The sequence below is a fragment of the Pongo pygmaeus genome, chromosome 14 (assembly GCF_028885625.2).
Source record: "Pongo pygmaeus isolate AG05252 chromosome 14, NHGRI_mPonPyg2-v2.0_pri, whole genome shotgun sequence".
Taxonomy (NCBI): Eukaryota; Metazoa; Chordata; class Mammalia; order Primates; family Hominidae; genus Pongo; species Pongo pygmaeus.
Genome location: NC_072387.2, coordinates 38,287,597 through 38,431,775, shown reverse-complemented (window position 1 = coordinate 38,431,775; position 144,179 = coordinate 38,287,597). Strand labels below are relative to the sequence as shown.

Genomic DNA, 144,179 nt, shown 5'->3' with positions numbered 1-144,179 from the left:
TAAACGTGCTCGGAACACTTACATCAGCCTTCAATTGGGCAAAATCATCTAGCACAAAGCCTATTTTATAATAAAGTGTTAGATCTCTCATATAATCTATTGAATACTATACTAAAAGTGAAAAACAATGGTTGTATGGGTACTGGAAATACAGTTTCCACTGAATGCATGTCACTTTCACTTCATCATAAACTTGAAAAATCATTCATCAAGGAGTGTCTGTAGTTGTTTTGGGTTGAATTGTATCCCCCAGAAAGATACGTTCACATATCTTTCTAACCCTGTAAATGTGACTTTATGTTGAAACAGAATCTGTGCAGATGTCATCAAGTTGAGATGAGGTTATACCGGATTAGGGTGGACTCTAATCCAATGACTGGTGTCCTTATAAAGAGGGGAATTTGGACACAGACATAGAAAGAATGCTATGTGACAAGGGAGGCAGAGAAGGTAGGGACTGGAGTGATGTGCCTACAAGCCAAGGAACACCAAGGATTGCCAGGCAAATACCAGAATCTAAGACAGAAACTTGGAATGGACTCTCCCTCAAGCCTCCAGAAAGAACCAACCCTGCCACCCTGTTGAAGGGAACACTATGGTCCCAGAAGTGACCACACCTTGATCCTGAACTTCTGGCCTCCAGAACTGTAAAAGAATAAATTTCTGTTGTTTTAAGCCACCCAGTTTGTGGTACATTGTCATGACAGCCCTAGGAATCTAACACAGCAGTCATCTCACACGCAGGCCAATATAACCAGTTTAGAACAAGATTCATTGTATCTGTTAGATGCCAAGGGAATATTTTTTGGTCTCGATGATGGCAAATTTATTTTGATAATACTACTAACCTTGCAATTTTTACTGGGAGTTTTTGGAATGTATATTCATTTCCTGCTCCTAAAAAGATTAAGCATGCATGTGTGCATGGGCACATCTATCAATCCACTACGTTGCATTTCATTAAAAAAATAAATAAATAAAATCAGGCTGGGCATGGTGGCTTACACCTGTAACCCCAGCACTATGGGAGGCTGAGGCGGGTGGATCACCTGAGGTCAGGAGTTCGAGACCAGCCTGACCAACATGGTGAAATTCCATATCTACTTAAAATACAAAAATTAGCCAGGTGTGGTGGTGGGCACCTGTAATCTTAGCTACTTGGGAGGCTGAGGCAGGAGAATTGCTTGAACCCGGGTGGCAGAGGTTGCAGTGAGCTAAGATTGTGCCATTGCACTACAGCCTGGGCAACAGGAGCGAAACTCCGTCTCAAAAAAAAAAAAAAAAAATCCTGTTTTTTAGTATCAGGAAATGAATTAAATACTTCATCTATTTTCTACAAAAAGGTGACCTATGTTTACATTTTCAACCTCATATTTAACAGTGATTGTGCAATGTTATTGCATTCTCTAGTTAGCCACTCCCAAGCAGTGGAAATGTCTGCTTGCCAGCTCTCAGTGGAGAAGTAAATTGCCCTGGGACAGTGCCGGTGAGACGCCACTCTATTTAAAGGCAATTTGAGGAAGAGTGATCATCTCCTGTGTGGGGAAGGCCAAGTTAAGACTTCTGTTCAGATCCACTGGAATTTACATATCTACACCAACTAGAGGACACTTCCACCTTGGTTCATGCTACACAAAAAGAAGCAGACCCCTGACAACTATTTGGTGATTGGCATAAATGAAGACTCACTGAACTTGAATGTGGGCCTCAAAACTGATTTTTATTTTGACTTAATTATCTGGCTTAAGACTTTTCTTTTTTACTGATTGACCTGATTTTCACAGTCATGTTGTCATTTTTCTTATCAGCTCGCTGAAACAGCGTCGGAGTCATGTACAATTCAACGTACATGTACACAGTTCAATGCTGCCCTTCAAAACTTTCTGTCCTACCATCGTTTCTTTTTTGTTTTTGTTTTCCAGAATACAACTCATTTAAGTAAGAAGAACTGAAGGGAGCTTTTAAAAAATGATTCTGAAAGAGTTTATATGATCACTGGGAAATATATATGCTATTTCTTTAAATAAATAATATTTTAAAAAATAAAGTGGAATATGAAAATCAGCCTGTGATTTTTAAGTAATCACGTTTTTAAAAATCAGCTTTTTTAAATGGGACATTTTCAAATCTAATTTATAAAATTATTGTTTGAATTAGAAAAAGAGAATTTCTGGCACCTCTGCAGTTGAGAACTTTATGTGCCCTGGAATTAACAAGAGAGACTAAACTACACATTGCTGGTTGGTTGACTGGGTAGAATAAGATAGTCTTTAAACTGGAAAACAATTTTCCATCCTTTTCTGTAGAAAGTGTGATTTTCAGAAGATATATATGTATATATTCATCACATATATATTACAGACAAATAATCCTAAGTGTAGAATCTTAACTGAAAATATATGAATTGTCGGCCAGGGATGGTGGCTCACGCCTGTAATCCCAGCACTTTGGGAGACTGAGGCAGGCAGATCATGAGGTCAAGAGATCAAGACCATCCTGACCAACATGGTAAAACCCTATCTCTACTAAAAATAGAAAAAGTTAGCCAGGCGTGGTGGCACGCACCTGTAGTCCCAGCTACTTTGGGAGGCTGAAGCAGGAGAATCACTTGAACCCTGGAGGCAGAGGTTGCAGTGAGCCAAGACAGTGCCACTGCACTCCAGCCTGGCTACAGAGTAAGACTCTGTCTCAAAAAAAAATAATAATTTTATATATATATATATATATATATATATATGAACTGTCAATATCCACAGGGTTATATCTAAGATGGTAGGATTATAAATGGCTTCTCCCTTTTTTTCTACTCTTCTGTATTTTCTATAGCAATTATTTAGTTCTATTATAATGATAAAATATGATTAATTGTTAAAATGAACTGAGAACAAACCTGATTCTATGAGACATGTCTACAGACAGCTGAGAAACAGCCATGGGTGACAGAACCTGCTGTTACACTGTTATAAGCATGAGAAGTGGCCTGATTTGGGTGAAAAATGCTCACACCAAGGCCAAGAGACAGAGCAGCAGCAGGCTCTCCAGGTGAATTCTTCGCTGGCCAATGGCCCCAGACCAGCCTTCTCAAGGCTAACGTGTCATGGAGTCCAAGCTGGCACCATTTTTGTTGTGTCAAGCTCATTTTGTCTTTAATCTGAGCCTGCTTTGATGTGCTCAAATGAAATGCTGAGAATTTTTAGAGCAGAGAAAGCAATGAAGAGCCTGGCTCCCCAATCTGTCCATCTGGATAGACACTTTGAATCCAGAAAGCTTCTGGCACCTTCACAGTTGAGAACTTTATGTGCCCTGGAATCAACAAGAAAAACTAAACTATTTATCATAGGATATCTGGCCTGGCAGGATGAAAAAGGCGGTCTTCAAATTGAAGTAACAGGCTTACTTTTACTGCAGGAAGTGTGTTTTGCAGAGGATGTACTTAAAAGACAAAAATATTAATCCTGAGAATATCAAGGAGACTGCTAAGGAGGACTTTCACACTTTCATTTATTCGTTTATCACTCACTCATTCATTCATGCAGTTAATTAACCCCAGCTGGGTGCAGGTGTGTGGCCAGTCCTTAAAGCAGTGGTTCTGAAAGCATGGGTCGAGAACTAGAAGCACAGGCATCACCTGAGAACTTCTTAGAGATGCAAATTCTCAGACTCAACCCCTAGACTGCAGAATTGAAGTCTCCAGGGGTGTGGCTCAGCAATCTGCATTTTAACAAGCCCTCCAGATGATTCCTGTAACTGCTAAAGTTCGAGGACCACAGGTGTTATGCATGGGCATGTTGCAGTGGAGCTGGAAAGGAATTGCTGTTAAGTATTTCAGCTGGGCACAGTGGCTCACAACTGTGATCCCAGTACTTTGGGAGGCTAAGGTGGGAGGATTGTTTGAACCAGAAGTTCGAGGCCAGCATGGGCAACATGGCAAGACCCCCCCCATCTCTAAAAACATTATTATTTTTTTTTTAAAAAAGGACAATAGTGTGTGGGGTGGGCCTGGTGGCTCATGCCTGTAATTTTAGCACTTTGGGAGGCCAAGGCAGGAGGACTGCTTGAGCTCAGGAGTTCAAGATCAACCTGGGCTACACAGTGAGACCTTGTCTCCACAAAAAATAAACAAAATTAGCCACCATGGTGGTACACACCTCTGGTCCTCTACTCAAGAGGCTGAGGTGGGAGGATCGCTTGAGCCCCAGAAGTCAAGGCTACAGTGAGCTATGAGCCATTATTGTGCCACCGCACGCCAGCCTGGGTGTCAGAGCGAGAGCTTATCTCTAAAAAAAAAAAGGAACAATAGTGTGTGGAAGAAGCTCATTGTTCTAGGGAAGCACAGAGTGCAAGGCAACCCCGTTGCCCCATGGAGAGGACTTTCCACAGCCTATTTATTTGCACTGAATGTCTGATTCCGCTCTTAGGATGAAATGTGCAGTCTTCTTGATCCAATATTGTATTGATTTGAAGTATCCATTCCAAGCGGCTTCCAGAATGAAGTAAAAGGATTCAAATTAAAAAGTATCTCCATTCTTTCTTGCTTATGTTCTTTGATCAAGTTGTCTTTATTTGTGCTCTTATGAAATGGCTACAGCCCAGTCCTCACAGCCCAGCATAAGTTTGCCAAAAGATACTCTGGGAATCCTAAATGGTTATCAATGATGTCACCTGATAGGCAGCATTAGATGTCCACACGATACACTTAGAACAAACACTTCCTACATACAATGACACTCATTTTCTTTCGTTTTCCTCTTCTCTTCCTTTTTCCTCACTACATTATCTTTAGCTGAGAAGGTAGTAATGCTGCAGATGAGCTCTCCTATCAAATGTAACAGGCCTGGACACAGCTGTGTGGGAAGCAAGGCTGCTTGTGATGTGAGCCGCCTCCAGGATCTCCTGGGTCAAAAGGACTTGTTTTGCAGTTGAATCTGTTGTGTCTCATGTTTTTCTGCTTCTCTGGAGAGGAATGCCCAAAGAGGCGTGGCTGAGAGGTTAACCACAGTTATGCAGACAACAGCTGGCTGCTTTTCTCATCGCTTCCTAAGGGTTTAATTTTGGATCCTGTCCAAATAGCTATGTTTTGGATAGAAAGTGGGAAAACAGCCCAATTGAGATTGCTTTAGTTGCCTATATGATGGACATCATCCTCATAGGTTTCAACTGGAGGCCTGAGGTTATGTTTTCAATGACTAATATATGTCTTTATTTAAATTCCATCATAGGAAAACCTAATACCTGCTAGTCACAGCTGTTGAAAATTGTACAACTACATTCTACCATTAATTGAATGCTTGCAATGTGCTAGGCGTTATGTTGATATTTCCTGCTAAAACCACATGTCAACTCTCTAAAGGAGGTTTTATTACCCCGTTTTGCAGCTATGGAAACTGAAGCTGAGAGAGATTAAGTAATTTTTTTCAGGGTTATATAGCAAGTAAGTTGCAAGATTGGAATTTGATTCAGGTGTGTCTGACTCCACCATGTTATGGTGTCTCTCTGACATCCCTGTAGTGAAGGGATAAAATGATGACATTCATTGGGTTAAAGAACACTGATTCTGTCTTCTAGAAACGTGCTCTGGCCAGGCTCAGACATAGCATTCTAGACCAATGACTGCATCACTGATTTCTTATCAGCCTAAAGCTGACCAAATTGCAGGGGAATTTACTGATAAATGATAGATTCCAGAGCTGGCAAATAGGTTTTTTGCACCAATTCTGATTATTTGTTCATGCACACATGGAGTGCTGTATTGAGAAAGTGTCTGAGGCCACATGTGAGCCCAGGGGCAAGGCGTACTCTGATGGATAAGGTGACATCTGGCCTGGCATCAAGAGAGGCAACTACAGGGAATATGATAAATATTTTGTAATATTTGATGTATTGAATTGGGTGCCAAGTGTCCTAAAATTTAGGCTCAGACCTTGAATTTAGATTTTATAATAATTGCCATTGAAAATTAACTATCATAAAAATGGGCTCAGTAAAATGTGGTGTTACCTCATCAGTTCTGTGTGATGTGGGGAATGATGAAACACCACAATAGATTGGATTAGAATTGATGCAAGCATGCTTCATTCTAAGGAAACCTACACTCATAAAATTATAAATTATAAGATTCTCAACCTTACAAAAGGATTGTTGGGATGCTTTTAAAGAGTAACACCACCTCAGCACTACCCCAAACAGCCAATGCATGCAAAGAGTCTTTCATGATCCCATTCAAGATGGAAGAGGGAGTCAGAATAAGAAACTAAACTTGTTATTGTTGGCATATTGTTAATACTATCCAATGTGATCTACAGATTCAATGCAATCCTTATGAAAATTTCAATGACGTTTTTCCCAGAAACAGAAAAAATAATCCCAAAATTTGTCCAAAACCACAAAAGACCCCAAATGGCCAAAGCAATAATGAGCAAAGAGAACAAATCTGGAGACATCACACTACCTGATTTCAAACTATACTATAAAGCTACAGTAATCAAAACAGTATTGTACTTGAATCTTAAATTCAGCTGATTTTAAAAAGAGAGAGAAAAAAAGAGAGTATGGTACTGGCGTAAAAACAGACACACAGACCAGTGGAACAGAACAGAGAGCCCAGAAATAGATCTTTGCATTTGTGGTCAATTGATTTTCAATGAAAGTGCCAAGCATACACAATGAAGGAAGGGCAGTCTCTTCAATAAATAGTACTGAGACACCTGTATATCCACTTGCAGAAGAACAAAATTGGACCCTTATCTCACACAACATGCAAAAATCTAACCAAAATGGATTAAAGACTTAAATGTAGGACCTAGAATTGTAAAACTACTAGAAGAAAACATAGGGGAAAAGCTCCATGACATTGGTCTGGGCAATGATTTTTTTTTGGATATGATACCAAAAGCACAGGCAACAAAAACAAAATTAGACAAATGGAATTGCATCAAACTAAAAAGCTTCTGCACAGCAAAGAAAACAATGGAGTGAGGAGACAACCTATGGAATAGAAGAAAATATTTGCAAACCATACATCCAATAAGGGGTTAATATTCAAAATATATAAGGAATGCAAAGAACTCAACAGTAAGAAAGCAAATAACCAAACTAAAAATAGGCAATGGATATGAATAGATATTCCTCAAAAGAAGATATACAGATGGCCAACAGGTATATGAAAAATGCTCAAATCATTAATCGTTAGAGAAATGAAATTAAAACCATAATCAGATCTTACCTCACACCTGTCAGAATGGTGATTATGAAAAAGATGAAAGATAACAAGCGTTGGCAGGGATGTGGAGAAAGGAAACCCTTGTACACTGTCGATGGGAATGTGTTAATGGGGATGCACATTAGTACAGTCATTATGGAAAACAGTATGGAGGTTCCTCAAAAAATTAAAAATAGAACTACCATATGACCCAGCAATCCCATTACTGGGTATATATCCAAAGGAAATGAAATCAGTATGGTAAAGAGATATCTGTACTCCCATGTTTATTGCACCACTAATCACAATAGCCAAGATATGGAATCAACCTAAGTGTCCATTGATGGGCGAATGGATAAAGAAAATGTGGTGTTGATACACAACGGAATACTATTCACCATAAAAAGAAGGAAATCATGTCATTTGTGACAACAAAGATTAACCTGGAGAACGTTACATTAAGTGAAAGAAGTCAAGCACAGAAAGACAAATAGCACATGATCTCACTTATATGTGAAATCTGAAAAAGTTGGACTCTGAAGTAGAGAGGAGAATGGTGGTTACCAAGTACTGGGGAGTGGGGTTGCTGGGAAGATGTTGGTCAAAGAAGACAAAATTTCAGTTAGACAGGAGGAGTAAGTTCAATAGATCTATTGTACAACGTGCTGACTATAATTAATAACAATATATTGTATTCTTGAAAATTGCTAAGAAAATGGACTTTAAGTGTTCTCACCACAAAAAAAAATGAAAAGTATATAAGGTAAGTAATATGTTAATTCACTCAATTTAGCTGTTCCAAAAATATATGCATATTTCAAAACAACATGTTGCACATGATAAATATACAACATTTTTATTTGTCAATTTAAAAATAAATAAAAGAAGCTAAAGTGTTGGGAGACTACTTATTGAAGAGCAATCAGGAATGAGCATTTATAAAACTGATGCTGGAGTATTAGGCAAGAGGAACTATTATTCAATGTATAGAGCCCAACTACTTGGGATGCTGAGGCAGGAGAGTTGCTTCAGCCCAGGAGTCCGAGGCTACAGTGAGCTATGATTGTCTGTGTGAGTAGCCGCTACACTCCAACCTGGGAAAAACAGTGAGACCCTGTCTCTAAAAACAAAAAGCAAAATTTATGTGCATGACTTTTTTTTTTTTTTTTTTTGAGACAGAGTCTCGTTCTGTCGCCCAGTTTGGATGGAGTGCAGTGGTATGATCTCTGCTCACTGCAAGCTCCACCTTCCAGAATACATCTATCAAGGAAAGGCTTCACTATTCATATTCTTGAGGTGAAAGAAAACGTCAGTAGATGAGAAAGATCTTTATACCAAATCTTCACAATCTTCAGCTCAATCTTCAGTTGAGTTGATTTTCACAACATGCCCTTGGACTTGGATGATGCTGCATCCTCCATGTGGTCTGACATCTCCAGCAAGGTTTGGCACACTGTGGATGGAGCAAACCTGCCTCTGGAATCAAATCATTATGCCAAGGCATCCAGGCTGAGGGTAACCCAGGGTGAAACGTTTCCCAAGATCACTGGGACCTTCCTAATGCGGGTAAGAAGCCACGTGAGGTCATCAACTGAGACTGGCATTCTCCAGACCAAACTTGGAGGTTGATGCTATCTTTATAAGTGTGCAAAAGTCCATAAGAGTTTTATGTAACTTTGCTCAGGATACTTTGAAAAATTGTTTAATTTTCTATTTCTGGTTATGCATATTTTCAACTATTAAAACCCTGCAAGAATCACTGTTCACTAATTAAAACAATAATTTCATATCGAGAACATCTTGTAAATTCAAAATAATTGGGGGTACTTTTTATATTTAATGTGCTTTCAAAGTACATCTGCAATGTACTTTACTACCAGAAGAAGAGGTGACCATATGGCACACAACCCGAGTTTTAAAGAGTGCTAAGTTAATTTGACATTTCACCTATCATTGACAGTGACTTTACAGAGGCAGTTTTCTTTTGGGTAACACGGTACTTCACAACATCCTGGATGTGCCCAGTGGTCACTGAAGCAATCCTTTGAACCAGCCCCATGCATGACCAATAAACTCTTACAGAGGGAGTGGATGCAATGGGCCAGGATGGGGATAGAAAGCTGAGAACAACATCTGTAGCTGTACAGCACAGTGTCCCCTAATCATTTGGAAGAATAACCTTACTGGAGGCAATATATACTTACAGAAATTAACTTTTTCACTACTTCATACTGGTGGAGGAAAAAAAGAAGAAATTAATTTATACTCTATATAGTCTTGCACAAAATATTAGATTTAAAAAGCATTAGGTTTAAAAACATTAAGCTAAATAAAATCTTATTTGATCTAAAAAAGTCTTTATTTATCTACCTCCCTCATGGTCCTCCCGTTCCCTATTCTGCTGCTCCTCACATCTCCGGCCAAAGATAACAAAAACCTGTCCCCATAATCGCCGCGTTACTATGCCACATGATAAGAAACACATGTTGACTACAACCAGGCGCATGCTTCCACATGTATGTTACCGAAAAAAAGGGCTCGTGAAACAATAGTTATCCTTATTCCGTATGATGCACTCTGATGTTTTCTATTTGATTTTGTTTTTTGAAACATGCTGCAAGTCAGCTTGGAACATCACTGTTCTAGAACATTCTGTGATGATGGAGACGTTCCATAGCGGCACTGTCCGTTACAGAATCCACCAGCCATGTGTGTCTATTGAGCACTTGAAATGTCTAATGAGCACTGAAGAAATGAATTTTAATTTTACTTTAAATAAAATTACATTTAAAGGTAAATAGCCATGTTTAAATTTAAAGGGCCATGAGGATGGGCCAGTGGCTATTGTACTGAACAAGTCAGCTTTGAAAAGTTCTTTGGTAGTATTTAATAAAGTTAAATATGCCCCTACCCTAGAACCCAGCCATTCTACTCCTAGGGGGAAAAAGCACTCGGGTCACATAACACTGCTCTAGAAACAGAATTCTCTGCAAGTCTGGCTGCTGAAACTGTCTGTTGTAACCTGAGACAGGTTTTATCTGTAACTGCTGAAATAACTTATTCAACTCTAGGACCAATTTTGCCTGCTGCTGTTGCCCACAGATGAGAGCTTCCCAGCTCCCCAAAACCATCCTAGTGTTAATGAACTTTCTCAAAGAGTAATATTCAACATTTCTCTTTCCTACAAAACCTCCATCCTTCGTTTGTTCTTCAGACCTACCAAAGACCACCCAGTCTGTGTGTATTCCCTGAATTGCAATTCTTTCCTCCCAAGGAAAGCATTAAATATATTCGTCTCTATCTTTTTATTCTGACTTTGACAATACCCAAGGAAAATAAGTGAATATGTCCATGAAAGAATATGCAATATAATAGCCCAAAACTGGAAAGAACTCATTGTTAGTCAATGGTAGAATTAATTTTTAAAAGTATAGTGTTGTCTTACAATAAAATACCATGCAGCTATTTCAAACAAGAATAAACTCATACCATAAGAACATAATGTTTGAGGGAAAGAAGCCAGAGAAAAGAGTTTATACTGTGTGATTTCACTTATACGGTGATTAAGAATAGGCAAGATAATCTATGGTGATAGAAGTTGCCTCTGGGGTGGGTGAATATTGACTGGACAGTCACTTTAAGGAACCTTCTGGAGTGCTAGAAATGTTCTATATCACGATTTGGGTGTTGGTTACATGGGTATATACACATATTTAAAAATCAGAGTTATACATTTGAGATTTATGTGCATTATTCTAAACCGTATAATAGAAAAAAACTAACTGTTTTTTCCTATTATATTCTTAACAGAACACTTCTGACACCAGATGTGTGGGGTTTTTTTTCCCTCTGTACACAAAGCAATTCTCCAGTGTCTTATAATTCAATTCAATATGGACACTACCTGGAGATAGTATCAAATCCTCCACTGGTTAAGAGCTCAGTTCCACAAAACTGTCCCCACTTCAGACACCAATCACAGGCCCCATGTTGTGACCTGTGCTTCCGACCAACCAGCTATAAATCAGGGTTGCCATGCCATTCTCATTGACTTCAATAATTTGCCAGAGGCCAGGCGCCACTGGTGGCTCAGCCTGTAATCCTAGCACTTTGGGAGGCCGAGTTGGGTTGATCACCTGAGGTCAGGAGTTTGAGACCAGCCTGGCCAACATGGTAAAACCCTGTCTCTATTGAAAACACAAAAAATTAGCCAGGCATGGTGGTGCGCTTGCAGTTCTATATACTCGGAATACTGAGGCAGAAGAATTGCTTGAACCCAGGAGGCAGAGGTTGCAGTGAGCCGAGATCGCATCATTGCACTCCAGCCTGGGTGACAGAGTGAGACCCCATCTCAAAATATAACAATAATAATAATAATACTTTGCCAGGGTGCTCATGGAACTCAGGGAAATACTTGTGTTGACCCATTTATTATAAAGAATATTACAAAGGCTACAGATGAATAGCCAGATGGAAGAGAACATAGGGCAAGGTATGTGGGAAGGAGCTAGGAGGTTCCATGATTTCTTGAGGTGCACCACCCTCCAGACACCTCCACAGGTTCAGCAACTCTGAACCCTGTCCTTTTGGGTTTTGATGGAGGTTTCATTATGTAGGCATGATTGATTATGTCACTGACCATTGGTGATCAACTTAACCTTCAGCCCCTCTCCCCTCCCCAGAAGTCAGGGAATGGGGCTGAAAGTTCCAACCCTCAAATCAAAAGGCTGGTTCCCCCAGGAGCCAGCTCCCATCCTGAGGCTATCTAGGAGTACCCAGCCATCAGTCATTTATTAACATTCCAAAAAGGCACTTATTACTCAGAGATTCCAGGGGTTTTAGAAGCTCTAGGTCAGGAAACAGAACGAAAACCAAATATCTACTTTGTATTATACATCATGGTATCACAATTATACTTCAATAAAAAATATTTTAAGCAGGGCACGGTGGTATGTGCCTATAGTCCCATCTAAGGAGGCCAAGGCAGGAAGATTCCTCAGCCCCAGGAGTTGGAAGCCACCCTGGTCAATATAGCAAGACCCCATCTCTAAAAACTGTCTTGTCTTGTCTTTTCCTTTCCTTTCCTCTTCTTTTCTTTTCTTTTCAAAAGAGGGTCTCGCTCTGTCACCCAGGCTGGAGTGTAGTGGCGTGATCAGGGCTCACTGCAGCCTTGATCTCCCAGGCTCAAGTGATCCTTCCACCTCAGTACCACCCTCCACCTCCCCCCTGCCCCCCGCCAAGCAGCTGGGACTACAGGCATGCGCCCCATTCACCACTAATTATTATTATTTTTTTTAAGTAGAGATGGGGTCTCTTCATATTGCCCAGGCTGGTCTCAAACTCCTGGATTCAAGCAATCTGCCCACCTTGGCCTCCCAAAGTGCTGGGATTACAGGCATGAGCCACTCCATTCGGCCTTGTATATATGTATTTTGAAGTAGTTGGTTCTTAGCCCTTAAATTGATTGCAAATCTACTAATGGGTAGGGACCCTGTTTGAAGAACAGTGCTGAAACAAGATATACTCAGCATTCTACCCAAGAGCATGACTCCCTCATGGAAAGGAAGGGCAAAATATTAAAAAGTATTTTATTCCAGCCTGGATTTCTCTGCATTTGCTCCCTGTCTAACCTTGCTCCTGCATTCTGATGTTTTTCTGCCTTTGTATAGAAGAGCTGCTATGATTATATATGAAATCAAATCAACTGACCCATCACTCCCAGGCCTTTTCCCCTTTATTGTATATGGTTCTCTCTGTTCTGCTTCTCCCGCCTCTACTTGGTTTGCATGGTCCCAGTATGACACAGTGAGAATCGAGGAGGTGAATGCAGGAATAAGCAAGGGACTCTGCAGTCATGAGCTGGCACTTTATTTCACCTTCTCCCCCTGCTGCTGCCTCCTTACATGCAGAAAGTGGCTGGGCTGGCTCATGCTCCCTGCAGACAGAGGCCAAACTAGTGGCGGGAAGTGCTGTCTTCCTCACTCAGCCAGAAAGGCAATGGGTTTGTACCACCCTTGCCTAATAGCTGATGTTCTGCCTGGCACTACCCGCTTGCCCACTGAGGACCAACAAGGCCGGGTGTCCCAGCACTACAAGCAACACACAGGCGGCCTGAAGGAAGCCAGGGCAAATAGTTGTCCATGACAACACTGGGATGGGAAGTGCCCGGGAAGAGAAAGCAACCAGCAGAGGAGCACCTTAGGGGCCAAGAGAGAAAGAAGCAGGAATGTAGACACTAAATTGCAAAGGCAAGATGCAGAGGCATGGGGTCCAGGGAGAATGCAAATGGCCAGAGAATGGGTGGGAGTGTGCCCATGCACACACAGGCAGAGACCACCTGATTAGGGGGACGGCGAGGAGAACTGAGTAGTATTCCAGTCGTTTAAATTGAAAGAAGTTGTGTATTAATAAATTTTCCAACAGAGAGTCAGGTAACATGTATATATATGTATATGGACGCACACACACACACATATCTGATCCCTGAGAAAGCTTTGTAAAATAATAAAACCCAAATTATTAAAGTATTAACTGAACTTCAGAGTTTTCATCTCAATTTTCTCTGGAGCATCTGGCAACCAGATGACAAAATTTTCAGTTTTGTTCAAGTATGTATGGGGTAGATGATTAACCAATTAACAAATTTAATCTGCCTCAGCAACATTGTTATCTAGGTCATGTGGGGAAGCTTGACCATTCCTGAAGCATGTTGAGAGATGGTGAATGCCTCTTTTGTAAACTCTCATTGACTCTAACAAGCCCCAAGTTATCATATACAGCTTATTGGTGCTTGTGAGGCCAAAAAATTAACAAAGTTTGAAGTAAATGCAAACATGACTCCCTCCTAACCAACAAGAAATTGTTCCATAAGGCTCAATAATAATACATTTAATTTATAACTAAATATATTAATTTAATCTATAAATAGATGTATTTAATATAAATATTTCACTATATAAATGCTTTTTATTATATATTACAAACACATTTTATCTGTTTTATATATAATATATAATGTTTATATTATATATAATTTTTATATATTATAGATATAATTTTTTATATTTATGTTTTTATAACTATATTATATAATGTCACATATATAGTGTCATATACAATATATGTTTTATATAACATATAATGTCTTAGATATATAGCATATATGTAATGTCTTTTATATATATATATATATACACACACACGCACAAGTTATATATGATATGTATAAAATGCCAGCCCCTTAATGTACACGGTGCGTTATCATGGGAATTTCCAATAAGTCTGGGAAGACAGAAACAGTGGTCTATGTATGGTAATGGCAGTTAATCTGTGCAGAATAAAGAAAATCTAAATTAATTTGAAATAAATTAAAAAGAGCTTTGTCTTTTCTTTTTAAAATTCAATCAATAAAGACAACACAGAAAATATTGGCAGCAGATTTCCGTGGCATTTGCCACCTATATAACAAGACTGATATGGCTAAAATCTTTTTTAAAAAGTAATCCAAAAAAACTGTCACCTGATAGGGTAAAAGTTGTTAGTGTTCATCATTGTCACACTTAGGTTTTCAATTGTGTTGACGCTGCCAATTCAGAGTGATATTTGTGGCAGACCTGGGGAGTGAAAATGGGTGAAGAAGATGGATAATGAGTTTAAACGAATTTGGTATCAATGATAACTGCAGACCTTAGGAAAATGTTTTCTTTGCCAAGAGAAAGGAAGCTATTAAACTGTGAATAGAGCTCATATAGAGTGTTGAAAATCAACACGGAGCGGGGCAGTACTGCTACAATCACCTGGGAAACCATGGCAGTTGCTAGGGCCTCCCGTTGCTGCTAACGAGAACAGTGTGGTTCAGAGTCAGCGTGAGCAGCGTGCCATCAGCCAGGCTGAGGCCACGGTCACAGGCAGCGTTCGCCTCTTTAGGCAGACAATGCATAATGGTGCCTATCTAGGCCTTGCATAAACCACATTCTCCAGAGAGTCAGCATTGATTTTGAGCAATTACTTCCATACTCCCGGGGCTTAGTAAAACCAGGAGCATCCTGTTCTGATCCAAACTCCCATTTCTTCTTCTGAATGAAGGGAAATCTCTGCGTCATGATTTCCGATATTCAAAAAGCAATGCTGGGAAGGGGCAAGCTTGTAATTAATATTGCATCCCTTTCCATTGGTGTCTGAAAGGTTCCGTGAAGCCTTTGTCTTTCAATGATGGAAAATGAGCTTCTCAAAAATTAAAGATTTTTAAAAATTCATTTTGGTGAAGGATGAACTGATACAAGGAAGTTCTTATCTTGGCAAATGACACAGACTATACCTATACTGTTTCAACCATATGGGAGAAAAGAATAAATTGTCTTCCAGATATTTTATCTGCATAACATGAAAAACTTCTTTGATTGAATTTTTCACTTTTCATTCAGATGTTTGATGTTATAGACAAAGTCACAGATATGAGAATATGAGAAGAAAATGAAAGGTGTGCAAAAATACATCATCAAAAATGCTTTTTGATGATAATAAAGTTTCCCTTTAATATTTTAGAGTTTTCTCCCAAGCAAGATTTGATGGGTTTCATATTTATATAGGACATATATTAGCATGTTTTTGACCTTAGAAGCTGCTGATCTCGATGTTTAAAAATCAAAGAGGAAAGAGCTGCAGACTTTGAAATGTCCTCATCATGAAAATCTTGTTCCTGGTGGTTGTTTTAGCAAACAAGTTGTTAAACAAAAGTAGAAGCTAATGCAAAAAAACTAAGATCAAAGGGGAAAAAATCATGAAGTTGGAGGAAAGGCACATACGTAAGAGAGCGCCAGTAGGAAATAAAGAAACAAATATGATAGGCTTGAAAGGCCTGTGGGTTTGAGACCTTCTTAGGGAGAAATTTGGGTACCAGGCTGGGGAACATGTATTTATTTCACTAGGCACTGAAGAGCCATTCAGTGTTTCTTTTTAAATTTTCTGTTTATTAGCTGCCAACAACAGAATCTACTCTGCCTAGTCCAAGTTGAAAGAGAAGTTATCAAACTTCTTATTAAACTAGCTTATAGAATCTTCAGGTGAGCTAAACAGTCAGGCTCTGAAGCTAGGTAAAAAGAGCTGCTGTAGTGAAAACACATCTCACTAACACTCCTGAGGCTCAAGAAACCCCACGCTGCAGTTGACAGAAGAATGGATCCCTATACACAGTACCCCCTCATAGTACTCACTGTTCGTTCTACCTCTCTTGCAGGAGCCCGAGGTAACAGTGATTCATAGAACTGAAACGATATACCTGAGCATCAGCTGCAAGGGAGTCTGGGAATATGAGCCTTACACTTTAGGCAAGCATGACCCAGAATATTGGAGGATGTTCAAAGATCTTCTGCAGATCTGCACAAATGACAAGTGTCCACTACAAGAATGATGCCACTGTAGCTGTGCTTTAGGAAAAGTAATTTGCCATGATTTGTGTAGAAAGGATTGGGGTAGGCCAGGTACTGTGGTTCACGCCTATAATCCCAGCACTTTGGGAGGCCAAAGCAGGAGGATCACCTGAGTCCCAGAATTCAAGACTGGCTTGGGCAACATGGCAAAAGTCTGTCTCTGCAAGAAACACAAAAATTAACCTGGTGTGGTGGTGTGTGCCTCTAGTGCCAGCTACTCTAGAGGCTGAGGTGGGAGGATCAATTGAGCCTGGGGAAGTCAAGGCTGCAGTGAGCTGTGATAACACCACTGCACTCCAACCTAAGTGACAAAGTGAGACTGTCTCAAAAAATAAATAAATAAATAAATAAATAAATAAATAAATAAAATAAAGGACTATAGTAGAAAAAGGCTGGATGTGAAAAGACAAGTTACAAGCCTATTGGAATTGTCAAGGGAAACAGTAATAAGGTCTCACCTTGTGTAGTAGACACACAGGGAAAGAGAAGACTCTGGAATTACTGAAGAGACAAAACTGGAAACATATAGCAATGATGCCATTAGTAGAAATAGGGAAGTCAGGAGGAGGTGCCATTCTGAAGTGGAGGACTGAGTCCAGCCTGGGACACGATCAATTTGGAAAGCAGGATGCACAGCTGGACAAACCCAGCACACGTTAGGATGGTAGAGCCGGAGCTTGGAGAGAAGCATCCAGAGACATAGGCATTAGAGTCGCCCACAAAGAAATGGAAGTTGAAAGGACAGGACTGGGAGGGTGTAGTTCCAAGTCTGTGTTTTCATTTCCCTTGAAAATTGGTTTATTTGCATGTTGTCTGCTATCATGGTTTAAGGATAGTTTAGCCCAGAGCCTTCTTACCCTGCACCTGCAGCAAAAACAAACCAACGGAAATTTCATTCTTATCCAAGTAACACATTATTTGCTGTCTTGAGGAACCTGTCACCTGTCTTCAAATGATTCCCCTATTCTGTTTTGTTGTTGTTGTTGTTGTTGTTTTTCTTTTTTGTTTTGTTTTGCTTTGAGACAGGATCTTACTCTGTTACCCAGGCTGGAGTGCAATGGCATAATCATAGCTCACTGCAGCCTCAATCTCCCAGGTTCAAGCAGTCCTCCTGCCTCAGCCTCCCAAGTAGCTGGGACTACAGACATGTGCCACCACGTCCAGCTGTTTTTTATTTTTTTGTGGAGACGGGGTCTCACTATGTTGCCCAGGCTAGTCTCAAACTCCTGGGCTCAAGTGATCCTCCCACCTTGGCCTCCCAAAGTGCTGAGATTGTAGGCATGAGCTACTGCACCTGGCTTGAGTCCCTATTCTTTATGTAACTCTGTCTTAGGGTTTTGAAGACTTAATTGTTTGTGTCTGGGTGCAGGGGAGTATCATAAACAAGGAAAGCCAAGCCTTGTTTTTATTGCAGCCATTTTTCACCTGGTCTGAGAAAACACTAATGACACAGTCTACAGTCAAGAGTCTACATCACAAAAGAAAAAAAAGCTTTGGAGTCTCAAACCTGAGCAAGTCTCTATTGGGGAAGAGGGAGGGGCTTGTTTCCAACTATTCAAGTGCCATGAGCGCTTGCAGCGAGGGGCCTCACTGTCCCACATTGCCATTTTCTAGTTTTCTAACAATGAGGCCTTCTCTGAGGCCCCAGAGAAAGAGACCCTCTGGACAGTGAATGGGAAGCCTGTTACCCACAAAGAGTAAACTAAGGAGTTGGGACCAGCATTTTCTTTTAAATCAAGGAACACTTTTGTTTTGAGGGACAAAACTGTCTCAGAGCAGCCTGAGCTGCTCCACGGGGATGGAACCTGAGTCTCCCCTCCCCGCTGAGCAGGACGGCAGGGCTGCCCACCGGACTGACCAGGGCCAGGGTCACCAGCAGCATGGGAAGGATCCCAAAGCCAACCCACCCTGGCAGATGGGGGCCAGTTAGCTGCTCCAGGTCATCAACTTGGGCACAAAGTCATGAGGGCCCTCCTACCTTCTGATAACTCACCTCCTGACATGGAATCCCCTTAGAAGATGCTAGAGAGACCAACCTACACACACAAATGGATGGCCTGCTACAGAACCAACTCTCCCAACATGCTGTGCCATTCTTGCTTTCTGAAAAGGAAGAGGATCTGCAGCTGCCCAGCAGGGAGGAAGCTACTGGCACCTGGTCGTTGAGACCAGAGGAGTGCTACTTCTATACACCAAGCAATCTAGTCCTCTCCACATGAAGTAGTAAATAGTTGAGTTGGTTTCAGAACTCTGTCTTCCCAGAGAGCATCAGGGCATTATTACGTAATATCTTGGAGCACCACAAATGTGCATTATCCTGAACAGTAACTAATATTGTTCCTGAGGCAGAAAGAGTCCTTCACCCAGCTCGAAAAATAATAGAACAGCTCAGGCAGGGCAGGGCAAGGGTTTAGGGCCTCCTTCAGGAGACAGATGACTCTGACCGGGTATCAGGGTCAGGGCTGGCATCTCTGCTCTGGCTAAAATTCAAATTTTACATGTATCTCTATGAGGTGGACATTTTGCTGTCAAAGGTTTTATGGATGGTTCTAGACGTGGCAACAAATTATTAAAGGGAAAAGCAAAGCCTTGCTTGGCAGAGCTTACACTTCTCAAGCATTGACCTGAGTCGTAAATTTTGCAACTGTAATTTTAGAGGATGCAGGACACACATCCTGTTTTGGAGGCTGTTTTGGAGGAGCAGGAAGACAAAAAAAGAGATACTGTGGACTCAGTTCTCAAAGGCAAGTGGTGGCAGAGCACCAGGAAGAAATCATTTAGCGGGGTGAGTATCCACAGGGATCACTTTCCTTCCAAAGGGAGGCATATTCTTAGGCAGATTTTTGACGGACCTCTTGGGGCCTCCAGTAGTGGCTGCATTAACATGTTGGCCCTGACAGGGCACTTGGGGTTGAGACTCACAGTGCTTCTGTCCAGCAGAGCTGTGATAGACAAAGGAGGTGATGTTTGCTGCAGAAACCTTCAAAGTCTCCTCAGCAGCAGCAGCAGCAGCAGTAAATCTAGGGTCAGTTTTTCTGCCCCTCGGGCACTAAACAAGCCACAGGGAGTGAGTGTCTCACGGTCCCGCAAATAAGGAAATGTATCCCAGATACACTTGGCGGCACCCTCAGAGGAAAGTCAAGATTACAAAGGGACTGGATATGTCAGAAGAAGAGAGGAGTGAGACAAAAAAGCAACAGAGAAGTCTTGGGGGGCTCTGAGGCAAGCTGCGGGGTAGAAAACCGATGTTGCTTCTTGTTTCACACCAGCCAGAATCCTGTAAAGTTGTTGTTTACCCAGCAGCCACTAAGCAAATGTCCCTTCTTGGGCAGACTAGTCTAGTCCCTAGGTGGAGGTGGAGAGAATAAGACAAAGGACAGGGTGACATGAGCCCGCTGACCTTTCACCTCGTCACGTATTTGTGGGTGGTCTGATTTTCACTGAGCTGCAGAAAAACCTCAGTGGCCCAAGCACAGGTCAGGGCTTCCTCCCACCATCAGGAGTTTTGCCTTCTTGCCAGGTCTGGCTGCACGAGTCACCTTCACACCTATCCTTCTTCCTCTGACAGCCTGCTGATAACAGCATCATCATCTCTGTAGAGGTTTACAGACCACACAGCACACATCTGTTAACCCTCCCCACAGGCCAGGGACTAGTTATCATTGTTCTTATGTTCTCACTGCAGAACCTGAGGTCCAGAGAGGTTGAGAGTCTTGTCCAACATCATACCATTTAAAGAAAAAATCACTAGCATCTAGCATTTATTGAGCACTTGCTACTTTCCAGATAAGTGCTTTATTTGGATTTATTATTCTCATAACAACCCACTGTTGTTGGCGTACTATTGTCTGCAGGGTACAGATGAGGAAGCTGAGAGCGTGCACACATCTTGACCATAGGTTTGCATGTGTGGGACACCAGTAGTGTGTGAAGTGGGCAGCCTGACCTCACAGGCTTCCCTCTTCTGTGCCTCTGCCACAGCTAGAAACCGGCAAAGGCAGAATTTGAATGGAGGTCCTAGACCACGTTTCCCACCAGGCTGGCGCTTCTCAAACTTGAATGTGCACATTGCCATGAATCGCCTGGGGATGTTGCTGAAATGTGGATTCTGACCCCACAGGTCTGAGACATGGCCCAGGGTTCTGCGTTTTTTAATGAGCTCCCAGGTGACACTGATACTATGGGACCGCAGACCCCGCTGTGAGTAATGATGTTCTATACAATTGTCACAGGGTAAACCCCCAAATTGGGGCTCAGCCCGGGAGGCCACATGGGTGTTTGGCTTCACATAGGAAAGAATTCAAGAGTGAGCCAACAGAGTGAAGTGAAAACAAGTTTCTTAAAAAGTAAAGGAATAAAAGGGTGGCTACCCCATAGGCAGAGTAGCACTGGGGGCTGCTTGACTGACTATACTTATGGTTATTTCTTGATTAGATGCTAAACAGGGGGTGGATTATTCATGTTTTCTGGGAAAGAGGTGGGGAGGTCCTGGAAATGAGGGTTCTTCCCCCTTTTGGATCATGTAGGGTAACTTCAGGAAGTTGCCATGGCATTTGTAAACTGTCCTGGTGCTGGTGGGAGGTTCCTTTAGTATGCTAATGTATTATAATTAGTGTATAATGAGCAATGAGGATGACTAGAGGTTGCTTTCCTTGCCCTCTTGGTTTTGGTGGGTTGTGGCTGGCTTCTATACTGCATCCTGTTTTATCAGCGGGGTCTTGTCACCTGTGTCTGGGAAACTAGTCGTACTGAATTCCTATCTCACTATAGCTACTTTTTTTCTTTTCTTTTTTCTTTTTTTTTGGACAGAGTTTTGCTCTGTTGCCCAGGCTGGAGTGCAGTGGCAGGATCACCACTGGGCCTCCCCGGCTCAAATGATTCTCCCACCTCAGCCTCTCAAGTTGCTGGGACTATAGGTGCTCACCACAGTGCCCAGCTAATTTTTTTGTTTTGTTTTGTTTTGTTTAGAGATGAGGGTTTCAATACGTTGAAGAGGCTGGTCTTGAAATTCTGGCTTCAAATGTTCTTCCCTCCTGGGCTTCCCAAAGTGTTGGGATTACAGGTATAAGCCACTGCACCTGCGGCTACTCTCTATGATCTCTGACTGCCAAATCCCTTACACCTGACCCCTATACACACTGTTGTCCTACCTTCTCTTATACATACGTTTGAAGGCCTATTTGAGTAGACCTTCAAATCTGACTTAGTCCATGGTTGCATCCAGTAGGGCAATGGCCCTTTACTGAGAATTAATATAATAATAATTTGAGGGACTCTTCCAATGCAAAAACAGCATTGCCTCAATTGCAGAGATTTCTGATTCGATATACAGAAATGGGAGCGGGTCTGGGGATTAGCATAGTGTGAGTCTCTGCCCTTTGCAGTATGAATCAATCCGCCCTTTCTCATGTGCTTTCAACTCATCCATTACGCAAGTGATCTACATAGTAAGACCCAGAAAATAGGCTAGCAAAATCAGCGTTCTCCTCAGTGGTGAATACTTACCCTGAATGGTTTTTTTCCACCACAGCTGGATAGGCCGACTTCTCTGCCAATCACACTACGCATGTACAGGATTGGCTCTTTTGCCTCCACCCCACCTCCAATGACATAATTGCTTATAATCAATCATAGGCTTTCCTCTCTTGCCACGTGTAGACGTGGCCAATATGCATAAATATGAGGCTTTTGGGAAGGATAAAAACCACTTCTAATCTGACAAGTATAAGGCTGAAGTAGCATTGATGATTTTTCTCTTCCCCAAGTCCTGATCCCCAGTAATGTAGCCGCTCTGAGCCTTGGCTGAGAAATAAGAATTCTTATAGAGGACTCCTTTCACTTTAAGGATTTTCAAAGATCAGCTCCCTGTGTGGTTACGTTTTCCTCTGATTTTTTTTTCTACAATTCTAAAGAAAGCCTCACATTGAGAAAAACTAGAAAGGCATGATTCAGTGATGTCAAATGCTCTCAGGATTCCTCCTTCCAAAGTCTTTGTTAATTGTACCCAGTATCTATAGTGATAAATTTAAAGACACGGGAAACAGCGGGATCCCAAAGACACTAGACTATTGTATTGTCCCATTAAGTTGAAACAATGGAGCAGAGTCTTGAGCCTGTCTCCAGGGCAACAGAAAATGCCAGTCACAGTCAGGTGGACTTTCTGATGAATTTTTTAAAAATAGAATTGCACATACTTTGTTATTTTAAAGAAAGAAAAGTTAACTCATAAATATTTAGGTGCAATTACAAATACTTTGAACCAAAAATGTCTTTGATTTAATTGCAAGCTTTCTTTTTTTGGCATTTTTTTATTCCCATAGCCAAATAAAATTCTCACACCAGGGGGAAAAAGACCCTATGGAAAGATCAAAAAATGGCATATTAGCAAAAAGCTGAATTTTATTTAAATATGTGTGTTGGTATTTAAATATCAGCAGCTGAATCAGCAATGGGCATTCTGACATGTGGTCTTCTGTTTCTGTCACCAATCTAATTCACTTTGCTCTGGACTTAGGGCTGGACCTTCTAAAAAGCCCAAGGCCATCAAATATAAGTCAGGAGCTATGAAAAATCCACAATGGTCCTGTGTGTCCCACTGGGGACTCTGCCCTCAGCTTCTCGGTTTGGCCTTGTCTCTCTCTGGCTCCAGCCTGCCCTCTGCGCTCAGCAAATTCCTTGCCATCACCTCTCGTGCGTGACCATTCATTTTGGCAGCATTTTTCCTGGCTGACCCCAGCATTCTCCTTTGGATATGATTTTAAGCACTCGCTCTCCAGAAGTATTTATGATAGCTAGGAATAAAACAATTCTAGAGCTGTGCTATCCAATATGGTACTTATTAGTCATATGCAGCTGCTTATATTATTTAAAATTAAATAGGCTGGACGCAGTGTCTCATCCCTGTAATCCCAGCACTTTGGGAGGCTGAGGCGAGCAGATCACCTGAGGTCAGGAGTTCAAGACCAGCCTGGCTGATGTGGTGAAACCCTGTCTCTACTACAAAAAATGAAAATTCGCCGGGCATGGTGGGGAGCGCCTGTGATCCCAGCTACTTGAGAGGCTGAGGCAGGAGAATTGCTTAAGCCTGGGAGGCAGAGGTTGCAGTGAGCCGAGATCACGCCATTGCACTCCTGCCTGGGCGACATGAGTGAGATTCTGTCTCAAAACACATAAATAAATAAAAATTAAATTAAATTAAATTAAAAAATTCAGTTCCTCAGTTGCACTAGCCACATTTCAAGTACTCAATAGCCATATGCAATGGACAGCACAGATATAGAACATTCCCTTCGTTGCAGAAAGTTCTGTTGAACAGTGCTGACTTAGAGACACTCTTAGTCTCATCCCAACCCCAATGGGCTGACCAATTTGATGTTAGTATCTTTCTGCAGTTCCCTCAATCCAAATCGTGTGAAACTGAAATCCCTAAAGTCTGAAACAATCTTGTTAGCATTCTCTTGAGATAGTCCCAGGAGTGGTTCAAAGTTCCTTCGGATAACTTCTGAATGCCTATTAGCCCCATTCTGGCTATCTAGAGCTCCAAAGACACTGGGTAGTTGTATCATTAGTGAAGAAGATTTAGGTTTAGGAACTCACAGCAGCGTAGAAAAGACATTCTAGGAACAGTAGAGTACCACCTTTATTACTACCCATTTAGGCAGAGCCAGACTATATGAGTTTGCTGCTTATGTGCCTTTTATTAATCAACATGCCTAACATTCCACCATTAGAGATTTATTCCTTTGGGCCTTACAGATATCTTCTTTATTCTCCATACTGGGATAGAGTACATGGACTATACTGGTTAGGGCAGATTGAGAGAGAGAGTTACGTGAAGTACGGAGATGCACATTGTCGATGTCATTGCTTGGCTTACTCCCCACACCCCCACAACACAACCCCTTGGGTGTGAGAACAGAAGCAAGGCTCTGCAGCGCCTTGCCATATGTCAGATATCATAAAGGAGAAACTACTTCTAAATGTTAGCCACTATATACCCAATACAATGCTGGGCCCATAAGTGCTCACTACCATATCTGATGGGTTAAATTATAGATCGTTTTAAGAATATTTTGATACATTAGAATTAGAATCTAATATATTTGAATCGCTCTGAAGTATGTTCATCCATCATGAATTCAAAATTAATTTTTAAGTGCCTAAAGCGAGTTTTTTCATGCATTTTTGGCTTAGTGAGCAAAAATCATTCCATCCACACCTGCAACCCCAAACAAAACTTCTTCATTTTATTTACTCCTTTGCTTATTTATTCATTCAACAGCAACTTTTGTGTACCTACTCAAGATTGTCCAGTCTCAACAAAGTTGAATAACACCCCTTGGTCTAGAAGCTTGGCAGATGACCATTGTTGAAGGAAAAACTTTAGACAAATTAAATTTAACACAGCTTAATTGAACAAGGGACAACTCAAGAATCAGGCAACTCTTACAACCAGGAGAGGTTTAATGAGACTGTAGAACTGCCAAGTGGCTGGATAACATTTATAGAAAGGGAAAAGGAAATGATGTACAGAAAATAGAAGTGAGGTACAGAGAGAGCTGGACTGGTTTCAGCTTGGCATTTGCCTTATTGGAACCCAGTTTGAACATTTGGCCACAAGGAATTGACTGAAGCTTGGCTTCTGTGATTGGCTGAGACTTTTAGCTCTTTGTTACCAGAATATACTGCTAAGTTAGGTTTTCAGTTTGTGTATGGACTAGGCTAGGTTGCAGTTCTTTACATAGGATTCCCACAGAGGCCTCTAAAGCCCAAATTTAGTTTGATTTAACACTATGTAATTCCCACATGGACCTGCAACTTCTAGAATAGAAGACGTCTGGCCCCTTGCTACCTCTGATTTGCATCCTCCATTCCAAGTTCCTGAATCCCAGTCTATCAGTTAGAATTCATCCTGGGTGCCTAATTGAGGGAAGCCTAAATAATAGTAGCCTACACAAGACAGACAATTTCCCTCTCAGCTGAAAAGCCAGAGTTGGCCTTCAGGACTAATACAGACAGCTCCCGGTCTTCTAGAATCCAGGCTGCTTCCACTTTGCTGTTTCACCAACCTTAGTGCCTTACTTCCTGACCTAAGATCTGCATTCCAGGTGACAGGAAGAAAGAAAAGGAAAGAAGAGCATTCCCTCACCCATTTAGGAGGCTTCCTCTTAATCTCACTGGGCAGGATTTAGTCCTTGGCTGCACCTAGCTACAAAAGAGGCTGGGAAATTTCGTCCTTTCCCCATCAGGCTTCTGATACAAAAGTAAGAGTCTAGAACGGACAGTGGGGTAGACACCTAGCAATCTCTGTAGCCTACCACATGCTGTGCCCAAGGCACTGTCCTACTAGAAATATACTACTTTCAGCTGCAAAAGTAATAATCCATGTCCTCTGATAATGGAAACAAAAGCCATTAACTGCAAATAATATTATTCACATCACCAACATTCTTTCAATCATGTATATTGTAAAGTGCTAATGTTATCTTTTGAATGCTTGCTTGTGACTGTAAAACACGAGTAAAATTGATGTTCGTAGGCGTGACTATTATAAACTCTCATATATATTAAGACAAAACCCTTGCAAAGGCAATAACAAAGCTACAAAGAACTAAAAGCTATAGAATTAGGACATCTACGTTTTTACATATTAAAAAAATCCATTAAATTGTTCATATTGACCATGGTATTTTAAATTTCCAATTATCCTGCTAATTACAAAATCTTAGAATAGGACATAGAAAATAGGGAAACAAATTATTGTTACCATAAGAACGCTAAATTTTTTAGATCATAACTTTGAAATAACTCCATGTCTTCAGTTTTTATGCATAAAAGGAAGAAAGAGAGCGGAGTGGAAAAGCCAGGGTGTGGAACACAGTAACAAAGTCCAAGGAGGCTTTGATGTTAATACATGGCAGAGTTAAAAGAGGAGCAGTTCAAACCTCACCTGCTGCTAATATTCAATTGGGGATAATTAAACCACCATCAGATTTCCCAAGCAGAGAACAGATACGTTTTCTCATGAGATGGAAAGTGCTTCTCTACGTCCTGCCCAAATAATACCCAAACACATGCAAAGAGCTTCTCTTTAAATTGAGACTTGTTGAAGTTCACTTTTTGGAGCCAGTGTTTCACTTGCTTTCACCCTATGGTCTGAGGTAGATCCTGATCTGCAGCAAAGTCCCCCTCCCTGTCCCAAGTTTCTGGGTTCCCAGGGTATCCCCGCCTAGTCAAACTCCAGGAGGTTGCCGCAGTGTTGCTTCTTTTCTCAGTCTCCCAGGGATCCTGGCCTTCTCCCCACCACTGACTGCCACGTCCCTGTGTGTCCTGGCTCCCCCTGGCACCCTACCACCTCTGCTAGTCACTCATAGGCTCCCTAGTCTTGCTCCTCAATGACACAAATCATAGATTTCTGGCCAGCACTGGCAAAAATCAGTAGAAATGATGAAGCATGGTGATCCCCAACAGTGGGACCAGCAGAGATGGGGGCTGTAATCCCATGGTAGAGACTTATATCTCCCAGTAGCCTTTCTCCCCCTTTCCATAGTAATGGAACCCACAATTTTAGCTGTGCACATGGCCACCGAAAATAAAGACCACATTTTCCAATTTCTCCAGCAGCTAAATTTTTTTTTTTTTTTTTTTTTTTGAGATGGAGTCTTGCCCTGTCACCCAGGCTAGAGTGCAGTGGCACGATTTCAGCTCACTGAAACCTCCACTTCCTGGGTTCAAGGGATTCTCCCACCTCAGACTCCTGAGCAGCTGGGACTATAGGCACGCGCCACCATGCCCAGCTAATTTTTGTATTTTTAGTAGAGATGGGGTTTCACCATATTGGTCATGCTGGTCTCCAACTCCTGACCTCCTGATCCGCCCACCTTGGCCTCCCAAAGTGCTGGGATTACAGGCGTGAGCCACTGCGCCTGGCCTCCTGCAGCTAAATTTAAGAGCACATGTCTAAGCTCTGGCCAGTAAGAACATAAGTGGAAATGGAAGAGAGAAGTTGTGTCCCTTGCTTCTGTTTCTTCTCTTCTGTTGGTGAGAATGTAAAGGCAATGACCAGAGCTCCAGCAGCTATCTGGAGCCATGAAATGACCTAGAGAGTGAAAATTATGCATGAGACGAAAAATAAAGTTTGTGACAAAGTTTGGGTTCTCCAGATGCTATGGAGTACAATCTAGCTCAGATCTAACTGCCTCTGAACTTACAAAACATAAGAGAGAAATAATGTTCTTTCCTGCTTAAGCAAGAACTGTTACATGTTAGCTTCAGCCAAATTTAATCCTTACTATATGCTAAAAACATACAACTGGCCATAGTCAAAGTAGTGACTGGATGAATTGGGTTTTCATCTTCTGGGCCGTCTCCTTTGATCCTTCTCCCAAGCCCCCTGACCCTCTGATGCCGTCTGTCCCCTCTACACTGATACCCTCCCTTGCAGCTCGCTGCTTTGCAATTTTCTAATCACTTGTCCTCTATCCAGATTTACACATCCTATATCCCATTCCTTCGGGATCTGGCAGTGACTGGCTAGGTAATGTGATAATAAAATTTATGCCAAGTTATTAACAGGAAATAATGGGTGTTCTTATTCCAACATAGCATCCTAACAGGGGCTTGAGTGACTAACCCAAGGAATGACTAACATGGACACTCTGGCAGGTAATTATGGAGGGATTTTTAAATAGGCAGTCTTATTGACATTTGGTATAAGAAATACAGTTCTGCAGACTGTCAGGCAGCTCCAAGTTTACACACATAGCATGTCAGATTGAATTAGAATTTCCAGATACTTAGCTTTCTCTTTATATTGCTTACTAGTGCAAAACCATACCAATGATGTTCAAAATAAAATACACGGAGACTGGTGAGAGGAGGAAGTATGCAAATTGACAGTTTGAAAACTTTCCAATTTTTCAGAAGCGATATATTTTTAAATTTTGCTTTCTATAGAAAGTATTACTTTTGCACCAACCTATAGAAATGGTATTTTAAAAAGATCTCCATATCTAACATAACAATGTGTGTTAAAATCTTAGATTCCTCCTGTAATCTGCATCAGCTAGCCCTCAACCACTCCAAATAAGCATACAATCTAAGTAAAAACGATGTGCTCCATATGAAAACACCTCTTGTGGACATCCCCCGACTCCTGGTCCTTCCAAGAAAATTGTGACCCTCCACCCCACCATGCCCTTCTATATGGAAATTATGGGGCTACCATTGACTGACACATATCCTGTTTCTTACTTCTTCATCATCAAATCCAAATCTACTAATAATTGGTGAAAAGGTAATGGTTTGTTGTTATTTCCGTAGCATATTCTAGTGGGCTTTTCTTTAACATCTTATAACTTATAGCCAGCTAACAGGCAGGGAAATATATAATAAAGAAGTTCAGGAGACTGCCTGGCTCATCAAATACTGCCTGAATAAATATGCACTTTTGCTTAGCTTCCATTGGTCTCACTTCCGGTAGAAATACAGTAATTTGAGCCTATGTCCTGGACCCCAGAGCAACAGCTTATGAAAGACTTGTAATTGTAAACCAACTTCCTTAAAGTTAGCAATGCCTTGAAATGCAGGACTGGCCTTGGAAATTAGGGAAGCAAGTAACTTCATGCTAAACGCTTTATCTTTCCTTTCCTCGCCCTTTATCTTATCATCCTCTTCCTTCTCCCTTTCTCTTTCATGCCACTGCTATTTACAACAATAGACTCCTGGTAGGAAATGTGTTAAAAAATTAAAATAAGTTACCCACAATAAAAAGCATATATATATGTCTTAAGCTACTTTCCTCTCTTATTTTCACTTTAAGAAGTGTCCCTTACTATATAGTTATGGTTGTTGTTCTAAGCCCTTACCTAGTAAGCTCACCAAATCAGAATGAACCTTGAGCTCAGAGTCCCTGGACACACACACAATTGAGAACTGGAAGAACACTGGCTGGCTGTCAGCACTCTCCTAGGAGTTGTCGGGGAGGACAAGGCATCTCGTGCCATGACTGCCACAATTAACTGGTAGTCTTGTGGGAGACAAGGCACAATGGATGAAACAATCACAGAACAATGCCAACGGAAGATAATTAACAATGATGTCACGCTATAAATCAGTCCTTGAAATAATGACGTACATGTCTAAAAACAGAGCTCAGGTGAGTAAGAAATTAGGTGGGTAGAGAGGTATAAGAACAGGGCAGGTTCAGTGGGGGATGTGTGAGCCATGCCAACTTCAGAGAGAGTATGCAGAACTGCTAAAGGCAGTTATTTAGGTCAGAACTTAATCCTGTTGCAGGTCTTTTGTGAATTCTCAGTTTTGAGGCATTCAGCACTGGTTAAAAGGAAAAGGACTCTGATGTGTGCACCTTCTTACTTCCCTACAAGCGGGAAAGCCACTCAGGTGACAGCATAGGGATGACCTGCAAATGTCTTCTTCTCCAGCCAAATCCAGGATGCAAGGACAGGAAGGAAAGAGAGTTACTTCCACTAAAAAGCTATTAGAGGGAAATAAGTGAACATGAAATGAGGTTTTAATTTTACTTCCAAGCTGTATTATGCATATATAATGTCTAATTCTAATCTTTTTGTAAAATGAGCAATAATTTAGATGTACTGAAGTCAATATTTAATTACGCATGAGTTCAAAATAATTTGTCCCTTTGCAAATGTACAATTTTTGCCAGTAGGAAGAAAACTCCAGCCTAAAAGAAGTATGATTTTAATTCTAATTCTATATTTAAATAAAATTTACCTTTAAACCTTGGTTTAAATTGTACAGATTCATTAATTTATAACTTGCATGCAATAAAATAGGGAGAAAATCTTGGCTCGAGATTTTGGCATGATCTTGGCTCACCACAACCTCCACCTGCCAGGTTCAAGCCATTCTCCTGCCTCAGCCTCCCGAATAGCTGGGATTATAGGCATGGGCCACCACGCCCGGCTAGTTTTTTGTATTTTTAGTAGAGATGGGTTTTCTCCATGTTGGTCAGGCTGGTCTCAAACTCCCAACCTCGAGTGATCCACCCGCCTCAGCCTCCCAAACTGCTGGAATTACAGGCTTGAGCCAGCAAGCCTGGCCGATTTACTATTTTTAACAAAACTGTGTAATTAAGTTGTAATCTGCAGTGATACAGGTTTACTGAATATCACCAATTTTTCATTAACTCACTCTTCCTGTGTTTTCCCATTTAAATGAGTTGAAATGCACATTGGGAACTATTTGAAAACATTCAATTTTTAAATTCTACTGGACCCTCCCTATAACTCTTAACCTATCTCAAGATTCTGAATTAGAATAAATTCTCCTTTATGTACTTTAGTAACCATACTATTTTGGCCAAGATCTCAGGTTAGCAATTTATAATTATCTTCACATGTCAAACAGGTCTTCACTGGCTGATAAACCATTCTGCCTCTCCAAAGCTGAGATGTTTGAGTGCATATGTAGTGGATGTCTGCTTTTCAGTCATTCTTAAAGAAGCTGCTGCTGAGCCAGTTGATTTCTGTAAAAGTTGCAATAGCTTGTATCTTTCAGGCTTTCTTTAGTAAGTGCTTAGAATCTTTGGTCATTTGCATGGCATTGCCGGCTTTACCAGTAGAAGGACTCTTGGTATAAATTAAATGTAGGTAAGCCAAATTATTTTAAATGCAATAGAGCTTTCAAATAAATCCTTTAGTTGCTCCTTTGCAAAGTGAAGGATTCTTTTACAAAGCCAATAATTACTTCCTAATGCATGGGTTTTGCAAATCTGGAATTTAATCCGTCAGGTTTGCTTAAAGCAGATAGATCTTTATTTGCTCATCTGAGGGTTGGTCTTTTGGCTTAGTGTTAATTTAAAGAATAAAACAATCAAGAAAGAATGCTCTAATTGGACTCTTATTTTGGCAGCATTGCTGATTAATGTGTAAAGAGTAATTTGGTGTCAGTGGAAGGGAATGTAAGGTATGGAGGTGGGCTGAGTAGACTGTGCCTCAAAGCAATATGGCCAAGATTGGAGCATAGCCACAGTTTGCATACCTTTTATTTTCTCTTTAAATTTACCAGGATGTTTGGGAGATTACACCCTAAGAAAACAAACAAACAAAAATCCAATATTCCACATCGCTGAAACAAGAAGAGCAAACCTGCCACTGCTTCTGTTTATAGAGTGGTAGCAACAAGAGTAGATGAATCTAGCACAAAGAGATACGTAGGCAGAGCAAGCAAGTATCCAAGTTGGTGTTGTAAATCAAAACCACTTCGATGGAAAAGGACAAAATCAGTAGGAGAAGCATGTTTTGCTAACCTGGAGAATATAAAACTAAAAATAAGACCTCCTTCCTCTTGAGAAAGGCTGAACTGTGTCCTTTAAATTTATCCTTTGTGCCCCTCACTCACATGCTTCCATCTTACATTGCTGCCATTTGATCCTCCAGGGAGGAAAAGAATCCTGCTTTGTCCCTGCCAGACCTTCAAAGCAAACGTAGCGCTTTGTTTCAGAGCTCTTTCTCCTTCACAAAATGCTGATACAGTTTCTACAAATCGAGGAAATCTGATGGTGGGAGTGGGGGCAGGTTTTGCAGAAAAAGAATTTTCCTTCCTGAAACCAAGACAGGATAAATTTAAAGTCAACTCCCCAGGGATAGGAACTGTGCTAATTTGGTGGCCTAGACCCTACGTGCTTTAAGAATTCCTTTCTGGGACTCTATGCCAAGCCGTGTAAAAATTAGGGGGGAAAATCTATCCCACCTAAATTCTCTGGCCCTCTGGCTATCTAAATTTTTTTCAAGATTTTTAGCTGAATGTTCTTCAAGGTGATGCATTTACAAAAGGAAACCTCCAATTCTAACTGCTCAGCTCAATCAACCTCTTTGAACTTTCCTTTGGGTTCTCTAAATCCTCAGTGTGCTATACTGCTTGAAATTGAGCGAGCGGGCATTTCAGGGGATCAGTCAAAGATAATAGGAGGGTTCTGAGCTTTTATAGTTTAAAAGAATGCTGTTTTCAGAAATCATGAACAAGAGCACTATTATGAACATTTAATTATTTCTATGAATACATTACAAACTCCTCCATCACTAGAATGTAATAACTAAAAACTGCTTTATAATGACATTTAAATGGATTTCATTTCATGAAAATGAGACTTTCAAATCAGACAGGCAAACAATGACATTTTCCCCCTATTGTTTCCTCAAAACTGTTGCTCCATCAAAACAGAAGAGGAATGTTGTTCTTGACATGTAAGACATAATATAAACATCACTTTCATGATGGTTTCAGGACCCTAGTTTGTAATATTCCAGGGTGCCTCCAGCTACTTCAAAATATTGTGAAATTCCTTCAACAAACAACCCTAAATAAAGTTTAACACACTTCAGTTGAAAAAAAATGATACATGGCATGAAGGATTTTTAGAGGTAGAAGCATAAATCACCAATTATGTAAATGTATTTGTACTATTGTATATATATTCAAAACATACATTTGTGTCAATTGCCAAGAGCCCAAAGTCTTGGGGTCTAAATGATTTTAGATTGAGCTGGAATTCTCAGAAGTAAGAAAGTAAATGAACATTTAAAATACATTCAGCTGTATTTAAGAAATATTTGTGCAACTTATGGACTTTTTCTTTATTTTATTTTATTTTATTTTATTTTTTATTTTTGGAGATGGAGTCTCGCTCTGTTGCCCAGGCCGGAGTGCAGTGGCAAGATCTCAGCTAACTGCAACCTCTGCCTCCCGGGTTGAAGCAATTCTCCTGCCTCAGCCTCCCGAGTAGCTGGGACTACAGGCACATGCCACCAGGCCTGGCTAATTTTTTTTTGTATTTTTAGTGGAGACGGGGTTTCACCATGTTGCCCAGGCTGGTTTCGAACTCCTGAGCTCAGGCAATCCACCCACCTTGGCCTCCCAAAGTGCTAGAATTACAGGCATGAGCCACTGTACCCAGCTGGCTTTTTCTTTTTCTTCCTGAATATACCTGGACTTTGGGCAATTGCTTTTTATGAGTTTCCCAAGAAGCTGAGTTTAGTAAGAAAGGGGATTTGAAGGTCATATTCAAGTACTTATTCCAACTTGGGTAAAAATGTTAAATGGGGAGAGTTTTTTTTTTTTTTTTTTTTTAAACCTACGTGTTATGACATAGTCTTATAATGGAAAAATATGTAGCCATTCAGTATGATATTTACAAAGAATTGTGACACTGGTAAAGTGTCTATGCTAGTGAAAAAAAAGTCAAGATTTCAAATTTTATATCTAGTATGAGTTCTAATATCTAAAAGAAATGTAGAAAACAATACTAGCTGGGGTGGGGATTGGTGGTAGGGGTTGGGAGGGTTAGGGGTGGGATTTGTTTTTCTGGCTTTATGTCTTTTCACATTTTTCTAATGAGGATGCATTATTTTATAATTTTTCACCAAGTTTTTTTTTTTAAATTCATTTCTATGCCTTCTCTAGGCCCAGTAATTTTTAATCCTTTTGATATTTTTGCAAAGGTTCCAGTTAAAGAAGCCCTCTAGGTTTTGTCATAATAAATAGAGATTCCCAAGAACTATTGTGGTCACAACCCAGTTGCACAGAAAGCGTGGATCAAATGGCTTACTTAGGCGGGTTTTCATCTAGACACAGCACATGGTACATTGTGTATGTCTGTTAAATGACTGTCACTGATTATTAAAGGTTACATTTTAATGAGTAAACAAAAGATACTCTTTGTATTCCTCCAGGAAAAACCAGATGGCTTAGAGTCTAGTGAACAACAGCTTAAAGGGGAGTACAGGCAGAAAACAGAGGACAGTTCCAAAAGGGAGACTTCATTTTTATTTCCATGAAAGCTGAGCATCAGAAGAGACCTATTTTTTGGGTCAGAGATGTTTAACTGGGAGCTCTGTCAGACCTGGGACTAGAATCAAGAGCCGAGCAGAAACAATGCTCTGGTATTCAGGAAGAATAGCTTGGCTTGGAATGGGAAGAAGAGTAGGACTCAAGAATACAGACTTTGCAGGAGTCCAGCAGAAATCAGTTGGTAAAAACAGACCTGACTCGTGAGGCTGGACAGAGTCCTCCACGCCTTGGGATCTGAGTCACTGGAACCAAACTAGACTCTATTTTACTTCCTGTAACCACCTGCCTGGACAGATTGCACCCTTGTCAGTTACCATCGGGGGAGAGTTGTTTTCTTCACCACGGTCACAAAGACTGGCCTTCATGTGTGTGCTATCATGGTGATGACTTCCCAGGGAGGAAAGTACAGGGAGGATGAGAAACTTTTTGGCTAATGGGAGCAGGAAGAACTTCAAGCTCTCCAGGAGATAAAAGCAAAGTCACAGGGCTCTGTGCTGCTGAAGCACACTTCTGGATATACCTGCCACAAGCAGCAACGCTAATTAAATTGGCATTCCTTATCACCACTGCAGTAGCTCCTCAGGAACATTTATATTTTGACATATAAGTCTGTCTCTATAATATCATCGCTGTGTTTTCTGTAATCCTTTCTCTTATGTGACCACCTGCAGTGGCTGCTGCCGGGGGGCAATTCGGCTGGTCCTGCCGACTCCATCTTAAACGAACCCAGCATCCAACCTCTTGTCTTCCTCTGCTGTCTCCCACCCACATAGTCCAAGTTTTCATCATTTCTTTTTATAAAAAGTTTATTAAATTGGTGCAAAAGTAATTGCAGTTTTGGACTGTGAATTTTAAAATCATTATAACTAGGCTCAAACACATATTTATTAATCAAAATAGGAACCATTACAATCAACACATTTTTGCCAATGAGAAATAAGTTTGTTTATATTGTAGCATAAAAAACTGTGCTTTGGGATTCGATAAACTCTTGGAAAGCATTTTCTGCATCTTGCTGGTTGTGGAAACGTTTTCCCTGCAAAAGTTGTTGAGATGCTTGAAGAAGTGGTAGTCGGTTGGCAAGAGGTCAGGTGACTATGGCAGATGAGGCAAATCTTCGTAGGCCAATTTGTTCAACTTTTGAAGTGCTGGTTGTGCAGTGTACAGTCGGGCATTGCCATGGAGAATAACTGGGCACTTTCCATTGACCAGTGCTCTGCAGGTGTTGCAGTTTTCAGTGCATCTCATCGATTTGCTGAGCATCTTTCTCAGATGTAATAGTTCCACCAGGATTCAGAAAGCTGTAGTAGATCAGACCAGCAGCAGACCACCAAACAGTGACCATGACCTTTTTTTGGTGCAAGTGTAGCTTAAAATGCTTTGGTGCTTTTACTTGGTCCAGCCACTGAGCTGGTCGTTGCCTGTTGTCATATAAAATCCACATTTTGCCTCATGTCACAATCCAATTGAGAAATGGTTTGTTGTTGTGTAGAATAAGAGAAGATGACATTTCAAAACGATGATTTTTTTATTTTCACTTAGCTCATGAGGCACCCTTTTTCACCCTTCCAATTTGCTTCAAATGCTGACCCTAGAGTGGTCAACGTTGAGTTCTTCGCAGCTTCTCATGTAGTTGTAAGAGAATCAGCTTCGATGATTGCTCTCAGTTGGTCATTGTCAACTTCTAATGGCTGGCCACCACTCTCCTCATCTTCAAGGCTTTCATCTCCTTTGCAAAACTTCTGCATGGTAAGTTCATGAGCAGTTCCTTGGAAAGCAAAAAGTTGAGATGCTTGAAGAAGTGGCAGTTCCTTGTCAATGTTGAGAGTTGTGTCTGCTGCTTTAAGACCCATTTTGAACTCGAATAAGAAAATCGCTCGAATTTACATTTTCTTTAACATTTTCATAGTCTAAAATAAATAACAAGTAATGTCATCAGCAAAAAAAGCGAGAAATGCACATTAAAATGATGTATAACATAACCACATTTATTTAACAATGTATTTCAGTATCAAATGGCAAATTTCAACAATGCAAAAACCGCAGTTACGTTTGCACCAACCTCATACAAATAAAGATCAAATATATTTAATGTATACAATGTGATTTGACATGCATTTTCATTGAGTAATGATGACCATAATACAATGAATAAACACATCCATGACCACCCATGCTGCACCTTAAATCTTCAGAACTTGTTCATCTTATGACTGAAAGTTTGTACCCTTTGACCAACACCTCCAGCTCCGCCAGCCTTTGGCAACCATTTTTCTACTCTCTGCTTCTGTAAGTTCAAAAGTCATCACCATTTCTTACCTAAATGATGGTAAAAGTCTCCAGATGATCTCCCTGCCTCTCCTCACATCCTTCTATAATCCATTCACCATATAGCAGCCAGAGTGATTGATATAAAATGTAAATCAGATGTTGATACTGCCCTGCTTCAACCCCACACATTTTCCCCATGCATTGCAGCAACACAAACTCTTTGCCAGATCTGCAGGGACCTGCATGAACTGCTTAACTTTGACCTCTCTAATGTCATACCATGCCATTTTCTCCCACACACAGCAAGCTGAAACTACACCAGTCTTCTCCTGTTTCTTGAACCTACTAAGCCTGTTCCCATCTCGGGGTCTTAGCACTTGAGAGTCCCTTTGCTGGAAAAATTCTCTGTGGTTTTAGTTTGATTTTTGTCATAGTTTTTTTTTTCTTTTTTTAACCCTAGGTTTTCAAATACAATTACCATGTATCATTACTTTGTAAAATTATAACATTTTGCTAAGCAGGGTGACCACGGTGTTTTGCAGCCACATTGAGATCTGAAAGCTTGCATAGAAAGGTGGGGGCAGGGGTCTTGCCTGGGGAGGAACACAGCTGACTGGCTACCCAGCAGACCTGTGGGGTGACATCTCCTAGGAAACCTTACCAAAATCTAGCTTCTGGACCTCAGTTCTCCTCCTGCTCCTATGTGGCTTTTCTTCTTCCCTTCAAGACTCAGCACAAGCATCTCTCCTCAGAGAAACCTTTCTAATCACCCAATCTGAGTTAACCTGTCCCCTCACTCTGTCTTCCTGGGCCATTTTATTCATACCACTTAGCACAGTCTCAGGTGGCCTTATCAATTTCAGTTATTTATTTGCTAGTTTGCTTACCTGTTTATTTTTTTGTCTTTCCATATCAGAATGCCAGCTTCATAAGAGCAGGGGATTTGTGTCTTCTGTTTCCTGCTGTGGCCCGGATGTCCAATACTGTAGCTTTCCAAAGACAGGGCTAAGGGTTTGTACTAGAGCAATTAACAGGAAATTTTTATTACCTTTCTGCAATGTATCCAATTTTCCAAAAGACTTCTATTTCCTGAACTGCATTTATTCAGTTTTTACTGACAGATTTTCCCATGAGATAATCAATGTCATCACATTCCAGCCCAAATCTAAAACATCTGATATTTGAGTCTCCTGGGCAGCCTTATCAGTCATAAATAAACAATTTCTTTTACCTTTTTAAAAGTATTCGATTCCTCCGTACTCTCTTTTCTTTCCTGTTTTGTTTTGTTTGTTTGTTTGTTCATTTGAGTCAGGGTTTTTCTCTGTTGCTCAAGCTGGAGTGCGGTGGCATGGTCACGGCTCACTGCAGTCTCGACCTCCCAGGCTCAAGCAATCCTCCTGCTGCCTCAGCCTCCTGAGTAGCTGGGACTACAGGTGTGCTCCACAACACCCAGCAAATTTTTAAATTTTTGGTGGAGATGGGGTCTCACTATGTTGCCCAGACTGACCTACTCTCTTTCCTGTCACCATCTTTTCAGATCCCTGGCATCAAGAAACCCAAGCTGGAAACTGAGTGGGTTAACTTTCAAGAGCTTTGCCACTCTACGATCCTGTGATTCTATGGGCCACCAGAATATGTCAGCTAATCAAAAACTAAAAATGTCACCCTACATCCAGGAACATGCTTTCCCTCAGTTGCATATGCAGGTAAAGCGAATTCAAGATCCACAGCTAGTCGGGTTAGTTGATCTAAAAACAAAGGCTAACACCAACCAATAAACAAATTTTTAAAAAACTAAAAAGAAAAAAAAAAGAGCTAAAAACAAAGGAGCCCATCGCCTTAACTAAAGAGTCCATGGTGAATCGTCCCATAAAAGACAATCTGTTCCAAAAATCACAGGTCTCTGTCCTTGATATGAAAGCTTTGTCATATCTTGCAGTCAGCAAATCAAGTTTTTATAAGAATGAAAATAAACACGCTCGTGGTGCTATAAATAAAAGGTGAATAGGGAATAAGCTCAAAGGCATGCCAACACCACTGAAGCACAGAGGATCATTACGCGAGCTGTTCAGAGAATCCCAGCACGCCCCTGACGATGGAGGTGCCGATGATTTGTAATTAAGAATTTTAATTTCATCCTTGACCTCGTAAGAATCATCACTAATATGATTTGTTTGTAAACTTGAGCCTTCATACATTCTACTACCGCAAGACTTGGAACAAACTAGCACATGCTTGTGTGAAGAGCATCCACATACTCAAATATAATTGGAGTTTAAATTTGTGAAAAGATGGACAACACCAACAATAACAACAAAACGTTCCCCAGAGTATCTTCATGACCATTATTTGGCATATTCCAAAGGAATAACCTGATTTAGAGTAAACTATGTTAATTTAATTAGCATGCAATATAAGTCCAGAAGAATCACCAGGTAGAGGGTGAAATCAACTCAGTCTTCCAACAAAATCATTCTTCATTTTCCTCAATAGGCAGCTTGAAAGAAAATTTGAATTTAAAATCTGACCAGAACATCTTTAATTTTTAGAACACTGTTTTCATTGTTGTTGTTTTGAGACGGGGTCTTACTCTACCGCCCAGGCTGGAGTGCAGTGGTGCAATCTTGGCTCACTGAAACCTCTGCCTCCTGGGCTTAAGCGATCCTCTTGCCTCAGCCTCCCAAGTAGCTGGACCTGCAGGTGCACACCACCGTGCCTGGCTAATGTTTGTGTTTTTTGTAGAGACAGGGTTTCGTCATGTATCTGAGGCTAGTCTCGGACTCCTGGACTCAAGCCGTCTGCCTGCCTCGGCCTCCCAAAGTGCTGGGATTACAGACATGAGCCACTGTGCCTGGCTCTAAACACTTAAAAACAGAAAGGGCTTTGGGCCACTTGCTTGCATCCAAACAGGACAGAGCTGGCAAGAAAAAGGATAAAAAGTCAATAGATCTGTCCAGGCCTCCAAGCATTTTACAGTGTTGGGAGGTATGTTTAAGCTTGCCATTGTTATACACTAATAAATGTTAGTGGTGTGGTTAGTTTTTAAATAAATGGTAAAATTTGATTTCACATTTTTTTTTACTACTTCCCAGTGCAGGGTTGCCTGTAATCACATTTGTGCAGAAGGTAGGAACACCCTTCCTGGAATAAGACAAACCGAGTGTGGAATTTGATGGATAAATTGTGTCTTTAAAAGAAAGTAAACCCAAAGGCCAGCATTTTATTAAACCAATAATTTACTTCTGGGTCCCTGAAGCTGCTTACCTTTTTTTTCTGTTTATGGAAGAAAAGTGAATATGCATGAGCTAAGGAGAGTGAAGCTCCTGTTCTTCTGATGTCTTAACTCTGTATTAGTGAGTTAGTGCAAATTGCCACATGGTACCTTTTCTGATCATCCCCTCCTCTTCTCTTTAATCCTTAGAGTTAAACAGGCATGAGTATGAATCCCAGTGACCACAAGAAAGTTATTTAGCTTCTGAGTCTCTTTTATTCACCTGTAAAAATGGGCATTTCAATGGGTTGTTGTAGTGATTAGGTGAACTGAAGTATTTATACTTTATAAATACTTTATAAAGTATTTATACTTTAATAAATAAATCTGGTGCTTCACAAGTCCTTTTTACTTGTGCCTGACACATGGAGTTCACCTGGGGACTGTCAGTGCCATCCAATATTCCTTCTGCTTCTGCTCCTTTTTCTTTCTATTCTCCTTTTGTTTTTGTTTTTGTTTGTTTTTGGCTCGTCCTCACCTTCTGCATCCTCAACACAGCAGATGTGTGGTAGAGCCCAGGAAGTTTTGTGGGGACTATTCCATGTTCTTTCCCCTTCTGCTGCCTGATGAAAACCCCATGCAGTATGAAAAATTGCAAGGAAAAGAGCTCCACCAAACCATTCATTTCCATGCCCTTGTAATTGGTGCAATTCCCTTTGGACAAGGTAACTAAACAGATCAGGCATAATAAACAAATGCAAGAGTTGAGAGCTATGAGGGTGGGGAAGTTCAACAACACCTGCCCTGGGCTCCCCTAAAGAGAAGCAGAACACCGTATGGACACCCTCTCCTGCCTCTTGCCCAAGGCATGGCCTCTGTGCTTGCTGCTGCTGCTTTGCAGTTAGCTTACCCTTTTGCAAACTTTGTCTATGAGTATACTGCTTCTGTCTCTCCCACTTCCCTTCTGTTAATGTTTGACTTGTATTCTACGTAGCACCCAGATGTTTTTGGATTCAAGTGCCCTGAGCTCCCTAGGATTCAGGGAAACGACAACTTTGATTATCAATAATAGAGATTCCAATCGGTCATGGAAATTGCTGGAGTTAACAATTCAAATCTTCAGACTAGCATTGTGCACAACATGAGCATCACCCAGTACCTCTTTGTTCAAATTGCCGCAATGTTTTGAAGTAGTTGCAAAATAAAATATTTTAGGGAAATCTCTCATATTGGATTTTCTATGAGTAGAAAATAACTTTTTTCTCAACTGAAGCTGGTTTAGGACCTACGCATGTTTTAATTTTCAAACTAAATCAGGGGGTTTATTATTTCAGTTCTGTTTAAATATGTCACGACACACATTCAGTGAAATAAAATTGTGAAATGTGTTCCTGGGGCTTTAAGAAAAATGAGAGGTCCTGAGCCTCACGTGGACAATGACAGTGCTGGGCGAGGTGGTTGAAGCAGGGTTGCAGCACAGGTGTGTCGCTTCCTGGAGCTGTTCTGGGATGGATGTGTGGAGAAGCCAGGGAAATGCCTAGACTCTCACATTGAAAATTGCCTCTCTAGCTCTGTGGACCGCTTCATTGACACCACTCTTACCATCCCAGTCGGCTTGCCCAGATTGTACAGAAACGAGGGCAGTAGGCCATCCCCTGGGAGGATGAGAAGCAGCAAAGGACTTCTGATTAAGCAGACTGAAGAGCCAGTGGGGGAAGGTTGTCAACCCATTGTCAGGTCAGCAGCTGGCTGCTATCAAGTTTGTTGGTGTTAAAAAGTAACAGAACAAGTGTTTAAAAAGTGAAATTTATTTATTTGGAATTCAGAAATTCCATGTTGTAGCACATCAGTAATTCAATAAATGTGAATTCTCAAAAAAAATAATAAAACTGCAGTGTCACTGTCTTTTCCATGAAATCCTGGTCTCTCTGAAGTACTTCTAGTTCCACTGTAAGGTCACTTGGATATAAGATCAAGGATGGAATTGTGACAATAGAGAAAACAACAGCAGGAGATATACAGAGGAACATTTCATGAAAAACCTACCCACAAAGACAAGATGATTAATTCCTCTCCAAATCTCCAGATAACTTTGAAAATGTCAGAACTGGGCATACCCAGGAGCTGGAGGCAGGATGTGTTTGTAACTCAGAACGTAGCAATTCCTGCCTGACTCTATTTTCTTTGCTTACCCAAGACAATCCAAGGAATCTTGTAAAGTAGTGGTATTTCCCCAACAGGCAGATGTTAGGAGAGTCCTAAGAGATAAAAAGCACAGCTCCAGAGCCTTCCTAGTTTCTTCAGCTGAACAATCCAATTCATAGCATTTATTGAGCAACTACTACGAGCTGAACCCTGATGATGTGCCAGGTAAGGTTAGAACCTTAGATGTTTATGCATGACACTTCCTTTAAGTGAAGAATACCTGGAAACGTCTGCCCCTAGCACTTCACTTGGTGAGCTGCTTCTTTTCATTCGGGTCTCTGCTAAAGTGCCATCTTTTCCAAGGCCTTCTCTGACCATCCATCCTTGAGTTGACTACCCTCCTTGTCACTCTTCATTTCATTACCCAATTTTACTTTATTTATAGATCTATGACTACCCAAAATTATCTTGTATATTCATGTGTTTATTTGTTGGGTTTATTAGCTGTCTCCTTACAAAAACAGAGGCTGTATGAGAGCAGGGCCTCACCTGTCCAGCTCCGTGCTCTCGCCTGGTGCCTGACACAGGTATGTGAATGGATGCCAAAGCAGGACACACTTGCCAAAGTGCTATTAGTCAAGGGCTGCCGCAGGCCACACTGGACTCCAATGTCTTCCCCTTGGTCCTTCAGAGGCTGAAAGTGAGATTGGTTGAGGTGTGGGGAAGGTTGTGGACTCCTTCCTGAAGGGCACTGAGTTTCAGAGAATGAGCAGGAGTTAGCCAGGTGGTGGAGCAGGGGAAAGATATGCCAGGCAGAGGAAACAGTTCATGCCTGGGGCGCAGTGGCGCATGCCTGTAGTCCAGCTACTCCGGAGGCTGAGGCCGGAGGATCGCTTGTGCCCAGGAATTCTGGGCTGTGGTGGCTGTGCTGATTGGATGTCTGTACTAAGTTTGGCATCAAGATGGTGACCTCGGCCGGGCGTGGTGGCTCACGCCCTGTAATCCCAGCATTTTGAGATGCTGAGGCAAGCAGATCACTTGAGGTCAGGAGCTCCAGACCAGCCTGGCCAATATGGTGAAACCTCATCTTTACTGAAAATAGAAAAGTTAGCCGGGCATGGTGACGCATGCCTGTGGTCCCACCTAGAATCCCTTGAACCGGGGAGGTGGAGGTTGCAGTGAGCTGAGATCGTGCCACTGTACTCCAGCCTGGGCGACAGAGCGAGACCCTGTCTCTAAAAAAAAAAAAAGAAAAGAAACAAAAAATATGGTGACCTCCCGGGAGCAGGGAAACACCAAGTTGCCTAGGGATGGGTGGACCGGCCCAGGTCAGAAATGGAAACAGCTCATACAAAGGCATGGTTCCCTTGAAAGAAGGTATCACTTCGTAGATTTGCAAAATGTTTGATGTAACTGAAGCAGGCACTGAAGGGTGAAGAGAGGTAAAAAATTGAGTGGAGGGAAAGAAAAAGAAGGAGATAGATAGAGAGAGACCAAATACTGAGGGAGATAAACTAAGGTATTTGGAATGTGATTAAAAAATTTTTAAGTAGAGTCAATAAAACAGTGGTAAAGACCAATCAGGGCTTTTGAGTCAGTCAAACCTGGGTCCAAGTCCCAGTTCCGCTACTTATAAGCCATGTGCCCTACTATCTAAACCTCAGTTTCTTCATCTGTAAAATGAGGATAATGATAAAACCCCACCTCACACATTTGTTGTGAAGAGTAATGTATACAAAGTTATTTGGCCCTGCGATGGGCACATAAAGATGTGCAAGTACTTTTAGTTTGGAAGGTTATTATTGGGAATATCATGAAAAGTTTCTATTTTAGAAAATACCTTCTGACATAGGTACACAGCAGGCATTGACAGGTGTACAGATTCCATGATGGGAAATCTTTTTAAAAACTTTATTGATTATAGCTGATGCATAATAACCCATATATATATATATATATTTTTTTTTTTTATTTTTATTTTTTATTTTTAGAGAGCATCTTGGTCTGTCACCCAGGCTGGAGTGCAGTGGTGCGATCTCAGCTCACCACAGCCTTGACCTCCTGGGCTCAAGCAATCCTCCTCCTTTGGCCTCCCCAGTGGCTAGAACTACAGGTGTGCACCACCATACCCAGCTAATTGTTAAAATTTTTTTGAAAAGATGGGGTCTCCGTATGTTGCCCAGGCTGGTCTTGAATTCCTGGGTCCAAGTGGTCCTCCTGCCTTGGTCTTCCAAATTGTTGGGATTACTGGTGTGAGCCACTGTGCCCAGCCAAACTGTACATTTTTAGTATACTATTTGTAAAACATTTCTAAAAAACATTAGTGACTAAGGTAGAAAGCCAACTTAAAATATATATGTATAATAAAAATGACCTATTATCACCATTTCAAAATAAAGTATTTTATCACCAAAAAGGCAGGAAGAACGTTCTCTCCAAAGGGTGAATGTTTATTTAAATTGAAAAAAGAAATTACTTTTTGAAAAACTCACTGCATTCTTCAACATTTTCCCCCAGATTAATAAAAATTTGATCCTGTATTGGTGTTTGGGAGGCGCTAATATTCAGACTTTATTAGAGGGTGTGAACCTGGATGTAGGGAGGCACCATGGATAACAATTGGTCCCAGAAAGAACTTGCGAATGAATGAACTAAGTAAGATTTTCCAAATGGGTATGGAAACGTGGGTGATCAACTCACGAAATATTAAGAAAGTAGAAAGAGTATGACTTGGATGTTGGGGATGTGTGATGGGAAAAACTCCAGGATGGATGACGGGAAGAAGCTGGTACCACACAAGAAGGGAGGAGGCTTAGTAAGCAGACATGTGGTGCTTTCGTTTGTAATGTGCTGACTTGGGAGCTCCAGCAGGACATCCTAGTGGAGCGGTCTTATGGGAAGTTGGGATTTTTGAGTCTGGAACAGTTGATGCCTGAGATGCAAAAGTGGACGTCATCAGCTTCAGAGAGGCAGTGGAGGCCACTGCTGTGGATGCTGCTCAGAGTGAGAAGAGGGAAGGGAAAGAGGGAGTTAGAGGGAAGGGGAGGGAAGAGGGGAGGGGAAAGAGACCAAAATGAACACTCTAGGGAACGTCAACATTTGAGAGTCTGATGTAGTGTAGAAATTTGTGAAAGAGATGGAAAGAGAGCAAAGAGAGAGTCACAAAACCTGGAAAGGGTGTTATTGTAGAAAACTATGTTCCATTTTTGAGAAGATAATGACAGTGAGCATTTCCAGAACGCCTTCTATCTATCAGGGACTGTGCTAAGTGCTTTACAAACTATTTCCTCTGGCTCTCCTAACAACCCTATGAAGTAGCTACCATTCTTAACCATTTCTACAGTTGAGATGCTCACATTTTACCCAAATGAAGTCAGCAATGCCCACAATCCTAGTGAGTGGTAGAGCTGGAATCCTGTCCCATGCGGTTTGAGTCCAGAGCTCATCCAAGGGCGAGGGAGTGGCCTCTCCTGTCAAGGAATCAGAGCGTTGGTCAACAATGACAAGGCCTGAAATGTATCTGTGGTATTTGGCTGTTAGAAATCCTAGCTTGAGGGTCTGAGTGAGGTGTGAAGGAAGGTGAAAAAGAGGAATGCCACATGGAAGTGGATAGAGCCACCATATGTGGTCTTGATATATGTGCACTGTATAACTCCAGGGGGTGCCATTGACATCGATCACAGTATGAGCCACTTCTAGAGTTATGTTGTGTACAGTCTGCATAGCCCTTTGCAGCAGCCCTGCCTGAGGGTTACGTGGAGTACCGAGGAGGCGCTCCCACATGCTTTGAAGAAGTGTGGTGTTAAGGGAAAGAACAAGAGAGGATAGGAGTTAGAGCAAGAGCACTGAGAAATGAGAAGGCCTTGTTTTTCAAGATGGGAGAGGCTTGAGCCTATTTCCATTCTGAAGAGAAGAAGCTTGGTTTGCCTGGGGTAGCCCCAACTTACCTGTTGTTGCTAGGAATGATTAATAGCACCATTTTCCCGTGAATATTTCCTGATTTGGACAACATATTATATGGCCCCCATAGGTAGGAGAACCCTGGGAGCAGGAGACAGAAGATGTAAGAGATGAAAGGATTATTTGTCAGAATAAGATTCTGGAGACAGAGGGAGTGTGGCTATGGGGCAGGTAGAGGGTTTTAGAAGGGAGGGGGATAGGGCTTCCCTGAAGCAGGAGAGTGATGAGGTCAGAGTAACTGTGGACAGCAACGGGTAAGGGAATCGATACAAATGTGTCAAATTTTTTACTTGATCTCTTTTTTTTGTGAAGTAAGTGGCCCTAAAGTTACAGTTTGGGGTTCAAATTCCCAGGCCCCATTTGCTTTACTCTGTTAGTCATGAGGCCAACCTTTTCATAAATATGACTCCATTGGTCTCCATATGAAAAGGTGGACAATGTAGATAGATCTGTGCTGAGCATGGACAAATAACTGAAAACACATGCTCTAAGAATAGTTAGTTTAGTAGTGTTTCCATTACATATGAAGAGCAGTATCCCATTTCATTATGATAATTCTAATAATAGCATATGATGTGCTAGAAAGTGTTCTAAGTTTTAAATTTATATGTTTTGATGTAAGATTCTAAATGTATCCACTCTTCTACTTTTAATTTTATTATTCCTTTAAAAAACTTTATTTATTTATTTATTTTAAAACATTTTTTAGAATCAGAGTCTTGCCCAGGTTGGAGTTCAGTGGCACGATCACAGCTCACTACAACCTTAAACTCCTGGGCTCAAGCGATCCTCCCACCTCAGCCTCCCAAGTAGCTGGGACTACAGTTGTGCACCATGCCCAGCTAATTTTTAAAATTTTTGTAGAGACAGGCTTTCACTATGTTGTCCGGGCTGGTCTCAAGCTCCCGGGCTCAAGAGAACTTCCTGCCTCAGCCTCCCATAATGTTGGGATTACAGGCATGAGCCACTGCAACCACTGCACCCAGGCCCCTCTTTTTTTAAATAGTTGAGAAATTTATTCAAGCTTCCATATCTAGCAGACCAAGGATGTGAATCCAGGGCCTACACTCAACTAATGTGTCATTTCTCTCTCTCTTTCCAATCTATTTAAGTTCATTTCAGGTCTTCTCTTTTATCTGTGGAATTCAGTCAAAGGTTGTCATTGTGTTAAATTAATCATGTCTGAATCCTCTAAAACAGATGAGCCAGTAATCTGATATGAAGGCTCCTGGCATGCTAGACCAGATGCCAAGCAGAACAGGGTCATCATTTCTTTATGTTGTTGCTACCCCCGTAAGAGAGTTAGGCCCCTGGCTCTTCCATGAAGTCTCTTGTGAGCATGCTGGAGGAGGTGCATGCTAACTAGATTGTTCAGTTTAGGAAACACAGTTATGAAATTCAACCACGTTGCCCAATAAGGCCTGACTCAGGAACTGAATGAGCAATGACAGAGGCCACTCTCTGGCTGCAGCTATTCTCCAACTGTGGTGACTATTCTGTTAATGTGGAAGGCTTCAAGAGCAAACGTCAGGCTTGCAAGAAACCTCTCCTTGATTCTTTATTTTGTCCTATCAAATATTAATATAATATAATATATTTATTGATAAACCATGCCACTATCTCCTTTGGTGAATATAAAACAACACAATTTGAATGTGTGGAATAACCAATCAATCAAGTAATCAATAAAAACTAGTGTCAAAACTTTATGGCATGACTATGCTAGAGGTTATTGGGGTACAAGAGAAATGGGATTTACAGTTCATGACACAAGATTAATGTTAAGAGTACACTTGCCTACACTGAGGAAAATATAATTCTTATATAGGATTTTTTTAAAAATCGGGGGTTGGGTATGGTGGACTGGCTCAAAAGATTCTGGAGGCTGAGGGAGGAGGATCACTTGAGTCCAGGAGGTAGAGTTCAGCCTGAGTGAAATGATGAGACCCTCAACTTTAAGAAAAAAAATTGATAGAATTTTATTACTTTTGGCTGAAAAATTTTTTTGTTGGCTGGGCACGGTGGCTCACCCCTGTAATTCCAACACTTTGGGAGGCCAAGGCAGGTGGATCACTTGAGGTCAGGAGTTCGAGACCGGCCTGGTCAACATGGCAAGACCCCCATCTCTACTAAAAATACAAAAATTAGCCAAGCGTGGTAGTGTGTGCCTGTAATCCCAGCTACTCGGGAGGCTGAGTCAGGAGAATCGCTTGAACCTGGGAGGTAGAGGTTGCGGTGAGCTGAGATCGCACCGCTGCACTCCAGCCTTGGTGACAGAGCAAGACTCTGTCTCAAAAAAAAAGAAAATGTTGTTGTTGAATAGCCCTATGATAATGGGTTGGTCTCTATGACAATGAAAACCAGTAATAATGATTATGTCTTATGATATCAATTTGATGATAAATTCTATATTTATTTGACATGATTTAATGTAAAATTATATAATAATGCAACATTCCGTAATGTTACTAGAATTTGTTTTGTCTTTCTATTTCTTGGAACAACTTAGAGGAAACTCGTTCTCATGTACACTTGAAAATTACAAAGAAATTGTGGCTCCTTCTCAAGAAGTTTCTATTTCCTCATTTGTGGGAAGACAAAAAAGGGTGGAGATGATATCATCATGAAGCATCCTTCCAGCTCCAGTACTGGATGATTCAATGACCTCATAGCGTTGGTAAAGTGAGGTCAGGTCAGGAAGAAAGGCATTAAGGGCATTAGCAAGACACAAAATTCGAGGATTCTTTCTCTAGTAGCCTGTGCATTCTTAGACTACCCCACTCACATTGTTGTTGGCAAAATAGTAAAAAACACATTACCATTAAAAAATGTAACTCTTTTTTTCAAAAGTGAACTTTTCCAACGTTAACATGAAAATCGTTCCTCTTGCCATCGGCATATTCTTTTAGTCATGGAAGAGCCATTGAGTTAAGCCTTGGATATCATTTCTGTGGAAACCAGACACAGCTCTAGGTCTGAAGATATAACATTGAGAAGGTAATCCTTGACTTTACAGAATCACAGATCTGGGAAGGGATTTTAAGACATCACATGTTCATCTCCGTAATGCACTTAGAAGATTTTTTTTGAGTGCTATTCACTAGGGTAAGCCCTGGGGATACAAAGATGACTAAAACCCAGCTCCAGCCCTTAAGGAGTGTACACCTAGTTGGAGACACCAGGCACAAACTGACGGAAAGATGAATGATAGTGAAAGAGACAAATATCATTCTATTGCTGGTATAACTAGCAATTTAAAAAGAGAGAGAGAGAGACAAATGTCAAAGCTGCCAAACGGTAGCAAAACTGGGTGTTGCCTCTTTCTACATTCATGATGGACAGCTCAGGAGTGGTATTATGGCAGTAAATTGTCTGTGAATAAGAATACGATTTCTAAAGTTTAACAGATTGGTATTTGCACTCAAGTGATTCTAAAACCAAGGTTTTACTCCAGGGCCAAGACAATGAGTCTAGTGTCCTCCAGCAACCTCTCAAATGAGTGCTCTTTTAGGGGAACAGTTGGAGAATGAGTAAGGGCTGCTGGTGTTTGTCCCCACCCCACAGGGGAGAAACACCTGGGCTTCAATGAGGGCTTCCTGGGCCGAGTTGCACACAAGTCCCAAACCTAACTAACTGTGCCTGCTGCCCTGTTTCTGCTTGCTCAGCATCCACCCTTCAAAAATGTTTGTTTCCTACGCATAGAAAAAGGCCTGTAATCCTAGCACTTTGGGAGGCTGAGGAGGGCGGATCACTTGAGGTCGGGAGTTTGAGACCAGCCTGACCAACATGGAGAAACCCCATCTCTACTAAAAATACAAAATTAGCCGGGCATGGTGGCGCTTACCTGTAATTCCAGCTACTCGGGAGGGTGAGGCAGGAGAATCGCTTGAACCCCGGAGGCGGAAGTTGCGGTGAGCCAAGAACACACCATTGCACTCCAGCCTGGGCAACAAGAGTGAAACTCTGTCTAAAAAAAAAAAATTCTGAATCTGATAAAAATCATCAAAATATAAAATGAACAACCACAAAGTACATTTTTTAACCTAATAAATCAGCATGCATAGGCAGAAATGGTTCCAAATTTTATAAATATGAGGGGTTTCCTACCTGGTTGGAATGTGTGCTTGTGTGTGGGTGTGGGAGGGTGTGAAGGGGGGGCTGTGAGGGTGTTGTTGAGGTTGTGTTTGTACAGCAAACACTCATTTTCACTTGGATTGTATCTTTACTTAGAGTATAGTAGAGTTAGTTGACTTTGGAAAATACCAATGTCAGGCCTAGCCCTGGAGAGTCAATGATATTGAGAGGCTAAGACCTCCCTGCAGTTGCCACTGTGCACTGCCACTGCGTCAAGGTTAGGCGTGTATATTATATACATGCTGATACAGCTGTAGAGACATGTAAGGGCTGGAGGCAGTAGTGGGAAAGCTGGATTCTCATGCACAGGTAGCATTCTAAGCAGGTAAAACCCTTCTGGAAAGTAATTTCACTATGCAATTCAAGCACTAAGGGAATGCTCAGAGACTTTGTGGCCAGTAATAGCAGTTTCTGAACTCTCACCTAAACAAGTAATTCAAAATGCAGATTTATAAGCACAAATAGTGAACAATTGCAAGCTATCTTATGCCTGCCAAATAGAAAATGATTACATATGTACCAATCAATATGCAATGTAAGAGTGTGTAGCTCTTAAAAATGAAAACGAGCAATTGAAAGATGACAGTCATTTGTAAAAACGCACATTTTTATTTAAAAGAAAAAACTTTGCTTTTAATATTTAAAAGAAAAACTTACGTACATCATAAATGTGTGATATCATGTACACACACACACACACACACAAAATCCTGGAAGGAAATATACCAAAACCCAAAAATAGATCCTGTAATTTCCAGAATTGCTATAATACTGATGTTACTCTTTATTTTAAAAACAGAAACGGAAATACATTTTTACTGGGTTAAATATATATTATGTAGTAGAATGACAAAAAGTCCTCCTTGTTTTTATAGAATTTTGTTGGCAGAAGGTGGGTAGTGAAAAAAGCATTGCACTGGGAGTCACCCTGGTAACCCATGACACTGGTAGGTTTCCTGATCTGCAAAATGAGGAGATGGCATTTAATGATCTCCGAGACCCCTTAAGAGTTTCAAAATTATGTGAGTCCAAGAGGTCATACAACATGACAACTGAGCCAAAACATACAGACAAAAAGTATTGTTGGAGTTCACAGACCTTTTCTTTTTATCCTATTATATAAACAAATCTTATCACGACACTCTCCAGCTTAAAATCTTTTAATGGCTTCCTTTTGCTATGAGAGTAATTCCAAACTGCTCAGCCTAAGTTACAAAGCCTTTGGTGATTTACCTCTAGTTTCTCTCTCCTGACCTTCTCTGACCCCAGTCCTGCCTCGATTCCCAGAAGTAGCCATCTGAGCTTTAGCCACTTCCCTTCTCTGCCTCACTCTGCCCTGAGTCTAGGTCCACGTGTTTTCTTCCTGATTACCCTGCCTGTTCATTTGGCTTTCACCTGGTTAAACTCCACATGCCTCAAGGCTGAGTTACTTTGCTTTATTTCCTCTGTGCTTTCAAAGTGCCTAGTCCATATTCCTGTGGTAGCATTTAGCAACTCATCACATGGCATTTTAATTTTCACCTTACTTGTCTGTGTTTCTTACTGGACCCTGAGCAAAGCAGGAAGCATCTTGAGACGGAGACTAGGGCTGCATCAGGGAAAGGTCAATCTCTTAGTTATTAGGTTGGTGCATGAATACAGTGGCGTGGGGAGTGGGAGGAGAGAGCAGTGTGCTATGATTGTTCCTCAGAGCACTCACGAGTGTGGCCACGGGTCATCTTTAGAAATTACATTACCTTCAGGTGAGCACTCTCATAAGAGAAACTAACTGGGAAAAGGAGGGGAGCTGGGCAGAAGGAATCTGGCATATGCAGTGTTTCTCCACTGCACATTCTCCACTGCACATTAGAATTGCTTTAGAGATTTGGAACATACCAGTGTCAGGCCCCACCCTGGACAGTCTGATTTGGTTGGTCTGGAGGAGGGCTCAGGTATTTGCCTTTTTAAATGACTCCCAGCGATTCTTTTTTTTTTTTTTAATATTTTAATTTGACAAATCATGATGTATACATTCATGGGGTACACTGTGATGCTTTGATATGTCTATACAACCCGGAATGATTACATCAAGCTGATTAGCATTAACTATCACTTCCTTTACATAACCTTCCTCATCATTTTTTGTGGTGAGACATCTGAAACTTACTCAAAGATTGAGACATACACCTACATTATTGTTGACTATAGTCCTCCTGCTATGCAACAGTTCTCAAAACTTATTCCTCCTGTCTAACTGGAATTTTGTACCCTTTGATTGACAACTCGCCATTCCTCCCCACTCCCACTCCCACTCCCTCAACTTCTGGTAACCATCATCCTTAAGATATGGAATCAGCCTAAGTGTCTATGAACAGATGAATGGATAAAGAAAATGTGGTATATACACACAATGGAATACTATTCAACCTTAAAAAGGAAGAAATCCTGTCATTTGCAATAGTATGTTTGAAACTGGAGGCCATTATGCTAAGTGAAATAAGCCAGGCACCGAAAGATAAATACTGCACGATTTCACTTATATGTGGAATTCCAGTGATTCTTATGGGAAGCAAGTTGAGAATCTCTGTTTAGGAAAGTGTGGGGTTAAAGAGCTGGAGGTATCTGCCATATGTGTATGGGAGTAAAAAGAGGTCACCCAGCCTGTCCTATCTATTCCTTTGCTTTACACAATTGAATTTTATTCTTTATATTGCAAACTCCTTCAGAGGACAATTCTCAAATCTAAACACACATTCCTTCTGCTCCAGCAAGAGTAAAGACTAAGGGAGGAAAATCTATTACAAAACCATTCAGTAAATTTATCTCTAGTTTCAGAGGAAAGCCCTTGGCCATTTGTGTTAGGGAATCAACATTTCTTTTTTTCTTTTTTTTTGGAGACGGAGTTTTGCTCTTGTTGCCCGGGCTGGAGTCCAGAGGTGCAATCTTGGCTCACTGCAACCTCTGCCTCCCAGGTTCAAGTGATTCTCCTGCCTCAGCCTCCTGAGTAGCTGGGATTACAGGTGTCTGCCACCACTCCTGGCTAATTTTTTTTTGTATTTTTAGTAGAGACAGGGTTTCACTGTGTTGGCCAGGCTGGTCTCAAACTCCTGATGTCAGGTGATCTACCCGCCTTGGCCTCCCAAAGGGCTGGGATTACAGGCATGAGCTGCTGCACATGGCAGAATCAACATTTCTTGAGACCCCTTCTATGTTAGAGTGTTTCACATAGTTTTCTCATGGGAAGTACAGAATAATTTTACTAAGTCTTTGAAGTGACTCTTACATTGGCTAGAATCAAATAAAAGACTTAAAGCGGAACCTTAGGCATGGGTAGAGTTGTGATCGCCCTCGCACTGGGCCCCTGCCCCTGGGCCATGACCAGGACACATAGGATTCCAGCTGCCCTTTGATAGGAAATTCCAGACTGTGTCTGGGGGTCTGGGTACCTGCAGATCAGGCCAGCCTTGAGCAAAAGTGAATGGAGATGGCAAGGGCTGTCTCTGTTTCTTATGGCATTTTCCTACTCTCTGATCCTTTGTAAATGACAGAGCATGGCATCAAGAGATAATCAGCTAAAGAACCACATGATAAAAGTTTACTGGTTTCACAGAAAATAATCCTTCCATTTAGTTATTTTAACTTCATGAGGTTCCTTGAGAAGATCCTTCAGGAATGATCTTAAGATGGGAGCCATTTTAGACACTTACATGGTAGATGGGGGAGATATATTTGTTCACAAATGTATGAGATATAATTTACATATTATAAAATCCACTCATTTGTCAATAGCTCTATGGTAGAAACAATTCATGTGTCTATCCATGGATAAATGAATACATAAAATGTAGTATATACATACAATGGAAAATTATCCAGCCATAGAAGGGAAGGAAATCCTGACATGTTATAACATGGATAAATCTTGAAGACATTTTTCTAAGTGAAATAAGCTAGTCACAAAAAGACAAATACCATATGATTCTATTCATATGAAGCATTCAGAGTAGTAAAAAACATAGAAACAGAAAGTAGAATGGTGTTTGGGAGAGACAGAAAGGGGAGTTAGTGCTTAATGAGTTCAGGGAGCAAGATGAAAAGAGTTCTGGGAATGGATGGTGGTGGTGGTTGCACAGTGTGAACGTACTTAATGCTACTGAACTGAAAATGTAAAAAAGACTAAGATGTTAAATTTATGTTATGTGTATTTTGCTACATTTTAACAAATAACAAATTACTCATTTAAAGTGTACAATCCAGTGGTTTCCCATATATTTACAGAGTTCTACAACCATCGCCAAAATCTAATTTTAGATTGTCATCATTTCACCTTCCCTGTTCCCCCAAAATCCCTCCTACCCATAAGTAGTCAATTAGGGAAGATATTTTTAACAGGCCATGGGTGTCATGCCCTATTTTTCCAGGACTTGACACTCATAGACTCTTAGAAGGGACCTTAGAAATTTAGTTCAAACTTCTCAGATGAAGAAATTGAAACTCAGAGAGGCAAAAGGTCACATAACTAATTCGTGGCAGAGCCAGGTCTTTTGAGTTCCTATGAAGTTATTTTTCCCATTAAAAAAATGCTGTGTCATTCACTTTCTTCCAACTGATGCTGACAATAGATTCATGGTGTCAAGAAGATGCTACCTTTTCCTGCTGGGGACAGCTGAACTCCTTTCTACAGCCTCCCACCTCACCCGCCTGAGCTGGGAAGCAAAGAGAAAACAAAGAGTGGAAATATCTGCAACTGTGTCCAATAATGTTACCTCATGCCTTAACAATGTTAGGGATGAGTTATAATGAGTTTTATTGAGAATAATGTCTCAGCCCCTCTTAGAAGAGTAATTGGAAACACAGTGACTTTTGAAAGACTTTGCCTTTTGTAGAGGTGGCAGTGGTAACCTGTAGTAAACAGCAACTCTTGCCTTTCTACTTACAGTGGCACTTAGGCCTGGCAGTGCCATGGCCAGGGAGGTCATTGGATAAAAGTTGGAGTCAAGGGTGTGGTGGAGGGACTAACTCTGTGAGTTAGAGCTTTCAAAATGTGCTCCAATATTCCTTCTGAGCTCATTGGTCAATTGAAGTATTTTCACCTGCCCTTATTTCCTGGGGGGCTGGTGTAGGGGTAGGGGGACTCTGTGGTTGCTAAACATGGCAAATGAGCAACCGAATAACAAAGGCCATGGAAAATCATGTAACTATGGACTTGGAAATATCTAGACAAAGTCCTGAAGCCTAATCACAGTGAGATTTGGGCCTCTCTTCTCTTCTGGCCTTTGGTTTTTTGGAGAATTTGATCTATCTTCCTCAGGGTGATATAGGCCCTTAGGAGTGTTTGGAATTTCTCCACCCAGGCTACTCAAGAGGCAGGTACTCTAAATGTCCTGTGGGTTTCCATCTGATGAGAAACCCAGCTGGAGAGATTGCTGTGGGGAATCACGTAGGCTTCTAGACAATGAGTTCCCTGAGGACAGTGACTGGATTCTGCCCCTTTTCAACAGCCCTATAGACAAGGATGTAATAACCCCCATTGCCAACCCAAGACCTTGGCATTTCTGCCACATGATGCTGCTGTTCGCTACAGTGACTCATTTTTAAACTCCTAGTGCCTAGCAGAGTGCCTGGCACATTTGTTTGCTGAATGAGAGAATGAGTAGTGACATTTCATATCAAATGATGCATTATTATTTACAAAGTGATTTATTTCCCAAGCATGAACTCATCCTCATAACTACCCCTACTTTACCCCAGAAGGTAGGCAAGACCATTTTACAGATGAGGTCACACAGCTGTAGGCTGGAGAGGTGGCTTTCAGACTCTAAATTCATTGGCATTTATATATAGGCGTCATATTGAGACTGCCCTTTCTAAAGTACTCTGTCAAAGGACTAAGAGAGATATGAATAGGGATTCAGATGTTGACCTCAGATTTAGGAACAAAATGCAGAAATCACAAATGTCCATCTGAATGGTGTCTCAACAATGGCATTATTTTCTCCTATTTGCTAATCACTGCAAGGCATATAGGTTTTCAATTACGAGTTACATGGAATAGAATTTAGGGTCCAGATGGGTAAACTGGTGAATCCCCATGTAGTTTGTAGTAGCTATTTCCTGATACAGATTTGATATAATAACACTGTTGTATGTAATACAGTTTTGGTAATTTCAGTAAAGTAGATTGTAGCTTTATTGCCCTGGGTCTTCAAGGAAACACATGTTCAAATATTCTCACTGCTTAATGAGATCCTTGTTCCTGTTGAACTTCTGTGACCTTATTGGAAATTAATGATTGCTTTTGTTCTTCAAAATTTAATGTTGAGGAGACCTAGATGAAATCACTCTACAAAATGCATTGAGATTGCAGGATGTGGAGAATGTGCTGTAATTAAAATGAATGATTCTGCTTGGAGGTACAGCATATTTTAGCTCTGTGTGCATATCGTGCATAAGGGAATTTCTCTGTGCAGAATTATTTTCTCCCAACAATTCTCATGATCACAGTACTCCTGGTAGCAGGTATCACTTAACTCCTGGGCGGCAGCTTGTCCAAAGCAAGGGAAAGGGAGCTTTCCTTTCCTCGCAACTGTTGCTATGGGGGGCGTGGCTTCGGAGCTGGGTGAGGACGCGTTCGGCGGCTCCCTCCCACCTACCCTCGTAGACTACACTTCCCGTGGTGCTCGAGGGAATGGTCTCCGTGGTGACGCACTTGGTGTCCGCAGAGAGAAGACGAGGACGGGGGCGGCGGCTGCTGCGAGGGGGGGCCCCGTGCTCTCCCGGTTTCCCCTAGTCGCACTCAGGCAGCCGCCGCCGCTGCTGCCGCCGCCGCCGCTGCCGCCATGTTGGTTTGAGAGGCGATGACAGGAGGCGGCCGCGGCGTGTGGGACTGAAAAGTGAAGGAGGAGGAGGAGGAGAAACAAAGCTCTGAGAGGAAACCATTCCCGTGCTGAGGAGAGGGAGGACCCGGCCTCTTCCGGGGACCAGCCGAAGTCGGCGTCGCCCGGAGCTTGCGAGGCCGGGGAGGGGAGAGGAAGGCGGAGACCGGGGAGGCGGCGGCGGGGAAGGCGGAGGCAGAAGAGGAGCGCCGAGGAGTCGGAGACGATGCGCCCCGACCCCAGCTGCTGTCCGGAGGCGCCCGCGGCCTGAGCCCAGAGGGGCTGTGGAGTGTCCCGGCCGGCCCCGAGCACCCCAGCGCTGTCGGTCCCCCGCTCCGGTCTTTCGCTTTGGCTCCCAACTAGTTAAATGCCCTTGAGCGCGGGTTTCCGCGGCCCGGCTCTTCGCCCCGGCGGCACGAGTTAAGCCGTTTCCCCGCGCCGTCCGCGCGGGCGCTCCAAGAGCGGCTCGGCAGGGTCCGCGGCCAGCGTCCGGCCACCGCTCGGCCGCCACTCAAGGCTCCTGCGTCGATGTGTAGCTACATAGTTATCTGTGTACGTCCACGCTGGGGCATTTTTCTCCTGTTTAATGAGGACTTGACTCGGGAGCAAGTGTGAATCATTGCCGGGGCTGGGAAAGGAGGAAGGCGGATTTAACCCCCTCCCACCCCTCTCCATGTCCGTGTGTCACTCGGCTCCGTCCACCTGGCGCGGCTGGTCCTGGGGCTGCTGCTGCTGACGACGACGACGACGACGACGACAGGGGCTGCCTCTGCTGTCCCGGGAGTTTCCTCCTGCTCCGGCCACAGAGCTCCTGGGGATTGTTCCTCTTCGAACCAGAACCTCTGCCTGACCGGCACTTTGGCTCCAAAATAAGTTTATTTTGGGGGGAGAAAGCACATCACGAACCAGTTAAAATCGTGGTTTATTTCTGTAGCGTGAAGACTTCTGCTCTTTTTTCTTTGTTTGTTTGTTTTTTTCGTAAACATCTGGGTGTATATCAAACGGCAAGATGTCCAGTAATGTCCCGGCGGATATGGTAAGTGACGGATAAGTTATGACACTCTGATTTAATTGTGGTTTCCAATCTTATTTAATCGGAAAGACGGTAGGCGTGGGGCGAAGATTTACTGGGGACTGTCGAAAAGCCACTGTGCTGAGCGATTTGGAGAAGTTGGAGCTTCTGGTTTCCCCCTTTTAGAAAGTACTGCTTTTAATATGGGTTCTCTCATTTGGTCGTGTTTTCTAAAGCATTGAAGACAGTGAAGTAGGGAAATGTATCATGGTAGCTTTAGGGGACAAAACATCTCCCTCTTCGCTAGAAGCCTCCGAACACTAGTATTTTAACGTTTCTGGAAACGTCAGTGACAGTGGGCAGAGCTGAGGACGGGTGTCCCTACGAGAGAATAGGTAGGGAAACGGGAATCTTGCTTTATGACACAGACAAGATCGTCAATGCAGTAGGAACGAACTTGATATTTTTCAAGAACAGGGATGCACATCTCTTCAAGAAAAGGGATGCACATCTCTTCAAGAAAAAGTGTTAGAATTTGCTGTGAGCTTTTTGAAATGTCTGAATACGGATGGCAACAGAAATATAAAGATATTTTGGGATTTTCAGAAACGTAGGCTGACCCTGTATTGGTACTTACTATGAATATTCCAGGACTTTTTAATGTCAGATATTTATTAATAGTAGATTCCATATTAGACATAAAGCTAAGGAAACATAGTATTGAGCCTCGATCACTGAGTGTTGAGAACTTGAAACAAAAAGTACTGTTGTTTATTGACGCCTTTCTTTTTGTTTTGTGTATAAAGGGTAAGGTTGTGAGTCGGTTGACTTAACAGTAACCGTGTAACCTTGCAGTGCTGGGGCTTGGTTTGTGTGAGTATGAAGTTACATTTTGCAGTCCTAAGGACAAACATAATGCATTTAATTAACAGGAAGAGGAATAATCCTGTTTATGAAAGAATTGAAGTTAATGTAGTTGTGCTCACATATGTTAACATTTGAGTGTTTGTGTATTTAGTGGAAACAAATTGAACTTTGCTGATGATTAAATTTTATTTTATTTTTAAATTTTAATTTAATTTTAATTTAATTTTTATTTTTTGAGACGGAGTTTTGCTCTTGATGCCCAGGCTGCAGTGCAATGGCGCGATCTCGGCTCACTGCAACCTCTGCCTCCTGGGTTCAAGCGATTCTCCTGCCTCAGCCTCCCAAGTAACTGGGATTACAGGCGCCCACCACCACACCCGGCTAATTTTTTTTTTTTTTTTTTTTTTTTTTTGTGGAGACAGGGTTTCACCATGTTGGCCAGGCTGGTCTCAAACTCCTGACCTCAGATGATCCACCCATCTTGGCCTCCCAAAGTGCTGGGATTACAGGCGTGAGCCACCGCGCCCGGCCTGCTGATGATTAAATTTTAAAACGCCAGATGTTTCTAGAGGAGCAAATCTCATATACAGATTTTATAACAAAATTAAATGATTCTAAATGGCTTATTTTGACCTTGATTTAAAGGAATTTTGCTCTTTTTAATTTCCCATTTAATGCAAAGGAAACACAGTGTTCTGTCTCTAGAGTGGCCACATAACAGCTTTACACTCTCCTTCCTGAGTCCTAAAACTCGTGCGTTGTCCTTTTAGTTTTCGCTTCTCTTCTGGTGTGCACACATGAAATAGCCTGCTGCCTGGTTAAGGACGGCTGGACAAGCTTTCCTCCATACCGCTCTTGAAGTTGCCGGGAGCGGTCTCTAGACAGAGCTGGGAAATGCTATTTCCCTTGTTTGATGAGTGATCTGTGGGTTCATCACCTCGAGCAAAAATTTGCTGTCTCGAAAGCCTCCATTTTATATCGTCAAGCACAGTTCAAGATAGGTTAACCTTAAGTACCATCTATTCTCTTACAGACGTTGGAATGAAATAGATGTGTTATTAAAACAGTGCCACTACTTCCTTTAGGTCCAGTGAAGAAAAGCTGGAATGTGCGTAACATCAGTCACAGATTGAGATGATTTGGGGAATACTGTTTCCAAGTCAGAGAGAGGGTTTGGAGGCTGATGTTAGGATCCGAGGACTGGGAAGTAGGAGCAGGGTTTTATTAATATCTGCAGTTATAAAATATAACAGTTTATCTATTTTAGACTGGATGTTAAGGCCTTGATGATTCTGTGGTGCTTTGAGATCCTTTGATTAAAGGTGATATGCAAGGGCAAAGCAATATTATGTAATAAACATATAATGCCCTGATGATGCTATTTCAGAGTGGGTACTAAGGTACAGCACAGGTTTGATTGTTATGAGTATTTTTTTATATCTTGTTTTCTACTGTTCAACTGGTTAGAGGTTAAGATTTTCTCTTTGTGAAAGTCTTTTAAACGTTCATTTATTACTTTGCATTTTTGCTTAAGAAGTCTATCATTTGCTATATGCCTAGAATTCTCAACTTTTTGAAATATAACATGACAAATACTGGTAAGAAATTGTCCATTAAATGCTTCATAATTATTAAACTCTTAATACCATGAATTGACAATTGATTTTAGTTTACATTCATGACAGAACAATTTACCGCTCCAAACCTTGACGAGCTCCTCTCAGTACTCCCACAGCAAAGCTAATGACATATATCCCTTGCAGCATAACTCTAAATTGATCAGGATATGTACTGTTAAATACATTTTTGCTAGATGCAGTAAAATGTTAAGCTTTCTTCTAGTTGGCAGTATGTGCTGTTTAGAAACAAATGTTACACTTTTTTACTTTTTGGTGGTGGTGTCATTTCTATTGAAGTCAATCTTTTATATGTTAATGGTGCTTGTCAGTTGTATGGGAAAATCCTGTTGGGGAGATGGGATGGGGTGGTGAAGTTAACAACCCTTGTCATGTTTCCAATAGAGATAATTTATTCTCGAGCTACAATAATTGCTAAATCGATTGATGTTTTTGGTAAAGTCTTTTTATGGCCATGATTATGCCTCACTTTAAAACAGATTTTTTAGCTTTGGTTTTTGTTTTGTAGATAGAACTCACATTTAAAATTAATTTTTAAACATCCAGTTAATTTTTGTGTTTAGCATAAGGAGTCTCATTTTTAATAATCCAAATGTCAATTTTTTGGATGAGGGAGTGGCACCCCTAGTGAATGGATTTGCTGTACCCTTTAAAACATAATTTGTAGTTGGTACTTTTACTACATTCTGTAATATATATGTCCTATAAATATTATTGAGTGTATTTACTTGAAATGTTGGTTTTTCTTTGCTAAGAGTGATTGAGTTTGAACTAGATTTAATAACATCTTAGTGTAGTAACTTATTTGTGAAAAAATCTGAAAATATCTGAACAGAATATCATTATAATATATTGTATTTAAATGATGTATTTATTTATTTATATATGTTTCAGCCAAGATCATAGTTCATGATGCGGCAATATTCATTGTTAATAGTCGCAGTGTGACTTATGTTAACCACTGTAGGTTTTTTGCAAGAAAATATTTACTGCCTGTGTTAGTAATAAGGCCTAAGACTGGGCAGCAATGGTAATTTTGTTTTCTGGATTGGTAAAGTTATCAAGAAATACATTCTTGTTTTTATAAGAGTATTGTATACAACATTTCGGCTACTATTTAGAGCTTTGGACTAAAATTATACTTTATGATGTCTATTACATTGAAAACTTTAAGAGAGAAATTGACATTGTGAGAATAATGGCAAAGCAATTTTGTGATTCAAAACATTTTAGTTGATAAAACAGTCAAAGAAAAGCCCCGTATTTTTAACAAATGTAATGTAAAAATTGTAGCAGATAACAACAATTTGTAATAGGAGTTGAATGAGATAATGACAATTCAAGTTTTTTCCAGTATATTTTATGTGCTTAATGAATATTTTTATTGTAATTTTTGTTATATCACTTCCATTCATGTAAGAATTATTGGAGCCCTCTTGTGGACAGGAAATTACTAAAACACATTTCCTTTCAAAGTGAACTTTTATCACTTTTCCAAGTTAAAGTAAAATGACATATGTTGAGTATACCAGGAGAAAATGCCATGAAAGGAAAAGGTCCAGAAAATAGAAAAGTATACTGAGATTTAATGCCCAAGGACTTTTTCCTCTTTACTTACAGCTCCTTTTTATTTTTCTTTCTCTTCCTGATGATTCTTATTTCAGGTTTAAGTTGGAGGGTTTTATAAAGCCAAAGGGTAGATAAGTACTGTTTACATATATGTGTGACTTGAATAGCTTAATAAATAATATATTAAGAATTGAATGTTTCTCTGAATTTTTACTTGAATGTGTCTCATCTTTGGTATTTTGAATTAGACATTTTTATTAAGAAAATGGATGACATTGTTTCCCTTAGCTTTGAATTCCTTCTTTCTAGCTCTGAGTCCTACCCCAGCTTGTGTCTAAAATGGTCTTTAGTTCATTTTAGGCCACAGTGATCTTTCCTTCTTGTAAACCATTTTTCTTTAGTGCTTTTGACATTCCTCTTACACAGGTATCAAATTTCTGTGGATATAGTCTCACTTTTATTTCACCTCTGATATTTTTTAGACATTCAGAAATTGTTGAGTGACTTTCTTGACTCACAAAGTATTACTGTCTTCGTTACTTATGGGAAAAGTAAATATTGTTCCGTAGTAATAGTGGTGTTAAATATGAAGTCTATAATGTCTGCTTCTGTTATCACTTGGAATATGAAAACTATATTTACAGTATTAAAACCTGAAGTTATTTTAAATTAGTGGATAAAATACTGATGGTGCTAATAGTTTTCATAATATAGAACATTAAATATGTTTTAGGAGACTGAAGCATACACTTAGTAAATGTGCTCTTTGATTTTCTAAGTCATCTTATTCTGGGAGGGAAAAATGAAGAGCGACTGTAGAATTCATGGTAACCTGGAAACCTTGGGTAATAAGTCATTCTGAACCAGTAAATTTTCTGAATACTTGGAGGTTGAGTGTTAAAATAGCCCAATCTAATAATGTTGGATTACCATTGCATTTGCTTAAATGAAATATACTATGCATAATTTAACTTATTTTTGATGACTTAGAGCCATGATTTGAATAATATTGCTTGCATTCAATCAGTGTTTATTGGGTACCTGTCTGTGTAATATGGTAGTAGTATTACCACGTATAAGCTACAACTATAATACCCTCAGCACCTAATATAGATTGTGAAGCTTTATGCCCCTTCACTAGATCAGTAATTTACAAAATGAGGTGAAGCAAGTCAATTTTGAGAAGTAAATATGAGAACTTCTATTTGTTTATTTTGTCCCCCAAAAGGGAAAAGAATTGAGCTTTTCTATTCATACTATGTTTGGCTGTAAGGTTCTCCTAGGTCCACCTGCATTCAGGTGGTCACTGAGAGTGTGGTTTGCTGAGGGAAGATGTGTGAATTCTGGAATGTAGATGCCAGCAACAGCACCATGAGTTTCTCAGAGTTTTTCCAGTTTATCTGTTATATAGTCCCTTTAAAAATACTTTTTAAAAGAAGAATCCATGATACTTCGTATTGAGATGGGGAACAGAGGTTTACTGTCAAAGCATTTAAGAGTAGTAAAACTCAAAGATTAATCACGCATTTTTATTACAAAAGATGAGTATTCTATATGCTGTTCTTATCCATGGTGACAAGAGGCTATCAAAAATAAAAATCTAGCAGATATTTTTGGGAAAACAATCCCTAAGTTGTCACTTCAAGGCAAAATCGACATTTTAAACAGTAAGTGAGAAAGTACCTGCTTTTCAAAAGAAATAAATGTTATGGAGAACATTTTGAAAGCATGTTGAAGTATTTCCAATCTGTTAAAAATCTTCCTTACAATGAATTTTAATTGACTTTGGACGATTTATTGGAAAGCCAAACATTTTAATTTGTAAAAATTCTTATTGCAGTCAGGAAAAAGAAAACTTTAATAACATTGACATCAGGTAGCTGACTTTGAATAAAAATGTTTGCGTATTTGGTGATAGAATGGAAAAGTAATATGATTTAGTAAGTTAGTAAGTGACATGTTCTTCTATATAGATCTCATCTTTGTAAGGTAAGTTTTTCAGATATGACTTATGACAGCTCTTAAAACCAAGTGTCAAAATACATTGAACTTTACAAAAGAAGAAACTAAGATTTAAAAAAATAGAGATATATTTAATAATAATGCTGGCCTAATATGTTAATAGTAATAGCATTTTTAGTGATTGAAAGATTAAAACAAATTAATATTTAAAATAGTTGATAGTTAAAATAGTAAAAAGTAAAACAAAATTTTAATCTTTTAATTTCTGTTTTTAGTATATGTTTTATGCTATGTGTATGTTTATAAATGAAAACACATAGGTATGTGCCTCAAGTATTTTATATTTGGGATCTTCAGTCAAAAAAATGTAGAAGCCACTGCACTAGATGACTAAAGATTTCTGAGCATTTTAATTTCTTGTGTTTGATAGTTACAAGTTTTCTGTCTCCTGCCTTGCTGAGCAGCTGTTTTTTCCTGTGATCAGTGTGCCTACTTATTCCTAAGCATTTACAGTTGCTGGTTTTAATTTGCTATGGGTGTGGAAACCATATTTCCAAAGTTTATTAAAAATAATATGTGTTTAAAATGAACAAATGGTGTCTGAGTAGGATTTTAGGAGTTACTTCACAGTAAAGTGCATGATCTTTTATTTCATGGACTTGATCATATCTGTTTTGGTTGCTTAGAATTCTCTTTTTTGGGGGGCTAATTTTCTGGTTGTTAGTTATGTTTTGCAGAGATGCAGTTTCTTGATAGTGAAGAACTGCTTAGGTGATAAAAAAATTACACTTACAACTTTACTTTGAGCTCATAGAGGAGAGAGAACTAATATTTGTTGTGTAGTTGCTAATACCAGGCAGATGCTTGGCATTTTACATTATAGCATTTAATTTAATCTTTAAAGTCACCCTGGATAAATATAGTTGGTATATAGATAAAGAAACTCTTAATACCCACCAGGTGAAGACCACCAGGAATGCATCTGTGGTGAAACAAGTTAGGTTGACTGTTTTGCAGCTAGGAAGAGCATATGCCAGATCCTGCCAACTGTCAGTAAAAGAGAATGGGAGGGCTGGGCACGGTGGCTCACGCCGGTAATCCCAACATTTTGGGAGGCCGAGGTGGGTGGATCACTTGAGGTCAGGAGTTCGAGACCACCCTGACCAACATGGTGAAACCCCCATCTCTACTAAAAATACAAAAATTAGCTGGACATTGTGGCAGGCGCCTATAATCGCAGCTACTCCGGAGGCTGAGGCAGGAGAATCACTTGAACCCAGGAGGTGGAGGTTGCAGTAAGCAGAGGTTGCAGTGAGCTGAGATCGCGCCACTGCACTCCAGCCTGGGCGACAGAGTAAGACTCTGTCTCTAAAAAAAAAAAGAGAGAGAGAGTGGGAAGAGTTTTCAGTAGGGTTTGGGCTGTGCTGGAAGCAGGGACTCCTGGACTGCTGAATGCTATCATACATCAAGTGGAGGTGGGTTAGTAATTGGGTCTTTCAGCAGTCTTTGTTTAGGAGACAGGATAAATGAAGGGGACTTGGAAAGTCATTGGTGAGAAAACATAATCACTTACAGAATGGGAGACTGTTGGTCATTTTGGAGCTGCAGTGTGGCCATAGGAAAAACTTTTAGCCTGTTGGTCTTCTCTGTATCTTTCAGATATCACAGTCTAATTATCAACCGAGCTCATTTTTACTTTCTCACAGCCTAGGTTCAGAGAGGTTAAGGAACTTGTTTGAGATCACATAGTGAGGAAGAAGTTGAGCTAGAATAGGAATTTGGGTCTGTTGGCAATAGTGATAAACATCTACACCCCTCCCCACAACCATAACTGAGCAAACATTGCTGAATCCCTCAGGCACATTATCCTAAGAATGCCTTAGATTCCTTCCCAATACCTTGCTCCAGGGAGTCCCTACTGATTGGTCTGAGTTAGCATGGTAGAAATGAAACTTCTGTCATGTATCTTTGTAATATACTATGTAATATCTGGATTGGAATGATTTTAATTAAGGTTGGTTGTCTTACTAATTGATAAAATTAAAGAGAGTTTCCTTTAAACTTGTTGGAACTTTGAGTCTTCTTGTGTATATATTTGTTACACAGTGGATTTTTCTTAAAAAGTACTACTTTGAATGCTTTATATATGTAACAAATAGATTGGCTTGTAAAGGATTTAGTGATTTTGGGACATTTTGTTTTTGTCTCCATACTTTTAACCGCATATATATATGTAGAAAGAGAGAGAGAGAGATTCTCTATTGGTTGGTCAAATCTAGTAGCGTTTTTGGTCTTAAGTAAATATATATTTGGGTAATTTTCTGACTAGATTTTGAGAAGAAAATGTTCTTTCTGCTGAAGAAAATTGTTGAAGTTTGACATTAACATTTTTGTTTATGTACTTAAGATGGCAATTTATTGTGTCTAGACAAAATGTTCTTATGATATATGTTTTTCTTTACTTTCGCATAAAATTAGTGTTTTTCTTTGCCTTAGAAATAGTCTTGCTTTTGTATCCTGCTATTTTCATTTCATCATGTTAAATCAAGTTTAGCCTAAAGCTGCCTCCTTACATATTTTAAGCTTAGCCTATATTATGAACATCTATCTATGCAAATAAGTATAGAACCATATTATAATTTTGAACTGATTATGATAGATGTATATAAATTATTTAGCTAATTCCATATTCATGAGCATTTAGAAGCTATTACAAACAATGACGTAATGGATATTCTTAAACATATCTCTGTGCCTTGTCTGATTATTCCCTTAGGACAAAACTCTTAGTAATGTAGTTGCTCTGTCAAAAAATATGTGTTAATTTTGGGACGGGTGGGAAAGAGAAGGATATCTATTTCCTAATTTCAAAGCATCCTTGAATTTCTGGATAAACCTAGCTTTTAATTATACATTACTCAAATGGTATATGCTAGATAATATTTCATTTAGATTTTTTTTTTTGTTCACGAAAAAATTGGCTAGCAATTTTAATTTCTTGTAAAGTATTTGACAGATTTAGGTATCAAGGTTATGCTGACCTCATAAAATGAGTTGGGAAATGCTTTTTAATTCTCTGGAAGAATTTGTGAAGGTTGATTTTATTCCATCCACAAATGTTTGAAAGAATTCACTGGTGAAGCCATCTGGAGTTTTCTTGTGAAGATTATTGATTCTATTTCTTCAGTACATAAAAAGCTATTCATATTTTCTATTTCTTTGTCAATTTTGACAAGTTTTGCTTTTCAAGGGATTTGTCCATTTTGTCTGAATTTTCCAGTTCAGCTTAAGGTTTTTTTGTGTGTGTGCGTGTATATCCTTTTATAATTGTTTTGGTATTTGTAGTATCTATGATCTCTCCTTTTCAAAATCTGCTTATTGTAATTTGGGTCTCTTTGTACTCAGTCTTTTCAGAGTCCATTTTCAGATTAAATGTTGTTTTTAACTTTTTACTGATTTCTGCCTTTACCTTTATTTCTTCTACTTAAAAAAATGATAATTTTCTGTACTTTTTAAAGTTTTTTGAGATGAGTACTTAAGTCATTAATTGTCAGCTTATTTATTTATTTTTTAAAATCTTTTCTTTTTTTTTTTTTTCCCCGAGACGGAGTCTCGCTCTGTCGCCCAGGCTGGAGTGCAGTGGCTCGGTCTCTGCTCACTGCAAGCTCCGCCTCCCGGGTTCATGCCATTCTCCTGCCTTAGCCTCCCGAGTAACTGGGACTACAGGTACCCGCCACCACGCCCAGCTAATTTTTTGTATTTTTAGTAGAGACGGGGTTTCACCGTATTAGCCAGGGTGGTCTCAATCTCCTGACCTCGTGATCCGCCCGCCTGGGCCTCCCAAAGTGCTGGGATTACAGGCGTGAGCCACTGCACCCGGCCTATTTTTAAAAATCTTTTTAAGAGATGGGGGTCTCATTGTGTTGCCCAAGCTGGTTTCTGAACTCCTGCATTCAACTGCTCCTTCCTCCTCAGCCTCCCAAGTAGCTGAGAATACAGATGTGCAGACCACTGTGCCTGGCTCCTTTGTGGGTTTTTTTTGGAATATTTTTGGAATTTAAAAAATGTATATGAAATTCCCTCTAAATGCAACTTAGATGGATCTTACAAGTTTGATGTATATTATTTTTATTATCATTCAATAAAGCATATTTTAAAATTTCCATTGTGCTCTCAGCATTTGGGGATTTTCTAGCTATATTTTTGTTATTGATATCTAGTTTGGTATCTGTTGTGGTCTGGAATCATTCTATGATTTCACTTGTGGGTAGTTTGTTGACACTTGCTTTATGGTCAGTTTTAGAAAATTGAGGACAGTGTGCCGTATACAGCAATTAGGTTTATTAATCATGTTCAATCTGTTGTACCGCACTGACTTTTTTTGTCTTTTTTAAATCACTCAATTGAGAGACTTGTGTTAAAATTGCCAAATATGTGAGGATTTCTCTATCTGTTTTTAGTTCTCTCAAATTACGCCTCATATTTGGAGGCTAAGTTATTAGCTACAAATAAATTTATGATTGTTCTATCTTTCTCTCTAGTAACATTTTTTGCTTTAAAGTTGTTTTCCAGGGGGGATATTAATATAGCATTCTTTTTTTTTTTTCTATCCATTTCCTTTAAATCTCTCTGTCCTTATACGTAAGATGAATCTCTTTAAGCATCAGATGGTTGGGTTTTTGCTTTTTTACTAAGTTTGATAATCTCTGTTTTACCTTTAATGTAATTACCATACCACATTATTCGGGTTTGAATTTATAATTTTGCAATTTGTATTTTACTTCCATCATCAAGTCCTTTATAATTTTCCCTTCCATTTCTTGTTTTCTTTTGGATTAATCAAATAGTTTCCCATATACCTTTATCTTAGCTTCTCTGTTATAAATTCTTTTACTATCTTTACTGGTTAGCGTAGAGATTACAATGTACATCTTTAACTTTTTTGTCTGTCATAAATTTTTGCCTTTGCCACTTCAGGGTAATGGAATGGCCTTTTAATTTAATTCCATTTACCCCTCTTCCAGTCTTTGCTGTGTTTTCAACCCCAAAGATGTCATTATTATTATTGTTAAAGTAATTATAACAGTGGTAATAAGAGTAATGTTGTTGTTAAAATAATCATTGCTCATTTCACTTTGTCCTCAAATTTACCTTTCTGGAGGTCTTCATTTCTTTCTTTTTGATTGTATGTGCATCTGGGTAATTATCCTTTTATCCAAGGAACTTTTAGTGCAGGTCTTCTGGTAATGAATTCCCTGTTTTTGTTTGCCTGAAAATGTGTTCATTTTACCTTCACTTTTAAAGGGTCCCTACTTTATGCACCTTCAAGATGTTATTTTATCATCTCACCTGGCTGCCACTGTTTATGTCAACTCAGGCTTTTGATTTTATTGTTATTCCTTTGAAGTTAATGTGTTTTCCTTTGGCTGTTTTAAAGATTATATCTTGTCTTTGGTTTTCACCAATTTTACTATTGACGTGCTCTTGTGTAGCTTTTTTTTTTTTTGTAATCTACATAAAGCTTGTAGAGTATCTTGAGGTCCTGAGTCAATCTTTGGCTTACTATATTTTGTCATTTGGGAATTAGCTAAAATTATTATTATTATTATTTTTTTTTTTTTTTTTGAGAGTCTTGCTGATGTGCAGTGGTGCGATTTCAGTTCCCTGCAACCTCCGCCTCCTGGGTTCAAGTGATTCTAGTGCCTCAGCCTCCCTAGTAGCTGGGATTACAGGCGCATATCACCACGCCTGGCTAATTTTTGTATTTTTCGTAGAGACGGGGTTTTGCCATATTGGCCAGGCTGGTCTCAAACTCCTGGTCTCAAGTGATCCACCTGCCTCAGCCTCCCAAAGTGTTGGGATTACAAGCATGATTACAAAGTGTTGGGATTACAGGTACCTGGCCCGGGAATTAGCTAATATTCTTTAAGTATTATTTCTATTCAATTGTCTTCTTTCCTTATGGGACTACAGTTACATGTATGTTAGGTCATGTCACTGTTTCCATTCTTTTTTCCCCTTCTCGTAAGCCTAGAGATTTTCTAGCAACCTATCTTCATGTTCACTTGTATTTTCATTGTCCAATATCCAGTTATTTCTAATTATTAAGTTTTTAGTGTTAGTTTTTGTATTTTTTATCCTAAAATTTACATAGATTCAAATTCTTATGTTTTCATCACTATTGTTGCAAAATTCGTGTCTGATGACCGTCATATCTAGATTGTCTGTGAGCCTGTTTCTGTTGTTTCGTTTTTGATCATTTGATCCTTTTTCCTTGGGTGCCTGGCAATGTTTTATTAACATTGTGATGAAAAATTATAGAGAATCTGAATTATGGTTCTGTTTCTCCATATAGGATTTAATATCCTCCGGTGAGTAGTTAGAAACACATTAATTACTTTGCTTCATAAGTGACTGATATGACATGAGCCTGAATTCAGGGCAGTCAGGAAATTCTGATAGCCTCACTATTGGTGCACTACTGGTGTATAGCCCTTAGCTAAGGTCTCAGTTGAAAGTTTGCCATGTTTACCAAGATACCTCTTCCTTGGCAAATCCTGAATTTCAAGTTTCATGAGGTTGATGAAAGCTATTTTTAAAAGCTCTTTTCAACATCTTTTTGTTGAGATTTTCTGAATTTCAGTCCATGCTGTTTATGATTCAGCACATTCCTGGAGAGGAAAAGTTGGACAGAATATTGGGCCCCTTTCTTTGAGGTTCCTTTTTATTTTCCTGAGATCCTCAATTCCTGGCTCTTTGGTGGTACAACATCCACTTTTTGTGTCTTCCCAGCCCAGTGAGATTCATACAAGTTCTGGGATGCTGCTTTCTGCTTGGCCTTTTGCTCTGTGCTGGTAATTAGCAAATACCTCAAGGGGGAATTGAAGGGAGATCTTCAAAGTGTTTCCTTTCTCTAAGGGATCTTGGCTCCTCAAGTCCTGACTCTTGGTTGTTCTCCCAAAACCTTCAAATAGCTGGGGATTTAGGGGCATTTTATATCACTTTTATAGTTGTTTTCCATGGGAAATTTGGTCTGATGTTGCTATTCTGTCATAGGTAGCCTAATTGCCTTTTCATACCCTGGTTTTATTTATTTATTTATTTATTTATTTATTTATTTATTTGTTTTGTGCTGTAGAATCGGCAGTCCTCTCTCTCTTTTATCTTTCTAGTTGCTAAGAACAGCTAAAACTGATTACTATGTTGCTTACCATGGCACCATCAACCAAGCAGTTGCTTAAGTCAGACATCTCTTGGAGCCATCCTTGATTCCTCTCTTTTCCTCATTCTTTATATTCATTCACTTTCAAAGTATATCTAGAATCCATCTACTTCTCTTCATCTCCATGCTACCAACCTAGTTCAAGTACCCTCTCTCTCCTGGACTATTGTATTAATCTTGGAACTAATCCTTCTACTTTGATTCACATTCCCTATAGTACCTTTTCCAAAAATACCTTGAGTGTTTTCCATTGAAGAATAAATTTCCATAGAATAAAATTACATATCCTTTCCTTGGCCCTTCAGGGTCCTGCATGATCTAGCTCCTGCCTGACATGACTATCTCATCTCATTTGATTTACTATGATTTAATTGTATTGGCTCCGTTTCAGTTCCTCAAACATGCTACGAGCCCTATCCCACAGCAAGGCTGAGTCTTTGCCTTGGATATTCGTCAATATACTTTTTTTTTTTTTTTTTTTTTGAGACAGCGTCTAGCTCTGTCGCCAGGCTGGAGTGCAGTGGCGCGATCTCAACTCACTGCAACTTCCACCTCCCAGGTTCAAGTGATTCTCCTGCCTCAGCCTCCCGAGTAGATGGGACTACAGGCACGCACCACTGCACCCAGCTAATTTTTGTATTTTTAATAGAGATGGGGATTCACCATGTTGGCCAGGATGGTCTTGATTTCTTGACCTCATGATCCAGTTGCCTGGGCCTCCCAAAGTGGGAGCCAATGGCTCCCACTGGGAGTTACTGGGATTACAGGCGTGAGCCGCTGCGCCTGTCCTGCATATTTATCAGCATACTTCTATACCCTCTCTGCATCCTGCATCACTGAGTCTTTGCTTAGGATACTCATCAGTATACTTCTATACCCTCTCTGCATCTGCATGGGTAGTTTTTCTTTCTTCAGAGAGACTTTTCCTGACATCTAAAGTTGAGAGCCTTTACTCCCTTGGTTTCTGTTGCAAGACCATATTGATTTCTTCTGGAGCACGTATCACACTTTGTAATTCAGTTATTTGTCCTCCCCAGTAGGCCATAGATTCCAGGAGGGTGGATATATGTATTTTTTATTTGCTGCCATAACCAGTACTTAGTATAGTGCCTTTTGTATAGTAGATTTTTCATAAATGTTTGTGGATTAAAGGAGTAATATGATTGCTTACAGACACTGTGCCAAGCTTATTACTTGAAACAAATTTAATCCATCAGAAAACTCTCAAAACAATCCTGTCAGGTAGGTAGGTGCTACTATTAACTTCATTTCATTGATAGAGAAAGTGAAGCTTAGTAATGTTTGATTATTTTCCTGAAGCCAGCTAGCTAGGTAGCCTTTTTTGTGTTCTTGGAGTTTTTACTTTTCTAACTTTTTGACCATCCTTTACTTTGTCATATCCTCTTTACTATATTTTAAAGCCAATCGTTATGGTTATACTAATACTCTGATATTTCAACCTCAGCTTCTTGCCTTTGCTTAACATTTAATTTTTAACATTTTAAATTAGCATGTAATTTAATAATTTAAATGTGAATTTTAACATTTGTTTATCATTAAGCCAAAATGTCAGAAAATAAATTTGAAATTTGAATGGAAGTTTTGAGAAAGCATTAACTGAAGTTTGGTGTCTTTAATAGGACTTAAGTACTTTAAGTGGTGGATTTGCTATGTGGCTATCAAGTATTGTGAGTGATTTTTCCAGCTATAAAATCTTTCTCATTACTTTGTGACTGTAAAGAGAAAGACTGTATTATAATTACATATATTTGAATATATTATGTCATATATGAAGAAAACATTTTTGAGCCTTTTATATTTAAAGAACTATTTAGTTATCCATATTTTTTCATTTGAGCATCCAAAAAGATCAACAGATTTTTCATGTTAGGTATCATTTTTATGCTTACATACTAGTCTACATGTAATCATTCTGTTCTTTTTACTCCTTTTTTTTTTTTTCCTCGAGACAGAGTCTTGCTCTGTCGCCCAGGCTGGAGTGCAGTGTGGCGCGATCTCAGCTCACTGCAAGCTCCCGGGTTCAAGTGATTCTCCTGCCTCAGCCTCCTGAGTAGCTGGGATTACAGGCACGCGCCACCTGTGCCTGGCTAATTTTTGTATTCTTAGTACAGACAGAGTTTCACCATGTTGGCCAGGCTGATCTTGAACTCTTGACCTTGTGATCTGCCCGCCGCGGCCTCCCAGAGTGCTGAGATTACAGGCGTGAGCCACTGCGTTATTTATTCAGACAGTCAATAAGTACTTGTTGAGTACCTCCTGTGTATCAGACACTCTTTTAGGTGCTGGTGTATAGTGGTGAATGAAGCAAACAAATCCTTCTCCTAATAGAACTTACATTTAAATAGTAAAGATACAGACATTGAACAAAATAAGTGAAATATATTGTATATTAGATGGTAGTAAGTATTACAGAGAAAAATAAAGCAGTAAAGGGGGTTGGGAGTGCTAAGAGTATGTCTGTGTTCAGTTTTAAATAGTGGGATCAGGGAAGGGCTCACAGAGATGTTGACATTTATGCAGGAGTCTAAAGGAGGTGGGGAACAAGCCATGCAGCTATCTTGGGGAATTGTATTCTAGGCAGAGGGAATATTGCCTCACTGGAGTCTTTGTTCTGTTTAAATCTCTCAGTGTGTCTTCTGCCATGTCCTCAAATTTTTATGTTTCTTGTGGTATTTGTTTTCTGTCCTGTGTAATCTACATGGTCTCATTATTTTCCTCACTAATTTGGGCAGCAAACATTTTTGGGTGCCAGTGTCCTAGATAGATCCCATCAATAGAGCCAATCATTTTTCTCTAATATGTTTCAAATTAACTTCCTCTTTTATCTCCACTACTTTTTAACCCAATCTCTATCCAGACGTCTTTTTACTTTAGTTATCCACTACGGTCTGCCTTCCACTGTTTTCCCAGATTTGTCTATGGAAAATACAGATCTCAGTGTCTGACTATACTACCTACTAATGGCTGGCTATCACTCACATGCTAATCCAGGCCAACCTTCTTACCATGACAGCATTAAGACTCTTGTCTTGGCAGTTGGGCCACATTCCAGCCTCATCGCCTGTTGGCCCCTTGTATGTACCCTGTGTTTGAGTTGTAATGAACCCCTGTTTGTCCATAATCTTTCTTTTAACTCCTGTGCTTCTCTCTCATCCTTTGCAGAGCCTTCACTTTCTGCTTAAAGTGGACCTTGACTTCTCTTTATCTTGCTCCATTTGCACCTGAAACTTGTCCTTAACTGCAGTGCTAATTCCTTGGTAATGTTTTATAACTTTGTCAGGCAGCTAGACACTGTAAGTATAGAACATGCTGGGAACTCCAAATTAAAAATGACAGTTGGCACAAAGCTGACTTCTGGGAGGGACCAAGGAAAAGTAGCCAGAGTGGCAGGATAGCTTCTTCCACCAGGGATTGCCAGCAATGTAAAGCATAGACTCCAGAGGAACAGTGCTAACTTAAATCCTCTGCAGGCATCAGTACTTCTGGTTCTGATGGCCCAGGGATTTCTAGGTAGTAGTGAGTCTCAGCATTATTTGTCATACAGTCTACTGCTAGATGAACAAGGCTGAGTCTACAGAGAAGGTAAGTTATAGAAATTAGGTCCCGTCTCTACTAAAAATACAAAAAATTAGCCGGGCGCGGTGGTGGGGGCCTGTAGTCCCAGCTACTCTGGAGGCTGAGACAGGAGAATGGCGTGAACCCGGGAGGCGGAGCTTGCAGTGAATCAAGATAGCACCACTGCAGTCTGGCCTGGGCAAAAGAGCGAGACTCCGTCTCAAAAAAAAAAAAAAGAAATTAGGTAAAAGGATTGGAATCTTAGCTGATTGGTCTGAAATTCAGAGCTAGGCCACAGAATTAGTTGCTCTTTCATAAATTTCATTACCTGTACTCTAGCAATTGTAAGTGTTTTTATATGTTTCTCCCGCTAAACAGACCATGTACTCTTTAAGGGCAGAGAGGCCTTATCTTTCTAAACTGCTGTATCTAGCATAGTGCCTACTAAATAAGGAAAACTCAATGAATGTTGAATTAGCACTGCAGGAGTCTGATAGAACTTAGCACAATCATGGAAATGTTCTTTATTGTGTTGTCTAATAAGGTAGCCACTTGCTGGGCTACATGTGTCTGTTGAGCACTTTCATCATGGCTAGTGTCTGAGGAAGTGAATTTTTACCTATGTTTAATTTTAATGAAAATATCTGTGTATCTAGTGGCTACTATTATTGGACAGTGTACTTGTATGGTTTATATAATTAGTTCTTTCAGTGGACTAAAAAGATCTTTGACTTTTTTTTTTTTTTTTTCCGATTGTTTGTTTTTGACTTGTATTCCAAGTGGTCCCAGATTGCTAAGCTTTTTGTTTTACTTTTTGTGATTTTTCATTTTTTTCTTCTCTTAATGTCAGCGTTCTTTTTTTTCTTTCTATCATTAAGTAAGCTGTCATCAGCCTTTCTTTTAACTTTTCTGATTTTAGTCAACTATCATATAGAAAGACATATAATCAAGCTTGTAGAATTATCTTTTTTTTTAAGACGGAGTTTTGCTCTTGTTGCCCAGGCTGGAGTACAGTGGTGCAATCTTGGCTCACCGCAACCTCCGTCTCCCTGGTTCGAGTGATTCTTCTGCCTCAGCCTCCCGAATAGCTGGGATTACAGGCATGCACCACCACCCTGGCTAATTTTGTATTTTTAGTAGAGATGGGGTTTCTCCATGTTGGTCAGGCTGGTCTTGAACTCCTGACCTCAGGTGATCTACCCACCTCGGCCTCCCAAAGTGCTGGGATTACAGGCGTAAGCCACAGAGCCCGGCAAGAATTATCTTGTTTAAAAGAGCAAGTAGTATAGGAATCTGTGAGTCATTTTACCTCTCCATAACTTCTGTAAGAGTGTGAAATTAGTCATCAGGAAAGAAGAGAAGACTAAAAAGTATAAATTTGTGTGAGCATTCAGTTGAAAAATATCAATATGAGATTAGATGAGTCACCAAGGGAGGGAGGGAGGATACCCTGAAGGCACAACCCCTCTATTTGGGAACAAGGGAATTACAAAAGTGAGAAAAGGAACAGAGTTATAGGAAAAAAGAAAAAAAAATGCTGGGTTGTCATTTAAGGCATATAGGGAGAAACTCAGGGAGGCAGAGTGGTCAACAACAGCAGATACAGCAAGAAGGTGAGGAATATTGTATAATTTGATGAAAGCTATATGGGTCTCAATACATTATCAAATATTTCAGTGTGGTCAAGAGTGTTTTTAATATAATTCTTGTAGTTTTCTTCCATATTGATGTGCTAGGCACAGAAGGATTCAGTATGTGGATTTTTTTGAAAGTCATTTTTTCCATTCTTGTGCCTGTATCTATATTTTCCAAACACTTTCTAATTGTCAAAATGCCTTTGCTTTGCTACTGCATATAATCAGGACAGGCATTAATAGTACTTGCTTTTTGCTCTGAAATTATTCCTTTTTGATCTTACAAAGGTGAATTTTTCTGTTACAGAATAGTAGGGCTGTTGGTTCAGTAGCAATCATCTAGTTCATGCTTTGATGCAGAGATTGCAAAGAGATGTTGTTTCTTGTTAAAGTCTTTGTACCCAGAGAAGGAGTTTTACTAAAAAATTGGGAAATCAGATTCCCAGCTGTCATAGGAGGGAAGCAAATGGCTTTTCCATTCCCCAAAGTACTGTCTACCTTACTCCTTTGGGACTTAGAACAGGCAGCCAAGAAAAATCAAAAGCTGGGAAAACTTTTTCCCTAAATACCTTTATTCTGGGTTCATTGATAAGTTGTATGTACTGCAGATTGCAGATGTAAGCCTGTTATTATATTTTTGCTTTTCAAATTATGGCAACACATGAGTCATTTCTGGAAGAAATGCTTACATATCTCATTTCTCAATTAGAACCACTAGATGGACAGCTGAAGTCTGCCTTGAGTAGTTCAAGTGGCTATCCCAAGATGGACAAAAGGGATAGCAGTCTACTCTGAAACTGTAAAACTCTTTTTTTGTTGCCCAGGTGACTTGAATAACTTATATAACTTGTAATTACCTGAGAAACACACCAAAAATAATCACAAGTGCAAAAGGGAGGTTTTCCAGAATAGGCACATCAGATTATTACAAAGAAAAGAGCAATGGTATATCCACTTTCGCTCTGTTTGGAAACATAGTATATATGTGGTCACATATTAGATGATTAATTTAAGCTAGAAGAGTAACTTTCCCAAATTGACCATTCTTAACATTTTAAGAAAATAATTTAATTAAAAATAATATGAGTAGGGGGCAGTTTCAAGATAGCCAAATAGGAACAGCTCCAGTCTACAGCTCCCAGCGTGAGCTATGCAGAAGACGGGTGACTTCTGCATTTCCAACTGAGGTACCAGGTTCATCTCACTGGGGCTTGTCGTATAGCGGGTGCAGGACAATGGGTGCAGCCCACCGAGCGTGAGCCGAAGCAGGGTGAGGCATCACCTCAACCGGGAAGCGCAAGGGGTCAGGGAATTCCCTTTCCTAGCCAAGGGAAGCTATGACAGATGGCACCTGGAAAATTGGGTCACTCCCACCCTAATACTGTGTTTTTCCAACGGTCTAAGCAAACGGCACACCAGAAGATTATATCCCGCGCCTGGCTTGGAGGGTCCCATGCCCGCGGAACCTTGCTCATTGCTAGCACAGCAGTCTGAGATCGAACTGCAAGGCAGCAGCGAGGCTGGGGGAGGGGCGCCTGCCATTGCTGAGGCTTGAGTAGGTAAACAAAGCTGCCTAGAAGCTCGAACTGGGTGGAGCCCACTACAGCTCAAGGAGGCCTGCCTGCGTCGTAGACTCCACCTCTGGGGGCAGGGCACAGCCGAACAAAAGGCAGCAGAAACCTCTGCAGACTTAAATGTCCCTGTCTGACAGCTTTGAAGACAGTAGTGGTTCTCCCAGCACGGAGTTTCAGATCTGAGAATGGACAGACTGCCTCCTCAAGTGGGTCCCTGACCCCCTAGTAGCCTAACTGGGAGGCACCCCCGAGTAGGGGCAGACTGACACCTCACAGGGCCGGGTACCCCTCTGAGACGAAGCTTCCAGAGGAACGATCAGGCAGCAACATTTGCTGTTCAGCAATATTCGCTGTTCTGCAGCCTCTGCTGCTGATACCCAGGCAAACAGGGTCTGGAGTGGACCTCCAGCAAACTCCAACAGACCTTCAGCTGAGGGTCCTGACTGTTAGAAGGAAAACTAACAAACAGAAAGGACATCCACACCAAAACCCCATCTGTACGTCGCCATCATCAAAGACCAAAGGTAGATAAAACCACAGAGATGGGGAAAACACAGAGCAGAAAAGCTGAAAATTCTAAAAATCAGAGCGCCTCTTCCCCTCCAAACAACGCAGCTCCTCGCCAGCAAGGGAACAAAGCTGGACGGAGAATGACTTTGACGAGTTGAGAGAAGAAGGCTTCAGACGATCAGACTTCTCTGAGCTAAAGGAGGAAGTTTGAACCCATTGCAGAGAAGCTAAAAACCTTGAAAAAAGATTAGACGAATGGCTAACTAGAATAACCAGTGTAGAGAAGTCCTTAAATGACCTGATGGAGCTAAAAACCATGGCACGAGAACTACATGACAAATGCACAAGCCTCAGTAGCCGATTTGATCAGCTGGAAGAAAGGGTGTCAGTGATTGAAGATCAAATGAATGAAATGAAGAGAGAAGAGAAGTTTAGAGAAAAAAGAGTAAAAAGAAATGAACAAAGCCTCCAAGAAATACGGGACTATGTGATAAGACCAAATCTACATCTGATTGGTGTACCTGAAAGTGACGAGGAGAATGGAACCAAGTTGGAAAACACTCTGCAGGATATTATCCAGGAGAACTTCCCAACTAGCAAGGCAGGCCAACATTCAAATTCAGGAAATACAGAGAATGCCACAAAGATACTCCTCGAGAAGAGCAACTCCAAGACACATAATTATCATATTCACCAAGTTGAAATGAGGGAAAAAATGTTAAGGGCAGCCAGAGAGAAAGGTCGGGTTACCCACAAACGGAAGCCCGTCAGACTAACAGTGGATCTCTTGGCAGAAACTCTACAAGCCAGAAGAGAGTGGGGGCCAATATTCAACATTCTTAAAGAAAAGAATTTTCAAGCCAGAATTTCATATCCAGCCAAACTAAGCTTCGTAAGTGAAGAAGAAATGAAATCCTTTACAAACAAAGCAAATGCTGAGAGATTTTGTCACCACCAGGCCTGCCCTAAAAGAGCTCCTGAAGGAAGCACTAAACATGGAAAGGAACAACCGGTACCAGCCACTGCAAAAACATGCCAAATAGTAAAGACCATCAATGCTAGGAAGAAACTGCATCAACCAATGAGCAAAATAACCAGCTAACATCATAATGACAGGATCAAATTCACACATAACAATATTAACCTTAAATGTAAATGGACTAAATGCTCCAATTAAAAGACACAGACTGGCAAACTGGATAAAGAGTCAAGACCCATCAGTGTGCTGTATTCAGGAGACCCATCTCACGTGCAGAGACACACATAGGCTCAAAATAAAGGGATGGAGGAAGATCTACCAAGCAAATAGAGAACAAAAAAAGGCAGGGGTTGCAATCCTAGTCTCTGATAAAACAGAGTTTAAACCAACAGAGATCAAAAGAGACAAAGAAGGCCGTTACATAATGGTAAAGGGATCAATTCAACAAGAAGAGCTAACTATCCTAAATATATATGCACCCAATACAGGAGCACCCAGATTCATAAAGCTAGTCCTTGGAGACCTACAAAGAGAATTAGACTCCCACACAATAACAACGGGAGACTTTAACACCCCACTGTCAACATTAGACAGATCATTGAGACAGAAAGTTAACAAGGATATCCAGGAATTGAACTCAGCTCTGCACCAAGCAGACCTAATCGACATCTACAGAACTCTCCACTGCAAATCAGCAGAATATACATTCTTCTCAGCACCACATCGCACTTATTCCAAAATTGACCACATAGTTGGAAGTAAAGCACTCCTCAGCAAATGTAAAAGAACAGAAATTATAACAAACTGTCTCTCAGACCACAGTGCAATCAAACTAGACCTCAGGATTAAGAAACTCACTCAAAACCACACAACTACATGGAAACTGAACAACCTGCTCCTGAATGACTACTGGGTACATAATGAAATGAAGGCAGAAATAAAGATGTTCTTTGAAACCAACGAGAACCAAGACACAACATACCAGAATCTCTGGGATGCATTTAAAGCAGTGTGTAGAGGGAAATTTATAGCACTAAATGCCCACAAGAGAAAGCAGGAAAGATCTAAAATTGACACCCTAACATCACAATTAAAAGAACTAGAGAAGCAAGAGCAAACACATTCAAAAGCTAGCAGAAGGCAAGAAATAACTAAGATCAGAGCAGAACTGAAGGAGATAGAGACACAAAAAAACCCTTCAAAAAATCAATGAATCCAGGAGCTGGCTTTTTAAAAAGATCAACAAAATTGAGAGACTGCTATCAAGACTAATAAAGAAGAAAAGAGAGAAGAATCAAATAGAAGCAATAAAAAATAATAAAGGGGATATCACCACCAATCCCACAGAAATACAAACTACCATCAGAGAATACTATAAACACCTCTACGCAAATAAACTAGAAAGTCTAGAAGAAATGGATAAGTTCTTGGACACATACATCCTCCCAAGACTAAACCAGGAAGAAGTTGAATCCCTGAATAGACCAATAACAGGCTCTGAAATTCAGGCAATGATTAATAGCTTACCAACCAAAAAAAGTCAAGGACCAGCCGAATTCACAGCCGAATTCTAGTAGAGGTACAAGGAGGAGCTGGTACCATTCCTTCTGAAACTATTCCAATCAATAGAAAAAGAGGGAATCCTCCCTAACTCATTTTATGAGGCCAGCATCATCCTGATACCAAAGTCTGACAGAGACACAACAAAAAAAAGAGAATTTTAGACCAATATCCCTGATGAACATCGATGCAAAAATCCTCCATAAAATACTGGCAAACCGAATCCAGCAGCACATCAAAGAGCTTATCCACCATGATCAAGTGGGCTTCATCCCTGGGATGCAAGGCTGGTTCAATATACGCAAATCAATAAATGTAATCCAGCATATAAACAGAACCAAAGACAAAAACCACATGATTATCTCAATAGATGCAGAAAAGGCCTTTGACAAAATTCAACAACCCTTCATGCTAAAAACACTCAATAAATTAGGTATTGATGGGATGTACCTCAAAATAATAGGAGCTATCTATGACAAACCCACAGCCAATATCATACTGAATGGGCAAAAAGTGGAAGCATTCCCTGTGAAAACTGGCACAAGACAGGGATGCCCTCTCTCACTACTCCTATTCAACATAGTGTTGGAATTTCTGGCCAGGGCAATCAGGCAGGAGAAAGAAATAAAGGATATTCAATTAGGAAAAGAAGTCAAATTGTCCCTGTTTGCAGATGACATGATTGTATATTTAGAAAACCCCATCATCTCAGCCCAAAATCTCCTTAAGCTGATAAGCAACTTCAGCAAAGTCTCAGGATACAAAATCAATGTGCAAAAATCACAGGCATTCTTATACACCAGTAACAGACAAACAGAGAGCCAAATCATGGGTGAACTCCCATTCACAATTGCTTCAAAGAGAATAAAATATCTAGGAATCCAACTTACAAGGGACGTGAAGGACCTCTTCAAGGAGAACTACAAACCACTGCTCAACGAAATAAAAGAGTTCACAAGCAAATGGAAGAACATTCCATGCTCATGGGTAGGAAGAATCAATATCGTGAAAATGGCCATACTGCCCAAGGTAATTTATACATTCAATGCCATCCCCATCAATCTACCAATGACTTTCTTCACAGAATTGGAAAAAACTACTTTAAAGTTCATATGGAACCAAAAAAGAGCCCACACTGCCAAGACAATCCTAAGCCAAAAGAACAAAGCTGGAGGCATCACACTACCTGACTTCAAACTATACTACAAGGCTACAGTAACCAAAACAGCATAGTACTGGTACCAAAACAGAGGTATAGACCAATGGAACAGAACAGAGCCCTCAGAAATAATACCACACATCTACAACCATCTGATCTTTGACAAACCTGACAAAAGCAAGAAATGGGGAAAGGATTCCCTATTTAATAAATGGTGCTGGGAAGACTGGCTAGCCATATGTAGAAAGCTGAAACTGGATCCCTTCCTCACACCTTATACAAAAATTAATTCAAGATGGATTAAAGATTTAAATGTTAGACCTAAAACCATAAAAACCCTAGAAGAAAACCTAGGCAGTACCATTCAGGACATAGGCATGGGCAAGGACTTCATGTCTAAAACACCAAAAGCAATGGCAACAAAAGCCAAAATTGACAAATGGGATCTAATTAAACTAAAGAGCTTCTGCACAGCAAAAGAAACTACCACCAGAGTGAACAGGCAGCCTACAGAATGGGAGAAAATTTTTGCAATCTACTCATCTGACAAAAGGCTAATATCCAGAATCTATAAAGAACTCAAACAAATTTACAAGAAAAAACCAACCCCAGCAACAAGTGGGCGAAAGATATGAACAGACACTTCTCAAAAGAAGACATTTATGCAGCCAATGGGCACATGAAGAAATGTTCATCATCACTGGCCATCAGAAAAATGCAAATCAAAACCACAATGAGATACCATCTCACACCAGTTAGAATGGCGATCATTAAAAAGCCAGGAAACAACAGGTGCTGGAGAGGATGTGGAGAAATAGGAACACTTTTACACTGTTGGTGGGACTGTAAACTAGTTCAACCATTGTGGAAGATAGTGTGGTGATTCCTCAAGGATCTAGAACTAGAAATACCATTTGACCCAGCCATCCCATTACTGGGTATATACCCAAAGGATTATAAATCATGCTGCTATAAAGACACACGCACGTGTATGTTTATTGCAGCACTGTTCACAATAGCAAAGACTTGGAACCAACCCATATGTCCATCAATGATAGTCTGGATTAAGAAAGTGTGGCACATATACACCGTGGAATACTATGTAGCCATAAACAAAGATGAGTTCACATCCTTTGTAGGGACATGGATGAAGCTGTAAACCATCATTCTCAGCAAACTATCGCAAGGACAAAAAACCAAACACTGCATGTTCTCACTCATAGGTGGGAATTGAACAATGAGAACACTTGAACACAGGAAGGGGAACATCACACACTGGGGCCTGTGGTTGGGTGGGGGAGGGGGGAGGGATAGCATTAGGAGATATACCTAATATAAATGACAAGTTAATGGGTGCAGCACACCAACATGGCACATGTATACATGTGTAACCTGCACGTTGTGCACATGTACCCTAGAACTTAAAGTATAATAAAAATAAATAGAAAAATGAGTAATTTCTTATAAGTTTAAAATTGATGTGAATATTTTAATAAAATAAAAACAATATTTTTTTAAAATTAACTTTTCAGAAGGAAAGCTAATTATCATTATGCAGTGTCAACTAGGTTAATGTGGTTGCCACTCAGTTATCCTCCATAGTAAAATTAATGACATTTATTCTTTCTGTGATTTCTCTATGTACTTGACCGGTGGTTCCTAAAGAGAAGTATTTATGTATCTTGTCCCATTTTGTCCTTTGTTGGCCATACTCTATTTATTTTTATCTGTCTGCACTTAAAAATCTAAATTTGCGGCCAGGCGCAGTGGCTCACGCCTGTAATCCCAGCAGTTTGGGAGGCCGAGGCGGGTGGATCATCTGAGGTCGGGAGTTGGAGACTGGCCTGACAAACATGGAGAAACCCGTCTCTTCTAAAAATACAAAATTAGCCAGGCGTGGTGTCGCATGCCTGTAACCCCACCTACTTCGGAGGCTGAGGCAGGAGAATCGCTTGAACCCGGGAGGCGGAGGTTGCAGTGAGTTGAGATCACACCATTGCACTCCAGCCTGGGCAACAAGAGCGAACTACTTCCCAAAGAAAAAAAAAAAAAAACCACTAAATTTACTATTTTGTTTATTATTCTTTCATTCTAATTTTGTAATTAGAAAAGCAATAAGATTATTGTAAAACTTGTAAAGTAGAAAACATTTTAAGGAAAATAATACGATTTATAAAATTCTTCTTACATATGAATACTATTAATGTTTTTTCTCTCTACACTCCACATTTTTTATGTGTGATGTGTGTGTTTGTGTTTGTGTGTTGATAATTCATTTTGAAATGTTCTAATTTGGGGAGATCTTAAAGATCAAATTTAATTATGTGTCCTTTTATGTGCCCTTTTGTGTAGGCAATTTACACTCACTCAAAAGAAAACCTTTAATTCTTTGAGTTTTTCCATAGGATAAAACAGGCTTCTTTTTAACACATCATAGCTGTACCGTAATTCCTTTTTAAAATGCAGTCTTTGGCCAGGTGTGGTGGTTCGTGCCTGTAATCCCAGCTACTGGTGAGTCTGAGATGGGATGATCACTTGAGCCCAGTAGTTTGAGACTGCAGTGAGCTGTGATTGCGCCACTGCACTCCACCTCAGGTGATTCTATGGAGTAATATGGTTGTGCCAGTGACTAGAAACACTTTTCTAATTTTAATCCTGTAGTTTTACTAAGATCGAAGCAAATTAAAACTCTCCTAAACTAGACTATTTCAGTAGAATCAAAAGGAGCAGAGGTTTGAGTTTATATTTGAGATTTGTGGGATGCTTATTTTAAAATCTTTGAGATCTCACAAAAGGACTGTTTTGTTTTTAACTGTTCCCTCCTCCAGTCAGTACTTTATCCTATTGCTAGGTTTGTAAATACATATATGGTATCTGTATACATTTCTGTAGTATACAAGACCTTTGAAAAGAATCTTTAGATTTTAATTATATTTTACTTACTCCCCCTTTCACCAGCGAAAAGTAAATGAAGTAAAAACAAATCTCTAAATGTGTGATTTACAAAATTTACACATACATTTATCTTTTCAGAAATCACATTTACATAAAGTTCATTAACTGAGTTCAATGTCTGCTAATTTATAAGATACTTTCCCTATCATATATATTCAACCAAGGCAGCATATTCCAGTGGTGGTATTGTTAATTATATCAGAATTAAGAACATCAACACTTTCTCAAAAGTACTGAATGAGAGCAAGTTTCTGGATCTTCTAATTCAGGTAATTTAATTTAACAAAGAGCTTTAGGACTAGTTGCAATCACCTAGCAATTACTCATAAAATTGTTTTTAATTTCATCTGTGTTCCTTGAGAGCCACTGTGTTGATGATTCTGTTTTGGGGATTTATGTGCAGTCAGATAATTCATATTTTGTATTTCTGTACGAAATCAATGGAACAAGACAAAAGTAAACTTACAGAAAATTAGTAAAAAAATTTTCGTATGGTCTCGTACTAGAGAATATAAAGCAAATAAAAGGTTTTTATTGGCTAAAAACTAAACTTTGCCACCTGTGGAGTACGTATGTAATGAATAAATGATACACATACAAAGTGTTAGAAAGCTCAACCAAAGAAGTTAGCATGTTCTTTTGGAAATGAGAATGTCTTCATGGTCCAGTGACATTTAGTATCTGGAATGCAATAGTAGCCCGATCTTACTTTAGAGGTTTTAAAGTTAGATCTACCAGTAAATGGCTGCAAAAGGTATTGCATCTGGCTTCCTGAGCAATTTGATTAGTTACCCAAGAGTTGTGATTACTATGACATGAGGTAGTACAGCTGTAAAAAATAAAGACAAATTTAAGTTTAGTCCTGGTATGTATACACAGCTTTGCTATATTACAAGAAAGGTATTTTCTTTGTGATGAGTTTAGTGTAATAAATCAAACACATATATAACCTATAAGTAATAGGTTAAAAAAGTATAAATATATTGAAACACTGCTCAGATTTCATAGTCTTTTTTTTAACAAAGCTTTTTTGGTACTTAAGTCAGTAAGCCTTCTTCTTTGCGTTATTTTTTAGTAGTGAAATACCAGTTGCTGGCATCTATTGAGTGCCCAGGTGGGCACTGTTTTATGCTTCACACATGTTAACTCAGTAAAATTTCCCTACAATGCTATTAGGTAGATATTATTATTATCCCCATTTTACAGATAAGGAAGCTGAAACATGGAGATTTCAAAGCAGTTTTCTGGTAACTGGTGGAGCCAGGATTCAAACCCTGGCATTCTGTTTCCAGAGCCTATTATGTGACAGTCTATTATTCCCAGAATTCTGGGAAGGCATACTCTGCTATTAAATACTATATATATTTGAAATAAGGCAGTTCATTTTATATATGCATGTGGTAAGATTATAGAACAAAAAGACAACAGTAATTTAACAAATAATAGCAAATAAGCTGAAGGGTTGACTTCAGTAACTTTAGTATGTAGTTATGTTTACTGTTTTTCTCATGGTTGGAACCTAATATGTTGATTTAAGCAATGTCTATAGTTAATTCATTAGAATGAAAGGAGAGAAATGTAGTGGATGATAACTCAAGGGAGAAAAAGCTTGATATAATAGTTTTTAAATGTTTAATACTATTTCAAATATAGGAACCATCAGTGAAAAATAAACTCCAGGATCTCAAGGATTCTGGGGAGTATCCTAAACTCAGAGTTCATTCTGTGTTACTATAAAAAGTCTGAGGACTTCAGGCCAGGCGTGGTGGCTCACTCCTGTAATCTCAGCACTTTGGGAGGCCAAGGCAGGTGGATCACCAGGAGTTCAAGACCAGCCTGGCCAACATGGTGAAACCCCATCTCTACAAAAATGCAAAAATTAGCTGGGCGTGATGGCACATGCCTGTTGTCCCAGATACTCAGGAGGCTGAGGTAAGAGAATTGCTTGAACCTGGGAGGCAGAGGTTGCAGTGAGCCGAGATCGAGCCACTGAACTCTCCAGCCTGGGTAACAGAGTGAGACTCTGTCTCAAAAAAAAAAAAAAAAAAAAAAAGGAACTCTGAGGACCTCTCAGTGGGATTCTAATTTCTGATACATCTTTCTTTTCAGGGTCACTCGCATACTACTATTACTAAGGACTTCATTAGAGAAGCTTCTTTCCAGAAAAGAAAGAAAAAACCATATGTTGAAATAAGTTAAGAAACATTGTTAGGCTTATGTGAACACCATAAATCATCCTATAAAGCTTATTTGTAAAACCTTTTACGTTTTTGAAATGGTTGACATTTTATCTTTGCAGTTGTCTATAGAAAAGTTTTGGGGGTAGGTAGTGGGGAAAAAGGATTGTTGTCCTTGAATTATCTCCTATGATAGAGGTCTCAGGTCTTGAAATCAGCCGTTTGACGTTAATGAATCTTTATCATTAATTCTTGGGGGTGGGGGCGGTGGTGTGGTCCTTGGATTCTTTCTAAATCGTTTCTCTCCAACTTGGAAATATGGTTCTCTTCTAACTTTTCCCTTTTTTAAAAAAAGTGATGTCTTTTCTGGTAGAAGAAGAAATTTTATTTTTGAAAAATGCTCATAAAAAGAAATCTACATAATTTGCAGTATCCTAGTATTTTAATTCATTATTATAAGTAAGCAGTAATTATATAGGTTCGATTACAGAAAGTATAACTGCTTTATTGTATTAAATCTTCTATCTAGTCCTGTGACTGGTAGGTTAATTTTTTTCCAGGTTTGTAGAAGTACCATTGTAACAACCTCCTTAGTTTATGGACTTGGCCAAATGTTGTATTCACAGGTAACTTTCTTTTGAACTCTGAGCATCTTTCTTTATCCCAGGATTTCTGATATGGATAGCCTTGATGTGGTTAAGGGTAAATGCAACAAAATCACCTTACTTGGCCTTTCCCTTTCGTTTTACACTTCATAGTTCTCCTTTTCTGTCCCAAAGCTAAACATGGGGTTTAACTCTCTCAGATTATATTTAGAGAGTCACTTAGGTGGGATTTTCTAAGCACTTTTATTTTAACTTTCATGAAAAATTTCAAACATACAGAAGTAGAGAGAATATTATAATAAAACTTCCATGTATCCATATCTCAGCTTCAGCAGTTGTCACCTCATAGACAGTAGTGTTTTATCTGTATTTGTACTTGCTCTACTTGCTCCTTCTAAATTATTTTGAATCAAATTCCACATCTTTCATAAATATTCCCAGATATATAATATATAGTGATTATTTTTAAAACAACCATAATACTCTTATCACACCTTAAAAATTAGCAGCAATTACCTCATTATCAAACACACAGATATAAAGCATGTAAAGATGCTGCTATCTTTTAGCAATTGAAAAATTAACATTTCAGAATGTGATTAAAGTGGTTTTTGTCTTGTGAACATTGTGAAGGGGAGAACGCGTGGGAAAGGTCTTTTTAAATTCTATCTGAGACAGTATTCTTAGAGTTCTGGGTTTTTCAGTCTTAAACTAAAATGAATTAAGTCTCAATTTGCTATCAAAATATACAAGCTATTATACATTGGCCACTAAGGTGAAGTGCAAGCACACTTGTGATAGGCGTATTATGTGAAGTCAGAACTTTATTTTTTTTATATTTATTTATTTATTTATTTTTATTGTTATACTTTAAGTTTTAGGGTACATGTGCACAGTGTGCAGGTTAGTTACATATGTATACATGTGCCATGCTGGTGTGCTGCACCCATTAACTCGTCATTTAACATTAGGCGTATCTCCTAATGCTATCCCTCCCCCCTCCCCCCACCCCACAACAGTCCCCAGAGTGTGATGTTCCCCTTCCTGTGTCCATGTGTTCTCATTGTTCAATTCCCATCTATGAGTGAGAACATGCGGTGTTTGGTTTTTTGTCCTTGCGATAGTTTGCTGAGAATGATGATTTCCAATTTCATCCATGTCCCTACAAAGGACATGAACTCATCATTTTTTATGGCTGCATAGTATTCCATGGTGTATATGTGCCACATTTTCTTAATCCAGTCTATCATTGTTGGACATTTGGGTTGGTTCCAAGTCTTTGCTATTGTGAATCATGCTGTAGTAAACATACATGTGCATGTGTCTTTATAGCAGCATGATTTATAGTCCTTTGGGTATCTACCCAGTAATGGGATGGCTGGGTCAAATGGTATTTCTGGTTCTAGATTCCTGAGGAATCGCCACACTGACTTCCACAGTGGTTGAACTAATTTACAGTCCCACCAACAGTGTAAAAGTGTTCCTATTTCTCCACATCCTCTCCAGCAGAACTTTAAAAATAAGGAAACAAACACTTTTTTGAAAGGCTGGAAAAACTGCCTTAACATTTAAAAATAGTTCTTAAACAGAGAAAAATTTGTCAGGTGATTGACTGGCCTTAATTTGAGAAATTATTAGTTTTCATCTTCCTTTTTTATTGGAAGGAAAAGGAAGAAAATAGTTATTTGTGTACTTCTGATCAAGTGACCTAAACCGTTTTCTTTTTCCTTTGCTCTGTAAAAGATTAGTAGTTGTTTAAATAATTGATGTTAAGTGTCTCTGAATTCCTGTGGTTTGAAGGCTCTGCACATATTAACTTTCTCTTCCTGACTGAAAAGGATGTGTGTGATAGTATCTTTTTACTTAGTTAGTCTAAATTTAGATTTTCTTGATCATGAATTAGAAAGCCTGTGAGTATATGTGAACGTTAGTGTATGACTGTTTTCTTATTTTTAGCTACTTTTGCTGCTGAACTTCCTTTTTTCACTGCTTGATGCAGTTAAGGGTAAATGCAGAGCTGATTCTGGTGTAATGCAGCTTCTAGGACAGAACATTTGCATATAATATGTTCTATACCAGGAATTTGACATGGGGACTAAATGCAATTTGTGAATGAAGCACATTAATTTGCTAAACTAGCAGCTATGTCAGATTTTAAAAAATAAAGTTTTGCTGTCAGTTCAGGCTAGCATAAGTTATTTTCTGTAACTCAAATGATAAAAGCAAAAGTTTAAAACATTCTCTGGATCAAATCTAATTTTGAATTCCTGGCTGACAGAGAAAGCACTTGTTTATGTCTGGTTGCCATTTACCCAGCTCCCTGCCCTCCCATCTGTCAGAATGCTGACCCAGTTTGGGATTAGAGTAGGGATTTACCACACGCACAAGTTTATACATGCATGCACACATGTACATGTGAATTTGTACCTAAGTATGTCACTTAACAAATTGGATTTTAGCATTGATCTTCTGCTAAATGGAATTTTTAAAAAATTATCTATGATTACTTTGCTTTTAGAGTTGGATTACAGATTACATTGAAAAAAATAGAAAACCTCCAGAAACCCTTTCCTTTCTAATACATTTCAGCTATTTTGCTTCTGGTCTCTTTCTTGTTCCTCCCCTGACCCATTCTTATTTCCATCACCTCAGCCAGCTTTATCATCATAACCCTGCACCCCTCCCCTACCGAGTAGAGCACGGACTAAGCAGTGATTAAAACATTGGAGCAAACCTGAATGGCTTAATTCATTTAAAAAATTCGAAGGTTCTGCTGTCCATTTATCTGTCAGATAAGAGGCAAAACAAACAGAAAAACTTAGCTTTAGTTATTACAGTTTATGTTTTCATTTTACACGTGTTGCATACCAAGCTATGGTAACTGTAGACTTCCCCAAATGACATTCAGATTCTAAACTAGAAAATGCTTTTATTTATTTACTCCAGAGTAAATAAAATGTCGCAGACAAGAAGTTAATGTATTTACCTCCTAAAGTAACTTTAAAGATTGAGGTGGTTTAGTATTTAGCACTGAAACTTGGAATCAAACAGTTCTCGGTACAAAATGTCCAGGAATAATGAGGAAATGGCATGGCAGCACTGCCATGAGTTTTTGTCTTTGGGGGATTGTTGTATGCAGGCAGGATAACTTTTGCGTCTCACATCTTGCATCAAGAGGTGATAGATAACCCTAATTTACCTAGCAGTTAGGTATAACAGCAGTCTGTTACCTAGAGTTTATCCAAGATCAAGGAAATAGCAAATGTCTCCAAGCAATAAAAATATTTCACAGATTCTTGTAACCAAATTTATGAACTTTACTCCTAGGAGATTTTCAGAGTTCAACATTGTTCCTTTTTTTTTTTTTTTTTTTGAGACAGGGTCTTGCTCTGTCACCCAGCCTGGAGTACAGTGGCACAAACACAGTTTACTGCAGCCATGAACTCATGGGCTCAAGCAATCCTCCCACCCCAGTCTCCTGAGTAGTTGGGACCACAGGCATGTGCCACCATGCCCAACAATTTTTTTTTTTTTGTAGATACAAAATCTCACCATGTTGCCCGGGCTGGTCTCAAACTCTTGGGCTTATTCAAATCCTCCTACCTTGTCCTCCCAAAGTGCTGGGACTACAGGCATGAGCCAATGTGCCTGGCTCATTTACTTTTATTTTAGACACATTTGCTATTATTTTAGGTAAACAGTTTAAAACTGATTATTTCAGCACATAGCAAGAGATTTGTTTTAGATACTCAAAACAGTCAGCTTCTATGGTAAAAATTCCTTATTGTTATTTGGTTCTAAAAGTAAATTCCCTAAACTCTGTGGTTATATTCCATAATTTAGTCAATTTCTTCAATATCATATTGCTTTAATTGAGGAGAAGGGACTCTAGACAAAGTAACATAATAATATTAATATTATTCAATAATAAAATTGTAATATGTTTACAGAGTGCTTTTTGCTTTTCAGTTAAAATACTTTCATTCATATTGTCTTATTTAAAAATAGATTATTTCTTCTTAGTCAGATCCTGATGACAGTGGGGAAAAAAATCCTACAAAGCTAACAGAATTCCTAGCATAGCATTCTGAAGTTTAGTGGAAAATAGCCCTGAGCACCTACCTAATATGTCCTAAAAGCATCATTGTGTGATAAATGATATTTATGATGACTCCATGCAGAAACTGGTTATTTGATAGATATTGAAAGGTGTTAAACCTACCTGCATCAGAAATGTATAGATTATTCAGCTGTTCTCAAGTTGAGGTAGCTCCCAAAGATAAAGCTAAGATAGACCTGTATGAGTTCAGTTCCTTCATTGCAGTAGGTAAGTTATCTAGACATCTTTCATTGAGTGCTTTTCTGTTTGAATTGGCATCTGTTTAATCACTTTGTGAATGACATAGGTATGGAAACCCACTCATCTGGTAACTTTTAGATAGATTTTTAGGCAATTCAGAAAGCACACTGAGAATTTCCCTAAAATGTCAGTAACATTGCCTGAAGTTTTATTTTATGGTTCTGGGTTGGAAAGATAGTACATATTTGGGAATAAAGTGGCATTCAGAAGAGCAACAATAAAATGGGGTTTTGTTTGTTTAGTTTAGCTGTGGGTTATACATATTCCTTGGCTTCTAGACCTCACAAATTTATTTGTTCAGGAAGTTATTAACACATTTCTAACTTGGATAAAATACTTTTAATGGTAATATCTTTGATCTATGGTAGGTGGGTAATTCATGGTCGTTTCCCAAAGTGTATTTATCATTTTTGGTATCCAGACTAGAGGATCTCAGAAGTTTGAAGCTGATTTATTATATGAGATATTTCTCCCCCCCACACACCCATTTCCCACTCATCTAACTAGTTCTATCTGAGATCTCAGCTGAGTCTTTAGAATTCTCTGGGATGCTGTTTCAGACCCTTGCGAATCTGTACTGGTGCTCACTCTTTGTGCCCCAGTGACACAGGATTTCTGTTACAGTACACACTGGATTGACATTTCAATTGCTACCGTGTTTTGCCGAGAGTTAGGACAATTCATAGGGGTTGGGAACTAATAGTTGGTGAACTAACACAGTAATAATAATCTTTAAATATTTGCCCAACATATATTTAATAGAAGAGGAATAAACTGATTTTCTTTTTATAACATTTCTATATAGAAACAAATACCTACTAATTCGTTTTCTACTGGCCAATGCAGGGTCAGTTTTCTAGAAATAATTAGACAAAACATTTCTGAAGGTTTAGTAGTTTTAATCCCTTAGTTTTTATTGCATGATTTTTCTAAACCAGACAGCTTTCTAAAGGCTATTTAAAATTACACAATAAAGTTTAATTCTGGTAAAAATACATTGTTCAGTTTTGGAACTTCAGCTGACTGCAACCACACATGGCCAATCATATTCCAGTGGTGTATTTCTGGACAGCAGCCCGCCTAGGTCATTCTTTAATAAAACTCTGGTCTATCTCATTAGCTCACGTGCTAGGACAGCATGGCACATGGGCATCTTATTCAACTTTATAATAGGCCCTTACATCTTGGGCCTATTACAGTGCTTGGAAAAGAGTGGGTGTTAATATTTATTTGATGACTTGTTGAAAGAGTATTAAAGTTTTTCTCTTTACTCATGTACAAAATTTGGCTTGGCATCCCAAATAAAATTTTTATTATTTTTTATTATATAGTTGTTATATATCTCTATATATTAAATGATTATTTGTGATAACAGTAGAAGGTCTTAGTAGGTTTTCATGTCGTTGGCATTAATTTGTTCTAGATTTTCTGTTTGGTAGAATATAAATTTGTTTTCCTTGAGAACATCTGTAAGCTAGCAGGCAGGCTCAGTTTTAGTTAAGGACTGATGAGTAAAATTTGTAACTGCTGAAAGACCTTGTATGATTTTTGATACTTGAAGTAATTAAAACAACCTGTGTTTATTCATATTGGCTGTGCAATATAACTTCACAAAATCTACAGCAAAATAACATTAGATACTCTTTAAAAAAAAGAAAGATTCTAAATTAGACCTAAAACTACTGTTTCTTCTTGGATTAGACCTAATAACTCAGAATAGAAAGTAACCCTCTTGAATAAGCTGAAGAAGCGTGATTTGCATGCATTCCTTCTTTTGTAACTCTGAACATTATTTCATTAGATAACCAGAACAGTGTCACTAATATTCATTAATTACATCTTTTTCTTCTGAGGATTTTAATTTTATTTCAAAAGTGGCTCTGACTCTTCTTCCCCAAAGCATATGAGAATATTGTGGTGGGGTTTAAAGGTTGCTTTATTTCTTGAAAATAATGATGCAAAGTGAATTTAAAAAGTAGCAGTTTGAGGAATTGAATACAGTCATCTCTCAGTATGAGGGAAGGATTTGTTCAGGACCCTACCATCACCCAATGCCAAAATCCACAGATGCTTCAAGTCCATGATATAAAATGGTGCAGTATTTGCATATAACCTATGCACGTCCTTTCCTGTATGTTAAATTATCTCTAGATTACTTACAACTAATACAATTTAATGTTGTTATATGTATTGTTTTTTATTTGCATTATTTTTAATTGCTGTATTGTTTTCAATTTTTTCCAAATATTTTCAACCTGTGGTTGGTTGAACCTGCGAATGCAGAGTCTCGAGGATAAAGCCAACTTTACAACTTTTCATATTTTACTTAAATAAATATGCCTTTGCCTTAAGTTGTTTTGGTATTTCCCAGGCTTTGGTTCTTACTGAAGATAATTACTTTTCTCATTGTAAAAAAAGGTTTATGACTTTCAAGAAGAAAAATAATTTCTGAGCAAAGAGAAAATGAAGAAGAATACTATGATTGGGCTAGCTGGAGAAGTGTTTCCTGACGTTCTATGCAATTACTGAAGTTTGGCTGTAATTTGGCTCTCAGCAAGGCAAAGGGAGATATCTGATTGATAATAAGATTCATAATATTCATAAATTAAAACTATACCAATTGCTTAGGAAAAGGAATTTTTTTCCTGACAATGAAGTCTGAGAGAAATGTCTTACATAGGCCCTTATAAAGGAGACATTGACTAGTTCTCTCCAAGTAAATGTAATAGGTATTTTTAATGACGTAACTCTTAGTCACAATTGGGTAAAAATGACTCTTTAGAAAATAGCACTGTCCAATAGAAACAGAACACAGCGTATGTAATTTTAAATTTTCTGGTAGCCACATTAAAGTTAAAAGACACAGGTAAAATTAATTTTAATAACATTTCACCTGATATATCCAAAATATTATAATTTCAACATCTAATTGATACAAAATTATTGATGGTGTTTTACCTTTTTCCATACTAAGTCTTCAGAATCTAAGGGGAATTATACTTAGAGCACGTCTGAATTCAGATGTCAGATTTTCATTAGAAATAGTCTATATTTCATAAAATTTAGAGTTGAAAAAATAAATTCATATACCCAAGTTCCAGACATGCTTAAGGTTTCCTGGTAACTGAATCTCACATATCAATTTTTAAATTTAAATTAATTTCAAGTGCTCAATAGCTGTATATGGCCAGTAGCTACTATATGGAATAGTGCAATTCTAGAGTATCTAGAGTTAGAAAAATCTTACCTAGGAGTACACATCAGAATCACCTGATACCTTCAACATATATGACCTTGGAAATGATTCAGTATGTCTGGGGTGGTGCCTTGGAGTATGTGTTTTGGCAAGTTCCACAAATATATTCTGATTTATACACTTGGCTAAGAATGTATTAATCCAGAAGAGAAAATGAGCTGCATATACTTAAAGTGATATAACCATGAGTAGTGGTTCTTGCAGGTAGGCTTTGTACAAGAGTTCAGCAATAAGAGCCCAAAGTGCAGATATTCAACATTCCCAGCCTGAAAACTCTTAGAATTGAATTTTGAATTGGCTAAACCCTGTGCTGATTTGAAAGGGAAGGTTTACATGGGGAATAAATAATGGCGAGACTGTCAATACATTCAGAGAATTGTGGACTTTAAGACATCAACCCTGTGGCCTGGAGAGGCTTCTTGAAGGATACAGGAATTAAGCTAGGCCTTTTACAAATTGATAAGATTTAGGTGGGGGAGCATTCCAAGTAGAGGAACATTAGTACAAGTTCAACCTATACTGGAGAAGAAATGTTGAAGTGAGATGGAGCCGGAGTAAGGGATAAAATTTTGAATTTTGTTTATTTAAAGGGCAGCATGAAGATGCTTGGATATTTGAGAGAAGATAGACAGTGTATCAGTTAGGAATGCTTTTAGCTGCAAAAACAACCAACCAAAAAAACACAAAAACCCCAAACAACCCCAACTAATAGTGACTTTATCACTAAAGATATTTAATTATCTCACATAACAAGAAATTGGGAAAAAGGCATTCTGGCTAGTCTAGCAGCTTAGTGATGTTATCAGGCAGCCAGGTATTTTTCATTATTGGGGGTAGGCTTTTTATCTTTGTGCTTGTTGCTCAGTAGTTTCAAGATAGCTGTGTAGCTCTAGGTATCACAACCAATTGAAAGACAAGAGCAAGGGGTGAGGAATGGCATGGAGGGCATGGCAGGGACAGCCTATCTACCAGTTTCCTTCCGCAGCTCTCTCTTCTTTGCAGCATAGGATTAAATTTCCTAGAAGCCCCCATCAGTCTTCCATACACCTCTTTGTCCAGAACTAGGTCACATGGCTAGTACTAGTTGCAGTGGAGTTTATTGTAGCTCTAATGTCATCTTAACTGTGTTAAACATTGCTTCATTTTAAAATACTCTTACTTAGGAAGGAATGAAACGAACATGGCATGTATAAATTAATATTGAGTTTAGCAATTAGTAACTGCAAAATCACACTTAGTAGATTAAAATAAGTAAAGAGTTTATATTATTCTGCAACAAGAAATTTGGAAAGTGGTAGTCCAGGGCTAGTACAGTGGCCTGAGAAGTGCCCTCAAGGAACCAGTATCCTCCTGTCTACTTCCTCTGCTTTCCTTAGTTTATGGATTTCCTCCCCATGGTCCAAAGATTATCGTATAATAATTCCAAAGATCACATTGTGTTCTGGGTGGTGAAAAAGTGGATGGGCAAAAGGCTTTTCCCTAGCAGTGCTTTGAGAAATGACCCTTCCTCCCCAGGTACTTTTTAACCTGTACCACCATTGACTTGAATGATGTCAAGGGTCTATACATAGCTAGTAAAGGTTGAGTACGTTTTCCAGGTCTTTATTGTAAAGGCCCAAAATTCATAATTGTTAACAGTGAGCAAAAGAACACATTCCCACATTGTAGCCAGCCTTTCAAACTAAGTCACTTTGTATCCTTCTGTTGTGTGTGCAGCTACTTCTTCCTAAGCAGAGTGCTGGTTTCCAATCATAGTTTGCATTATAAACAACATCAGTTCAAATAAGGCAAATCATGTTCCTTAATTTAAAATATCTAATTCACATGTAGAAAACTCACTGTTACACTAAAAATACCTGTATTTTCACTTAGTAGAATATTAACTAGTTATTAAATATTTACAAAGCCTTTGCACAAAATGTACTATACACCACTGGTCTTCAGTTTACAAATCCAAAAGATGCCTTGTCTTCATCTTACTTGGCCTCTCAGCAGCACTTAAAACAGTACAGCATCTGGCCTTTTAAACACTTTCTTCTTTTGGTTTCTGTGACCCCATATACATGATTTTCTTGCTATCTCATTAGCTATTCCCTCTCAGTTTCTTTGGCCAACTCTTTATTTGCTTTTTAAATATTAGCCTTCTTCAGAGCTCAGTCTGTGCTCTCTTCTGTCTCTCTCTTCTCTAGAATTGGATCAGTTCCCAGGCTAAATACCACTTAAATGCTGATGACCCCCAAATGTGTATTTCTAGCCCAGACCATCTCCTCTGAATTCCTTAATCACGTGGCCAGTTATTTTTAACATCTCCACTTTTTAAAAAAACAAATTTAGGATTGATCCTATTGATACCATCATCATTCTCCCAGTTGCTCAATCAGATATGTGGAATAACCTTAATTCCTCAGTTTCTCCGTTATTCATATCACATGCCTCAACAAGTTGTATTTTTTACTCCTAAAATATACAGTGGGCCTTTCATATTCATAGGTTCTGTGTCTGTGGATTAACCAACTGTGAATTGAAAATATCCAGGAAAAAAAAATTTCACAAAGTTTCGAAAAGCAAAACTTGAATTTTCTGCAGTCTGAGTACTATGTTGGATCCACACAAATGAATTAATATATAGTCATTTGTATTAGGTATTAAAAGTAATTTAGAGTGATTTAAAGTATATAGGAGGATGTGCTAGGTTATATGGAAATACTGTGCTATTTTAGATCAAGAGCCAGAGCATCCTTGGTTTTTGTTACCTGTGGGCGGGGGTCAGAAGGCAGGGTCCTGAAACATAGCCCCCACTAATGCCTAGAGATGACTCTATATTTAGTGGAAACATATCTTCTTCACTGCCTCCATCCCTGTCCAGGCTTTTGTCATCTCAACTAAACTCTTGCAAAGTCTTCTAACTGGTCTGTCAGCTTCTGTTCCTAAAGAAAGAATGCTGTATCCATACAACGGCCATGATGACCTTCAGTGTAAATTGGACCATGCTCCACTGCTGAAAACTTTTTAATGGTTTCACAGTCCACTTTAATATTTAAAGTCCTTCCCAGGCTGTGTGAGATCTGACTCTTGCTTGCTCTTCAACCTTATTGGTGGCTGTCTTCCTCAGTTACCATTCTGTCCTGATTTATTTATTTTTTCCTCAGATGTGCCAAGGCTTTTTCTTTTCTGCTTTGGAGTTTTTATGCATGAAGTTCCCACTGCCTAAACTGTTCTACCACCTACTCTTTGCATTTCTGACTCCTTCTTCAGGTCTCAGTGCAAGTATCCCTTTCTCAAGCTCCCTCTCCCCAGGTTCCCTATTCTAGGACCCTGTTGACCCTGTTATTTCTTTATAGCATTTTCCCACAAGTTATCTTTTGTTTGTTTGCTTGTTTACCTGTCTGCATCGCTGTACTGTTAGTTCCATGTTTTCAGACATCCATCTGTGTTTTACATCATGTGTACCCAGTAGGTGTCTAGGGTAGGTGCTCAAAATTTTTGAATGCATGATTAATACCTTGGAGAGATGTTTATATTATTTTGAGGAAAAGAAAGATTTATATTCTATTGAGCATGATCATACAGTGTTAAAAATATTAATAGTCTTTAGTTAATCCATTTTTTTTTCAATTAAAACTTAAAAGCTCTTCTAACTTGCAGTTTTATACCTGGGCACAACGGGAGATCATTGAATGCAACTATTACTTCCCTAAGAAGGGAACATAGAAAATAATATGCTACTTTATATTTTTACAAAAAGTTTCAGAGCTTAGAAAATACATACATATTGTCTCATTTGAGCTTTACAATAGTCTTCTGAGTAGTTAGGATATTTAACTTTGTGTAAGCACTGGTCTTGCTACTAGGCATGTGACTTTGGGAGGTAAGTCATTTGCAAAATGAGACAATGAGGGTGGTGTGGGTATCCATAGAATTAATATATATGAAAATATTTTGTAAACTACACAAAACAAAACAGATGTTGGTGACAATGGTATTACCACTAAGAAACTTAGCTTCCAGGACAGTTAAGTGGCATGTCTAGGATGTCACAGCTATTAAGTAGTATGATTGATAACCAAACCCAGGCTGTATAGTGAAATGGAAAAATCAAAAGGTTGAGTGGTAACATATTAGAATGTCTTCATAAATCATATGTGTGAGGTGGGGGGAGTGGGAGCTTGGGTTTTGAAATTTTGTAATTAATTTAAAATAGTCACGTCATCCTTTATTAAATGGTCATATATGCACTGTATGCATTGAGTATACACTGAGCAAATAAGAATACTGTGACACCTTTTTATAAATTTGATACAAAATTAACTTGCTAGCTATACATTAAATATTTAATTTTTTCCATCTTAAGAGTTGGAAGGAAAATGGAAGGTGATTTTTAATGGTCTAGAATAGATTGTAATGAAAGCTGCTTAAGCAGCTTCTTTTTGTTCATTCTTCCCTTTAGCAAACAGAAGCTTTGAGAATTTCCTCATATATACCTGATTTCTCTTAGAAGCGCTATGAAAGCTGTTTTAATGCATGTTTGTTAATCATTGTGGTTTTTACCCACTACAAAGAATTTATAAAATAGACTATTATAATACGTTTAACCATTAAGTAGCAATAGACAATTCTTTTAAAATTTGAAAAATGAAGGAAATATTAAAAAGTGGCAAAAAGTCATCCATATTGTTACCTCCCAAAGATAGCCTTTGTAAATATTTTGGTTTCTGTCTTGCCAATCTTGCAGTTAACTGTTAGAGATAAGTCTTGAATCAACTTTTTCCTTCTCTTTTTCAGAATTCCTTTTTTTATTTTTTCAGAACAGCAATCGTAGCTGATTGCTTCCTTGAGGGTTATATTTGATCTGAACAGTGATGCTATTAAGACTACACTACATACTATACTTACAGTTATTAGATTAAGTCATACTTCATTGAACAGCAATGTAAACAGTTACTTGGATAATAATAACTACTGAATAAAAAGGAGCTCTAAAAATTCATAGAATTAATAGGAAAAACTGGATATAGAATTGTGGTTGAAGTCAATAATTTGGTGGAGAGCAGAAAACAAAGAGATAAAAGGCAATGAGAATTGAAGTCTGAGGTACTAAAATCACAGAACTCAGGAGCAGTTAAGGCAGCTGGACTGGCAGTCTAGATTCTTATGCGGCTCCCCAGTTTGTGGGCTAGGGAATTGAGCCTTCAGCAATGAAGTGACTTACCCAAGATTATATAGTCAGCTAGTTTAAAAGCCAGGACTAGGGAGAGTCCAAGGTTCCTGACTTACAGTTTAACCTTCGTTTCCCATACAAGAAGTAGCAAGAACTGGGCTTGACATTATAGAAAATGAATTATACAAATATTAACTTTATACAGTTTGTGGTACCTAGGTTCTCTTTAACAATAGTTGGGTCTCTGTGGAAAAGGAAAGAAAATACGGTAAACTTTCAAATTCAAATGCCCAAATTCATATTCTTACCAATTCCTTTTTGGTATCGTTACTCTTTCTTTGTGATTTCACCATTCTGAAGTATACTACATATTCGAATAACTGATAATTATAATTGAACTGATAAAATATGGTATATATTAAATATTAGTTTGGAAATACAATCTCACAGTAGGAAAGAACAAAATAGAGGTTATTATTATAAAACTTAAAAATTGCACCATAGACACAAAAGCTACTGAAGAAAAGCATTACCGATCACAAAAGACAATAAAGTGAATTATGAGTTTGCACGTGTATCACTGGGTCAGGAGAGATGACAAAGCCATGGCCAATATAATATCCCTTCAGGCAGTGATCACGTGAAGCCAGTTTTGGAGTGAGGAAAATGCTTTTTAATATTTCTGAATTTAAGCCAAAGAACACCTGAGTATTTATAATGAAGCAAAGATCTTGGTCTAATTTAAGAAGGTGTTAGACCGGGGTCAGTAAATATATGGCACCCTTGCACCTCAGGACTGCACCCACCATACTCCCTGCCCCCCAGCCCTACCCTTTACTTATGACAGACATGGATGATTAATAACAACTCATTTTCCACTAAACCTAGAGATGGTTTAGGATCCTTCTTAAGGGAGCATATTTTCAGCAGCTCCTGTAAATTAATAATTGGCAAGAGTGATAAACTTTGTTTTCCAGGCCGGCATTAGATATTTTCTGGATATTTTTCTTGCTAAAGTAGACTAATGTAAAAGTAAGTCAATCAATAACCATAAAAGAAGAGCTAACTACTCACTTGCTGAGTAATAAAGGTTTTCTCTCTGTAGCACAGTTTTATCTAATTGGATGCTGGTGTGTAATTTTACTAATATAGAAATACAAGATGCTACTTTGTGGGTTTTTTTTGTTTTGTTTTTTTGGTTTTGAGACAGCGTGTTGATCTGTCACCCAGGCTGGAGTACAGTGGTGCAATCTTGGCTCACTGCAACCTCCGCCTCCTGGGCTCAAGCTATTCTCCTGCCTCAGCCTCCCAAGTAGCTGGGACTACAGGCACATGCCACCATGCCCAGCTAATTTTTTGTATTTTTATTAGAAATGGAGTTTTACTGTGTTGACCAGGCTGGTCTCAAACTCCTGACTTCAGGTGATCTGCCCACCTTGGCCTCCGAAGTGCTGGGATTACAGGCATGAGCCACCATGTCCGGCCACAAGGTACTACTTTGGATGCATACCACTTTATTTTAGAATGGCATTTGTAATGCCATAGTTTTCTGGAAATCCTTAGTAGTTTTAGAAAATGGTAGAATTTTTAAGAATTTATTTTAAAGTCTAGCCTGTATATAACTTAATGTTGGATAATTGCATGGAAATTGTATATAATGAATAGGTGAGATCATGTTCTATCATCTCAGCTTCTTGAATGTTGTGATGTTTCAACCATTCATTCAATTAAAAATATGGGAGGGCAAGTTATAATTAAGCCAAACCAGTTGTACTAGGGAGTGATTTCCCCCCCCAAGTTAAAGGAGACTATTTTTTATTAAAAAGATATATAGCATATATAGTCACGTTTCTCAAAGAGAAGACAGTATTGGGGGTATAAGAGCCGTTTTCTAAGTGGAGATGCCCATGCTTTCATCCCAGAGGACAGACATATCAGACTCTTGGAAGAGCGGGCCTGGGCCAAGAAATATAATTTGAAAAAGCTCCCTAGATGATTTTGAATCTACCTTGCCCTCAAGGACTGCTGAAATCTGGAAACTTTAAGAATTTAGATTCTAAAATTGAGTTTGTTTTCCAGACAGAATTCCCAAGAGAGAATTACTGTGGAAAGCTGCTGTAGACCATTTAATACATCCATTGTGATAAAATGGCAGACATTCTTAGTTTGATGTAGGTGTATGTTTTACATAAATCTTAGTATTTCAAATATTTTAAATACCTTTTAATTATTGAGTAGTCTCTTTAGAGAGTTAGAGAGTTGTTTTTTATTTAAATCATTGGCTTAGCTTAATTAAATGGTCCCAAATTTCTGAATCAGATGGCTATTTTGATATTTAATAATCTGGCTCTTTCAAGTTAGTACTGTTACCTGAGATACAGAATTATATGTAACCAGGTTGTATATATATATGTTATTGTGTATTTCAGGCCACATGCACATGTGTTGTGTATGTTCAGATCATTAGAAGGTAGGAATGAATGATTGAATGCATTATAAGCTGTTTCTGTAATCTCTGTTGTTTATAGCTATAAATCATGTTCATTGTGGAAATTTGGAAAAATGTGAAAAGGATAAAGTAGAAATCTGAAATAACTCATTATGCTATCACCTGGAAATAACATCTGTTGTGTTATTCAGTTTCTTCCTGGTTCGATCTTTGGAGGTTCTGTTTCCAGGAGTTTATCCATTTGTTCTAGGTTTTTTTAGACTGTGTGCATAGAAGTATTAATAGTAGTCTCCCAGGATTTTTTTTTGTATTACTGTGGGGTCGGTGGTGATGCTCCGTTTGTCATTTCTTATTTGGATCTTCTCCCTTTTTTCTAGCTAGTGGTCTATCTTATTTAATCTTCAAATAACCAACTCCTGGATTTGTTTATCTTTTGTATGGTTTTTCACATCTCAGTTTCCTTCAGTTCAGCTCTAATTTTGGCTATTTCTTGTCTTCTGCTAGTTTTGGGGTTAATTTGCTCTTATTTCTCTAATTCTTCTAGGTGTAATGTTAGGTTGTTAATTTGAGATCTTTCAGACTTTTTGATATGGTTATTTAGTGGTATAAACTTCTCTCTTTATAAACTTCCATCTTTAGCTGTGTCCCAGAGATTTTGGTATGTTGGATTTTTGTTCTCATTAGTTTCAAAGCATTTCTTAATGTCTGCCTTAATTTTATTGTTTACCCAAAGGTCATTCAGGAGTAGGTTGTTCAATTTACCTGTAATTGTATGGTTTTGAGTGATTTTCTTCAGTTCTATTTTTATTGAGTTCTATTTTTATTAAGTTCTATTTTTATTGAGCTATAGTCCAAGAGTATGGCGGTATAATTTCAGGGTTTTTTTTTTTTTTTAATTTAGCTGAGGATTGTTTTATGGCTGATTGTGTGTTCTATTTTAAAGTATGTGCCATGTGCAGGTGAGAAGAATGTATGTTCTGTTGTTTTTTAGTGAAGAGTTCTGTAGATGTCTGTTAGGTCTTTTTTGGTCAAGTATCAAGTTCAGGTCTTGAAAATCTTTGCTAATTTTCTGCCTTGATTATCTGCCTAATATAGTCAGTGGGATGTTGAAGCCTCAAACTGTTATTGTGTGGAGATCTAAGTCTCTTTGTAGGTCTTTAAGAACTTGTTTTATCAGTCCGAGTGCTCCTGTGTTGGGTGCAGATATGTTTAGGATAGTTAGATCTTGTTGAATTGATCCCTTTACTGTTATATAATGTCCATTTTTGTCTTTTTTGATCTTTGTGGGTTTACAGTCTGTTTTGTCTGAAATTAGGATTGAAACCCCTTCTCCCTTTTTTTTTCTGTTTTCCATTTGCTTGGTACATTTTTCTCCATCCCTTACTTTGAGCCTCTGGGTGTCATTGCATGTAAGATGAGTCTCTTAGAGACAGTGTACCAATGGGTATTGCCTCTTTATCCAGCCTGCCACTCTATGCCTTTTAATTGGGGCATTTAACCCATTTACAGTCAAGGTTAATATTGATATGTGTGGATTTGATCCTGTCATTGTATTGTTAGCTGGTTATTATGTAGACTTGTTTGCATCATTCTTTTATAGTGTCAGTGGTCTGTGTACTTTTGTTTTTGTAGTATGTACTTGTGTGTGTTTTTGTAGTGGCTAGTAATGGTCTTCTTTCCTTTCCATATTTAGCAATCGTTTAAGGACCTCTGGTAAGTTAGGTCTGGTGGTGACAAATTCACTTAGCATTTGCCTATCTAAAAAGGATCTTATTTCTCCTTTGCTTATTAAACTTAGTTGGGCTGGATACAAAATTGTTGGTTGGAAATTCTTTTCTTATAGAATGCTGAATATATTTGTATAAGTGAATAATTTGTGTAAGTGACCTGCCTCTTCTCTCTAGCTGCTTTTAACATTTTTTATTCCATTTTGACCTTGGAGAATCTGATGACTGTGTGTCTTGGGGATGGTATTCTTATCTTTCAGGGATTCTCTGCATTTCCTGAATTTGAATGTTGGCCTCTTTAGTGAGGTTGGGGAAATTTTCATGGACAATATCCTAAAATATGTTTCCCAAGTTGCTTACTTTCTTCCCCTTTCAGGAATGCCAGTTAGTCATAGATTTAGTCTCTTTATTACATAACCCTGTATTTCTCAGGAGTTTCGTTCATTCTTTTTTATTCTCTTTTTTGTTGTTTTTGTCTGACTGAGTTCAGCAAACCAGTCCTCAGGCTTTGAGAGTCTTGCCTCAACTTGGCTTATTCTGCCGTTAATACTTGCAATTGCATTATGAAAATGTTTTAGTGTGTTTTTCACCTCTATCAGATCAGTTTGGTTATTTCTTATAATGACCACTTCAGCTCCTGCATCATTTTATTGTACTCCTTAGATTCCTTGGATTAGGTTTCAACTTCCTCCTGAACCTTGATGATCTTCATTTGTATCCCTATTCTGAATTATATTTCTGTCATTTCGCCCTGGGTTGGAGGACCCTTGCTGGGAACTAGCGTGGTCATTTGGAAGAAAGAAGACAGGCTGGCATTTTGGGTTGCCAAAGTTCATGCACTGGTTCTTTCTTCTCTGTGTGGGCTGATGTTCTTTAACTGTGGTGTGATTCGAGTACAGTCAGTTAACTTCTTTTCTGGATGTTTTCAGAAGGCCAAAGCTTTGTGCCTTGGCCTTTTATTTGTGCAGGGTCTTTATTTGTCACTGAGTTCTTGTCCTTGGTTTCACAGCAGGGTGTATTAGCAAAATATTTTTGGTGTTGAAGTTTAAGCTGTGATCCAGTAGATGGTGCTTAAGCGTAATGGGTAGTAGGTAGGCTCTTGCTCAACTGCGTGGCCCCTCTATATTTCCTCACCATTGCAGCTGTGCTTCCTCTCCCTGCTCTGAAAGTGTGGGCTCCTCTCCCACTTAAGTGGTGGCTGCAAATCTGGCCTTCGTACTCCCAGGCTGCACACTGCTGCCGTTGGATGAGCGCAGGCTTCATGTTCCCTTCCCAGTTTGGAGGCAACAGGGGAAGGGACCTTGGCAGTGGCTGTGGCAGAGGGCCTTTCACTTGCCTCTTGGGGCTCCACCCCGGAGAAATGCAGACCCTCTACCAATCAGTGTGATCGGCCTGGGGGTGGGGTGGCTGCATAGTGGGCTCAAGCCAGGGAACCCTGCCTCGTGACGAGCAATGGGGAAAGAGGACTTTGCGGGCAGACAGTCTGGCCTCTTCTTCTTAGGGCAGCTATGGCTTGCTAAAGGTATAGTTAAAGCACTCAGGGTGTTCACTCCTTCCCCGGTCCGAGGGCAACAAGGGCAGTACAACTGAAGTGGCAGAGGGGCTTTTGGTTGTCTCTGGGAGTGAAATCAGAGAAATGCAGAGCTGTTGCTACTGGGAATGTTCAGCCAAGGATTGGGGAGGCTGCACTGCTGGCCCAAGCTTGGGGCTCGGCTTGCTGAAAAATGCGGGGGTTGAGGGCTCATAATGAGAAGAAGCTGAGCTCCTTTGTACAATGACTGTCATGCTTTAAGTGTGAATAAAGTTCTCAGGCTCTTTGTTTCTTCTCCAGTCCAAGAGCAGCAGAGGCAGAACCTCTGCTATTGGTTGCCTCTGGGAGCCCCTCCCCAGGGAAACACAAAGTTACTAGCAGTGGGAATGCTTAGCCTGGGGGTAGGATGGCTATTCTGTGGTTCTGAGAGCGGGAGTGCCTGTTGAAGAGTGGGGAGTGGGGTCTCACAGAGAAAAGAGACTGGGCTCCTCTCCATAGGGTGGCTGTGGCATGCCAGAGTTGCCATCAGGCCCTCTGTTCCTTCCTCAGCTTGAGGGTAGCAAGGGCAGTACCACTGCATCTGCAGTGGCAGAGGGGCTGTGGGTTGTCTCTGGAATTTTCTCAGAGAAATGCAGAGCTGCCACCCACTGGTGTTCGGGTAGGGGCAGGGTGGATGTGCTGGGGGTCCAGGTTGAGAGGCACCCTGTCCCTACCCGGAGGTGAAAATCCATATGGAAAACAGTCTGGCCCTTTTCCATAAGGCTGCTGCACTGTGGTAGGGTCCCTGTCAGTCCCCCGCCACTAAGCTGCCTTCTAAGCCTGAGGGCAACAGGAAAGAGGTCTGCTGAGCAGCAAAAATGGCAGCCTGTCTGCTCCCTCTGGGAGATCAATCCCAGGGAGGTTCAGAGCTGCTACCAGCCTGAGTGTTTGTTACTTAGGGCGATGTTGCTCCAACGATTTAGCAGACCGGCAGGTAACTATCCTGCCAAAAGGTTGGCTTGACTTATTCTATCCATATTTTATAAATGTTTATGGCTGCATAATATTCTTTCAAGTTAGTCTGACATTTTTTCATCTTCTGTTTTTTTAGTTGTATTAAAACATTTACACTTTATCATTGTTAGGATTTTAGAAGACAACATTTTTATATGTCATAGCTTTTTTTCTTCTGCCTTTTTTGAATTATTTACATTGAATCAATTTCTAGGAATGGAATCTCAGTTAAAAAGAGGGAATATTTTTTACAGCTTATGATATTAATTGCCAAATGACTTTTCAAACAGGCTTACACTGTTCAAGTGCTCCTCTCTCTCCTCAAATCTGCCTACTCATTGGCCATCAGAACTTATTAACTCATTCAGTCAGGGTTAGGAGGAGAAAATAAGAGGCTGAAATTTAAATCCATCAGTCTTGTTACTTTGTTGGTGTCTCTTGTCATATTTCAGCAGAGCAAGATGTCAACACTAGCATTTCAAAATATATCTTAAAAATTAAATGTGAAATTCAGTGATTTGTTGATTTGAATTGACCGCAGGGTGTTTGCGGAAGTAAAACTTAATCATGAATATAAGCTTGAAAAGGAATTACTGTTCAGCAATTGGATTTTAAAATAAACTTTTGAAACCTTTGGATGTTAGTATAGTCATCCCCCTACTCCCTGCCCTAGTCATCCTAGAAAATTTTATTCTCAGTCCATTGGTTCTGCCATTGCATAAAATAGTTTGACTTTTTTGGCTCTTTTTTTTTCAATACCCACAATGTGACAAATTTTGTCCTTTGATACTTGGACTTATTTTGAAAATAAGCAAAAATTATTCAAAACAAAGTCTGAAATAAAATGGTGATAAACTGCGTAGTATTATTCTAGGCTTAAAAGAAAAAGCCAAATGTGATTTGTAAAATAATAAGGCAAGTTTTGTAAATAAATGCCATGTAGAAGTGAGGTGATGGAGAACAACAGAGGGAAATACTCCTAAACTAGGTTTCAAAATAGTTCCAAAATACAGGATTTGACTCTTTTTTTCCCTTCAATGGCAGCAATTGTGCACATCCAGTCCAAAGGTACCGCTTTGAAGAACCACTCATATGCATATAAAAAGTTCTATTTTTGTTACAGACTCATAATTTTATAGTCTAGTGTAAGGGAGCAAAGAAAATAATATGTGATCATGTAATTTATTGCATTTAGGTACCTTTTAGACATTTTTACTTAACCATATAACATCTTCAGTTAGTCTTATTTTCAAATGATTTTAAATATCCTATTTGCTGAGTAGTTTAAAATGTGTGAAGTTATTGTATTGCTCTAGATTTCTCCAAGAATGTGCTCTTGATGGTTTATCACGGTAAAGGTATGAATTAAGTAATACATTACTTAGCCATGATTCTCAACCAAGGCAATTTTGCCCCCTAGGAGACATTTGGCAATGTCTGCATACATTTTTTTATTGCCACAACTTTGCCGGGGGCGGGGGGAAGGGGAAGGCGGCAAGGGTGGAATGCCACTGGTATCTTAGTGGATAGAAGCAAAAGATGATATTATACCTCCTACAATGCACAAAACAGCTCCCCCCCCCCACTACCCAAATGAAGAATTTATCTGGTCTAAAATATAAGTTGTGCTGAGGTTGAGAAACCCTATCTTAGCCTAAGATCTTGGGTTCAGAAACAGAGCTGTATTCAGTTTCCCACTTACCTTTGGCAAGATGTTTAACCTCATTCAAGCCTCAGTTTCCTTATCTGGAAAATAAAGAGAATAATATCTACTTTATATAATTATAGTTAGCACAATTTCTGAGACCGTGGTAAGCAGGCAACACATACTGTTCTCATTGTTATCACTACCAATAATATCAAGCATGTCAAAAATTACTAAAATTATAAAGTTTGATGAGTACTTAAATGCATCTATAGTTTTTGGGTTTCTCTTAATTTTGCTCATTTAAGAATTCACATATCCTTTGTGAATAGCTGTGCTGTTGCAAGTATGACTACTTAGAAGTTTTTGTTTTCCACATATTTTCTAATTACACTTGATTCAGACTATATTCATACTTGTATTATCAAAATAATAAGGCTTAAATGCTGTGAAAAGTTTGTAGAATGATTGCACATATTTAGAGGACTCAGTCTTTAGAATAAGGACTGTTAGTAAGCTTATGGACTGTGGCCTCTTCTTTTTTAGAGCTGCATCTACAGTAGTAGCTATGGCTTATTAGAGATCTTGTCTGTGCTCATGGTAATTATGGTATTTTTCTCTTTCTTTCTAATGGCCCCCTGAGGATTTTATTGACGTACTTTAGGGAGGACAATCAGCTGCTTTAGTACTTGCACCATGCCTTCATTAAAGATGTTTAAGGATGGGCGTGGTGGCTCATGCCTGTAATCCCAACACTTTGTGAGGCCGAGGTGGTCGGATCACCTGAGGTCAGGAGTTCGAGACCAGCCTGACCAACATGGTAAAACCCCATCTCTACTAAAAATACAAAAAATTAGCCAAGCATGGTGATGGGTGCCTGTGATCCTAGCTACTCCGGAGGCTGAGGCAGGAGAATCGCTTGAACTCAAGAGGCAGAGGTTGCAGCGAGCCAAGATCATGTCACTGCACTCCAGCCTGGGCACAACAGAGCGAGACTCAGTCTCCAAAAAAAAAAAAAAAAAAAAATTTAATATGCCATCAAAAAAAAAAAAAAACCTACATTGTGAAAAACTGGGTAATGGTGGAAAAGAAAAGGTAGAAGGAAGCAAAGACAGAGGAATAGAGGGCATCATGATTCATGATTCCTGCCCTTGAACAGTTTATAGTCTAGTTGACATGATATTTAAGTAATCCTCATGGATTTATAGACCTAAATGTTTGGCAGATTTCATATATTAATATAAGGAAGGAAGTATTGTAACTGAGCAATGTTAGGAAAAGGACAAACCAGGGACAGCCATTTTCCTTAATTGAATCTTATTAACCCTTACATATAAGCATAAGACTAACAACAGTTTTAAGACTTAGAACTTACATGATCATATTTATTTTATTTGATCTTTGCAGTAGTCATAAAAGGTAAATGAACAGTTATGTAATGTGCCTCCCAAATGCATGTAGGTAATGTATGTAATGTCAAATTATAGATTTGAAAATGTATTGGTAAAAATGTAATGGCAAAAAACATGTGTTGGGGAATGTCAGTGCAGAATTTGAAGGGTTCTTTCTCCAGCACTGTCTTGGCCAGTGTAAATAATTGTATTTCGAGACCTTAAAGAGGATTAGAGGGATTCACCAGAGAACCACATCTTGGTGAAAATATTCTATAGAGACATTAGATTCCTGTAATTCTAAGATTCTGTCTGTACCCTTCAAATCACATTTTACTCGCTAACTAAGCCTGCTTCTTTGACCATGAGCATCATATCTCTTTCACAAGGAAGCAAAGTACCTAGCATGTAATTTTCTTTCTTTTTTTCCTTTTCTGACCTGAAGAAATGTACAATTTCAATGAGGAGACAAAGACCAACCAGCCAACAGAAAACTGATACTAAAATATGAAGAATAAGAAAAATACATTAAGAATTTTTTCTTTAGAGCCTGTTTGATGTTTTCAATAAATAACTTCTACTAATTAATTTGTAAATAATTAATTTATAAATACGTTAACTGCTTATTCCATGGCAGTATAATTGAAAAGTCAGTGGTTAAAGAGACATTTAGACTATGTTCTCTTTATATGACCCATGCTTCCTGCTTTTAAGTTTTTTCCTAAAATCTTTCTGTTATTTTTCTAAATCTAGAATACGAAGCCCTTGAGGAATAGCAGCTGAGTTTAAACAGTACCTAGTGAAAGGCTGAAAGAATCCTCAAACCTTTTAGAAGAATGACCTTAACTGTTGTGATCAGAATGGAGACCAAGTCATGGTAGAGATCCAAGATGAAATCATTTTATCACCTAAAAGATTGTCAGCATTTTTGATTATAGCCATCTTAGTGGGTTGGAGATGGTATTTCACTGTGGTTTTGATTTTTATTTTCCTAATGACTAAATCGTGCTGAGCATCTTTTCATGTGCTTATTGGGCAGTGTCACTTCCAATTTAAAATATGTAATTGAGTAATGATTTTGCTTGTGATTTTTAGGAGAAATGCTTATAAGTTTATTTGAGTACCATAACATTTATGAGAATTTAAGGTTGACCATTTTTATAAGTTTAGTTTATTAGATTTTTAAGAATTATAGGTAATTGGGAAGATTCACCAGCAGTTAGTGGAAATATCTAAAGAAGAAATTGAATCTGTTCAATTTATAATTGCAGTTTAAAATCTAAATAATTGAAAGCCAGTGGTAAGTGATACATTTTGAAAGATTTGTAAGTTAAGTAAAAACTTAAAGGTAACTTTAAAAACTGGGACTAATTTTTTGAATTTTTTTGTAATTTTCATAAATCAAATATTAATTATAATTTTCATAAATCAAATATTAATTAAAAAATAAAATTAAACTTCTAGATTTTATTTTCTGTGCACAAAAACTACTCTTGGCACAAAAACCACTTCCAAGGGCTGCAAAAGCAGCTCACATCTTCAGCCTTTTAGCAAATGACTTAATTTTTATCATCTAGTTATTTATATTAGGCCAGCTCTGACATGCTTCTTCCTTTGCAGTAGATCTTTCAAGTTTTATCTTCTGTTCTCCTTTCAGGCTTTCTAATTATAAGAACTGAACAATAGAACTAAGTATTTAAAAATGCCATTAAAACGAGAAACTTAAAATTCTTCTCCTTATTTAAAAAAAAAAAAAAAGAGAGATCAACGTCTTCCTCTGCCACCCAGGCTGTAGTGCAGTGACACAGTCATAGCTCATTGTAGCCTCAAACTTCTGGGCTCCAGTGATCCTCTTACCTCAGCCTTCCAAGTAACTGGGACTGCAGGTGCACACCACCACATATGGCTCTCTCTTTTTTTTTTTTTCTGAGATGAGGCCTTGCTATGTTGCCCAGGCTGGTCTTGAACTCCTAGCCTCAAGTGATCCTCCTGCCTCAGCCTCCCTAGTAGCTGCGATTACGGGCACAAGCTGCCACCTCTCCTTAGGGTTGTGGTGAGAATTAAATAAGTCAATATATAAACACCTAAAAGAGGATCTGGCAAGAGGTATATGGATTAGCAGTTATTAATAGTGTTATTACCTATTAATAATGTTACTAATTGTTACTAATTAATAATATAACTAATGTTAGTCACTAATGTTACTAATATTATTAATAATGTTACTTACTAGATCCTGACTAGAGGATCTAGTAAGAGTTATATGTATTAGCAGTTATTAATGTTACTACTATGTACTGCATATTAAGTATATATTTTTTATATTATTAGGTTAAATTCTTAGGAGTTCCCTAGGATACTTGCTGCCATATATAGCTCATTTTTTCCGCTTTGGAAAATATAATCCAGGTTACAAACAATGGATTTACAAGTTAAGCCTTTAGGACATAAAAGTTTATAAATCAGCATTGGTTAGGCTCCAGATTATTTAGTATTTGCTAAATTAAAGCCACTGGTAGTAGAGTTATTCCTTGAAGGCGTTAGGTCTTATGCACATAAAAGTTTATGTATGAATATATGTGATCCAAATCACTAACTCCATTCATGAGTGAATAGCCTGAGTACTTGAATTTGAAATGAATGTTTGCTGTCTTATAATTTAAGAGTGTCAAGATAAGAATGTTTTGGCTACAATTTGTAATAATTGTAAGTCTCTTAGAGTAGAATTCTGCCTTTGTTATTTTATAGTCTTGATGCATGCATTTAATTCTTCCCTGTACCTGCTGCAAGAAAAATGTGCTCAAATGCATAGCCAATTTCATGATCTCAGAAGCACATATTGAAGTGTACCTGCTAATTTCTGTTGCTTTTGCGGGTCTTGAATATTTAAGCATTGATATGGTAAGTGCCTGATAAATACATTTTGCATGGATAAATTAATACACAGGATTAACTAGAGCAAGATACATCGGAGAAAGGGCACCCAGTGCTCAGGAAGACCCATTAGTAGATTACTTACCTAGTGATGAGAGTCTAAACTAGGATGCTGACAGATGAATGGAGGAAAAATAAAGGATAAACACTGCAGAAGAAAAATTAATAAAACCTGGTGACTGTGTAGCTCTATAAAAATAGTTGTGATTAAAATACAATTTAAAATCATATCTGCTACCAGCCGTGTTCTTTATATCTTCTTCTAACTTCTAGGATCATTATTATTCTCTAAATTCAGTTAACCTATACCTGGGTACTTAGTTTTCACCTAACAAACATAACTAAAGTAGGTGAGAAAAGGTCAACATGCATATAGGTAGGGGTGTGTGTGTGTGTGTGTGTGTGTGTGTGTGTGTGTGTAGTGTTAGTAAAGATTCCCTCTTATTAATGTTGAATTGCTATTGAAGAAAACTGAGAAAAAAAGTAATTTTATTCCCTAAGAAAGCAGCTTTTATGGCATAGTCATGCTTTCTAAAACTTTTAAGATAAAGTAAGGATAATACCTTCAGTATTGGTAAGTGTTCAAACATTAACATCTTGACTTTTCTGAAAATAAGAGAATATCTAATAGGCCAGGTGCAGTGGCTCACACTTGTAATCCCAGCACTTCGGGAGGGTGAGGCGGGTGGATCTCTTGAGACCAGGAGTTTAAGACCAGCCTGGCCAACATGGCGAAACCTTATCTCTACTAAAAACCTAAAAAATTAACTGGGCATGGTGTCACACACCTGTAATCCCAGCTACTTGGGAGGCTGAGGCAGGAAAATCTCTTGAACCTGGGGGGTGGAGGTTGCAGTGAGCCAAGATTGTGCCACTGCATTCTAGCCTGGGCAACAAAGCAAGATTCTGTCTCAAAAAAAAAAAAAAACAGGAAAAAAAATCTAATAGAAGAAATGAAAGTGGTAGTAACACTTAGTAACACACATTAGTTCTTGTAATGAGAGGTCCAGAGACTAAATCTTTTCCAGACTTTGTATCCATTTTATGGTGTTAGTTACTCTGAGTTATCATTGATATATGGTAGCAATCTTGAGGATTGTAGATGTAGATAATTATAAATTATAGATAATAGAAGTGAGTATAGGCTGTCTCATTGATTAAAAATAGAACATTTGAGTAATGTATAAAGAGGAGGAAATTTAGAATATTAAAGTAATAAGAAAACTAAAATAAATAAATAGAACATTGCTAAGTAAATAGTTCACGTCAAAGGGTTGCCATACCTATACCAATTTATTTGGAATTCTGTCTTGTCTTTTATAACCTTAGATAATTCTTTAAAAACTCTGAGCCCGTTTCTAAATTTGCAAAAAATATGTGATATTTTCTAGCTCAGTGCCAGGGATCCATTAGTTCTTGAATTGTGTCTCTAACAATGATGCATTCTGCTCTTTTCATGTCCATGGCTTTGGATAATTGTCTAATCTGCATATACCAGTCGTTCCTATTTATGAATATTATTTCTGCTGTCTGTTAGTCGTTGACTTTTCCCCAGGAGTTTATCTGTTCTTTTCCTTAGCTGTTTCTTTTTAAAATTTTTCCTTTCAATTTTAATTTGCACTTTACTATTCTGTAGTTCTCTTCTTTATTTCCCCTCTTTGAAGCCATCTGCTGCCATTTGTTTTGCTTTCTGTATTGTAATACGAAGTGTTTTGATGCTGCTAGATTTATATTCTCTAACAATGAGTTTATGAGCATTCTGCTTTTTAAAAAAAAACATAAATAGTGTGATGCCTTTACCTCAAATAGCACTTAATGATTATGTTAATTAGCATTCTTAGAAAGTATGCATGGATGCAGAATTTTGTGCTGTATTTTATATTATGTAGTGACAGAGAGATGTATTTGTCACTTTTGCTTGTCGTTTTCCCTGCTTGTTATGCAAAGCTGTCCTGCTGAATAATTTGTCATACCAATTCTAAGTAAATTGATAAATTATGTATTAGGATTTTAAAATTTAATTAATAACTATTAATAAAACACCATTGTATTCAAGTAAGAATTCATGAGTATTCCAGAGACATCTATTTATAAATAAGAACTTCAATATTAAGAGTACATGAGATCATGGCTCTCTGGGGCACCACTAAGTGACAGTATCACTAGTCACAGGTTGATGCATATTGTCTGTGTGAGCTGAATAGGACTGCAAAGCAGAGGCAGTGTGAAACAATCGTTTTCTTCATAGACAGACAGACTGTATTCTTTTAAACAGGAGAGCTTGCTATCACTTTTGAATAATAAGTTAACTGACAACATACTGTAAAGAATAGGATGATTTATTTTTTTTTATTTTTATTTTTTCCCTCTTTAGAGCAATTGGTTTTTATTATCACTGTGGTCTGTTTCAGAGCTTGTATTCCAAAATAGTTGTGGGAAATAGTCTGTTATCACTCAACTGTGTATAACAGTAAAAAATATTAGAAAACATTTTTTCTTGGTAATTATTGGTAGATCCACTTGGTGGTTATACATGAAGTGTCCAGTTACATGTATATCTTTGAAATATTTTAGTAATATTGGCTATAGTTTGGCATACATACTCTAGTACATTATTCATTCATCCTTTCAAAGTATTAAATACATACTTTTTTCAAGCACTGTGACTGAGGTTAACTATATGAATTAACTTGAATTATTTTTCCTTTTTTGATTTAAAAGCAGGATTTAATCGAGAAACAAAACACAACCAATGGAACCTCATCTCCACAATTGTTCTGTAGCCACATACACATAATAAATGTGCCTGGTGTAAGAGAAATAAGACCAGTTTAAGTTTTCAGATTGATTTTCTACCTTCAAGGACCATGATTTAATTGGGGGAGTTGGTAGGATATGGACATAAATGGTTTCTTGCTACAATAACAGATGTGATATATGTAGGATGACCTTATAATTTATTGTCTAAATTGGGGTACTTTTGAGAGTGAAAGGGGGCATAGTAATAGTGAGACGGCAAACATGAATCAGAATTGTCCTAGGCAAGCATGGACCCTATGGTGACAGTGATCGGATATGCCAGTGATTGGATGGAAACTCTTGAGGAAGGAAGGAGTAGTGTAGGTTTGAGTGGTCACTTAGGCTTCAAGGGTGACCTCAGAACCGAACAAGAACAATCAGAAAGTCATTCTGGTGATTCTTGCCAGGATAGGATTTATAATGAATATATTGCTTTGGCTGAAATAGAAATTTGGATAGGGAATTAGCAGTAGTTGACTGAAGAGTTTGGATTGTAAATATTTGATCTTAAGAGTTACTTAACCTTAGTGTCCCAGTTTACCATCTGTAAAATGGAGATAACGGTACCTGTCTTATAGGGGCCTATGATGTTTAACTGTGTACCTCATAGAAAGTACTGTGCAGCACTTGTAAGTGATTAGTAAATGTTAGCTGTCTAGAACACCCTGACAGAATTTTAAACTTTTAAGAATGTTTTTGAGAGTATAGGATGGATTGGGCTGAGAAACTGGCAGAGAGAATTTGAAAGAATTAGTAATTGGGTAAGGGCAAGTGAGAAAAAAGGGCAGGAGTAAATGATGAACTGAGCTTTCAAGCCTAAAGGACTGGGAGACCAGGAGAATTCAGCAGAAATAAATAAGTCAGGAAAGATATCTGTTGTTAAGAAATAAGTTCAGTTTTAAACATACCAATTTTGAGGGGACAGTAGGCTATCTACCCGATCAGAAATGGACAGCTAGCAGATGGAGAAATGAAAATGGCGCTTCATGGATAATTAGTTTGGGAATATTCCAAATGGGTGGCATTGGAAGCCTTGGGAGTGAATGAGATCTCTCAAGGATGGAGCAGGGACTGGGAGAGAGACTGATGAGGGAACCTTGGAAAAACCCATATTTGGATTATAAAAGGAAGAAAAACCAACTGAAAGGATCAAAGGATTAAACAAACAGGAATAGTCTTCCCAAAGGATGTTTTACCAAACGCTAGTTCTGTGAGGTGGTAACAGGTAATATGGGAAAGAAAATTGGTTCTGTAGTTAAATACTCATTCACTGCAAGAATTCTGTGTCCTTTTAATATGTTAACATATATGACACATCTCCAAGAAGGAAACATATAAAATAGTGTTTTGTAGATTTATCTGACGTCAGAACCTCTTTCTCCCCAGAATACCTCTTGGGGGTTGGTGTTCCAGAAAACATAACTTTGGGAATTATAGGAACCTAATGAGGAAAGACGTTTAAGAAATAAGGAGTTAAATTGTGTGGAATGTTGCAGAGACTAAGGAAGATGAGAAATGAGAAGAAGGTTTTTGATGTTTTCATTAGATGGTCATAAGTAACCTTTAAGAGCACAGTTCAGTAGCATGGCTTCAATAGACACAGGTTTAAAAGGAATGAAAGATAAAGAGTTAGTGATAAAGAAATTAGAGCATTGGATTTATGTAATTTTACCTCTATTCAAGGCTAAAGTGTGACTGATAAGAATGAATTGGTCATTATTGAATGTTTATGTGTCCTGTGTATATTATTATATTCCTAAATAACGTTCTCTTTTTACTTAATGATTTTCAGATATTAGTGAGGAACTTTAACAGTCATCTAGAACAATACCTCTGAGGACCATTAGTTTCCTTTTCATAGGGTGAAGTCATACATTAAAATGATCTTATTTTCTAGCCATGGCATCAAGCATTAAACCATTTCCCCATGTTTTCTTAAAAGTATGGGGAAAGATGCACCTTTTTAAATTCTGTGTTTTTACAGTGTCCATCTTATGTGAATTTTATTCTAATATTAAAGACCATCTCTGGGTATATTCTGCTCTTTCATGCAACAGTGATACAAATATTTAATTGATAGTTATGCTATAAAAGGGGGAGTCATTTTTATATTCCCCCTAACAATAAGTAGATTATTTTAATTACAGCTATTTTAACATTTTTAAAGGTAACAATGCTATGTCATAGGACTTCTGGCTGACTTTCCATTACACGCAAAATTTTGTTTCTACATCAATACATTATGCTCAACATATTTGAAAAAAAGCAAATAAACTTGAATTTCAGTGACCTGGTTGTGTTAGCCCCATTGCCTGCTGAGGTGGCTGAATGCCTTATAGCAAACCCAAAGTACTGTAGAGCTAGCAACTGTGTTTGATCATCTCTGTATTTTCTAGCGCATTTAGCCTAGTGCCTTTTTAACACACATTTGTGTGTTCAGTCTTTTGAAGAATCAGCTGAAAGTAGAACAATCTTGAACACATTAATAATACAGGTATAGCTCCCCTCCCTCTTAGAGATTTTGGCATATGAAAGATTCTGAATTTTGCAGTGAAGAAACTTACTTGAATTGAAATTTTCTTTTATATTTTTAAATTGTGATAAAATACATATAACATAAAGTGTACCATCTTAACCATTTTAAAATGTGCAGTTCAGTGGTATTTTACATTTGTGATGTTTTGCTACCATCACCACAATCTGTCTCCAGAACTCTTTTCATTTTGCAAAACTGAAACTCTATGCCCATTAAACAATAATTCCCACCGGGCGTGGCGGCTCACACCTGTAATCTCAGCACTTTGGGAGGACAAGGCTGGTGGATCACCTGAGGTCAAAAGTTCGAAACTAGCCTGACCAACATGGTGAAATCCTATCTCTACTAAAAATACAAAATTAGCTGGGTGTGGTAGTGCATGCCTGTAATCCCAGCCACTTGAGAGGCTGAGGCAGGAAAATCTCTTGAGCCCAGGAGGTGGAGGTTGCAGTGAGCCGAGATTGCGCCGTTACACTCCAGCCTGGGCAACAAGAGCAAGACTCCATCTCAGAAACACACACACACACAAACACTATTCCCCATTAAGCCCTACCTCCATTCCCTGGCAACTGCATTGTTTGAATTTTTAAACCCATTTCCAAAATTATTTCACAGTAATTAAGAATTCTTTTTTTCTTAGCATCTACTTATATTCCCTAGAAGTTCCATGGGTCAGAGAAATGCAGGATTAGTTTTTAGTTAGTATATAGCAGATTAATTAAGGAGTATTTTGTCTCAAAAGTTGTATAAATCCTAAGAGAAAACAAGCTTTTCTGGAGAGGCTATTTGAATAAGATAGAAATCGAATATTTAGAAAGAAACAGGAGGAGTCTTGAGAGGGTGTTTTGGGGTGGCATCAAAGTGTGCTGGAACAAGCCCTGACCTAGGAGGAAGAAAACCCAGGTTCTAGCCAGCCTCTCAGGGCATCTCTGTCCTCGTCTTTTCCTTATCTATGAACTGGATGAATTCTGAGACTCCTAGTTTTAAAAACTGTTCAGTGTTGAATGATTGAGGAATATTGTGAAAGGCATAGAATTTAAAGTAGTACTGAGAATTTGATAGCAGCATAGAATAAGTAGGAGAGAGGGAATCTGGGAATTGACACAACAAAGGAGCAGACATCAAAGGGGATATTGTGGAAGGCTCAAATAATGGTAAAGCTAAGACAAATAAGTGTAGACATAAAAGATTTATCCTGTATCATACCTGAATTTATTGGAGTAACTAGATGGTTAGAGAGAAGAGAAAGTACTATATAAGGTTCTGGAAATGTGCCTTGCGCTAGAACTATTCAAAAGAAAATGGGTGCCTAGTTGATCTTCAATAAATACTGGTTAATTTCAGGCTGTCTTATCCAAAAAACTTCCACCATCATGCCCCCACTAATGGGAGGTGGACAGAGGAAATAGAATTGTCATCTTCCTGAAATATATGAAACTGTATCATGAATATATACTACTATTCCCCTCCCTGCTGTCCTCTGTAGTGCTTTGCCTTTACCATTTCCCTTTCTCCTTTCTTAGTTTAATATCTTCAGCGTTTGGGTGACAGAAACAATTGTACTGAACAGTTGTTCTTAATTTAATGAGCCATGTGACCTAAAGATACGCCCCAAAACAAAGATTTCTCTAGAAATCAGCCCAGTGCCCTAGAGAAAGTACTTTTGAATTCATTCAAATTTGTTATTTAAGTTAATAGTATGTATAGAAAACTAAAGGGCTACCGTTGCACGTTGAAATCAGGTTAAAGCTGTTACCTTGTATCCTAGATGCAAGGGATATCCTACAGTCAGGTTTTAAAGTGATACTATAATTTAATTTCAGAATCAATATGTTCTGTGAGCTTACAGGATTTTGAACTTGGAAAAAAAGTAATTTTAAGAATAATCTGCAAGAATTCTCAATAAAACATACTATCAGTCTTCTCATGGAATTTTAATTTTATCAAAGTTTCCCAAACTGAAAGTAAATGTACATTTTAAAGTACTAAAGGAAAGAGCATTATATAGTTAGCATTATGTGATTTACTAAACTGGTGATGGATATAATGATGATGATAATTTGTGATAATATCTAACTATTAGGGACTTATGTACTGGGCACTAAATGCTTTATGAATTGTGAGTTTTATACTTTGATTCTGAAATGTATTTATAAGAACCCAAAGTTTTCTTTGTTTCTTCACTGATGAAGAAAAAAATAACAGTTTACTGATGAAGAAAAAAATAACAGTTTACGTAGAAAGCAAGGAGGCTAATTAACTATTACGGTTCATTCATCTCTATAGCCCAACAGCTTTTTGTTCATGTTGAGTGTTCTCCCAAAAATATTTTAGCTAATAAGTAGTTGAATGGTTTCTATAATTCAAAAATTATTAAATGTTGCTTTGGAATGTAGTTGCTTTGGAATGAGTTTTTAACTCATTTTAAAATGAGTTAAAATGTTCTGCAAGTTCACATTCCAAGTAAATGATATGTTGTAAAAGTTTTATTTGGGAACTTAAGCTAGAGGACTCTCTGACCTCTCTTATCTACCTCATAGGGTAGGTAAATGTTTCCACAAGTAAAAACAGGAATCTCACTGAGTGTTCTACCTATAAGGATTTAATATTAACATTTAATAAATATTAGAATCTACATCATACTAAATGCTAAACAGAATATAGAAAAAGATCCCATAGCTTCTTCCATCCATTTAGCAAATCTAAATGTACCCTAGTTTACAACTTCATGCCTCAGTCTAGTGAATACAAGTAAATTCATAGTTAGGAATTCAGATGTATTATAGGTTAAAATCTGTTTTCACAGATGGCTTAAATTACTTCTTCGCAAATATGATTGCTGCCCCATTTCAGTGGGGGAGAGAAATCCTTTCTTGACTTCTCCAGTTCTATTTTGAAATTCTTTTTCTACTCTTTTTTTCAAAAAGTGGGTCATTATTTCATCCAGGATGATTAGATGGCCAAAGGATTTATTAATGCCACTCCCTCTCAGACATCTATAAGCTAGAATGTGTGAATTGGGGTAGAGGGTGAGGAGTGCAAAGCATTCTAGGCAGAAGGAAAAACCTGTGTAAAGGCCTTGGGGCAAGTAAGACATTAGCAGTTTTGACTGAAAGACCCCTGTGATTGGAGCCTAGTGAGGGGAAGAGTGGTGGAAATGATGCTGGAGAATAAGCAGGCCCATATAGGGACCATGGTACAGAGTTGCTGGGTCAGTTGGTCTTTAGTAGAGTGGTATGGTAGCTAGGTGCTGTGGGCTCAGATGCACCTAGCCTCAAATCTCAGCTTATCTGCTTACTAGAGTCTCTAAACTGTCCCACAGCTCTAGAATGGGAGAGTAATACCTTTTTCAGAGATAGGCTAGGTAGAATAACCAAGTGCACTACCTGAAATATACTACACCACTCAGTAAATGGCAAGCTATTATTTTTACTTTTTATAACTCACTGTTCCACACCCTACTTAGGAATCTCAGACCCACAGCTGCTTCCTTTTTATTATTTTTAAAATTCGTCCAGCAAATATTTATCAAGCACTTACAATTACATATCCTAACTATCCCTCCCTCCCATAGTTATCTGTTTGTGTGTCTCTCATAGCTTCAAGGTTATGAGATCCTCAAGGAGTTTCATATTAACGTTTTGCAATCCAGGTACCAAGTAGTGTCTGTTTTAGAAAATGTTTGAATAAATGAATAAAAGAAAGTTTATGAAGTACATAATTACCATATTTTAGCACTGCAATTGTTTGAATAATTTTTATTTTAAATCAGTCTTACATAGGAAAATGAATATATCGCTTCCTCATTCTTTGTTTCTTTTACAGTACAGTTAGCAAAAATTCAAAATATGCCCTTTATAAATTCATAACTCTAGAAAATGTTTATTTTAAAATGTACATATTAAAATAAGTCACTGATAGGTTTATATCTTTTTTCTAGATCAAGTAGCTGTTTTAATATGATGTTATTTTTTAAAAACTATTCATTTTCAAATGTAAATAAGAAAAATAACCAGAAACCGACATAAACACCAAATTATAAAAAGTTGAGCACTTAAAAAAAATCTTTTTAAGACAATTATAAATTAACCATGCAGTTTTCAGAAATAATACAGAGAAATCCCAAACACTGTTCACCCAGTTTTCCCTAATGGTAGCATCTTACATAATCACAGTGCAGTATCACAACAAGAAATTGATAATGATAGGCCAGGCATGGAGTCTCACGCCTGTAATTCTAGCACTTTGGGAGGCTGAGGCAGGTGGATCACCTGAGGTCAGGAGTTCGAGACCAGTCTGGTCAATATGGTGAAACCCCATCTCTACTAAAAATACAAAAATTAGCCAGGCGTGGTGGCGTGCACCTGTAGTCCCAGCTACTCGGGAAGCTGAGGCAGAAGAATTGCCTGAACCCAGGAGCCAGAGGTTGTGGTGAGCCGAGATCCCGCCACTGCGCTCCAGCCTGGGTGACAGAGTGAGGCTCCATCTCAAAAGAAATTGGTAATGATAAAATTCACAGACTTTATTAATATTTGTCCAGTTTTATATGCATTTATGTGTGTGTGTGTGCCTGTGTGTATGTGTTTAGTTCTATGCAGTTTTATCACAGATAGATTCCTGTACCAACTACCACAGCCAAGATACAGGAGAGTTCCATCACAAGGATTCTTTGTGCTACCCTTTTATAGGCAAAGTAACCCTTCCTGTCTCCCCTTCCAGCTGGCCATTCTCCATCTGTATAATTTTGTCATTTCAAGAATATTGTATAAGTGGAATCATATAGTATGTTACCTTTTAAGCATAATTCCCTTGATATATGTTGGGAGTTGTTTTTGTTTTTTTTTTTTTTCAAAGATTTGCAAAAAGGGTCTAATACCTTTCCCACTGGCTACCTGCTTGTTGTTGCCATTTAGCGAAGAAGGCAGGAATGAGCAGTAGAAAGGCAAAGGGTGCTTCTGTTGATGGTTTTCCCTAAGGAAGACTGGCATGTGAAGTAGAGTATCCCAATACTCATTTTATTCTTAAGAGATTTTCAGAGGAGAAGTGGGAATTCTTTTTCTAATCAACGTATTTGTCTTTTGGTAGAAAACAGTCTTTTTAAAGGGCATGGTCCATCTCTGTAATTATATTTTATATCCAAAGACCGTTCTAGTCAGTTCCATCTTCTATCCTCCCTCTTTCTTTCCCCTCATTTTTTTCCATCCTGACCAACTAAAAACATATTATTTTATAAACTAAGTTCTATATGTAATTTCCCCAAATTGATACTATCTAACAAATAGAAATGGCAGTTTGACTAAAAATGGTTCTAAGTTGAAATTAACATGCATTGAAGAGTTCTCGTTGTATCCATTGGCCTTACAGGAAGTCATCATGGTAGTTCTGCCTCACTGACAGTCTTGATTTGTTTTGTCTCAAAAGTAAATATAAAAAATATATAATTCATTTGAATGATCTCAATGCCGTCTCTTAGGAACTTTACTACATAAGAGCTCTCATACCAAGTCAGAGTCCTTATTACCAGTTTTCTTTTAGACAGGCATATACACAAAGTATATTACATTTTAAGCTGTAAATAAGTCTTATTTTTAACCTGTTGTTGATGTGTCAAGGATCCCATTACCCTACAAGCAGAGGTTTTTAAATGTATTTTATACTTAGACTTAGCTTGGCCTCAAAGAAGTAAAAAGGCCTTTCACTAATAAATATTTAAATAATAAGTACTTAATATTTTAAAGGAAACAAGCTCACATTTATAGAAATTGTCATACATTTACTGAGAGGAGCTACAATTAACATTATTTATCTGAATAAGCCCTGGAAGATTCTTATTATAGCATAGGAACAATTAACTAATAACCAGCCCGGTATCCAGTTGTTTATTTGCGTGATTGCTTTCAAGATTTCTTCTAAAGGAAATTATGGGAATCCAGTGTTTTTCTCCATCTTTCTTACAGTCCTAAGATATACTTGACAAGCATACTGAGGCAGATTCGTGGCTCTAGACTAGTAGCAAGCTTGTCTCATAGATATAAGCATAGGCCCAAGTTAAGACCAATCTGTTAATTGTCTATATCTATTAACCTAGTCCGTTTGAAAAGTAGGCCCAAATGTATATGTTAATATGGTAACTTAGAATTAATTTTACTTTTCAAAATACCTTACTAAATGATAACGTTTATGTTAACTGTGGCATTGCTGACAGTAAAGATCCAGAGCCCAAAACAAATTAAAGATTGAGGTGTTCACGCATTTGAACTATCTGCATGACCACAGCACTACCAAGAAACAATTATTATCCATTCCTGTTCTACATACTATGCCACTCATTCAATACAATGCCAGAACGCTGAAGCCTAGGTTTGAATCAGCTCTGACCTTTCTAGTCTGCACTTTCACTTGCATCTTGAAACTGAAAAAACGGAAATATTAGTCAGCAGTTACTGGCTGAGCACCTACTATGTGCCAAACACTGATCCAGGCACTGAATGTTTCAGGCAAGAGTTACTTTACTCAACAGTACAGTGTTGTGGGTTTATTGCTGCTCTTTTCAATTTTGGACATAAGCTTCTTTCCTGAAGCAGTTTTGCTATAAGACTTGATACATTTTTAGACTTGTGTATTTACAGAGTTACTGTTGCAGTTGTCATTTTCTCCCCCTTTCCCACCCAGAAGGGTGATTAGGTTTTCTCTGAGTAGAAGATTTTAAAATCTTACCCTGCTTTTTTGTTCTCATTTTATACTTCCAAACTACTTTCAAACTCTACTGTGAGTTAACAAACTCAAATGTTTTCTGGAACTAGACAGTTTCCTGAGTGTCTGAAGCAGGCCAGGGGGGAGTAAGGAGAGAGTAGTAGGGTCTGTGTCAAACTGAAGATTCATAGCCACCTATAAACATTAAAATAATATTTTTTAAATTTGTTCAAACATATTTTAGAGGCCATGAGTTTCCAACATTCTGAATATCTAGATAAATATGAACTCTTTAGACCATTGATTTTTGAAATATGAAAGTGTAATATCAGTTTATTGGCAACTGTGATGTGTGTTAGTTTTAAATTAGGAAATGCTGAGAATTTTGTGGCACGAACCCAGTTAAATTTATGGAGTACGGTATGTGTGTCTTGTTTTGTCTTGTTTTGGTTTGGTTTGGTTTTCCTCTCACAAGCTTAAAAGCTCAAAAGCTTGTGAGAGGAAAAAAAGAGAGAGATTGGGAATGTTCAAAGATAATTGAACATTATCTAGAACATCTAGAACAAAGACATCTAGAACAGAAGGTCTTAGGTTCAATGAATAGTCTTCAAAGGATCCATGAATATCTTATAACTTCATTTTTAAATGTTGTATTTCTATATTTATGTGCTTAATGTTTTCTATAAAAAGTAGGCTTTGTTGATTTATTTTTATTTTATTTTTTTTTTAGAGATGGGGTCTCATTCTGTCACCCAGGCTAGAGGGCAATGGCATGATCATTGCACTGTATCCCCACAGCCTCGAACTCTGGGTGCAAGTAATCCTCCTGCCTCAGCCTCCAGAGTAGCTAGTACTATAAGGCATGTGCCACCACACCTGGCTTTTTTTTTTTTTTTAATTTTTTGTAGAGACAGGGTCTCAGTTTGTTGCCCAGGCTGGTCTCAAACTCCTGACCTCATGCTATCGTCCTGCTTCAGTCTCCCAAAGTGCTGAGATTACAGCCGTGAGCCACTGCACCTGGCCAACTTTATTTTTTAGAGCAGTTCTAGGTTCACAGCAAAATTGAGAAGGTGGCAGAGATTTCCTATTTACATTTTTCCCCCATGCATACACGGCCTCCCCTATTATCAGCATTCCCCCACCAGAGCGGTATTTATTACAATTGATATGCTTATTTGTCTACTTAAGAAAATCATTTATATTTCTTTGAAAGCCCATACCGATAGAGTACTTGATAGCATTAACTTTTTAAACTATTAATAGTTTATTAGGAATATCCTGAAATGATTGAGTACTCTTTGAATTAAATGTTACTGTATTTTAGAAGTAATACAGACAATGTAAAAATTAGAAAATGCAGGAATACACAAAGAAGAAACTAAAGATGAAATAAGTACTGTTATATTTGGTACATATCCTTCAAGACTTTAGTTTGTACATATATATGTGTGAGATATACACACCCATACTATTGAAATATAAACAGAGTTCTGCTTTGTATTTTAGGGTTTTAAACTGTCAGAAGCACTATTTATTTATTTATTTTGAGGCGGAGTTTCGCTCTTGTTGCCCAGGCTGGAGTGCAGTGGTGTGATCTCGGCTCACTGCAACCTCTGCCTCTGGGGTTCAAGTGATTCTCCAGCCTCAGCCTCCCAAGTAGCTGGAATTACAAGCGCGCACCACCACGCCCTGCTAATATTTTGTGTTTTTATTGGAGACCGGGTTTCACCAGGTTGGCCAGGCTGGTCTCGAATTCCTGACCTCAGGTGATCCACCCGCCTCAGCCTTGCGAAGTGCTGGGATTACAGGTGTGAGCCACCACGCCTGGCTAGCACTTTGATTTAATTCAAAGTTATAAACTGCTGTACCAGAGAGGCAAGAAACCAAGTTGCTGTAATAAAACATTTTAGCAGCAAGAGAGGCCTGATCTCTTTATATGGAATGACAGGAAAACAAAGTAGAAAAATTTGTCGTTGAAGATAGAAAATATAGGATAGGTAGGATAGGTAAATGTAGTCTTAGTTACACCTTTTCTCAACCTTATTAGTAAACAGGTTACTTGTTTAGCAACCCATGAATATTCCATATTTTCTAGCCTGTTACAGCACAGCAAAGGAATTTATAACACGAAAGTTGAATAAACAAGATGTTTTTAGATCCAAGTAATTTAGTTTTTAGTTTTTGTTGATTTTTTTTGTCAACCTTCTCACCAATCATAGTTTCTATTTTATCAAAAGCTGCTTCCCTTTTTAAAGGGAGCCTCACATTTCTTATTTTCTATATATATATATTTCTTATTTTTTTATATTTTTACATATATATATATATATTTTTTTTTTTTTTTTTTTTTTTTTTTTTGAGACAGGGTCTCGCTCTGTCGCCCAGGCTGGAGTGCAGTGGCACAATCTCGGCTCACTGCAAGCTCTGCCTGCCGGGTTCACGCCATTCTCCTGCCTCAGCCTCCCGAGTAGCTGGGGCTACAGGCGCCCGCCACCATGCCCAGCTAATTTTTTGTGTTTTTAGTAGAGACAGGGTTTCACTGTGTTAGTCAGGATGGTCTCGATCTCCTGACCTTGTGATCCACCCGCCTCACCCTCCCAAAGTGCTGGGATTACAGGCGTGAGCCACCACGCCTGGTTTGTATTTTTCTTTGTGTGTATTATTCAACTTAGGCTGCCACAGCAAAATACAGTAGGCAGGCAAAATACCATTGCCTTCTTGCTGTCCCCACCTGGAGGGCAGGAAGAAAGAGGGAGAGAGCATAGGAGCCGAGCTCTTTCTCTTCTTATAAGGCCGCTGTTGTACAGAGGAGGACCTCACCCTTACGATCTCGCTTTAACCTTAATTACCCTATCCTCCAGACACAGTCAGTTTGGGAGGTAAGACTTCAATACAGAGATTTTGGGGAGATGCGAGTCAGTCCATAGCAAACAGGCATGTGTTCTTTTGTTCCCACAATACTGTTTTATACCTGGCTGCTTTCTCTCACTTAATATATTGTGGCTATCTTTTCATGTCAGATCATACAGGTCTTTATCTCATGTTGTTTAACAGCTGCATGGATTTCCATGGTAAGGATATACTATCATTTATTTTCCCATTTCCATATTGATAGACATCAGGGAAAATCAAAAGTAGCTTTGGTGTCACCTTTACAGATCCTAAAGACTAAATCTATTTCCTTTCATCATTTTTAAATGTTATAATTTGAGTAAAAGCCCAATGGAAATTAATTTTAAGCTTAAAAAATTTTAAGAAGTATTAAGTTCACATAATTTGTATAACTCTTAATTAGGAAGGTTGAATTTAATTATATTTTTTCTAGTTAAACACAAGTGGCTGAACTATTAGGGGCAGAATTTCTTGGGCATTAATGACTGAAGAACCTTAAATATTCCATATAAGTTCATAGGGTAATATGTATTTGTTATTCATACATTAAGAGAAAGCCATGAGTAGTAATGTATCTGTGAGGACTAAAATTCATATTGTGTTGCATAGATGTTAGGTTCCTTGCTTGAAGAATTGCTCATTACTGATTTGCTATAGGAAGTAAACAAGGTGGTACTTTCGTAGAGTGTAATCATTCTTGCAGACTGCTTCTTGAACTTGTTCAAGTGGAACTCAAAGTTTTTGGCTCACTTCTTTACAGCAACATGTTTTTATCAGATCTCTTCCTGTATTCAGCTATTTGGTATAATTCCATTCTAATTAGAAAAAGCAGCAAGAAATTCTTATTGGGCATATTGAAAGGGCTTTTCACCTGGAATGTAGATTATTTTCTTTTATCTTCTAAAAAACTTTTAATTGAAATATGTAGATAGAATACAGGTTCTAATATGAAATCTACTTCCACTCCATCTAATATGAAATTCATTTGCATTACATTGAATCCAGAAATGTGTACATGCATTTTTATAGGGGAGATATTTTATAACTTTCAACAAAATTTTCAAATAAGAAATCATCAAATTGGTCAGATGCTGGGAGTGACATTGGCTGTGGTGGCAGGAAGGATAGCAGATCAGTGACTGCTGTGATAGGCACCAGTTTATTCATTGTACACTCTGACAGCTTAAAGATTTTCTGGTATTTTTAATAAGAAAAAAGTTAGTAACTAAAAAGGAGAGCTTGGGTAACCTGGGACCTGGCACAATTCAAACTGGTACAATGAGGTTCTCTGTTCTTTATATATAAAGAAACTAGGCTAGATTGCCTTACCAGGGCACAGCTCTGGACTGGACCCAACTTTTAGTAGGATCTTACTCTTTTAACAAAGGCCAGGAGTAATAGAAACAACACTTGTATTTCTATGACTTACAGGGAAATACATAGATATGGTGTTTTTTAAAAATAACATTAATTACAACAGATAAAAATTAAACATTTGGGAAATACATTAACAATGGTATAAGCAAATATATATTGACTTAGAAATGTGAAGCCAGTAGATCTCAAACACTTTAATTGTGTTATCCCCCTTAGGGTTATCACTGAGGGTGAATTTATATCCTTTGTCCCATGTGTCCTACCTTACTCCCCCTAAAAAATATATGGTCATGCAGTTGGGACTAAAAGAGCTACTATTATTGATTCCTTCTTTAACCATGATAAAGTTCTTTAAAATTAAAGTTTCTTGGCTGGGCACGGTGGCTCACACCTGTAATCCCAGCAGCAGTTTGAGAGGCTAAAGTGGGCGGATCACTTGAGGTCAGGAGTTCAAGACCAGCCTGGCCAACATAGTGAAACCTCATCTCTACTAAAAACACAAAAATTAGCCAGGCGTGGTGGTGGGCACCTGTAATCCCAGCTACTTGGGAGGCTGAGGCAGGAGAATGGATTGAGCTTGGGAGGCAGAGGTTGCAGTGAGCAAAGATTGTGCCACTGCACTCCAGCCTGGATGGCAGAGCAGAGACTCTGTCTCAAAAAAACATATATAGTTTATTGTTAATTTGTCTAGGTTTTAATAATTTTCATAGGATAAAAACTTGTATATAGTTTATTTTCTTTTAATTATATTTTTTAAGAAGTAGAATATCAACTAAATTTTTTTCTGGTTAGTGACGAGATCTGCAGTGCCAACATTTTTATTAATTTTTGGGTAAAAATGTATATTCTATAATAATAGTGATAACTTGCAAAAGGTCAATTCTGAACATTGTTGGAGTGATTAAAAGCATAATGAATTTTGGTTTTCCTGTGTTCATTTATTATGGCAAATATGTCTGACACACACACACACACACCCTTTAAATAATAGGAAATAAAATCAAATATCAAATTCCCATTCTTTTTAAAAAAGTTTTATAGAATTTAAATAAAAACCACAATATGGCATTGGTAATAATTTAGGATGTGATTGAAATGAAAAGCCTTTTTTACTTAAAAAATTTTTAGATTTATGTTAAAAGAATCATTGTCTTCTTTCAGATAAATTTGCGCCTCATTTTGGTAAGCGGAAAAACAAAAGAGTTCCTGTTTTCTCCTAACGACTCTGCTTCTGATATTGCAAAGCATGTATATGACAATTGGCCAATGGGTGAGTGATATTTTTCTCTTGAGTATGAATAATTATTGTTGATTCTTTATGCCCTACCTTGTCTCACAAACATTTTGAAACTGTTATAAACATATAACATTTAAAAGAACAACCGAAAATTGAGAGTATAAGGCTCAGATTTAGAGGATCATTGTATCCTTCCTTATCTTGCTCTTCAGCAGTCTCATTCCCAAATGGTAAAGGAGCCCAGGATGCAATGGCTCTGCTTCTGCCTTAGAACTGTTTTAATGTAAGTGAAAAAAAAAAATTTTTTTTTTTTTTTGAGATGGAGTCTCGCTACGTCACCAGGCTGGAGTGCAGTGGCGTGATCTTAGCTCACTGCAACCTCTGCCTCCCGGGCTCAAGTGATTCCCCTACCTCAGCCTCCCGAGTAGCTGGGACTTCAGGCGTATGCCACCACACCCAGCTAATTTTTGTATTTTTAGCAGAAACAGGGTTTCACCATGTTGGCCAGGATGGTCTCAATCTCTTGACCTTGTGATCCACCCACCTCGGCCTCCCAAAGTGCTAGGATTACAGGCGTAAGCCACCATGCCTGGCCAAAAAATATTTTTAATAAAGAAAAATGCAGCCAGGGATGGTGGCTCATACCTGTAATCCCAGCACTTTGGGAGACCAAAGCAGGAGGACTGCTTGAAGCTAGGAGTTTGAGACCAGCCTGTGCAACATAGCAAGATGTCATCACTGCTAAAAATTTAAAAATTAGCTGGGCATGGTGGCACATGCCTGTAGTCCCAGCTACTTGGGAGGCTGAGGCAGGAGGATCACTTGAGGCCAGGAGTTTGAGGCTGCCATGAGCAGTTATCACACCACTACATTCCTGCCTGAGCAACAGAGCAAGACCCTGTCTCAAAAAAAAAAAAACAAAAAAAAAAAACACACACACAAAATAGTGAATATACACACACCTTCATATCAGTAAACCTATTTTTACCAAAACACAAAGTAAGAGGAAAGAACAACTATTTTTAACAGATAATACATTCTCTATGGTCTTCTCTAGATAGCCTATTTAAAATTAAGTTTGAAACAAAGTTAACTTCTAATTCATGTCAGTTCTTGTGTTCTCTGAACTACTATAAGGTCAAGATGATTAATGTCTGTCTGTGCTTTCCATTTTCAAGCCAGTAACCATAACAATCTTGGAAAATGTGTTTGGTATTTCTTCCTTTCTCTGATTTTTTTTATATAATAAGACTGTCAGCTGGGCATGGTGGCTCACGTCTATAATCCCAGCTCTTTGGGAGGCTGAGACAGGCAGATCACTTGAGGTCAAGGAGTTCAAGACCAGCCTGGCCAAGATGGTGAAACCCCGTCTCTACTAAAAATACAAAATTTAGCTGGGCATGGTGTTGCACCCTTGTAATCCAAGCTACTCGGGAGGCTGAGGCAGGAGAATCTCTTGAACCCGAGAGGCAGAGCTTGCAGTGAGCTGAGATTATGCGTCTGCACTCCAGCCTGGGTGACAGAGCAAGACTCTGTCTCAAAAAAAAAAAAAAAAAAAAAATTGCCTCCCTCAAGTGAATTGTTGGTTTATTTTCTTCCTTTGAACTTCCCCAGTGTCATCTTGATCCTTATGTCGTGTATCATAGTGATATGATTTTTTTCAGCTGATTTCATTTAATTTTATTAGCAGAAGCAATTTGAACTTTTAAAGGACAAGACTTGTTTTGACAAAGAACATAGTATATATACAAAATGAGTCAATCAGATCAGTGTTTCTCAACCTTAAATAATATATGGAACTTTTCTAGAGGAAGATAATTCTTGTAGATCTCTAGTTGCTGACTTAAATTATTTTTATTATAATGCGTATTTTAAAATGTAGAAGCATAAACCCAGTTAAAACTCTTTATTCTTGTTAATTCATATACACAATCATAAAACTAAAAAAGATTGATTCAGAAAATGCAAATATAACTCTGAAACCAATAATGTTCAAATTAACAACATTAATGTGCTAGATGATGTATTTTTGCCAAAGCCGGCTCACTGCTTACACCATGAATACTGTTGAGTTTGTCATGCCTGTGTTCCTACATAGTGTTTGATGACCAGGTTGTCTGTAGAGTCACCACAAAACCTTTATTTATGCAGTATAACAAATTGTTACTCAGTTTTCTCTTAGGTAGAATGCATCATTTACCTGTTAAGTGAACCCCTGTTCTGATCTCATTAGCCTCTTAACAATTAAAGAAATACTGACTGCTTGGCGCCAGTACCATCATAAATTTAATGCACACGTGAGTACTAAAACCCCAAGGCTGCACTTGGTTATAAAGTGACTATTTAAATCATCTAGACAATCTCCTCCAGATTTCATTAAAATGAAAATACAGATTTTCCGGATTTTCATTAAAAAACAAATACAATTTAAAACTTCTTGAAGAGGACTTTTAGACCCTAAGGACATGTCTTTGTGCATTCATAGGCCTAAATTTAAGAAATACTGATTTAGACAAATACTTTCAACTACTGGATCTTTCTTCGCATTAGTAACCAAGCGGCTAGTTTCTAAGTCAGGGAGATACTGAAGCTATAAAGGTTATAGCTAAGAAAGAATTTCAGAAAAGCTAAAGAAGACTAAATTTGGGCTCTAAGAATATCGGCTATTCTTTATAGCCAGGCAGGAATAGATAACTGTCAGTATGAAAAGCATTTTTAAATACCCAAGAATGATGTTGTTCTAAGTGTGATACAAAAAGATTACCTTTATGAGATTTTTTTTGGGGGGAGCGGTCATAGTAAGTAATAGCTTTTGATATATGGATATTATAGAAAAGATAACACAAGGTAGAAAAAGGGTAATCACTCTGAAATTTATTTGGGCAGTATTATAACTTAAGGTAAAAGAAATACTTTTACTTTCATAATTACTTACTTAGATATTAAAATTAGTTTAAATTCAAGTATAAGTCTTTGCCATAAATAGTATCCCAAATGAACAAACCATCTACCAGTACTGAAAATTGATGGTATCAGTGGATGTTCCCTTATTTTCAAAAAAAAGATTTTGATTCCCAGTATTTCCTCAGGTTGCCAAATCTACTCAGCAGTTTTAGACACTGCAAGGAATAAAGAGAAATACTTTAATTTTTATTTTACATAAAATACTTAAATTACAAATCTAAGTCTATATTGTATCACATAACATACTAAAGATCAGCAAATTAAATACTTATTGATGCTAATAACAAATGTGTGGCAAATATTAATAGCAGAAAATACTTCATGCAACATACTTGTTGAAGGAATTACTTTTCCTTAGCATACCCTTATGCTATTTAGTGGAAATATTACTAACAGGTGGAATAGTCAGACACATAGCTGTTATTGGGTCAAAGGTTCAAAAAAATCTATTATACTTAGGATATGTTAATAACACCTGAAATTCTTCATTTAAGCTATATTCTAAGATGTCTCTAAATTTTAGATCCCTGGAGAGGGGAAGGGAGATAGCATATTACACCAGTGAAGTATGTGGAAATCATGACACTCTGTATAAGATAATGAAACATGGGGCTTCAGGTTTCTGCATCTCAAAAAAAAATTCACGTATTTTTAGAATATTAGTCTTTGTTTCCTGTGAATTAAACGATTACTGTCATTTACCTTTGTATCTATGGAGCACTTCCATCTTGACCAGAAATATTCTATTAAACAATAATTTTGGAATTGATGAATTCAAAGCAATTCGTACTGTAGTGTTAGAGACTTATTTGATCTTTCTTCTAGAATAGGAGGGACCTGGGAGCAATGGGATCAGAAGGCAACAAAGCCTTACAGGAGAGAGAAGAGGGAAGAGACTAAAGGCATGGGGCGGGGGCAGGAAATGACGGATTCATTTCTCCTCTGCTCATTTCTGCTGTGCCTAAGTTACCTAGAGGCAGTGGTTTTATCAAATTCATATTCATCATTTTGAATAGTCAAAAAAAGGGCAAAAGAAAAGTCTCTAATTACTTCCTTTATCTTCTGTCACTCTTTCAGAATACTTTAAACTATTTTTTTGTGTTGACCATTATCTCTTTCTATAGGAAACAAACACATTAGAATTGTTGACAAAAAAGACAAAGGAATTCTCAGATCATTACTAAACTCAAAGCTTAAATTGTTACATCTACAAGCTCATGAAAATTACTAACCCTTTACCCAATCATAACACTAGTGTCCTTAAACCTTTATTTTAACGGAGTGGTTTCCATCTTTTACAGTAATATAAATTATAGGCTGAAGTTAAATATTCTGTTACCCATTCTACCTACCAGTTTGTCTTATTTTCTTTGTGTGTACACTTTTCTAGCTTTCATGTTTGTACAGTACCTCCTAATATATATTATTTTTTTCGGTTTCTTCCAAGTCTTCATTTTGGGTGAGGTGAACTAAAGTTGTATCTTCTCTAATGTTTACTAACTGACTTCAGATAGACAATAAGATAATATATCAACATTATCCAAAAGTAAACACAGTTTTTTTGTTATTCTCAATATCAGTATATTAACTGTTTTTTAGATCTTTGTTAAGCCTGCTGTTTTCTAGCCTTAAATGTACATTTTTAACAGATACAAATTTTGGAGCATTATAATACTATGTGTTAATTACTGGTAATTGAAATTAATTTTAAAACGATATTTCTTTTTACTCAGTAGGTCTTTCCCAACTCTATTAACTTTAAACTTGGGGACTACAATTTGGTACATTTTAGTATTCTTTAAGAAGCAAAACGAGTCTGTTTGCAGCTCTTGCTACTTAAAAGAATAAGCAATAACCAAGGTTGCAGTAAATGTATGAATAGTGACTGTTTCTAATAGTAGTAGGAAGCTCCAAGGGCCTTCTTTGTACTCTAACTGATTTGGATCTGAATTTTTAAAATAATATAGTAGTACCTTAATTATGTGTTGGAATATACCTAACCAGTGCACTGGATTCTTTTCAGACTGGGAAGAAGAGCAGGTCAGCAGTCCAAATATTCTACGACTTATTTATCAAGGACGATTTCTACATGGAAATGTCACATTAGGAGGTAACAGCCATCTTTGTAATGGGATTTAGTGTCTGTCTGATGGTAGCATGATTCGCTTGTTTTAAATGCTAATGTCTTTGAATTTACTAAAAAAAAATGATAAATTCAAACTATGAATTCTGCCTATTTCTGGTATGCCTACTCCTTCACATTGTATATTCTGTTAAATTTAATTTTAGGACTGTAGTAAGTATTTACTACCTTGTGAAATAAACTCTATCCCAGTATAGCTAGGATTCTATACCTACTATTTTTTAAATGTAACATTATTATATTTCCAAATAATATAATTCAGATGTAGTATTTTAAACTTAAGACTGGACACACAAACTAGGAAAAATTTATGATAGTTTTCAAATATATGAAGGGATGTTTTCAGACGTTTCTACCTGATACAGTTGCTAATCATGTGAGAATAAAGTAAGTGGCTGACATTAGAACAGCATTTTAGCGTAATAGTTGAAAGAACAGATTTTGGAACTAGACTATTTAAGTTATATATTAGCTGCACTACTTACTGGCTGTGTAAACCTTGGGCAAGTGACTTAACCAACCTGTGTTCCAGTTCCCTCGTCGGTAAAATGGAATTACAATAGTGCCTACCTCATAGGTTAAGAAGGGTAGATTACTTTATATATTCAAAGTGCTTACATGCATAAATGGTGCTTGGCACATAGTAAACACCTTATTGTTAGCTATTATTTTTCTTTATATATGATTGGAGAAATGTAGCTCAATATTGCCCCCTTATGGGGTATATTTTCTACCATCAACAGGATTTGTTTAGTTTTGAAAATAGGTATTTCAAATATGTTCAGATAATTGGAAATGTATAGGCAAATGAAATGGTCTATCTAAATATATATTTCACTAAATATAGTCTTTTTCCTCTAAACCTAATATTTAATCTGTTTTTCCTTAAAGGTAGAATATTTGCATTCATTCATTCAGCATGTAGTTATTAAATTCTTATGTGCCAACACTGTGCTAAGCACTTGGGAATACAGGATTGAATAAGACAGAAGCTCTTCATTCAGGTTGCTCTGGTATTACATAGGACAAACAGATAAAATGCACTGGTAAAAATCCTGGGCAATAAGGGCTAAAGTAGATGAATGCAAATGATTTTATGACAATGTCAAGTGAGTAAAACATTTCAGGCTATAATCTCACACTGAGTTTCACTGGTAGTATTATAACTGGTCTAAAAAATGCTGCTATCTACTAAGAGATATCTGGCACTTTAAAATGGAGCTTTTTTGATTTGTAGCTTTTTTTTTTTATAGCTTTTGTATAAATAGATGGACCAACTCTTAATGCTCTTCATGTAAGAATTGACTGTTAGCTCCCTGGCTATGTTGTACATTCATTAAGGATGGGATCATGTTCTAGTCTTTTTAAAATTCTCCATGGCTCATACAAGATCTTATGTGAATTAAAAATTGGTAAATGTTGGTTGAATTTAATCTGTTGATGATATGAGTGAACCTTGAAATGCTCCATTTCCCTTTTGAGTATTGATCTATGTGAGCAATTTCCCACCAACTCCATTCCTTAATTATCTTTTCTGTTGTGACCTCAGAGTTTGAACTTCATATTAAAGCTCATAGAATTTGTGTTAAAATCAAAACTATTGCTTCATTCCCACTAAAGTGTAAGTTTTTACCAGTATTTTTTTGAAATCTGTTTTAGAATAATCAACAGATTGACTTATATAATTATTATCGTAATTCAGTGTTGCTGTCCTTCTTTTCAAAAACAATAAACTACCTCTAGTGTAGAAGCATGGCCTGGACCTCCGCGTTAATAATTGTAGCTGGATGTTTGAGCAAGTTTGGATAACAACATTCAACTATTTGTCTTTTGTGTCTCAGTTTTTCTTTTTAGCCTCCCTGTGTTCTTCAGTGTGAATAATAAAGAAGATAGCACACAGGGAAATGCAACCATCTTTAAATATTTGAGTGGCCTGTGTGGAAGAAGGCTTTGTGTGGCCCTAGAACTTGCTCTGTGTAGTCCTGTGAATTAGACTTAGGATCAATAACTGAAAATCAGAGACAGTTTACTATTCAATATAGGAAAGAATATGTGAACACATTGAACTACCTAAAGAAAGAATAGACTGCCCGGGAAAGTTAGTGAGATCTTGTTATAGGTGGTGGCCAAGCAGTGGATGACCACGAAGTAGTGGGTACATGGCCATGGGTGGAATTCCGCCATTATGCGGACAAAGTAGGAAGCCTGGGCATTCTCTGCCATTCTTGAAATTTTCTGCTTCAGTTAAGTTTCAGGTTGAAATGTGTGGTTATCAAATGTCTTAAAACATAGCCCTGAATCCCCCTTTTTGAAATAGAACCTTTATAGTCATATAGAGTTTCATTTCATTAAAGGAAAGGTGTGACAGCAGCCTTGTTAATCGGAGGGTGAAGAAGATGATCAGCTAAAGCTTTGGCATTCAGTATGGCCCATATTAGCATTTCCAAAAATGTGGCTCTGAAATAGTGAGCATGAGACTCATCTAGGATACTTATTTTAAAATGCAGATTTCTGCATGCCCTCCCTTCCCAACCCCCATCTCCTAATTTTACTACGGAATTGAATTCCTGGGTGACTTTTATGTACGCTAAAGGTTGAAAACCTCTATTCTGGATATTGTACTGTGTCATAGGAGAAAGCAGAAGCATCCACAGTGAAAGGAAGAAAACGCATTTTAGATTCTGGTATTCCTTTTCTTTCACATTTTTAGATGTTATTAACATCAATACCTACTATTTCTAGTTAAAATTCAGATGGAGAAGAAAAATAATAGCTCCCACGCATTACATTTGTAACTTCAAATGGTAAGCCTCTCAGGAGCTTTCCAGGCCTGTCTGACGTTTTTTACATTTAAATCTCAGTTCACCTACCTTTTTTGTCAGATTCATTTTCCTTGCTATCTCAAAATGATGATGGTAGTATATACTGAATGCTTTCTTTGTACCAAGTTCTGTGCAAAGCACTTTGCTTGGATTGTTTGACTTAATGGACACAGCAACAAAGGGCAGGTAATGGAATTAGTATGTCCAGTTTAGTTGAGGAAACAGAAGCTTAGAGGGTAAGTAACTTGCTGAGAGTTACACAGTTGGAAGTAGCAGAGATGAAAATTTTTAATCCAGGTCTGTCTTATTAGAGTCAAGAAGACGGGTATGAGAATGATATACCGCTTGGTATGTGTGTACATTTTAAGTTCAGTTCAAGGTTTGAAATGTTGACCAGGCTTTCCCAACTATTTAGTGAAAATTTTAATAACATAAAGTCTTACTTACATTTTGATTTAAGTCAGGCCTAGGAAGTTATTCTAAAAGCCTCCCTTTTTTCGTTATGTATTTATGGGCCATCGTGCTTCATTTGAACATCAGAGGCTAAAAGTATAGACCAAATAATGGCTGGCCAACTTTAAATGAGATTGGAACTCACCTTGAATATATGAAATAGTAGTACTAGTGTTGAAGATAATTAGGATTCTTTTTAAAATCTGCATGTTAACCATCATCCTATAGAGCAAGTTTTAAAAAGCAGGTAGCTGGAGGATCATTATTGCTAAGTAATGATCTTAGGCCTTACTTCAGTTTGTAGTTTTTGAAGAGAGGGTAGTTTGAGGTGTCAGAACTAAAACATAACAACTATAGAAACAGTTCTAGAAGCTAAATATACCAGCTGCTTCTAATTTTATACACAGAGTAACAAAGGGATTTACCATGAAACTCAGTGTGTGTATTTGCCTTAGTGGACATGGGTGTGTGTTCTATGTCTGAAATATTTCATGATAAAATTTATTAAATTTATGAGTGAAAAAATGTTATAAAGACCTGATTAGGAAACAGTGATTATTGATAATGCCAAGAAAGTGATTATTTTAACCTAATCTTTTTAAGAAAATTCTTTTCTAATGGACAAATACAGGGTGAGAATAAATGTTTAAAATCAAATTTATTTCTTGCATTTCTACATCATAGTAGCCTGTTTAGTGCAGTAATTTTATTAGGCAATTGACAAGTAATTAGATTTAGAAATGAATATTTCTTAATCTTAAACTTTTACCTAATATAGAAAAGAGTATTCTTTTAAAAAAAATTTAATCCTTTCTCCTCTAAAGGTAGCCTCTGATATTAGCCAATTACATATTTTTTCTTATATCATTTCTTAAATAATATGGATAAATGTGTCAAGCAAATGGCTACATAACTGCAAAAAATAATTTTTAAATTTTAAATGTTATTTCTGATAATATTAACCTAATTTTGTGAAGGTACTCTGAGTTAAGTTCAATCTGTTAAAGAAGTCATAAAAAAGCAATCAATTTTTAAAATGGTTTTAAATCTGGATAGTGATTTTAATAGGTCGATGTATGTGTAACTAATCATCTTTTGCTTTTCACATAGCATTAAAACTTCCTTTTGGCAAAACAACAGTGATGCATTTGGTGGCCAGAGAGACATTGCCAGAGCCAAACTCTCAAGGTAAGCCATGCACTGGAGAAGTATCTCAGTTGAGGCACAAAGACAGGCATTCAAAAATGCTGGGTTTTTCTTGGACATGCTGAGGGAAAGGAAGTTTGCATAGTTTATGAATAGAGATTGTCAAGCAAATAACCAGACATTTTGAAACATGCTAAAATTAAAAGAACATTTATTACAGTTTCTTAATTTTGAAAAATGCAAACATTTTTAAAAACTCAAAACTACTTCTTCCTACACTTGATTGCCTAGCCCATTTTCCCCTCCAGTTCTAGAATTTTTATAAACAAGGCTCTTCTTCGTTTTCCCTAGGTCAGAGGAATCGTGAGAAGACTGGAGAGAGTAATTGTTGTGTAATCCTGTAAACACTGTCTGCCTAGTGTGATGTGATATAGTCTTTGTCTTTCATGCTGCTGGGACAGAAAAGACCCGACATTGCTTCAGAAACCGTTCAGAACAGTCTGCCTGTAAACCCATGGAACTGAATTACCACATGAACGCTGTCATCTTTTCTCATGAATTAAAAAGAACCAAGAACATTTTTCACTCCGATTTTTTATTTCTTGTATTTTTTGTTGAGCCGTTTTAAAACATACTGGTTTTTGAATGCAGTCAATCTCCAGGGGAAAAGTTAACAAGTTATCTTTCATAGCAGAAACCATTTTGCTGCCACAAAATTTTCATCATCAGAACTAATAAATCAAGTGTTCCAAATACAGTTTGCACTAAACAGATTGGCATTATTTTCCTCATCAGCAGAATTTATAACAGTTTATGGTATCTAGAAATACTTATATATACAATTCCACACTGGAAGACACTCAGCAATTAATGAAGTTAATTACTGGGCCAACTCGAGAGGAAAAAATGGAAAAGAAACTAAAATGTTGTGTGAATTCTACCAAAGTCAGCCTTGGTGGCTGCACTGGTACAGAATACTAAACTGAGTGTGACTATTTTCACTGCAACAAATGAAAAAACAAAATGTGCCTGTTTAAAGCACTCAGTAGAGGGCTGATGAAACTGTTTTTCCTTTAAGACATGCACTCTTGAGTCCTACAGTAACTGAGTGTTTGTTTAGACAGCACAAGAAGGGGTGAGAGTGCATCTCCTAGCCTTAATGTGGGAGGGTAGTTCCAGTCACTTATCGGCTTTCATTATTGTGCAGAAATATTAGAAAACCTCATTGATCAATTTTATGTATTTGAATATCAGCGAATTGAAATTTTCCATAATTATCATTAATTTGTAACCACATCCAGTGTCATGCTTACTCCTTAGAGTTCAGATGAATTGTTAAAAAAAAAAACTCCATAGTACTAATTTTGTTTCTTTATATAGTTTGCGTTTGATATTAGTGCTTGCAATTGTATTAAAGTCAAAAGCTGATTTTTATGGCATACACAATTAAGAATGCCACTTTTTCTTTTATTTCATGCCAATAATTTAAAGATTGATATGCTAAAAACAATTTGCACAGCACTAAAGCATGAGCTACTTTCATCTAAACCTGTAAAATTATGAAAGATTTTATATTTTTTCACTGGGAAGAAATTCTTCCTGGATGAAATTACAAATATGTGTAGAATATATTTAATAAAAGACTTATAAAATACCTAACTATAGGACTTAAAATATAGATTGGCGTGTAGTATATAGAACAATATTCCATATAAATAAGTTTAGCCTTTATAAAAATGAAGTTGCAGGCTGACATTACATTCTGTACTTATTAAGTGTCAACAGCCCTTACAAACATTAAATGTAAATGGTTTCAAATGGTCAGCGTTGTTTAAATGTAATCAGGTTATTTTATTCATTGTTAATGCTTTGATGAAAAGGCTTTATATGCAGTAGATCTACAAAAATATTGTTCATACTGATCAGAATTAAATTTGTATAGAGCAGAGTTTTAAAACGAATGTAAATAGCACTAAACGTTTTCTTTCTGCAACCTGTACTTACAGATTCTTCCTGTAAACTAAATAAAAAAAAAAAAAATGATAGTGCATTTTGGTGGTAATTTTAAAGGTCTTGATTAGTTCAATAATTGTTTAAGCACTGTCTCATTCATGTTTTCTACTTTTATTTCTTAAGCTTTTAAAATTCATTTAATTAATATTCTGTTGTTGGTTTGGGGAGTATTCCCAATGTATCTTTGATATTTAACCTGGTTAATTTGTGTACAGTCACAACAATGGATAGAATTATGTAGTCTCTGTTATCACTAAAATGTTATATTCAAGAGATGTTAAATATTTATATGCTTTGTTGACTAGCTGAAATGTGAATTCTGTTAGTGTTGACTAAAGAATCTGGTAGTTGCTTAATTGGGCAATTAAACAATTTATGGCTCTATTCTTTTGTAAAACAAACTACTGGTAATTATTTTTAATACCTATTTTCATTCTAATTACTCATTTTTTAAGTTAAAGACTATCAGTTAATTAAGATTGAGTTTTTATGATGGTTAAAAATAATTCTCTATTGGTTTTTCAATATATTTTTCTGTGTGTTCTCAGATTATATATTTCCCTCAATTTAGAGTTTGCTAAGTGAGATAAACTGGTTCACTAGTAGAGAAAGAATTACGTCGCTTAATACCTAATATCATAGTTGTACAATATGAAAAAAGAATAAAAAGTAGCAGTAAAATTATATACTGAAAACACCAAAAATTTAGATGCCTTAATAGTATATACATGAAAATACTCAGCTGTCCCTTTAAAAATAATTCCTTGGACTGCCTGGTGGTTAAAATACGATTCCTCATATCCAAGGCTACTTTTGAAGATCCCTCAGCCAAAAATATAGCTCACTTACCTAAAGGTGAGAGCTGCATAGATCCAGTAATGTACATAAAGCCTGAATGATGAGGCTGTGTCCCTGCCTAACGCTGGTGTCTCACTCATCTCTTTTACCTAAATTGTCCTGAACTTTGTTAAGTGTTCTAGACAAGGCCAAGCTTTTCTTTGTTAAAACCTCAGCATGTCTCCCTGATCTGAACTATTTGCTTTCAAGATAAGTTGTATTTTACCATGAAAAAATACAGTATCTAACATTACCATTCACATTAAATGAAGTTTCCTCATAACATTTATCTTTAGTTTTATGAAGTCATCGTGACCAATGTTACAGTAATTTCTGTTAGCTGATTGTGGTAAACAATGTTTAATGTGAAAAGAAATTAAAACTTTCTTCATCTGTTGTAGAATATTTCTCTTCTTTAAAATGACTTCTATTCATAATTCTGGTGTATTTGCCTATTCTTTATTTCACTACTGTTTTTGTCTTGTTTTTCTTTCTTCAGTTTGTGATACTCTTCAGTAAAAATCAACATTGGGCCAGCCTTTGCTATAGTTTAGCAAAATCAAAGAGAAATATCAGCCAAAATTTAATATGCCTTCATACCGTTTTTATTTGTAACTTTTGCGAGCATTCCAGGTTTTTTTTCCATTTTTGTGTTATAATATGGTCACTTGTTAGCCAAATGGAGTGACTGGGGTGGGGGAGAAGGCACATGACCTATAATTACAAACACAGCTATAACTGAAACACAGCTGCAGGCTGTGCTGGAGTCTAGGCACAGTTTTTGTGGCCAGGGTA

At 38.3% G+C, this 144,179-nt stretch overlaps 1 protein-coding gene across 1 annotated transcript; it reads left to right on the top strand.

Moving 5' to 3' along the window:
• Positions 1-56,852: 56,852 nt before the first annotated feature.
• Positions 56,853-143,784, top strand: UBL3 (ubiquitin like 3). Its single transcript, XM_054446506.2, has 5 exons — positions 56,853-58,066; positions 130,931-131,039; positions 135,994-136,080; positions 140,499-140,576; positions 140,886-143,784. Exons 1-5 carry the CDS (start codon positions 58,040-58,042, stop codon positions 140,936-140,938), a joined length of 354 nt encoding a protein of 117 aa, XP_054302481.1. The 5' UTR covers positions 56,853-58,039; the 3' UTR covers positions 140,939-143,784.
• The last annotated feature ends 395 nt before the right edge of the window (positions 143,785-144,179 follow it).

Bases quoted from the DNA above. Each gene is read 5' to 3' on its own strand.
- UBL3 (XM_054446506.2), top strand. From the start codon at position 58,040: ATGTCCAGTAATGTCCCGGCGGATATG. The intron at 131,040-135,993 runs GTGAGTGATATT...GATTCTTTTCAG, and splicing joins ATATGACAATTGGCCAATGG to ACTGGGAAGAAGAGCAGGTC. The intron at 140,577-140,885 runs GTAAGCCATGCA...CGTTTTCCCTAG, and splicing joins GCCAGAGCCAAACTCTCAAG to GTCAGAGGAATCGTGAGAAG.